Here is a 144,179-nt window from a genome sequence, read left to right as displayed (position 1 = left end):
TCTATTGTCAACCAAGGTTCCCTCACACGGCCATTTCTTTCCTGCCTGACAGGTACATACATATCAAGGACACGTCTGTTCCTTGAAAAAGTTCCACATTTCCACGACATCCTTCCCTGACAGCCTATGCTCCCAACTTATGCTCCTCAGATTCTGTCTTACAGCATCGTATTTACCCTTCCCCCAATTGTAAAACCTACCCTGTTGCACGCACCTATCTCTCTCCATAACCAAGGTGAAAGTCACAGAATTGTGGTCACCATCACCAAAATGTTCACCCACTAACAAGCCCATCACTTGTCCTTGTTCATTACCAAGTACCAAATCCAATATGGCCTCCCCTCTGGTCGGGCAATCTACATACTGAGTTAGAAAAGCTTCCTGGACACACTGCGCAAACACCGCCCCATCCAATCTACTTGATCTAAAGAGCTTCCAATCAATGTTTGGGAAGTTGAAATCGCCCATGACTACTACCCTGTGGCTTCTGCACCTTTCCAAAATCTGTTTCCCAATCTGTTTCTCCACATCTCTGCTGCTGTTGGGGGGCCTATAGTAAACACCCAACAAGGTGACTGCACCTTTCCTATTTCTGACTTCAGCCCATACTACCTCCAAAGGCAGATCCCCCTCAAACTTCCTTTCTGCAGCCGTTATACCATTTCTAATTAGCAACGCCACCTCCCCTCCTTTTTTACCACCCTCCCTAATCTTACTGAAACACCTGTAACCAGGAACCTCCAACAACCATTCCTGTCCCTCTTCTATCCACGTTTCCGTGATGGCCACAACATCGTAGTCCCAGGTACCGATAAGTTCACCCACCTTATTTCTGATACTCCTTGCGTTGAAGTATACGCACTTGAACCCATCTCTGTGTCCGCAAGTACTCCCTGTCAGTGCTACCTTCTCCACAGCCTCCCTACATTCTTGGACATCCTGACAAACAGCTAGCCTACTTGCTGGACTACAAGTCCGGATCCCATCCCCCTGCCAAATTAGTTTAAACCCCCCCCCCCCCCACCCCCGAAGAGTGCTAGCAAACCTACCTCCCAGGATATTGGTGCCCTTCTGGTTCAGGTGCAACCCGTCCTGCTTGTACAGGTCCCACCTTCCCCAGAATGCAGTCCAATTGTCCAAATATCTGAAGCCCTCCCTCCTACACCATCCTTGCAGCCACGTGTTCAACTGCACTCTCTCCCTATTCCTTGCCTCACTGTCACGTGGCACCGGCAACAACCCAGAGATGATGACTCTGTCTGTCCTAGCTTTTAGCTTCCAGCCTAACTCCCTGAGCTCCTGAATGACCTCCCCACCCCTCTTCCTACCTATGTCGTTGGTGCCAACGTGCACCACGACTTCTGGCTGCACACCCTGCCCCTTAAGGATTCTGAAGACACGGTCCGAGACGTCTCGGACCCTGGCACCCGGGAGGCAACAAACCATCCTAGAGTCTCGCCCATGTCCACAGAAGCGCCTTTCTGTCCCTCTAACTAGACAGTCTCCTATAACTAGCGCTCTCCTCCTCTCCCCCTTTCCCTTCTGAGTCTCAGAGCCAGACCTCGCGCCACAGACCCGGTCACTGCAGCTTACCCCTGCTAGGCCGTCCCCTCCAACAGTATCCAAAGCGGTATACTTATTGTTGAGGGGAACGACCACAGGGGATCCCTGCACTGCCTGCTTCCTCCCCTTCCCACCTCTAACTGTTACCCAGCTACCTCGGTTCTCTGGCGTAACTATGTCCCTGTAGCTTCTATCTATCACCCTCTCAGCCTCTCGAATAATCCTCAGTTCATCCAACTCCAGTTCCAGTTCCCTAACTCGTTCTGTGAGGAGCAGGATCTGACTGCATTTCCTGCAGATGAAGTCGGCAGGAGTATCGGTGGTCACCCCTACCTCGAACATCCTGCAGGAGGAACATTCCACTGCCTGCGCTGCCATTACTCTACACCTCGTCTCCGAAAACAAGAACACTGAGTAGCTTACCTGTGGACTTTAAAATTAGGTTAGAGGAGGAGGATGGGAGGGAGGCCCTACTATGTAGGGCTTGGGGTGTAGAACACACCCACTCAAATATCAATCACTTACCTTCCCGACTAGCTTTACGCTCCAACTTCACTTCTGCCCAGCTCGCGCCGCTCTCTGCTGTGAGATGATACCTTTGTAATCATTAAAAACACAGAAATAGAAAACACACACCAGATCATCAACGCCCCACTCACAGGAATCCGATTCACGAGAGAGGAAGAAAAGGACAACCAACTCCCATTCCTAAACGTGATGGTACAGAGAACACCGAACGGAGAATTCACCACAAAGGTATCCAGGAAAGCCACACACACAGACCAAGTCCTGAACTACGAAAGCAACCACCCCAACACACACAAAAGAAGTTGCATCAAGACACTGTTCAAAAGGGCCACAACACTCTGCAGTACACCAGAACTGCAAAAAGAGGAAGAAGAACACCTCTACAATGTATTCTCCAAAAACGGATACCCCCGCAATTTCATCAACAGATGCCTAAGGGAAAGACAATGGAATGAGGGCATGCCACAACCCAAAGGACTAGCCACGCTACCAGACATCAAAAACATTTCTGAACTGACAGCCAGACTACTACGACCACTAGGACTCATAACAGCACACAAACCAACAGCCACTCTCAGACAACAACTCACCAGGACGAAGGACCCGATACCCAGCATGAGCAAAACTAATGTAGTGTACAAAATCCCATGCAAGGACTGCACAAAACACTATATAGGACAAACAGGAAGACAGCTAACGATCCGCATCCATGAATACCAACTAGCCACGGAAAGACACGACCAGCTATCCTTAGTAGCCACACACTCAGATGACAAGCAACATGAGTTCGACTGGGACAACACTGCTATTATAGGACAAGCCAAACAGAGAACAGCCAGGGAATTCCTAGAGGCATGGCACTCATCCACAGATTCAATCAATAAGCACATCGATCTGGACCCAATATATCGGCCACTGCAGCGGACAGCTGGAACTGACAACCGGAAGCGGCAGATTCAAACCACTACAAATGCCGGAGGAAAGATCACAGAAGCACTTCACAGGAGGCTCCCAAGCACTGAGGATGTCACCTAGACAGGGGACGAAACGTCTGCAACACAAATTCCCAGCTCGGCGAACAGAACCACAACAACATGAGTAAATCTCCAACCACAAGTTGCCCACTGATTTCATTTAAACCAAAAATCCTGATGTCATTTAGTCAGAACAGGAGGATTTCAAACCCTGAAACAGCTGCGGATTCTGGAAATCAGAACCAAAAATAGAAATTGCTGGAAAAGTTCAGCAGGTCTGGTAACATCTGTGGAGAGAAATCAGAATTAACGTTTTGGGTCCACTGACCCTTCTTCAGAACTGATGCTACCAGATCCTGCTGCGCTTTTCCAGAGATTTCTGCTTTTCTATGGGATTTCAAACTCTCCTCCCCCCACTCCCAATCCTCATCCCTCACTGCTTCCCTTGCTAGCCATTATGCGTTTAAATTTATATGTTACCTCACAGGCAATATCTGGACGTTGTTCACCGGTTCAGATAGTCTGGGGAAAAAAGTGTGTCAAAGTTAATGAAGGGCTTTTGCCCGAAACGTCGATTTCGCTGTTCATTGGATGCTGCCTGAATTGCTGTGCTCTTCCAGCACCACTGATCCAGAAAGTATTTTCCGTGGACCTTCACCGCCACCTGGTGGTTGTGATTGGGACTCCACATGTTATTTCCCCTTGTAGTACCGGTCCCAGACACCTGGTGGTGCTATTCCTTGCTTTTTCATTAACCCTCAAACAGTTTGTTGGGGAGAAAATGGTTGAGACTGACTCATTCTGAAGACTTATAATGGACTCAAAATAATCGTTCTGTTTCTGTCTCCACAGATGTTATCTGACCTGACAAGGATTTGCAGCCTTTTTATGATTTTATTTCCAATGTCTAGCATCTGCAGGAGTTATTCGCTTTGATGGTCCCTGAATTATATTTGGTCGCAGTATTATTTGCGCTGATATTTCGCCAAAAAGTTTTAAGATCAACTTGCAATTGAGATTCCAGGACGTGGAATTGGAGCTTCCACCATTACCACTCAGAGCTGCAGCCTGAAATGGAATTGTAAACCACATAATCACACATTTCTGAACAAGGGTCACTGGGTCAAAACGTTTATTATGATTTCTCTCCACAGATGCTGCCAGACCTGCTGAGATTCTCCAGCGATTTCTGTTTTTGTTTCAGATTTCCTGCATCCACAGTTCTTGAGGTTTTTAATCAGTCAGTTGGCTGGGCTAAAACTACACACAATGGGAAAGACCATTACTTAACTCTGCCCATGTTGATTTAATAAACCTCTATAAGGTTTATAAACCTTTATAAACCTCAACTTCCTATGTTCCAGTATAAAATGACCCAGCCTATTCAATCTATTTTATAACTCTATGTCTCCATTGCAGACAACGTCATGGTTAATCTTTTCAGAACCCGTTCTAATCCAATAATATCCTTCCTACAGCAGGGCGAACAGAACTGTACACAGTACTCCAGAAGAGGTCTTACCAATGTCATCTTCAAATTCAACCTGATGTCCCAACTCCGATACTCAAAAGTCTGAGAAATGAAGGCAAGTGGGTCCTGTACTGGTGACGTTTTGGGATCTGGCAATTTCAGCTGAACAGCTAAAAGTGATGCTTTTTAGAAGATCGAATTGGTGCATAAATTTATTTTGTTGTTGTTATTCATTCAGGAGATATTTGTATTACCAGCTTGAAAAGCATTTATGACCAAACCTTACCAAGCCAGGAGCTTCCTTCTTGAACCATTGTCGTCCATCTGGATTTATAGCTTTTTGACACAGTGACAGGGAAGGAACAGCCATATATTTGTAATTTCCCGATGGTATATAGGATGGAGAAGAACTTTCAGGTGGTGATGTTCCCATGTACCTGCTGCCCTTGCCCAACGAGGTGGTTGAAATTGTACATGTGGAAGGTGGTGTACAAGGAGCCTTCATGAAGTTCTGCAATGCATCTTTTAAATGGCCCATATATCTGTAACAGTCTGTCTCTGGTGGAGGGAGTTAATATTCGAGCTGATGGAAGGGGTGCCATTACAGCAACTTGGTTTCTCCTGAATTGTGTTGATCACCTTGAGTTTTATTGGTGTTGAACTCATTCAGGCAAGTGAAGAGTCTGCTATCACATTCCTGGTTTATGACTTGGAGATGAAGGACAGGCACTGGAGAGTCAGGAGGTGAGTTACTGGCAGGAAAATTTCCAGCCTCTGACTTACTCTTGAAGCTGCAGTATGTGTATGGCTGGTCACTTCAGTTTCTGGTCAATGATAACCTCCAGGATACTGAGAGTAGGGTTTGCACCAATGCTAATGAATGGAATTTCTATTGAATGTCGAGGGTGATGGCTGCATTCTCACTTGTTGGAGATGTTCATTGTGTGGCATGTGTGTGACATGAATGCTACTTGCCACTTGTCAGAACAAACCTGGATATTTGCCAGGTCTTGTTGCATTCATACAGGATATGTTTGTGTATTTCGGGAGACAAATAGTGCTTAATACTATATAACCATCACTGAATATTCAGTCACCTCCCCTCCTCAAAACTCCACCTTGGATCGAGGGAAGTTGATTCATTAAGCAGTTGTAGATAGTTGTGCCAAGGCGCTCCCTCACGAACTGCAGGGCTGCTCTTGTGGTGGTGTGGCAGTGTCCCTATCACTAGATCAAGAGACCAAGGTTCTACTTCCATCTGCCCCACAGGGATGGAATAACATTTCTGAACAGGTGGATTGGAAAAATATATGAATGAAACAAAGTAACCTGACTAACTGCATGTGAGAACGACAGAAATGTCCTCGAGCTGAAAGGATTGGCTTCCAATAATCATAACCATCACCCCTTGTGTGCAGTATGACTCAAACCAGTGAAGTGTTTTCCCAAATTCCCATTGACTGGCTTTTCTAGGTCTCTGTTATGCTGTACCATGTCAAATGCTATACTGATGTCAAGAACCATTAAATACAGATTTCCTTCCATAAGTGCTTAATTATCCTGCCTTTGATGTTTGCTTACATAAGAATTCAAATTACTTGGGTTTTACCAGGTTTAATGGCCTCCATCATTTCTCTCCAAACTGGAAATGGTAAAAGGATGTTCAATTTTTCAGTCAACAGGACACCATCCTTTAGTGACAGCAGCTTAAAAGTTTCATCACTAACCCTGTAAACATTAAAGAGATGATCATAAATTTCACCATGAGTAATTTCACCAATTTGCACTGAGTTTCAGACAACTTTTGTCCTACCTTCTCTTCCAAGGTGTTTCTTCCTGGAATAAACAGAACGTGGATATGATTCTAGGAGTCTGCCAATTCATATTGCAGCATAATAACATAAGAACTAAGAGCAGGAAAAGGCAATTCAGCCCCTTGACCCTGCTCTCAATTCAGTACAGTCATGGCTGATTTCATCTTGGCCTTGATTCCACTTTCCTCTCGCTCCCATAATCCTTCAACCTATTACCAATAAAAAAAATTGTTTATTTCCACTTTAAAAGGAATCATTGTGCTGGCATCACTGCATGGTATGGGTGTGGGGGTGGGGGGTGGGGGGGGGAGAGCTCCACAAATTCACCATCCTTTGAGAGAAGTGTTTTCTCCTCATCTGTTTTAAACCTGCTACTCCTCACCTTAAAATAATGGCCTTTCATTCTAAGCCAAAAGAGGAACCATCTCTTCATCAACTACTTTGTCAATCCCTTTTAGCCTCTTGTAGACCTCAATTACATCTAAAACTCTTGAGAGTATAGGCAGAAACTGCTCAATTTCTCTTCAGGAGAGAAACCCCTCAGCTCTGGAGTTAATCGAATGAATCTGCTCTGAACTATTGGCAACGCAACTATATCCCTTCTCAAGTGAAGGAACTAAAGCTGTATGCAATACTCCAGATACAGTCTCACTAATGCCTTGTGCAGTTATAGCAACACTTCCCTACTTTCTATTCCTTTTGCAATAAATGCCAGAATTCAATTTGCTTTCCTTGATAAACTGTTACTTCTGCATACCAGATTCTGCTGATCAGGAGTCACCATGCTGGGCGACACGGTGGCACAGTGGTTAGCACTGGGTTCAATTCCTACCCCAGGTGACTCTCTGTGTGGAATTTGTACATTCCCCCTGTGTCTGCGTGGGTTACCTCTGGGTGCTCTGGTTTCCTCCCACAATCCAAAAATGTGCAGGTTAGGTGAATTGGCCATGCTAAATTGTCCATAGTGTTAGATGTAGGAGAATGGGCCTGGGTGGGTTGCGAGTCGGTGTGGACTTGTTAGGCCGAAGGGCCTGTTTCCATACTGTAAGTAATCTAATCTAATTGAATGAAGATATCAGATTAAATATATTGCAGCAGAAGAACAATATTATCAAAATTACATGATTTTCAAAGGGTTTCATGAAACATTAAGTGACTTCACTCAAGAAAACAGAAGATCTGATGCAGGTGTTTGAAATTATGAATGGGCTCAATCCGATCGATTCGGTGAAGAGTTTCCCCTTCTGAGAAGGCTGAACATTTGGATCTGTGAACATTTGGTGACAAATAAATGAAATGGGGAGTTCAGGTGAAGGGGGTTTATTGAGGCAGTGATGAGAATGTCGATAAAGCAGTACTTTCTGTGTCCCTGCGATTCTACACAATTCACACACATCAATTTCTTGTCAGTTTCACAAAACACCTTCAGTTCTACCTGACCTTCCTCACAGTGATATTTCCTTTTATTTCCTTAAGGATTCTGATTTAATTTTCGAGCTTCCTTTGCTAGATTCGCTATGGACTGATTTAACCTCAAGTTTACATCCAAAAACCCCTGTTACATTCTGGGCAGGAGTTCATCTCCTGCTTTTCCCAACTCTGGGTGATACAGGAGCGGAAGAAATTGTGTCCATATTTCAGTATAACCAAATTGGTAAAGAAATCCAGTCAAATGGAAAATGATGAAGGGCTTTGGCCCGAAACGTCGATTTTCCTGCTCCTCGGATGCTGCCTGTCCTGCTGTACTTTTGCAGCACCACTCTAATCTTGACTCTAATCTCCAGCATCTGCAGTACCACTTTCGCCCGGTAATAACTATAATGAATTTAAAAAGTGGATGTGCCATGTGTCTAAAGAATTCTCTGCTCTTTCCTCATGTACCAGCAGAAATGAAATACATGCCCTGGAATCTCGATGACAATCTGATCTTGAAAGGTCCTCACAGTAAAGATTTCCTAAATCATGCCATCTTCTGGGGCATCACTGAGCTAACACCTCACTGCAGTAGCTCTTCCAGCTAAACTCGCTGGTATGTGTAGGACTCTGCGATATTGGTTTTTATATCTGTGACTCCGCTTCGCCATTAATTCACAAACATCTACCTCTATGATATCATGACGAGCGGGTAATCATAACTGTACTACTGCTTTCCATGGTAGTTCGGCTACCCATCATGCATCGGGCTGTGGAATCCCTTCTATCTCTTGATCCGTAAGATACAGTGCGCTTGCGCGGAGCAGCCTGGACGCCGCCTGGTCATCTTTACATTGGGAGGCTTCGGCATCTCTCCGTCTGTGTGTGTGTCTCTGTCTGTCTGTGTGTGTGTCTCTGTGTCTCTGTCTGTCTGTCTGTGTGTGTGTCTCTGTCTGTCTGTGTGTGTGTCTCTGTCTGTCTGTCTGTGTGTGTGTCTCTGTCTGTCTGTCTGTGTGTCTCTGTCTGTCTGTCTCTGTCTGTCTGTGTGTCTCTGTCTGTGTGTGTGTCTCTGTCTGTCTCTGTCTGTCTGTCTGTCTGTGTGTGTCTCTGTCTGTCTGTCTGTGTGTGTGTCTCTGTCTGTCTGTCTGTGTGTCTCTGTCTGTCTGTCTGTGTGTGTGTCTCTGTCTGTCTGTGTGTGTCTCTGTCTGTCTGTCTGTGTGTCTCTGTCTGTCTGTCTGTGTGTGTCTCTGTCTGTCTGTCTGTCTGTGTGTGTGTCTCTGTCTGTCTGTGTGTGTCTCTGTCTGTCTGTCTGTGTGTCTCTGTCTGTCTGTCTGTGTGTGTCTCTGTCTGTCTGTCTGTGTGTGTCTATCTCTCTCTCTCTGTCTCTCTGTCTCACTCTGCCCCACACTCTCAGCCCTTCTGTGTGCATGTGTCTATCTATCTGTCTGTGTCTGTGTTTGTGTGTCTGTGTCCAACTCTGTCTCTCTATCTCTATCTCTCTGTCTCTATCTTTCTATCTCTCTCTATCTGTCTCTCTCTCTCTGCCTCCCACACACGGCCGTTCTCCGTCTGTGTGTGTATGTGTATGTGTCTGTCTGTCTTTCTGCGTCTATGTGTGTGTGTGTCTGTCTGTGTGTGTGTGTGCATGTGTAAGCCACAGAGCCTGCAGAACAGGCAGCTTCCGGGGACAGAGAAAGGAGGATGGTTCACGTCCCGGGGCAGGGCTGTAATAAACAAGAACTTTCACTCGCGGGGAAAACAGTGAAGCCTCTGATCTCCGATGGGGAAGGAAACCCAGGGAGAGGGGGGCAGGGGAGATTATTCACAAAACCTGCGGCTCCTTGAATCAAAGGCATAGGGTCCAGCAGCGCAGAATCTGGACCTTCCGCCGAAACTGGACCATGCCGACCACAGAGTCACAGAGATGTACAGCACAGAAACAGACCTTGCGGTCCAACTCATCCGTGCTGACCAGATATCCGACCCTAATCAAGTCCCATTTGCCAGCACTTGGCCCATCTTCTGCAAAACCCACCCAGAAGCCTTGAGAACACTACAGAGCAGTACAGGCCACTCGGCTCTCTATGTTGTGCTGACCCATGAAACCAATCTGAAGCCCATCCAACCTGCACTATTCTGTTTTCATCCATATGCCTATCCAATGTCTATTTTAAATGTTGCAATTGTACCAGCCTCCACCACTTCCTCTGGCAGCTCATTCCATACTCGCACCACCCTCTGTGTGAAAAAGTTGCCCCTTAGGTCTCTTTTATATCTTTCCCCTCTCACCCTAAACCTACGCACTCTGCTTCTGGACTCCCCCACCCCAGGGAAAAGACTTTGTCTACTTATCCTATCCAAGCCCCTCATGATTTTATAACCTCTATAAGGTCACCCCTCAGCCTCCGACGCTCCAGGGAAAACAGCCCAGCCTGTTCAGCCTCTCCCTGTGGCTCAAATCCTCCAACCCTGGCAACATCCTTGTAAATCTTTTTTGAACCTTTTCAAGTTTCACAACATCTTTCCGATAGGAAGGAGACCAGAATTGCATGCAATATTCCAACAGTGGCCGAACCAATGTCCTGTACAGCCACAACATGGCCTCCCAACTCCTGTACTCAATACACTGACCAATAAAGGAAAGCATACCAAAAGCTTTCTTCACTATGCTATTTACCTGCGATTCTATTTTGAAGGAGCTATGACCCTGCACTCCAAGGTCCCTTTGTTTAGCAACATTCCCTAGGACCTTACCATTCAGTGTATAAGTCCTGCTATGATTTGCTTTTCCAAAATGCAGCACCTCGCATTTATCTAAATTAAACTCCATCTGCCACTCCTCAGCCTATTGGCCCATCTAATCAAGATCCAGTTGTAATCTGAGGTAACCATCTTTGCTGTCCACTACACCTCCAATTTTGTTGTCATCTGGAAACATACTAACTATACCTCCTATGTTCACTTTGAAATCATTTATATAAATGCCAAAAATAGTGGGCCCAGCACAGATCCTTGTGGCACTCCAGTCTGAAAAGCAACCCTCCACCACCACCCTCTGTCTTCTACCTTCAAGCCAGTTCTGTATCCAGATGGTTAGTTCTTCCTGTATTCCATGAGATCTAACCTTGCTAAATAGTCTCCTGTAGGGAACCTTGTCGAAAACCTTATTGAAGTCTGTATGGATCATGTCCACCACTCTGCCCTCATCAATCCTCTTTGTTACTTGAAAAAAACTCAATCAAGTTTGTGAAACATAATTAGCATGCACAAAGTCATGCTGACTATCCCTAATCAGTCCTTGCCTTTCCAAATACATGTACATCTTATCCCTCAGGATTCCCTCCAACAACTTGCCCACCACCGATGTCAGGCTCATTGGTGTATAGTTCCCTGGCTTTTTCTTACCACCTTTCTTAATAATGGCACCATGTTAAGCAATCTCCAGTCTTCCAGCACCTCCCCTGTGACTATCAATGATACAAATATCTCAGCAAGTGGCCCAGCAATCACTTCCCTAGCTTCCCACCAAGTTCTAGGGTATATCTGATCAGGTCCTGGGGATTTATACACTTTTATGCGTTTCAAGCCATCCAGCACCACATCCTTGTAATATGGACATTTTTCAAGATGTCACCGTTTATTTCCCCACACTCTGTATCTTCCAAGTCCTTCTCACAGTAAATACTGATGCAACATACTCACTTAATATCTCCCTCATCTCCCACAGCCTCACATATAGGCTGCCTTCCTGATCTTTGAGGGGCCCTATTCTCTCCCTAGTTACCCTTTTGTCCTTAATATATTTGTAGAAACCTTTTGGATTCTCCTTAACCCTATTTGCCAAAGCTATCTCCTGTCCTCTTCCTGCCCTCCTGATTTCCCTCTTAAGTATGTGCTGCTACTTTTATAATCTTCGAAGGATTCACTCAATCTCTCCTCACTACACCTGGCATATGCTTTCCACTTTCTCTCAACCAAAACCTCAACTTATCTTGTCATCCAGCATTCCCTACACCTAACGGATTTACATTTTGTTTTAACAGGAATATACTGTCTCTGGACCCTTGGTATCTCATTTTTGAAAGCACGCAAACCCCATTTCCCTGCACTTGGCCCATCTCCTTCTTATCCATGTATTGGGGACAAACTGAGGACTTCAGATGCTGGAGATCAGAGTCGAAACTATGAAACTGGAAAAGCACAGCAGGTCAGGCAGCATCAGGAAGGGCTTATGCCAAACCATCAATTCTCCTGGTCCTCGGATGCTGCCTGACATGCTGTCCTTATCCATGCATTTGTCCAAATGCCTTTTAAATGTTGTTAATGTACCAGCCTCAACCACTTCTGCTGGCAGCTCATTCCATATGTGTACCACCCTCTGTGTAAAAAAGCTGCCCCTCAGGTTCCCTTTCCCCTCTAACCTAACATTCATGCCCTCCAGTCCTTGATTCCCCAACTCTGGGAAAACACTGAGTGCATTCACCCTATCCAAGCCCCTCATGATCCCATACACATTTTACAAGATACCCTCCCCCAGTCTCCAACATTCTAAAGGAAAAAGTCCTAGCTTCTCCAACCTCTTCCTATAACTCAGTCCCTTGAGTCCTGGCAACATCCTTGTAAATTTCTTCTGCATTCTTCCTACGTTAATAGTTAAAAATCCCACAACACCAGGTTAGAGTCCAACAGGTTTAATTGGAAGCACTAGCTTTCGGAGCGACGTTCCTTCATCAGGTGATTGTGGAGGGCTCGATCGTAACACAGAATTTATAGCAAAAAATTTGCAGTGTGATGTAACTGAAATTTTACATTGGGGTATGATGCTCAACTCATCGACCGCCAGTTCTAATGTGCCACAGCAAGGAACCGTAAGGACCTCCTCAGGAGACAGACACGTGCTGTAACTGACAGGGTACCCTTCGTTGTTCAGTACTTCCCAGGGGCTGAAAAATTACGCCATGTTCTTCGTGACCTGCAACACATTATCAATGAGGATGAGCACCTCACCAAGACCTTCCCCACACCTCCACTACTTGCCTTTAAACAACCGCCAAACCTCAAACAGATCATTGTTCGTAGCAAACTGCCCGGCTCTCAGGACAACTCCATACAACCCTGTCACAGTAGGCGCTGCAAGATGTGTCAGAGTGTGGACATAGATACCACCATTACACATGGGGACCTTCCCACCTTGTACATGGCAGGTACTCATGTGACTCAGCCAACGTTGTCTATCTTATACATTGCAGGCAAGGATGCCCGGAGGCATGGTACATTGGGGAAACCGAGCAAAGGCTACGACAACGGATGAATGGGCACCGCACAACAATCAACAGACAGGAGGGTTCCCTCCCAGTTGGGGAACACTTCAGTGGTCCAGGACATTCAGCCTCGGACCTTCGGGTGACCATCCTCCAAGGTGGACTTCGGGACAGGCAGCAGAGGAAAGTGGTCGAGCAGAGGCTGATAGCTAAGTTCAGTACCCAGAGGGAGGGCCTCAACTGGGACCTTGGGTTCATGTCACATTACAGGTGACCACCATTGCACTACACACACACACAGATATTCCTACACACACACACTCTCACATACACACTGACACAGGTACACACAGACGCGCACACAGACACCCACACACACCCTTATAGACACACACACTCCCACACATGCACCCCCTCACAGACGTAAGACACTCTGCACTCACTACACACATACACAAACACATTTTCTCACACTCACAACTCCCACCCCAGACAGACACACACACAGACAGACAAAGACCCACATGCACACATATTTTTTGTGTGGTGAATTTGTACTTGCAGAGTTACATTGCACTTTGCTCAAAAACTGCATACATTCATGTAGAACTCTGAGCTCAAAAACTGCATGAATTTATGTAAAGCTCTGTTATCTCATTTTTTAGATTAGAATTAATCTAAATATCATGGCATAGACAGAGAACACAGGGGGCCAACACCTTCAACATATTGTCTAGCTATCACCATTGTTAACAGCTAACCCGAGAATGCAACTTTAAACAAAAGGTTTAGTGATTTACACATGAAAGAAGTGAAACTATCACTGTATTCTAACAGATGAAAGGCTTAACAGACAATCAATTTTTCAATGTATAATTTCAGTTACATCACACTGTAAATTTTTGCTATAAATTCTGTGTTACGATCGAGCCCTTCACTATCACCTGATGAAGGAGTGTCGCTCCGAAAGCTAGTGCTTCCAATTAAACCTGTTGGACTATAACCTGGTGTTGTGTGATTTTTAACTTTGTACACCCCAGTCCAACACCGGCATCTCTGAATCATCCTACGTTAATAACATCCTTCCTATAGCAGGGTGACCAAAACTGACCATAATAGTCCAAGTGCAGCCTCACCAACCTCCGGTATAAATGTAACATAACTTCCCAATATCTATACTCAATATCCTGACTGATGAAGGCCAGTGTACCAAAACCCTTCTTCACAGCCTGTCTACCTGTAACTCCACTTTCAGAGAGCTGTGCACCTGAACTCAAAGGTCCCTCTGTTCCACTAAATTCCATTCACTCCAAACTCCTACCTTGAGTTGACTTTCCAAATCACAACACCTCACACATCTCTATATTAAACTCCACATGCCATTTCTCAGCCCACTTCCCACCCAATCAAGATCCTGCTGCTATTTCTGATAACATAATAACATCAGAACATAAGAGCTAGGATCAGGAGTAGGCCATCTGGTCTTCAAGCATGCTCTGCCATTCCATAGATCATGGCCTCAGCTCCATTTAACCACCCACTCACCATAACGATAATTCCTTTACTGTTCAAAACATTGTCTATCTTTACTTTAAAAACATTTACTGAGGAAACCTCAACTACTTCCCTGAGCAGAAAATTCCACAGATTCACAACCCACCGGGTGAAGAAGTCCCTTCTCAATTCAGTCCTAAATCTGCTTCCCCTAATTTGAGGCTATTTGCCCTGTCCTAGTTTCACCCACCAGTGAAGACATCCTCTCTACTTCTGTCTTATCTATTCCTTTCAAAATTTTATAAGTTTTGATAAGATCCCCCCTCGTTCTTCTAAATTCCAATGAATATGATCCCAGTCTACTCAGTCTCTCCCTTAAGGCAAACCCCTCAACTCCAGAATCAACCTAGTGCACATCTTCTGCACCCTCTCCAGTGCCAGTACATCCTCTGTCAAGTAAGGAGACCGAAACTGCACACAGTACTCCAGGTGTGGCCTCACCAGTATCCTGTACAGCTGCAAAATCACCTCCCTGCTTTTAAACTCTATCCCTTTAGCACTGAAGAACAAAATTCCATTTGCCTTTCTATTTAGTTGCTGCAGCTGCAGACCAACCTTCTGTGATTCAAGCACAAGGACACCCAGGTCCCTCTGCACAGCAGTGTGCTGCAACTTTTTACCATTTCAGTAACAGTCCTTTTTACTGTTTTCCTCCCAAAATGGATGACTTCACATTTATTTACATTATACTCCATCTGCTAGGCCTTTGCCCACTCAGCTAAAGTATTTATGTTCCTCTGCAAAGTTTCACAGTCCTCTGCACACTTTGTTCTGCCACACATCTTCGTGCCATCCACAAAATTTTACACACTGCACGTGGTCTCCAACTCCAAATTATCTGTATAAATTGTGATTAATTGTGGTCCCAATCCTGATCTCTGAGGCACACCACTAGTCACTGATTGCCAACCAGAAAAGCTCTCATTTATCCTCACTGTTTGCTTCCTGTTAGTCAATGATCCTCTATCCATGCTCACACATTGCCTGTACCACTATCCCTCTTCATCTTATGCAGCAGCCTTGTGTGTGGCACCTTATCGAATGCCTTTTGGAAATCTAGATATACCACATCCACTGGGCCCCCATTGTCCGCCATGCTCATAAAGTCTTCATAGAATTCCAAAAGATTGGTTAAGCATGGCCTGCCCTTCATGAACACATGCTGCCTCAGCCCAATGGAACAATTTCTAACTAGATGCCTTGATATTTCTTCCTTGATTATAGACTCAACCATCCTCCCAACTACAGAAGTTAAACAAACTCATCTATAATTCCCCATCTTTTGTCTACCTCCTTTTTTAAATAGTGGCGTCACTTTTGCTGTTTTCCAATCTGCTGGAAGTGCCCCACAGTCCAATGAATTTTGGAAAATTGTCACAAGTGCTCTTGCTATTTCTCCCACCATCTCTTTTAGTACTCTGGGATGCATTCCATCAGGGCCAAGAGACTTGTCTAGCTCCATTAACTTGGCCAACACTACTTCTTGCATAATGATGATTGTTTTCAGGTTCTCACCTACCTTCATTTCTTGGTCAGTTATTGGCGTGTTATTTGTGTCCTGCACTGTGGAGACCGATATAAAATACCTGTCCAATGCCTCGGCTGTTCCCTCCTATCCCATTACTAAAAGCCCTTTCTCATCCTCTGAAGGACCAATGTTTACTTTAGCCTCTCTGTTTCATTTTATATATTTATAGAAACTTTTGCTGTCTTTATATTCTGTCTTCTGATTATCTTTAAAGCTTTTCTTGGCCACTTTGCGTTCTCTTTCAGTTTGATTGTCTCCTTTATTTCCTGAGACACTCACAGCAGATTACCCCTTGTCTTACAGACTCACAGCAGATTACCCCTTGTCTTACACACTCACAGCAGATTACCCCTTGTCTTACAGACTCACAGCAGATTACCCCTTGTCTTACACACTCACAGCAGATTACCCCTTGTCTTACACACTCACAGCAGATTACCCCTTGTCTTACAGACTCACAGCAGATTACCCCTTGTCTTACAGATTCACAGCAGATTACCCCTTGTCTTACAGACCTTCCTTTTCACTTTTGCTGAGTACTGTGAAAAATTGCTTTGCTCATCAACTGTCCTACCATGAAATCTTCCTTTCCAATCTACCTTAGCCAAGTCCTCCCCAATTCAACTGTCCTACCATGAAATCTTCCTTTCCAATCTACCTTAGCCAAGTCCTCCCCAATTCAATTGTCCTACCATGAAATCTTCCTTTCCAATCTACCTTAGCCAAGTCCTCCCCAATTCAACTGTCCTACCATGAAATCTTCCTTTCCAATCTACCTTAGCCAAGTCCTCCCCAATTCAACTGTACTCTCCCTTGTTCAAGCACAGGAATCTGGGATTGGATTTTATTTTCATACTCTCCACCTGTATTCTAAATTCACCCATACTGTGATCACTCCTTCCGAGAGGATCACTAACTATGAGGTCATTCATTATTCCTGTCTCATGACTCAGGGCCAGACCTGGGATAGCTTGCTTCCTCATTGGTTCCATTACATACTGTTCAAGAAAACTATCGTGGATACACTCAACAAGGCTACCCTGACTGAGTTGGTTCAACCAAGCGACGTGTTGATGAAAATCCCCCATGTAACATAATTACTGTAACATTTTTACAGGCATTATTTATTTCTTTGTATATTGCCTGCCCCAATGTGATGTGATTATTAGGTGGCCTCTAGACCATGTCTATCAGTGGTTATTTCCTTCTTCAAATATCTAACTTCCATCCAGGTGGATTTAACCTTATTCTGCACAGAACCTATATCATCTCTCAGCACCACCCTGACGTCGTCCTTGAATAACAGAGCTGCATCACCTCCCTTACCTTCCTGTCTGTTCTTCTGGATAGTCTGAAACACTTGGATATTTAATTCTTAGTTGTGACCATCCTGTAACCATGACTCCATAATCACTACTAAATCATATGCATTCATGATGATTTGTGCCATTAACCCATTAACCTTGTTACGAATGCTGAAAGCACTCAGCTAAAGTGCCCTTATGCCAGTTTTCTTACTGTCATGATTTACAACATCTCTAATAATATCTCCTGAGTTATCCTTCCTTTTTACTTCTTTCATAGCCTGCCTTGTATTTAAACCCTCCTGCACACATACTTCCCTTTTTAGTTACCATCATACTTCCTGTTGTTTTCCTCTTCTCTTTCCACACCCCCCCCCCACCCCACCCCATTCCCCCAGAATCACTAGTTTAAAGTCCTAACTTAACTCTATTGGAAGACTGAACTGAATACAGTCATGATTACTAATTAACTGTTCCAATATGGTAACATCCCCTAAGCACAGCCCTTGGCAAAAAGGTCAATTCAGAAAGCAGATTTGGTCCCACATACAATCCAGGAGCCGAGAAAGGGAACCCCCAGCTTTTGGCTGTAACTGAGAGAGGGAGAAGGAGTTTCCATTTCTTCAAGACCCCACCAGCAACTGCTGAAAGTTACACTTAAAATGCCCTGGATCTGTGGGAGCTGGACCACACCCGCTCAGGCTGCTCCTATTGTTCCAATGTTTTAAAAAAACCCAACATCTCACAAGTTGATCCAATCTCTCGCTAATAGAAACCACAGCATCACCACAGTACAGCCTTCCCACAGGGACAAATATCTTCATAACCAAACCCTTAAAACAGAGCACTTGTTTTTCATTAAATACCATAAAGGACTGAGAAATGACTCTCAGGAAATTTTATTTCATCGCTGATCAGACAGAGCAAAGCAAAGGGAGCAGACCGGGAGCGGGGACAGCAGCAGGTTTCGGGATGGGCCGAAGGGTCTCATTCCGTGTTGCAGCATCTAGAGGATCACTTTTCTGGAGTTTTGTGGAGCAGCTTCAGGGATTTTAGCAAAAGACTGACCCCCACAGCTGGGAGTTTGAGGTGGATGGGAGATTGTCAGGACCCTGGGAGGTGATTAAACATCCTCCTCCCCACACCCCCTCCCCCTGGGGCAGACAGCCTCACACCTCCTTGTCTGAGAGCAGCAAGGGGTGCAGGGAGACACCCCATTCCAGCCGAGGGGACAGTAATCTGCTGCACTATCCCCCTCCAATGGGATCATATGGCTACCCTGGCAGTTCTTGTTGTTGTAAGGGATCCAGACTCCGGCCTTGAGAGATGAGACCAGGTTATCGAAGTCCCCACTCCTCAAGCTAGCAATTGTCCCATTCTCTGGTAAACATCTTCTTACACTGAGATGGGGAACTGACTCCGTTGAGCAACTGAAGGGGAAATGATCTTCTGGTCAAACAGCCCCAGTTTCTCTTGATCACCCTTCCTGAATTCCTTGTGATTCCTCGTATAGTTCTTGCCAGTGTAGACCATCCAGGGGCTCCCAACACCTTCAGGGAGCAAGCTATGTTACTGAAGAAGTACTCCAAGGTCCAGGATGTCTCTGTAAAAAGCTTCACTGTGCCTGCCCCATGCAGCCCTGCCGATCATACAGAGTAATCTCATTCATCGCTGCGGTGATCCAGTGGAGAGTCTGGGAGGGAGGGTAACAGTCTCTGTGTCTGAGAGGAGCACCCTTTATATCTGTGTCTGATCCCTGACAGCTCAGCAACTGTGACCAGGAGGTGGGATCTCAGTGTCCTCCTCCTCCTCCTGGAACAGTTCCCATCGCGGCTTCTCAGAAACCAGCATCACTGAGGGACAGGAAGGCACTGTGTTATCACACTGTGGTTTTTGGGGAAGTTCAATCAGAGCAGCTCTGTGATGTGGGACTCTATGCTGTCACACACAAAACAAAACTGTCCTTTCCACTCTCTCATTCTCCATTTCCAATTGGGTCCTGGGGTCAGTGTTTATTGAGCTGTTCAGAGTCAGCCTTTTTTGTAGTCACTCACGGGATGAGGGTGTCACAGGCTCAGCTAGCATTTATTGCCCATCCCTAATTGCCCAGAGGGAGACTAAGAGTCTAACCACATTGCTGTGGGTCTGGCGTCCCACGTCGGCCAGACCAGGTAAAGAGCACTGAACTGGGATTAAGAGCACAAATGAGCCACGTGAAGGTCAGAGGAAGTGGGTGTAGAGAACCTCAGTTGGAGCAACAGCCTCATTATTCCTTCACAAACCTTGCAAAAAGGCTTATGTGACCAGTGGTAAACATATGTAAATACCCGCACAGCAGCACAAGGATTCATCTGTACATTTCTCTGTTTCAATATAACTTTTTCCACACTCCCCCCTTTTGCCCTGAAAGGACAACCTTAAATGTCAATCTGAGACAGTTTTTGGAATTCTCTGTCCTCATCTTCCAGGATTATCACCGTTGGACCATCGCGCTGACTGTAGCTTGCATTACACCGTAACTGCATTACACCCTACTAGAACCAAAACAATTACAATCAGGAGCAGTATCCCAAGACCCCACTGAGCAATTGAGCTTCCCCAATTTCCAAAAATACTGCTCAACCAACTAACAAATCCCCAGCAATCATTGAGTTCATGTAACTTGCTCATTTCCTTTCGGATACGCACAGCCAGGTTAGTGATTTCTTTGGAGTTATCAGGGATGTAGGTGCAACATTCCTGACCTCAGACAAGGTCCAGTCCAGAGCGATGTGACTCTGCAAAGAGGTGACATCATATTTGGACTCAAAATTCCCCAGTTCTTATTTCCAAGGTACCTGTATGTCATTTTTATTGTTTTATTTTCAATTCAGCTCACTATCACTGTTTTAAAGTCAGAAGAGTGCGGTTTAATCGAAAAGATACTGACATGTAATCCATTGAGAAACTAAGTAATACAACCAACTTTCCCAAAGTCACTAACAGTTTCCATGCACTCAAAGCTCTGAATGTTTTCACAGTCGTTCTTCAATGCAGAGATGTATCATTAACAAATGGCTTGATGGGTTGAGGATGCCTCATCTATCGCTGTTGTGATACTGAAAGCCTGCAGACATGTTCTGAAGTTCATACTCTTATCTGAAAGACAGAAAGTACGCGCCCATTCCACTCCAGGTAGAATGGATTAATTAGTAGTGGTTTAAGGGCTGGTGTGAAAATTCCTGGACATAATTACTTCGGTTGTCTATCCTCCTCTTGTACAGAAATATAATTAACAAAGGAAAATATTATATCCTTTGTTTGATTGTAGACTCCTTTATAAAATCACTTGATATGAATTTTCTCAGATCTTAGAATTCTATCAGCAGAATTTTCAAAATTCCAATTTTCTTGCTACTCGGATTCTCTCAGAGTTTAGAACATGTAGCACGAGCAAATCTTATCATCTGGAAATAAAGATTCACTCATTTGGTAGTTCACTCTGGCCGGAAAATGAAATTCCAAACATGATAATTTCCAATTCAAAGAGTTATTTTTTTTACCAAGTTTTAATTTCCAATTTATTTTGTTGTTATTTTTTAATTAAATTGACACCTCATTGCAGCTTTCTACTTTGTGCAAACACTGATAGTTCCCTAAAATGACATTACCTCAACCAAACATGTTCCACACTGATATAGGTACACAGCACATTTTCAAATCACCACAGAGTCCCAAACGCACTAAAACTAAAACATTCCCGGATCTGTAGCTCCAGGAGACCAAAACACAAATAAAGTCTATTTGCAAATGCACAAAGGGGCCCCATGTTTGGGTCTACAAAGCAGGCTCAACACTGGGAGTTTTCCCTGCATTAAATGTTTGACATACTATACATCTAGCACTTATTTTCAGCTATAGTGATGAAGCCTGGCACATACAGGATTGCTGTATAATACCATCCATCCCTGCTGTGCCCATGTATATAAAGTTGTGACACATGAGGGCAAGGCAGGGTAACAAGGCAGAGGGTTCTACCTCGGATCCATCGTGGGAGACCCATAAACCGTCTGGTCATCAAAGCCATCCTGCACCTTACGAGGCAGATGGTTCTGCAGTGCTGGGTTCAGATTGAAGGGAAGGGGGTGGGACTATCAGGGGCAGCGAGGGCAACACATGGGTGTACCACAGTCCCAGACCATCCTGTCGCTGCTGTCTTGGCCACAGGATCAGTGCAAGAGTTTTCTAAGGATGCATCATCAGAGGGATTAATGTGAGCCGTCCTGGATCTGGGATTGTCACCCCCTTGCCTGCAAACGCGGATTGGAGACACTTAGGGGCTCTACATTCTCCTGCAACTTGTTTGGACACACTCAGGACCAATGGCCATGTTGGCCACAATTATAACAAGGTCCCAGTTTGCCCCTCCCTCCTACCCTGACCATGTCCACTCCCCACATTACTCAATGGGGGTCTATGGGGTGGTCTAGCTCCATCCGCAACAAGGATCCGATCAGGCCTTTCCTTATTGTTCTGCTGCTGGAGCGGGAATTGGCTCTGGCAATTCTGCAGGGTATTTGAGATTTCATTCAAGGTTTTAGTTTTCCATCCTCCATAGATGGCACAGATCATTTGTTTCATATGGAGTTGTAACTTGTGTACAATAACACTAACGAAAGCAGGTGACCCATCATTGACCTCAATATCTGAAGATCATTCAAAGACCATGGGGGGGTCACTCAATATAATCCCCACATCCTGATCACTTTACTGTGTAGTTACCTTTTTAGTTAACTCTCACCTCGTACGTTTCTTAAACCTTCTCAAAGTTGTATTAAATGTGCCTCATTCCAAGGGCTCTCTGGCCAGTTGTTTTTGACCTTAATCTGTCTCTATTTATTGGTGCCCAATACACAACCATCATCAGCTCAGTGTCCTCACGATTTGGGATGTGGCATTTATGTGAGATCTCTAACTTTTGTAGGATCTTCTCAATATTTGTTTGTGGCCTGGGCATTATTGTGACTATATCCCATAACTTGGAGGGTGTCCAGGTCCAGTAGACATGGATGGTCTGGCTGTCTGGACTGGGAAATGCGCACATAGGGAGCTGATGGACCGGTCCATTACTGCCCGCACCTTGGGAGCAGATGTGTTTTGCAACAGTTAGACTAAGGCACTTGAGTCTGGGGGAGGAGGGGTGGAGGGTCATTGATCCTGACCCTGGCCCTGCCTTACAGTGTACCATTGATGCCAGTGCTCCCAGTCTCGGGTCTGGGTCTCTTCGACATCATCATATTTGAGCCTGGATTTATTAGAGACCATGATCTTATTACAGTCCAATTTTAACTCTGCTCTATTTTCCTTTTCAATTTTCTCCCTATTCTCCTGGACCTCTCTACGTTTCCGCGCTGACTCCCCTTTTCCCGTTAGTAGATTCGGTCAGCGAGAGATGATAATCTGACCACATCATTTCTTTCTTTTTCTCCTCCTCTATCTGTCTCAGAAAATCTGGGAATTGTTTTAAGCGATTACAATTAGACGTGCTGTTCCAGGGAGATGGCTTGTCAGTCTCATGTGGCCAGTTCACCCATTTGTTGACAAGGTGTATGGAATCAGGCCCGTAATGCACATACATGTATGTTAAAGGTGGTCCCTTCTGAGAGTGAGCCCTTTCCCCATTCTGTTGGCAACTGACACATACACTCACACACACACGCACACTCACACACATACACTCACACGCACACTCACACATACACACACACACTCACATACACACATACGCACGCACACTCACACACATACACTCACACGCACACTCACGCATACACACACACACTCACATACACACACACACACATACACTCACACTCACACATACACACACGCATACTCACACGCACACTCACACATACACACACACACTCACATACACACACACACACATACACTCACACTCACACATACACACACGCATACTCACACGCACACTCACACATACACACACACACTCACATACACACACACTCATGCACACACATACACTCACAAACACACATACACTCACAAACACACATACACTCACACGCACACTCACATACACACACTCACACACACACATACACTCACACACACACATGCATCACACACACCCTCACACGCACACTCACACTCACATACTCACACATAAACACACATCACACACACCCTCACATGCACACTCACACACACTCACACACACGCATATCACACACACCCTCACACGCACCCTCACACACACTCACACTCACACACACACACACACACACACACACGACTTGTGCAATCATTCCCTCCCTCACTGACCCTCTCCTCATGTACCCCCCTCACTGACTCTCTCCTCGTGTTCCCCCCTCACTGACCTCCTCCCCTTGTTTTCACTCCTCCCTGACCCCTCCCCTCGTGTTCACCTCCCTCCCTGACCCCTCGCCCCAAAATTCCCCTCCCTCCCTGACCGCTCCCCCCATGTTCACCTCCCTCCCTGACCCCTCCCCATGTCCCACCCCCTCCCTGACCCCTCCCCCCATGTTCCCCTCCCTCACTGACCCATCACCCCATGTTCCCCTCCCTCCTTGACCCCTCTCCCATGTTCCCCTCTCTCACTGACCCATCACCCCATGTTCCCCACCCTCCCTGACCCCTCCACCCATGTTCACCTCCATCTCTGACCCCCTCCCCCATGTTCCCCTCCCTCCCTGACCCCTCTCCATGTTACCCCTCCCTCATTGTCTCCCTCGCCCATGTTGCCCTCCCTCCCTGACCCTTCCCCTCCCCTCCATGTTCCCCTCCCTCACTGACCCCCTCCACTCCATGTTCCCCTCCCTCTCTGACCCCTCCCCCCATGTTCACCTCCCTCCCTGACCCCTCCCCATGTTACCCCTCCCTCACTGACCCTCCCCCATGTTGCCTCCCTAACTGACCCCTTCCCCTCCATGTTGCCCAGTCTCCCTGACCCCTCCCCCATGTTCCTCCCCTCACTGACCTCCTCCCCCATATTACCCCCTCCCTCCCCATGTTCCCCTACTGCCTTGACCCCTCCCCTCCATGTCCCCTCCCTCACTGACCCCCTCCCCCATGTTCCCCTCCTTCACTGACCCCCTCCCCCAGGTCCCCTCCCTCACTGACTCCCTCCCCTATATTACCCCCTCCCTCCCCATGTTCCCCCACCTCCCTGACCCCTCCCCTCCCCCATTTCCCCCTCCCTCACTGACCCCCTCCCCCCATGGCCCCTCCTTCACTGACCCCCTCCCCCATGTTCCCCCTTCCTCACTGACACCTCCCCTCCATGTTCCCCTCCCTCACTGACCCCTCACCCTATGTTCCCCTCTCTCCCTGAACCCCCCATGTTCCCCCTCACTGACCCCTTCCTCCCATGTTCCCCCTCTCTCACTGTCCCCTCCCCCATGTAACTCCTCCTCATTGACCCTTCCCCTCCCTCCCTGACCCCCTCCCCCCATGTTCCCCCTCCCTCACTGTCTCCCTCCTCCATGTTACCCCTCCCTCACTGACCCCCTCCCCTCCATGTTCCCTCCCTCACTGACCCCTTCCCCCATGTTCCCCCTCCCTCCCTGACCCCGCCCCTCCATGTTTCCCTCCCTCACTGACCCCCTCCCCCCATGCCCCCTCCCTCACTGACCCCACCCCTCCATGTTTCCCTCCCTCACTGACCCCCTCCCCCCATGCCCCCTCCCCCATACCCCCTCCCTCCCTGACCCCCTCCCCCCATGTTACCTTTCCCTCATTGTCTCCCTCTCCTCATGTTCGCCTCCCTCCCTGACCCCTCCCCCATGTTCCCCACCCTCACTGCCCCCTCCCCTCCATGTCCCCCTCCCTCACTGACCCCCTCCCACCATGTCCCCTCCCTCACTGATCCCCTCCCCCATGTTTCCCTTCCTGCCTGACCCCCTCCCCCCATGACCCCCTCCTTCCCTGACCCCTCCCCCATGTTCCCCTTCCTCACTGACCCCCTCCCCCTATGTTCCCCTCCCTGACCCCCTCCCCCATGTCCCCCTCCCTCACTGACCCCCTCCCCAATGTCCTCCTCCCTAACTGACCCCCTCCCCACATGTCCCCCTCCCTCCCTGACCCCCTCCCCCCATGTCCCCCTCCCTCACTGACCCCCTCCCCCCATGTTCCCCTCCCTCCCTGACCCCCTCCCCAATGTCCCCTTCCCTAACTGACCCCCTCCCCCCCATGTCCCCCTCCCTCCCTGACCCCCTCCCCAATGTCCCCCTCCCTAACTGACCCCCTCCCCACATGTCCCCCTCCCTCCCTGACCCCCTCCCCCCATGTCCCCCTCCCTCACTGACCCCCTCCCCCCATGTTCCCCTCCCTCCCTGACCCCCTCCCCAATGTCCCCTTCCCTAACTGACCCCCTCCCCACATGTTCCCCTCCCTCCCTGACCCCCTCCCACGATGTCCCCTCCCTCACTGACCCCCTCCCCCTATGTTACCCCTCTCTTATTGTCTCCCTCCCACCATGTCCCCTCCCTCACTGACACCCTCCTCCCATGTCCCATCCGTCACCGACGCCCCCCCCCGCCCGACATTCCCAGGGTGTGAGGGATGACACAGGAACTTTCCAAGCGATTAAGAAGTTTTATTGATGAATTGTGAGGGAATTACAGAGTGGGGGGGAGGAGGGAGGGTTTTCCCACACAAATTAACACAGAGCCAGTCTCCCACCCACCAACCCCATCCCCGCCATCAGTCAGCCCCCGAGAGAGAGACAGACAGACAGACAGACAGACAGAGACAGAGAGAGGGTCTCCAGAACATGAACCCTGCGTTTTATCCCAATCCGACAGGATATGACCCACATCATCCTCCCACTTCCCCACTCCCTCCATCAACTCACAAGGAGACCCCTGTGTTTTCCCCCCTCCCCCCCACCCTGTGAAGTCAGGAGCAGGCTCCTTCCCTGTGAGTATGTGACAGGATTAGAGGAGGGTGCTGAGATCCAGTGACTGGTCTGGCTGTTGTTCAGGCTGCACAGAGCTGTCCTGAAGACCTGAGGATGTTCAGACACTGAGTGTATGTGGGGGAAGGATCCCTTAATGTCAGGACCCTCACGAGAAACACTGTCTCAGGCAGCGTGACAGACTGAATGCAGGAAAAGGGAGGTGGGGGTTAGGATCACTTGGCTTCCTGTGGGTGTGTTGTGAGATTGTGTGTTAGTCAGGAGGACGGGGAGGATTAAGAAGAAAGCAGAGTTTAGAGGGAGGCCCCGGAATCTTCATTCCCATTCCAGCGTCATTCCGGCCTCAATATCCCAGCTCCGTCTGCGCAATCACGGGATGGGGCAGTCGGGAAATCCAATGCTCTCAAACCAGATTTCGAAACTGCAATTGAAATGGAGAAAGGGTTAGCCCGAGAGACTCTGCAGGACAGTCTGTGCCAATCCATGCACAAACCAGATTGCGGCTCCACTCACCCACCCTCCTTCCCTATGGGAAGGCCAAAGGCAATGGAATTAATGGGCCACAGCATCAGTGAGAGCAGGACACGGGGCTGTGCAGTGTCTAACAAATCCTTTCCCAGCTGTTTCCTGCCACCAAACATCTCTCCAGAGTCCATCTCGACAATATCTCACCCTCCATCACCCTGACTGCAGATAGCTCAGCATTATAACACTTACACCATCACACTTACACATTCAAACACTCAGACTCACACACTCTCTCTTTCACAGACACACAAACATCTCACAATTACACACACACACACAAATACACTGTCATGCTGACATACACACACTTGTGTTTACACACACACACACTCACATTTACATACTCATACTTACACACACACTTATGCACACACTGGCACATGAATGAACTCACACACATTCTCATACTGACACATTCATACTCAAACACACTCAAGCCCACACACAGACACACACACACATATAAGCATGCTTACACAGATTCACACAAGCATAAAGACACATGCATATGCACACTTACACACACAAACTCGCTCTCTCTCACAAACATTCACACTTACACACTCACAAACACACACACCCTCTCACACATTCTCTCTCACACACAAACTCCAACACTTTCTACAGACACACTCATACACACACTTACACTCAGGCTCACTCAAACACTCACACACACAAACATATTCTCTCTCCCCATCAAACCATCGCCAAATACAAAACCCCATCAAACCATCACCAAATACCAGCTCCACCAAATAAAACTATCACCAAATTCCAACCCCCCCATTAAACGGTCACCAAATACCAACCCCCATCAAACTGTCACCAAATACCAACACCCCCAACAAACCATCACCAAATACCAACCCCCATTAAACCATCACCAAAAACAAATTCCCCATCAAATATCACCAAATAACAACACCCCATCAGACCGTCATCAAATACCAACCACCCCATCAAACCATCGCCAAATATCAATCCCCACCAAACCATCACCAAATACTAAACCCCCATCAAACCATCACCAAATAACATGCCCCCACCAAACCATCACCAAATACTAAACCCCCATCAAACCATCACCAAATAACATGCCCCCATCAAACCATTGCCAAATACCAACCTGTCCATCAAACTGTCACTAAATACCAATGCCCCATTAAACCATCATCAAATACCAACCCTGCCATCACACATACGCACCCACAAACACACAAACCCTCTCACACATTCTCTCTCACATACAAACCCCAACACTCTTTCATACAGACACACTCATACACACACTTACACTCAGGCTCACACTTACACTCAGACTCACACAAACACTCACACACACACAAACACACTCTCTCTCTTCATCAAACCGTCACCAAATACCAATCCCCCATCAAACTGTCACCAAATAACAATTTCCCGTGAAACCATCACCAAATACAAAACCCCCATCAAACCATCACCAAGTTCCAACCAACCCAAACATTCCTCTACTCCTTGCTGTGGGACAGTCCATTCTCTCACCTCCTCCTGCTCTTTTGCCACCCAGCATTCCTCTTTGGATGTTTTCCCACTCGGAAATTGTTCGGTCGCTCGGTCACCTCATCACCAAAAACTGACTCCAAATCACTTATAGGGGTTGGGAGAATCTGATTCTTGCATGGGGGTGGAAATGGCATCCGAGAGCGCTGTTTATTTGGATTTCTGTTTTTGTTTCCACATCCGTTTCCATTTCTGTTTCCGTTTCCTTTCCTGTTCCTGAGAAAGAGAAGGGGAGAGAGATATTGTCATTCTCCTTCTCACAGAGAGGGACTGACAGAGAGAGACCCTCAGAGAGAGTGAGGGACTGACAGAGAGAGACCCTCAGAGATAGTGAGGGACTGACAGAGAGACCCTCAGAGATAGTGAGGGACTGACAGAGAGACCCTCTGAGATAGTGAGGGACTGACAGAGAGAGACCCTCAGAGAGAGTGAGGGACGGACAGAGGGACCCTCAGAGATATTGAGGGACTGACAGAGAGAGACCCTCAGAGATAGTGAGGGACTGACAGAGAGACCCTCAGAGATAGTGAGGGACTGACAGAGAGAGACCCTCAGAGAGAGTGAGGGACGGACAGAGGGACCCTCAGAGATATTGAGGGACTGACAGAGAGAGACCCTCAGAGATAGTGAGGGACTGACAGAGAGAACCTCAGAGATAGTGAGGGACTGACAGAGAGACCCTCAGAGATAGTGAGGGAATGACAGAGAGAGACCCTCAGAGATAGTGAGGGACTGACAGAGGGACCCTCAGAGATAGTGAGGGACTGAGAGAGAGACACTCAGAGATAGTGAGGGACTGACAGAGAGACCCTCACAGATAGTGAGGGACTGACAGAGAGACCTTCAGAGATAGTGAGGGAACGACAGAGAGAGACCCTCAGAGATAGTGAGGGACTGACAGAGAGAGACCCTCAGAGATAGTGAGGGACTGACAGAGGGACCCTCAGAGATAGTGAGGGACTGACAGAGGGACCTCAGAGATAGTGAGGGAGAGACAGAGGGGCCCTCAGAGATACTGAGGGACTGACAGAGGGATCCTCAGAGATAGTGAGGGACTGACAGCGAGATCCTCAGAGATAGTGAGGGACTGATAGAGAGACACTCAGAGATAGTGAGGGAGAGACAGAGTGACGCATGGAGATAGTGAGGGACTGACAGAGGGACCCTCAGAGATAGTGAGGGACTGACAGAGGAACCCTCAGAGATAGTGAGGGACTGACAGAGAGAGACTCTCAGAGAGAGTGAGGGACTGACAGAGGGACCCTCAGATGTAGTGAGGGACTGACAGAGCGAGACCCTCAGAGATAGTGAGGAACTGACAGAGGGACCCTCAGAGATAGTGAGGGACTGACAGAGCGAGACCGTCAGAGATAGTGAGGGACTGACAGAGGGACCCTCAGAGATAGTGAGGGACTGACAGAGGGACCCTCAGAGATAGTGAGGGAGACACAGAGTGACGCATGGAGATAGTGAGGGACTGACAGAGGGACCCTCAGAGATAGTGAGGGAGAGACAGAGAGAGAGCCTCAGAGATAGTGAGGGACATACAGAGAGACCCTCAGCGATACTGAGGGACTGACAGAGAGACCCTCAGTGATAGTGAGGGACTGACAGAGGGACCATCAGAAATACTGAGGGACGGACAGAGAGACCCTCAGAGATAGTGAGGGAATGACAGAGAGATCCTCAGAGATAGTGAGGGACTGACAGAGAGACCCTCAGAGATAGTGAGGGACTGACAGAGGGTCCTCAGAGATAGTGAGGGACTTACAGAGAGACCCTCAGAGATAGTGAGGGACTGACAGAGAGACCCTCAGAGATAGTGAGGGACTGACAGAGCGACGCATGGAGATAGTGAGGGACTGACAAAGGGACCCTAAGAGATAGTGAGGGACTGACAGAGAGACCCTCAGAGATAGTGAGGGACTGATAGAGGGACCCTCAGAGATAGTGAGGGACTGACAGAGGGACCCACAGAGATAGTGAGGGAGAGACAGAGTGACGCATGGAGATAGTGAGGGACTGACAGAGGGACCCTAAGAGATAGTGAGGGACTGACAGAGAGATCCTCAGAGATAGTGAGGGAGAGACAGTGGGACCTTCAGAGATAGTGAGGGACTGACAGAGAGACCCTCAGAGATAGTGAGGGACTGACAGAGAGAGGCCCTCAGAGATAGTGAGGGACTGACAGAGAGAGACCCTCAGAGATAGTGAGGGAGAGACAGAGGGACCTCAGAGATAGTGAGGGAGAGACAGAGGGACCCTCAGAGATCGTGAGGTACTGACAGAGGGACCCTCAGAGCTAGTGAGGGACTGACAGAGGGACCCTCAGAGATAGTGAGGGACTGACAGAGCGAGACCCTCAGAGATAGTGAGGAAATAACAGAGGGACCCTCAGAGATAGTGAGGGAGAGACAGAGTGACGCATGGAGATAGGGAGGGACTGAAAGAGGGACCCTCAGAGATAGTGATGGACTGACAGAGAGACCTGCAGAGATAGTGAGGGACTGACAGAGAGACCCTCAGAGATAGTGAGGGAGAGACAGAGTGACGCATGGCGATAGTGAGGAACAGACAGAGGGACCCTCAGAGATATTGAGGGACTGACACAGAGAGAGCCTCAGAGATAGTGAGGGACTGACTCAGAGAGACCCTCAGAGATAGTGAGGGACTGACAGAGAGAGAGCCTCAGAGATAGTGAGGGACTGACAGAGAGAGACCCACAGAGATAGTGAGGGACTGACAGAGAGATCCTCAGAGATAGTGAGGGACTGACAGAGAGACCCTCAGTGATAGTGAGGGACTGACAGAGGGACCCTCTGAGATAGTGAGGGACTGACAGAGGGACCCTCAGAGATAGTGAGGGACTGACAGAGAGACGCTCAGAGATAGTGAGGGAGAGACAGAGGGACCCTCAGAGATAGTGAGGGACTGATAGAGAGACCCTCAGAGATAGTGTGGGACTGACAGAGGGATCCTCAGAGATAGTGAGGGACTGACAGAGAGACCCTCAGAGAGAGTGAGGGAGAGACAGAGGGACCCACAGAGATAGTGAGGGTCTGACAGAGAGACCCTCAGAGATAGTGTGGGACTGACAGAGAGACCCTCAGTGATAGTGAGGGACTGACAGAGGGACCCTCAGAGATAGTGTGGGACTGACAGAGAGACCCTCAGAGATAGTGAGGGACTGACAGAGAGAGACTGTCAGAGATAGTGAGGGACTGACAGAGGGACCCTCAGAGATAGTGAGGGACTGACAGAGAGACCCTCAGAGATAGTGAGGGACTGACAGAGAGACCCTCAGAGATAGTGAGGGAACGACAGAGAGAGACCCTCAGAGATAGTGAGGGACTGACAGAGAGACCCTCAGAGATAGTGAGGGACTGACAGAGGGATCTTCAGAGATAGTGAGGGACTGACAGAGAGACCCTCAGAGATAGTGAGGGACTGACAGAGAGAGACCCTCAGAGATAGTGAGTGACTGACAGAGAGAGATCCTCAGAGATAGTGAGGAACTGACAGAGAGAGACCCTCAGAGATAGTGAGGGACTGACAGAGAGACCCTCAGAGATAGTGAGGGTCTGACAGAGAGACCCTCAGAGATAGTGTGGGACTGACAGAGAGACCCTCAGTGATAGTGAGGGACTGACAGAGGGACCCTCAGAGATGGTGTGGGACTGACAGAGAGACCCTCAGAGATAGTGAGGGACTGACAGAGAGAGACTGTCAGAGATAGTGAGGGACTGACAGAGGGACCCTCAGAGATAGTGAGGGACTGACAGAGAGACCCTCAGAGATAGTGAGGGACTGACAGAGAGACCCTCAGAGATAGTGTGGGACTGACAGAGGGATCTTCAGAGATAGTGAGGGACTGACAGAGAGACCCTCAGAGATAGTGAGGGACTGACAGAGAGAGACCCTCAGAGATAGTGAGTGACTGACAGAGAGAGATCCTCAGAGATAGTGAGGGACTGACAGAGAGAGACCCTCAGAGATAGTGAGGGACTGACAGAGAGAGACCCTCAGAGATAGTGAGGGACTGACAGGGAGACCCTCAGAGATAGTGAGGGACTGACAGAGGGACCCTCATAGATAGTGAGGAACTGACAGAGAGACCCTCAGAGATAGTGAGGTACTGACAGAGAGACCCTCAGAGATAGTGAGGGACTGACAGAGAGACCCTCAGAGCTAGTGAGGGACTGACAGAGTGAGACCCTCAGAGATAGTGAGGGAACGGCAGAGAGAGACCCTCAGAGATAGTGAGGGAGAGACAGAGGGACCCTCAGAGATAGTGAGGTACTGACAGAGGGACCCTCAGAGCTAGTGAGGGAGAGACAGAGTGACGCATGGAGATAGGGAGGGACTGACAGAGGGACCCTCAGAGATAGTTTTGGAGAGACAGAGTGACGCATGGCGATAGTGAGGGACAGACAGAGGGACCCTCAGAGATAGTGAGGGACTGAGAGAGAGACCTTCAGAGATAGTGTGGGACTGACAGAGGGACACTCAGAGATAGTGAGGGACTGACAGAGAGAGAGCCTCAGAGATAGTGAGGGACTGACAGAGAGACCCTAAGAGATAGTGAGGGACTGACAGAGAGATCCTCAGAGATAGTGAGGGACGGACAGAGAGACCCTCAGTGATAGTGAGGGACTGACAGAGGGACCCTCAGAGATAGTGAGGGACTGACAGAGGGACCCTCAGAGATAGTGAGGGAACGACAGAGAGAGACCCTCAGAGAGAGTAAGGGACTGACAGAGGGACCCTCAGAGATAGTGAGGGACTGACAGAGACCCTCAGAGATAGTGAGGGACTGACAGAGAGACCCACAGCGATAGTGAGGGAGAGACAGAGGGACCCTCAGAGATAGTGAGGGACTGACAGAGAGACCCTCAGTGATAGTGAGGGACAGACAGAGGGACCCTCAGAGATAGTGAGGGACTGACAGAGAGACCCTCAGAGATAGTGAGGGACTGACAGAGGGACCTTCAGAGATAGAGAGGGACTGACAGAGAGGCCCTCAGAGATAGTGAGGGATCGACAGAGAGAGACCCTCAGAGATAGTGAGGGACTGACAGAGAGAGACCCTCAGAGATAGTGAGGGACTGAGAGAGAGACCCTCAGAGATAGTGAGGGAATGACAGAGAGACCCTCAGAGATAGTGAGGGACTGACAGAGAGACCATCAGAGATAGTGAGGGACTGACAGAGAGACCCTCAGAGATAGTGAGGGATCGACAGAGAGAGACCCTCAGAGATAGTGAGGGACTGACAGAGAGACCCTCAGAGATAGTGAGGGACTGACAGAGGGACCTTCAGAGATAGAGAGGGACTGACAGAGAGACCATCAGAGATGGTGAGGGACTGACAGAGAGACCCTCAGAGATAGTGAGGGATCGACAGAGAGAGACCCTCAGTGATAGTGAGGGATCGACAGAGAGAGACCCTCAGAGATAGTGAGGGACTGACAGAGGGACCTTCAGAGATAGTGAGGGACTGACAGAGAGACCATCAGAGATAGTGAGGGACTGACAGAGAGACCCTCAGAGATAGTGAGGGATCGACAGAGAGAGACCCTCAGAGATAGTGAGGGACTGACAGAGAGAGACCCTCAGAGATAGTGAGGGACTGAGAGAGAGACCCTCAGAGATAGTGAGGGACTGACAGAGGGATCCTCAGAGATATGAGGGACTGAGAGAGATACCCTCAGAGATAGTGAGGGACTGATAGAGAGACCCTCAGAGATAGTGAGGGAGAGACAGAGAGAGACCCTCAGAGAAAGTGAGGGACTGACAGAGGGACCCTCAGAGATAGTGAGGGACTGACAGAGAGAGACCCTCAGAGATATTGAGGGACTGACAGACAGAGACCCTCAGAGATAGTGAGGGACTGACAGAGAGACCCTCAGAGATAGTGATGGACTGACAGAGGGATCCTCAGAGATAGTGAGGGACTGACAGAGAGAGACCCTCAGAGATAGTGAGGGACTGACAGAGAGACCCTCAGAAATAGTGAGGGTAGGACAGAGAGAACCTCAGAGATAGTGAGGGACTGACAGAGAGAACCTCAGAGATAGTGAGGAACTGACAGAGGGACCCTCATAGATAGTGAGGAACTGACAGAGAGACCCTCAGAGATAATGAGGGACTGACAAAGAGACCCTCAGAGATAGTGTGGGACTGACAGAGAGAGACCCTTAGAGATAGTGAGGGACTGACAGAGAGAGACCCTCAGAGATAGTGAGGGACTGACAGAGGGACCCGCAGAGATAGTGAGGGAGAGACAGAGGGACCCTCAGAGATAGTGAGGGAGAGACAGAGGAACCCTCAGAGATAGTGAGGGACTGACAGAGGGACCCTCAGAGATAGTGAGGGAGAGACAGAGTGACGCATGGCGATAGTGAGGGACTGACAGAGAGACCCTCAGAGATAGTGAGGGACTGACAGAGAGAGACCATCAGAGATAGTGAGTGACTGACAGAGAGAGATCCTCAGAGATAGTGAGGGACTGACAGAGAGAGACCCTCAGAGATAGTGAGGGACTGACAGAGAGAGACCCTCAGAGATAGCGAGGGACTGACAGGGAGACCCTCAGAGATAGTGAGGGACAGAAAGAGGGACCCTCATAGGTAGTGAGGAACTGACAGAGAGACCCTCAGAGATAGAGAGGTACCGACAGAGAGACCCTCAGAGATAGTGAGGGACTGACAGAGAGACCCTCAGAGATAGTGAGGGACTGACAGAGAGACCGTAAGAGATAGTGAGGGACTGACAGAGAGACCCTCAGAGCTAGTGAGGGACTGACAGAGTGAGACCCTCAGAGATAGTGAGGGAACGGCAGAGAGAGACCCTCAGAGATAGTGAGGTACTGACAGAGGGACCCTCAGAGCTACTGAGGGAGAGACAGAGTGACGCATGGAGATAGGGAGGGACTGACAGAGGGACCCTCAGAGATAGTTTTGGAGAGACAGAGTGACGCATGGCGATAGTGAGGGACAGACAGAGGGACCCTCAGAGATAGTGAGGGACTGACAGAGAGACCTTCAGAGATAGTGTGGGACTGACAGAGGGACACTCAGAGATAGTGAGGGACTGACAGAGAGAGAGCCTCAGAGATAGTGAGGGACTGACAGAGAGACCCTAAGGGATAATGAGGGACTGACAGAGAGATCCTCAGAGCTAGTGAGGGACGGACAGAGAGACCCTCAGTGATAGTGAGGGACTGACAGAGGGACCCTCAGAGATAGTGAGGGACTGACAGAGCGACCCTCAGAGATAGTGAGGGACTGACAGAGAGACCCTCAGAGATAGTGAGGGATTGACAGAGGGACCCTCAGAGATAGTGAGGGACAGACAGAGGGACCCTCAGAGATAGTGAGGGACTGACAGAGAGACCTTCAGAGATAGTGTGGGACTGACAGAGAGACACTCAGAGATAGTGAGGGACTGACAGAGAGAGAGCCTCAGAGATAGTGAGGGACTGAAAGAGAGACCCTAAGAGATAATGAGGGACTGACAGAGAGATCCTCAGAGATAGTGAGGGACGGACAGAGAGACCCTCAGTGATAGTGAGGGACTGACAGAGGGACCCTCAGAGATAGTGAGGGACTGACAGAGGGACCCTCAGAGATAGTGAGGGAACGACAGAGAGAGACCCTCAGAGACAGTAAGGGACTGACAGAGGGACCCTCAGAGATAGTGAGGGACTGACAGAGAGACCCTCAGAGATAGTGAGGGAGAGACAGAGGGACCCTCAGAGATAGTGAGGGACTGACAGAGAGACCCTCAGAGATAGTGTGGGACTGACAGAGAGACCCTCAGAGATAGTGTGGGACTGACAGAGAGACCCTCAGTGATAGTGAGGGACTGACAGAGGGACCCTCAGAGATAGTGAGGGACTGACAGAGAGACCCTCAGAGATAGTGAGGGACTGACAGAGGGACCTTCAGAGATAGAGAGGGACTGACAGAGGGACCTTCAGAGATAGTGAGGGACTGACAGAGAGACCATCAGAGATAGTGAGGGACTGACAGAGAGACCCTCAGAGATAGTGAGGGATCGACAGAGAGAGACCCTCAGAGATAGTGAGGGACTGACAGAGAGAGACCCTCAGAGATAGTGAGGGATCGACAGAGAGAGACCCTCAGAGATAGTGAGGGACTGACTGAGAGACCCTCAGAGATAGTGAGGGACTGACAGAGGGACCTTCAGAGATAGAGAGGGACTGACAGAGAGACCATCAGAGATGGTGAGGGACTGACAGAGAGACCCTCAGAGATAGTGAGGGATCGACAGAGAGAGACCCTCAGTGATAGTGAGGGATCGACAGAGAGAGACCCTCAGAGATAGTGAGGGACTGACAGAGGGACCTTCAGAGATAGTGAGGGACTGACAGAGAGACTATCAGAGATAGTGAGGGACTGACAGAGAGACCCTCAGAGATAGTGAGGGATCGACAGAGAGAGACCCTCAGAGATAGTGAGGGACTGACAGAGAGAGACCCTCAGAGATAGTGAGGGACTGAGAGAGAGACCCTCAGAGATAGTGAGGGACTGACAGAGGGATCCTCAGAGATATGAGGGACTGAGAGAGATACCCTCAGAGATAGTGAGGGACTGATAGAGAGACCCTCAGAGATAGTGAGGGAGAGACAGAGAGAGACCCTCAGAGATAGTGAGGGACTGACAGAGGGACCCTCAGAGATAGTGAGGGACTGACAGAGAGAGACCCTCAGAGATATTGAGGGACTGACAGACAGAGACCCTCAGAGATAGTGAGGGACTGACAGAGGGATCCTCAGAGATAGTGAGGGACTGACAGAGAGAGACCCTCAGAGATAGTGAGGGACTGACATAGAGACCCTCAGAGATAGTGAGGGACTGAGAGAGAGACCCTCAGTGATAGTGAGGGACTGACAGAGAGACCCTCAGAGATAGTGAGGGACTGACAGAGGGACCCTCAGAGATGGTGAGGGACTGAGAGAGATACCCTCAGAGATAGTGAGGGACTGACAGAGGGATCCTCAGAGATAGTGAGGGACTGACAGAGAGAGACCCTCAGAGATAGTGAGGGTATGACACAGAGAGACCCACAGAGATAGTGAGGGACTGAGAGAGAGACCCTCAGAGATAGTGAGGGACTGACAGAGAGACCCTTAGAGATAGTGAGGGCCTGACAGAGAGACCCTCAGAGATAGTGAGGGACTGAGAGAGATACCCTCAGAGATAGTGATGGACTGACAGAGAGACCCTCAGAGATAGTGATGGACTGACAGAGGGATCCTCAGAGATAGTGAGGGACTGACAGAGAGAGACCCTCAGAGATAGTGAGGGACTGACAGAGAGACCCTCAGAAATAGTGAGGGTAGGACAGAGAGAACCTCAGAGATAGTGAGGGACTGACAGAGAGAACCTCAGAGATAGTGAGGAACTGACAGAGGGACCCTCATAGATAGTGAGGAACTGACAGAGAGACCCTCAGAGATAATGAGGGACTGACAAAGAGACCCTCAGAGATAGTGTGGGACTGACAGAGAGAGACCCTTAGAGATAGTGAGGGACTGACAGAGAGAGACCCTCAGAGATAGTGAGGGACTGACAGAGGGACCCGCAGAGATAGTGAGGGAGAGACAGAGGGACCCTCAGAGATAGTGAGGGAGAGACAGAGGAACCCTCAGAGATAGTGAGGGACTGACAGAGGGACCCTCAGAGATAGTGAGGGAGAGACAGAGTGACGCATGGCGATAGTGAGGGACTGACAGAGAGACCCTCAGAGATAGTGAGGGACTGACAGAGAGAGACCATCAGAGATAGTGAGTGACTGACAGAGAGAGATCCTCAGAGAGAGTGAGGGACTGACAGAGAGAGACCCTCAGAGATAGTGAGGGACTGACAGAGAGAGACCCTCAGAGATAGCGAGGGACTGACAGGGAGACCCTCAGAGATAGTGAGGGACAGAAAGAGGGACCCTCATACGTAGTGAGGAACTGACAGAGAGACCCTCAGAGATAGAGAGGTACCGACAGAGAGACCCTCAGAGATAGTGAGGGACTGACAGAGAGACCCTCAGAGATAGTGAGGGACTGACAGAGAGACCGTAAGAGATAGTGAGGGACTGACAGAGAGACCCTCAGAGCTAGTGAGGGACTGACAGAGTGAGACCCTCAGAGATAGTGAGGGAACGGCAGAGAGAGACCCTCAGAGATAGTGAGGTACTGACAGAGGGACCCTCAGAGCTACTGAGGGAGAGACAGAGTGACGCATGGAGATAGGGAGGGACTGACAGAGGGACCCTCAGAGATAGTTTTGGAGAGACAGAGTGACGCATGGCGATAGTGAGGGACAGACAGAGGGACCCTCAGAGATAGTGAGGGACTGACAGAGAGACCTTCAGAGATAGTTTGGGACTGACAGAGGGACACTCAGAGATAGTGAGGGACTGACAGAGAGAGAGCCTCAGAGATAGTGAGGGACTGACAGAGAGACCCTAAGGGATAATGAGGGACTGACAGAGAGATCCTCAGAGCTAGTGAGGGACGGACAGAGAGACCCTCAGTGATAGTGAGGGACTGACAGAGGGACCCTCAGAGATAGTGAGGGACTGACAGAGCGACCCTCAGAGATAGTGAGGGACTGACAGAGAGACCCTCAGAGATAGTGAGGGATTGACAGAGGGACCCTCAGAGATAGTGAGGGACAGACAGAGGGACCCTCAGAGATAGTGAGGGACTGACAGAGAGACCTTCAGAGATAGTGTGGGACTGACAGAGGGACACTCAGAGATAGTGAGGGACTTGACAGAGAGAGAGCCTCAGAGATAGTGAGGGACTGAAAGAGAGACCCTAAGAGATAATGAGGGACTGACAGAGAGATCCTCAGAGATAGTGAGGGACGGACAGAGAGACCCTCAGTGATAGTGAGGGACTGACAGAGGGACCCTCAGAGATAGTGAGGGACTGACAGAGGGACCCTCAGAGATAGTGAGGGAACGACAGAGAGAGACCCTCAGAGACAGTAAGGGACTGACAGAGGGACCCTCAGAGATAGTGAGGGACTGACAGAGAGACCCTCAGAGATAGTGAGGGAGAGACAGAGGGACCCTCAGAGATAGTGAGGGACTGACAGAGAGACCCTCAGAGATAGTGTGGGACTGACAGAGAGACCCTCAGAGATAGTGTGGGACTGACAGAGAGACCCTCAGTGATAGTGAGGGACTGACAGAGGGACCCTCAGAGATAGTGAGGGACTGACAGAGAGACCCTCAGAGATAGTGAGGGACTGACAGAGGGACCTTCAGAGATAGAGAGGGACTGACAGAGGGACCTTCAGAGATAGTGAGGGACTGACAGAGAGACCATCAGAGATAGTGAGGGACTGACAGAGAGACCCTCAGAGATAGTGAGGGATCGACAGAGAGAGACCCTCAGAGATAGTGAGGGACTGACAGAGAGAGACCCTCAGAGATAGTGAGGGACTGAGAGAGAGACCCTCAGAGATAGTAAGGGACTGACAGAGGGATCCTCAGAGATAGTGAGGGACTGAGAGAGATACCCTCAGAGATAGTGAGGGACTGACAGAGGGACCCTCAGAGATAGTGAGGGACTGACAGAGAGAGACCCTCAGAGATAGTGAGGGACTGACAGAGGGATCCTCAGAGATAGTGAGGGACTGACAGAGAGAGACCCTCAGAGATAGTGAGGGACTGACAGAGAGACCCTCAGAGATAGTGAGGGACTGAGAGAGAGACCCTCAGAGATAGTGAGGGACTGACAGAGAGACCCTCAGAGATAGTGAGGGACTGACAGAGGGACCCTCAGAGATAGTGAGGGACTGAGAGAGATACCCTCAGAGATAGTGAGGGACTGACAGAGGGACCCTCAGAGATCGTGAGGGACTGACAGAGACAGACCCTCAGAGATAGTGAGGGACTGACAGAGAGAGACCCTCAGAGATAGTGAGGGACTGACAGAGGGATCCTCAGAGATAGTGAGGGACTGACAGAGAGAGACCCTCAGAGATAGTGAGGGACTGACAGAGAGAACCTCAGAGATAGTGAGGGACTGACAGTTAGACCCTCAGAGATAGTGAGGGACTGACAGAGGGACCCTCAGAGATAGTGAGGAACTGACAGAGAGACCCTCAGCGATAATGAGGGACTGACAGAGAGACCCTCAGAGATAGTGAGGGACTGACAGAGGGACCCTCAGAGATAGTGAGGGACTGACAGAGAGAGACTCTTAGAGATAGTGAGGGACTGACAGAGAGACCCTCAGAGATAGTGAGGGACTGACAGAGAGACCCTCAGAGATAGTGAGGGACTGACAGAGGGACCCGCAGAGATAGTGAGGCAGAGACAGAGGGATCCTCAGAGATAGTGAGGGACTGACAGAGAGAGACCCTCAGAGATAGTGAGGGAACGACAGAGAGAGACCCTCAGAGATAGTGAGGGACTGACAGAGGGATCCTCAGAGATAGTGAGGGACTGACAGAGGGACCCTCAGTGATAGTGTGGGACTGACAGAGAGAGACCCTCAGAGATAGTGTGGGACTGACAGAGAGACTCTCAGAAATAGTGAGGGACGGACAGAGAGACCCTCAGAGATAGTGAGGGTCTGACAGAGAGACCCTCAGAGATAGTGAGGGACTGACAGAGGGACCCTCATAGATAGTGAGGAACTGACAGAGAGACCCTCAGAAATAGTGAGGGACTGACAGAGAGACCCTCAGAGATAGTGTGGGACTGACAGAGAGACCCTCAGAGATAGTGACGGAACGACAGAGAGACCCTCAGAGATAGTGAGGGACTGACAGAGGGACCCTCGAAGATACATTAGATTAGATTAGATTAGATTAGATTAGATTAGATTAGATTAGATTACTTACAGTGTGGGAACAGGCCCTTCGGCCCAACAAGTCCACATCGCCCCGCCGAAGCGAAACCCACCCATATCCCTACATTTACCCCTTACCTAACACTACGGGCAATTTAGCATGGCCAATTCACCTGACCTGCACATTTTTCATCTGTGGGAGGAAACCGGAGAACCCGGAGGAAACCCACGCAGACACGGGGAGAACATGCAAACTCCACACAGTCAGTCGCCTGAGGCGGGAATTGAACCCGGGTCTCTGGCGCTGTGAGGCAGCAGTGCTAACCACTGTGCCACCGTGCCACCCACTAAGTGAGGGAGAGACAGAGGGACCCTCAGAGATAGTGAGGGAGAGACAGCGGGACCCTCAGAGATAGTGAGGGACTGACAGAGGGACCCTCAGAGATAGTGAGGGAGAGACAGCGGGATCCTCAGAGATAGTGAGGGACAGACAGAGGGAACCTCAGAGATAGTGAGGGACTGACAGAGAGACCTTCAGAGATAGTGTGGGACTGACAGAGGGACCCTCAGAGATAGTGAGGGACTGACAGAGGGACCCTCAGAGATAGTGAGGGACTGACAGAGAGACCTTCAGAGATAGTGTGGGACTGACAGAGGGACCCTCAGAGATAGTGAGGGAGAGACAGAGTGACGCATGGCGATAGTGAGGGACTGACAGAGGGACCCTCAGAGATAGTGAGGGACTGACAGAGAGACCTTCAGAGATAGTGTGGGACTGACAGAGGGACCCTCAGAGATAGTGAGGGACTGACAGAGAGAGAGCCTCAGAGATAGTGAGGGACTGACAGAGAGAACCTCAGAGATAGTGAGGGACCGACAGAGACATCCTCAGAGATAGTGAGGGACTGACAGAGAGACCCTCAGTGATAGTGAGGAACTGACAGAGGGACCCTCAGAGATAGTGAGGGACTGACAGAGGGACCCTCAGAGATAGTGAGGGACTGACAGAGAGACCCTTAGAGATAGTGAGGGACTGACAGAGAGAGACCCTCAGAGATAGTGAGGGACTGAGAGAGAGACCCTCAGAGATAGTGAGGGACTGACAGAGAGACCCTCAGAGATAGTGAGGGACTGACAGAGGGACCCTCAGAGATAGTGAGGGACTGACAGAGACACCCTCAGAGATAGTGAGGAACTGACAGAGGGACCCTCAGAGATAGTGAGGGACTGACAGAGGGACCCTCAGAGATCGTGAGGGACTGAGAGAGAGACCCTCAGAGATAGTGAGGGACTGCGAGAGATACCCTCAGTGATAGTGAGGGACTGACAGAGGGACCCTCAGAGATAGTGAGGGACTGACAGAGGGACCCTCAGAGATAGTGAGGGACTGACAGAGGGACCCTCAGAGATAGTGAGGAACTGACAGAGACACCCTCAGTGATAGTGAGGGACTGACAGAGAGAGACCCTCAGAGATAGTGAGGGAATGACAGAGAGAGACCCTCAGAGATAGAGAGGAACTGACAGAGAGACCCTCAGTGATAGTGAGGGACTGACAGAGAGACCCTCAGAGATAGTGTGGGACTGACAGAGAGAGACCCTCAGAGATAGTGAGGGACTGACAGAGAGACCCTCAGAGATAGTGAGGGACTGACAGAGGGATCCTCAGAGATAGTGAGGGACTGACAGAGGTATCCTCAGAGATAGTGAGGGAATGACAGAGAGAGACCCTCAGAGATAGTGAGGAACTGACAGAGAGACCCTCAGTGATAGTGAGGGACTGACAGAGAGACCCTCAGAGATAGTGAGGGACTGACAGAGCGACCCTCAGAGATAGTGAGGGACTGACAGAGAGACCCTCAGAGATAGTGAGGGACTGACAGAGAGACCCTCAGAGATAGTGAGGGACTGACAGAGCGACCCTCAGAGATAGTGAGGGACTGACAGAGAGACCCTCAGAGATAGTGAGGGACTGACAGAGCGACCCTCAGAGATAGTGAGGGACTGACAGAGGGATCCTCAGAGATAGTGAGGGAATGACAGAGAGAGACCCTCAGAGATCATGAGTGACTGACAGAGAGAGACCCTCAGAGATAGTGAGGGACTGACAGATAGAGAACCTCAGAGATAGTGAGGGACTGACAGAGTGACCCTCAGAGATAGTGAGGGACTGACAGAGGGACCTTCAGAGATAGTGAGGGAACGACAGAGAGACCCTCAGAGATAGTGAGGGACTGACAGAGAGAGACCCTCAGAGATAGTGAGGAACTGACAGAGAGACCCTCAGTGATAGTGAGGGACTGACAGAGAGACCCTCAGAGATAGTGAGGGACTGACAGAGCGACCCTCAGAGATAGTGAGGGACTGACAGAGAGACGCTCAGAGATAGTGAGGGACTGACAGAGAGACCCTCAGAGATAGTGAGGGACTGACAGAGCGACCCTCAGAGATAGTGAGGGACTGACAGAGAGACCCTCAGAGATAGTGAGGGACTGACAGAGCGACCCTCAGAGATAGTGAGGGACTGACAGAGGGACCCTCAGAGATAGTGAGGGACTGACAGAGAGACCCTCAGAGATAGTGAGGGACTGACAGAGAGGCCCTCAGAGATAGTGAGGGACTGACAGAGGGATCCTCAGAGATAGTGAGGGAATGACAGAGAGAGACCCTCAGAGATCATGAGTGACTGACAGAGAGAGACCCTCAGAGATAGTGAGGGACTGACAGATAGAAAACCTCAGAGATAGTGAGGGACTGACAGAGAGACCCTCAGAGATAGTGAGGGACTGACAGAGGGACCCTCAGAGATAGTGAGGGACTGACAGAGAGACCCTCAGAGATAGTGAGGGACTGACAGAGGGATCCTCAGAGATAGTGAGGGAATGACAGAGAGAGACCCTCAGAGATCATGAGGGACTGACAGAAAGAGACCCTCAGAGATCGTGAGGGACTGAGAGAGAGACCCTCAGAGATAGTGAGGGACTGAGAGAGAGACCCTCAGAGATAGTGAGGGACTGACAGAGAGATCCTCAGAGATAGTGAGGGACTGACAGAGGGACCCTCAGTGATAGTGAGGGACTGACAGAGGGACCCTCAGAGATAGTGAGGGACTGACAGAGGGACCCTCAGAGATAGTGAGGGACTGACAGAGAGACCCTCAGAGATAGTGAGGGACTGACAGAGAGAGACCCTCAGAGATAGTGAGGGATTGAGAGAGAGACCCTCAGAGATAGTGAGGGACTGACAGAGAGACCCTCAGAGATAGTGAGGGACTGACAGAGGGACCCTCAGAGATAGTGAGGGACTGACAGAGAGACCCTCAGAGATAGTGAGGGACTGACAGAGGGATCCTCAGAGATAGTGAGGGAATGACAGAGAGAGACCCTCAGAGATCATGAGGGACTGACAGAGAGAGACCCTCAGAGATAGTGAGGGACTGAGAGAGATACCCTCAGTGATAGTGAGGGACTGACAGAGGGACCCTCAGAGATAGTGAGGGACTGACAGAGGGACCCTCAGAGATAGTGAGGGACTGACAGAGGGACCCTCAGAGATAGTGAGGAACTGACAGAGAGACCCTTAGTGATAGTGAGGGACTGACAGAGAGAGACCCTCAGAGATAGTGAGGGAATGACAGAGAGAGACCCTCAGAGATAGTGAGGAACTGACAGAGAGACCCTCAGTGATAGTGAGGGACTGACAGAGAGACCCTCAGAGATAGTGAGGGACTGAGAGAGCGACACTCAGAGATAGTGAGGGACTGACAGAGGGACCCTCAGAGATAGTGAGGGACTGACAGATAGAGACCCTCAGAGATAGTGAGGGACTGACAGAGAGACCCTCAGAGATAGTGAGGGACTGACAGAGGGACCTTCAGAGATAGCGAGGGAACGACAGAGAGACCCTAACAGATAGTGAGGGACTGACAGAGAGACCCTCAGAGATAGTGAGGGACTGACAGAGAGATCCTCAGAGATAGTGAGGGACTGACAGAGGGACCCTCAGAGGTAGTGAGGGACTGAGAGAGATACCCTCAGAGATAGTGAGGGACTAACAGAGAGAGACCCTCAGAGATAGTGAGGGACTGACAGAGAGAGATCCTCAGAGATAGTGAGGGACTGACAGAGAGAGACCCTCAGAGATAGTGAGGGACTGACAGAGGGATCCTCAGAGATAGTGAGGGACTGACAGATAGAGACCCTCAGAGATAGTGAGGGACTGACAGAGAGATCCTCAGAGATTGTGAGGGAACGACAGGGAGAGACCCTCAGCGATAGTGAGGGACTGACAGAGAGACCCTCAGAGATAGTGAGGGACTCACAGAGAGACCTCAGAGATAGTGAGGGACTGACAGAGGGACCCTCGAAGATAGTGAGGGAGAGACAGAGGGACCCTCAGAGATAGTGAGGGAGAGACAGAGGGACCCTCAGAGATAGTGAGGGACTGACAGAGGGACCCTCAGAGATAGTGAGGGAGAGACAGAGTGACGCATGGCGATAGTGAGGGACAGACAGAGGGACCCTCAGAGATAGTGAGGGACTGACAGAGAGAGAGCCTCAGAGATAATGAGGGACTGACAGAGAGACCCTCAGAGATAGTGAGGGACTGACAGAGAGATCCTCAGAGATAGTGAGGGACTGACAGAGAGAGACCCTCAGTGATAGTGAGGGACTGACAGAGGGACCCTCAGAGATAGTGAGGGACTGACAGAGAGACCCTCAGAGATAGTGAGGGACTGACAGAGAGAGACCCTCAGAGATAGTGAGGGACTGACAGAGAGACCCTCAGAGATAGTGAGGGACTGACAGAGAGACCCTCAGAGATAGTGAGGGACTGACAGAGGGACCCTCAGAGATAGTGAGGGACTGACAGAGGGACCCTCAGTGATAGTGAGGGACTGACAGAGGGACCCTCAGAGATTGTGAGGGACTGACAGAGGGACCCTCAGAGATAGTGAGGGACTGACAGAGGGACCCTCAGAGATAGTGTGGGACTGACAGAGGGACCCTCAGAGATAGAGAGGGACTGACAGAGCGACCCTCAGAGATAGTGAGGGACTGACAGAGAGACCCTCAGAGATAGTGAGGGATTGACAGAGGGACCCTCAGAGATAGTGAGGGACTGACAGAGAGACCCTCAGAGATAGTGAGGGACTGACAGAGAGACCCTCAGAGATAGTGTGGGACTGACAGAGAGACCCTCAGTGATAGTGAGGGACTGACAGAGAGACCCTCAGAGATAGTGAGGGATTGACAGAGGGACCCTCAGAGATAGTGAGGGACTGACAGAGAGACCCTCAGAGACAGTGAGGGACTGACAGAGAGACCCTCAGAGATAGTGTGGGACTGACAGAGAGACCCTCAGTGATAGTGAGGGACTGACAGAGGGACCCTCAGAGATAGTGAGGGACTGACAGTGGGACCTTCAGAGATGGTGAGGGACTGACAGAGGGACCCTCAGAGATAGTGAGGGACTGACAGAGGGACCTCAGAGATAGTGAGGGACTGAGAGAGATACCCTCAGAGATAGTGAGGGACTGACAGAGGGATCCTCAGAGATAGTGAGGGACTGACAGAGAGACCCTCAGAGATAGTGAGGGAATGACAGAGTGAGACCCTCAGAGATCATGAGGGACTGACAGAGAGAGACCCTCAGAGATCGTGAGGGACTGAGAGAGAGACCCTCAGAGATAGTGAGGGACTGAGAGAGATACCCTCAGAGATAGTGAGGGACTGACAGAGGGACCCTCAGAGGTAGTGAGGGACTAACAGAGAGAGACCCTCAGAGATAGTGAGGGACTGACAGAGGGATCCTCACAGATAGTGTGGGACTGACAGATAGAGACCCTCAGAGATTGTGAGGGAACGACAGGGAGAGACCCTCAGAGATAGTGAGGGACTGAGAGAGAGAGACCCTCAGAGATAGTGAGGGACTGACAGAGAGACCCTCAGAGATAGTGAGGGACTGACAGATAGAGACCCTCAGAGATAGTGAGGGAATGACAGAGAGACCTCAGAGATAGTGAGGGACTGACAGAGGGACCCTCGAAGATAGTGAGGGAGAGTCAGAGGGACCCTCAGAGATAGTGAGGGAGAGACAGAGTGACGCATGAAGATAGTGAGGGACTGACAGAGGGAGCCTCAGAGATAGTGAGGGACTGACAGAGAGAGACCCTCAGAGATAGTGAGGGACTGACAGAGAGACCCTCAGAGATAGTGAGGGACTGACAGAGAGAGACCCTCAGAGATACTGAGGGACTGACAGAGAGACCCTCAGAGATAGTGAGGTACTGACAGAGAGAGACCCTCAGAGATAGTGAGGGACTGACAGAGAGACCCTCAGAGATAGTGAGGGACTGACAGAGAGACCCTCAGAGATAGTGAGGGACTGACAGAGGGACCCTCAGAGGTAGTGAGGGACTGAGAGAGATACCCTCAGAGATAGTGAGGGACTAACAGAGAGAGACCCTCAGAGATAGTGAGGGACTGACAGAGAGAGATCCTCAGAGATAGTGAGGGACTGACAGAGAGAGACCCTCAGAGATAGTGAGGGACTGACAGAGGGATCCTCAGAGATAGTGAGGGACTGACAGATAGAGACCCTCAGAGATAGTGAGGGACTGACAGAGAGATCCTCAGAGATTGTGAGGGAACGACAGGGAGAGACCCTCAGCGATAGTGAGGGACTGACAGAGAGACCCTCAGAGATAGTGAGGGACTCACAGAGAGACCTCAGAGATAGTGAGGGACTGACAGAGGGACCCTCGAAGATAGTGAGGGAGAGACAGAGGGACCCTCAGAGATAGTGAGGGAGAGACAGAGGGACCCTCAGAGATAGTGAGGGACTGACAGAGGGACCCTCAGAGATAGTGAGGGAGAGACAGAGTGACGCATGGCGATAGTGAGGGACAGACAGAGGGACCCTCAGAGATAGTGAGGGACTGACAGAGAGAGAGCCTCAGAGATAGTGAGGGACTGACAGAGAGACCCTCAGAGATAGTGAGGGACTGACAGAGAGATCCTCAGAGATAGTGAGGGACTGACAGAGAGAGACCCTCAGTGATAGTGAGGGACTGACAGAGGGACCCTCAGAGATAGTGAGGGACTGACAGAGAGACCCTCAGAGATAGTGAGGGACTGACAGAGAGAGACCCTCAGAGATAGTGAGGGACTGACAGAGAGACCCTCAGAGATAGTGAGGGACTGACAGAGAGACCCTCAGAGATAGTGAGGGACTGACAGAGGGACCCTCAGAGATAGTGAGGGACTGACAGAGGGACCCTCAGTGATAGTGAGGGACTGACAGAGGGACCCTCAGAGATAGTGAGGAACTGACAGAGGGACCCTCAGAGATAGTGAGGGACTGACAGAGGGACCCTCAGAGATAGTGTGGGACTGACAGAGGGACCCTCAGAGATAGAGAGGGACTGACAGAGCGACCCTCAGAGATAGTGAGGGACTGACAGAGAGACCCTCAGAGATAGTGAGGGATTGACAGAGGGACCCTCAGAGATAGTGAGGGACTGACAGAGAGACCCTCAGAGATAGTGAGGGACTGACAGAGAGACCCTCAGAGATAGTGTGGGACTGACAGAGAGACCCTCAGTGATAGTGAGGGACTGACAGAGAGACCCTCAGAGATAGTGAGGGATTGACAGAGGGACCCTCAGAGATAGTGAGGGACTGACAGAGAGACCCTCAGAGACAGTGAGGGACTGACAGAGAGACCCTCAGAGATAGTGTGGGACTGACAGAGAGACCCTCAGTGATAGTGAGGGACTGACAGAGGGACCCTCAGAGATAGTGAGGGACTGACAGTGGGACCTTCAGAGATGGTGAGGGACTGACAGAGGGACCCTCAGAGATAGTGAGGGACTGACAGAGGGACCTCAGAGATAGTGAGGGACTGAGAGAGATACCCTCAGAGATAGTGAGGGACTGACAGAGGGATCCTCAGAGATAGTGAGGGACTGACAGAGAGACCCTCAGAGATAGTGAGGGAATGACAGAGTGAGACCCTCAGAGATCATGAGGGACTGACAGAGAGAGACCCTCAGAGATCGTGAGGGACTGAGAGAGAGACCCTCAGAGATAGTGAGGGACTGAGAGAGATACCCTCAGAGATAGTGAGGGACTGACAGAGGGACCCTCAGAGGTAGTGAGGGACTAACAGAGAGAGACCCTCAGAGATAGTGAGGGACTGACAGAGAGAGACCCTCAGAGATAGTGAGGGACTGACAGAGGGATCCTCACAGATAGTGTGGGACTGACAGATAGAGACCCTCAGAGATTGTGAGGGAACGACAGGGAGAGACCCTCAGAGATAGTGAGGGACTGAGAGAGAGAGACCCTCAGAGATAGTGAGGGACTGACAGAGAGACCCTCAGAGATAGTGAGGGACTGACAGATAGAGACCCTCAGAGATAGTGAGGGAATGACAGAGAGACCTCAGAGATAGTGAGGGACTGACAGAGGGACCCTCGAAGATAGTGAGGGAGAGTCAGAGGGACCCTCAGAGATAGTGAGGGAGAGACAGAGTGACGCATGAAGATAGTGAGGGACTGACAGAGGGAGCCTCAGAGATAGTGAGGGACTGACAGAGAGAGACCCTCAGAGATAGTGAGGGACTGACAGAGAGACCCTCAGAGATAGTGAGGGACTGACAGAGAGAGACCCTCAGAGATACTGAGGGACTGACAGAGAGACCCTCAGAGATAGTGAGGTACTGACAGAGAGAGACCCTCAGAGATAGTGAGGGACTGACAGAGAGACCCTCAGAGATAGTGAGGGACTGACAGAGAGACCCTCAGAGATAGTGAGGGACTGACAGAGGGACCCTCAGAGATAGTGGGGGAACGACAGAGAGAGACCCTCAGAGATAGTGAGGGACTGACAGAGAGACCTCAGAGATAGTGAGGGACTGACAGAGGGACCCTCGAAGATAGTGAGGGAGAGTCAGAGGGACCCTCAGAGATAGTGAGGGAGAGACAGAGCGATCCTCAGAGATAGTGAGGGACTGACAGAGGGATCCTCAGAGATAGTGAGGGACTGACAGAGAGACCTCAGAGATAGTGAGGGACTGACAGAGGGACCCTCGAAGATAGTGAGGGAGAGTCAGAGGGACCCTCAGAGATAGTGAGGGAGAGACAGAGTGACGCATGAAGATAGTGAGGGACTGAGAGAGGGACCCTCAGAGATAGTGAGGGACTGACAGAGAGAGACCCTCAGAGATAGTGAGGTACTGACAGAGGGGCCCTCAGAGATAGTGAGGTACTGACAGAGAGAGACCCTCAGAGATAGTGACGGACGGACAGAGGGACCTCAGAGATAGTGAGGGAGAGACAGAGGGACCCTCAGAGATAGTGATGGACTGACGGACGGACCCTCAGAGATAGTGAGGGACTGACAGAGAGAGACCCTCAGAGATAGTGAGGGACGGACAGAGGGACCTCAGAGATAGTGAGGGAGAGACAGAGGGACCCTCAGAGATAGTGATGGACTGACGGAGTGACCCTCAGAGAGAGTGAGGTACTGACAGAGAGTGACCCTCAGAGATAGTGAGGGACTGACAGAGAGACCCTCAGAGATAGTGAGGGACTGACAGAGAGAGACCCTCAGAGATAGTGAGGGACTGACAGAGAGAGACCCTCAGAGATAGTGAGGGACTGACAGAGAGTCCCTCAGAGATAGTGAGGGACTGAGAGAGATACCCTCAGAGATAGTGAGGGACTGACAGAGGGACCCTCAGAGATAGTGAGGGACTGACAGAGAGACCCTCAGAGATAGTGAAGGACTGACAGAGGGATCCTCAGAGATAGTGAGGGACTGACAGAGAGACCCTCAGAGATAGTGAGGGAATGACAGAGTGAGACCCTCAGAGATAGTGAGGGACTGAGAGAGATACCCTCAGAGATAGTGAGGGACTGACAGAGGGACCCTCAGAGGTATTGAGGGACTAACAGAGAGAGACCCTCAGAGATAGTGAGGGACTGACAGAGAGAGAACCTCAGAGATTGTGAGGGAACGACAGGGAGAGACCCTCAGCGATAGTGAGGGACTGAGAGAGAGACCCTCAGAGATAGTGAGGGACTGACAGAGAGACCCTCAGAGATAGAGAGGGACTGACAGAGGGACATTCAGAGATAGTGAGAGACTGACAGAGAGAGACCCTCAGAGATAGTGAGGGACTGACAGAGGGATCCTCAGAGATAGTGAGGGACTGACAGAGGGATCCTCAGAGATAGTGAGGGACTGACAGAGAGACCCTCAGAGATTGTGAGGGACTGACAGAGGGATCCTCAGAGATAGTGATGGACTGACAGAGGGACCTCAGAGATCGTGAGGGACTGACAGAGGGACCCTCAGTGATAGTGAGGGACTGACAGGGGGACCCTCAGAGATAGTGATGGAGAGACAGAGTGACGCATGGAGATAGTGAGGGACTGACAGAGGGACCCTCAGAGATAGTGAGGGACTGACAGAGAGACCTGCAGAGATAGTGAGGGACTGACAGAGAGACCCTCAGAGATAGTGAGGGACTGACAGAGAGACCTGCAGAGATAGTGAGGGACTGACAGAGAAACCCTCAGAGATAGTGAGGGAGAGACAGAGTGACGCATGGAGATAGTGAGGGACTGACAGAGGGACCCTCAGAGATAGTGAGGGACTGACAGAGGGACCCTCAGAGATAGTGAGGGACTGACAGAGGGACCCTCAGAGATAGTGAGGGACTGACAGAGGGACCCTCAGTGATAGTGAGGGACTGACAGAGGGACCCTCAGAGATAGTGAGGGACTGACAGAGGGACCCTCAGAGATAGTGTGGGACTGACAGAGGGACCCTCAGAGATAGTGAGGGACTAACAGAGCGATCCTCAGAGACTGTGAGGGACTGACAGAGGGACCCTCAGTGATAGTGAGGGACTGACAGAGGGACCCTCAGAGATAGTGAGGGACTGACAGAGGAACCCTCAGAGATAGTGTGGGACTGACAGAGGGACCCTCAGAGATAGTGAGGGACTGACAGAGCGACCCTCAGAGATAGTGAGGGACTGACAGAGAAACCCTCAGAGATAGTGAGGGACTGACAGAGAGACCCTCAGAGATAGTGAGGGCCTGACAGAGGGACCCTCAGAGATAGTGAGGGACTGACAGAGGGACCCTCAGAGATAGTGAGGGAACGACAGAGAGAGACCCTCAGAGATAGTGAGGGACTGACAGAGAGACCCTCAGAGATCATGAGGGACTGACAGAGAGAGACCCTCAGAGATCGTGAGGGACTGAGAGAGAGACCCTCAGAGATAGTGAGGGACTGAGAGAGATACTCTCAGAGATAGTGAGGGACTGACAGAGGGACCCTCAGAGGTAGTGAGGGACTAACAGAGAGAGACCCTCAGAGATAGTGAGGGACTGACAGAGAGAGACCCTCAGAAATAGTGAGGGACTGACAGAGGGATCCTCAGAGATAGTGAGGGACTGACAGAGAGAGACCCTCAGAGATAGTGAGGGACTGACAGAGAGACCCTCAGAGATAGTGAGGGACTGACAGAGAGACCCTCAGAGATAGTGAGGGACTGACAGAGGGACCCTCTGAGATAGTGTGGGACTGACAGAGAGACCCTCAGAGATAGTGAGGGAACGACAGAGAGAGACCCTCAGAGATAGTGAGGGACTGACAGAGAGACCTCAGAGATAGTGAGGGACTGACAGAGGGACCTTCAGAGATAGTGAGGGAGAGACGGAGTGACGCATGAAGATTGTGAGGGACTGACAGAGGGACCCTCAGAGATCGTGATGGACAGACGGAGGGACCCTCAGAGATAGTGAGGGAGGGACAGAGGGGCCCTCAGAGATAGTGAGGGACTGAGAGAGGGACCCTCAGAGATAGTGAGGGACTGACAGAGAGACCTCAGAGATAGTGAAGGAGAGACAGAGGGACCCTCAGAGATAGTGAGGGACTGACAGAGAGAGACCCTCAGAGATAGTGAGGGACGGACAGAGGGACCTCAGAGATAGTGAGGGACTGACAGAGAGAGACCCTCAGAGATAGTGAGGGAGAGACAGAGGGACCCTCAGAGATAGTGAGGTACTGACAGAGGGACCCTCAGAGATAGTGAGGGACGGACAGAGGGACCTCAGAGATAGTGAGGGAGAGACAGAGGGACCCTCAGAGATAGTGAGGGAATGACAGAGGGACCCTCAGAGATAGAGAGGGACTGACAGAGGGACATTCAGAGATAGTGAGAGACTGACAGAGAGAGACCCTCAGAGATAGTGAGGGACTGACAGAGGGATCCTCAGAGATAGTGAGGGACTGACAGAGGGATCCTCAGAGATAGTGAGGGACTGACAGAGAGACCCTAAGAGATAGTGAGGAACTGACAGAGGGATCCTCAGAGATAGTGATGGACTGACAGAGGGACCTCAGAGATCGTGAGGGACTGACAGAGGGACCCTCAGTGATAGTGAGGGACTGACAGAGGGACCCTCAGAGATAGTGATGGAGAGACAGAGTGACGCATGGAGATAGTGAGGGACTGACAGAGGGACCCTCAGAGATAGTGAGGGACTGACAGAGAGACCTGCAGAGATAGTGAGGGACTGACAGAGGGACCCTCGAAGATAGTGAGGGACTGACAGAGGGACCCTCAGAGATAGTGAGGGACTGACAGAGAGACCCTCAGAGATAGTGAGGGACTGACAGAGAGACCTGCAGAGATAGTGAGGGACTGACAGAGAAACCCTCAGAGATAGTGAGGGAGAGACAGAGTGACGCATGGAGATAGTGAGGGACTGACAGACGGACCCTCAGAGATAGTGAGGGACTGACAGAGGGACCCTCAGAGATAGTGAGGGACTGACAGAGGGACCCTCAGAGATAGTGAGGGACTGACAGAGGGACCCTCAGTGATAGTGAGGGACTGACAGAGGGACCCTCAGAGATAGTGAGGGACTGACAGAGGGACCCTCAGAGATAGTGTGGGACTGACAGAGGGACCCTCAGAGATAGTGAGGGACTAACAGAGCGATCCTCAGAGATTGTGAGGGACTGACAGAGGGACCCTCAGTGATAGTGAGGGACTGACAGAGGGACCCTCAGAGATAGTGAGGGACTGACAGAGGGACCCTCAGAGATAGTGTGGGACTGACAGAGGGACCCTCAGAGATAGTGAGGGACTGACAGAGCGACCCTCAGAGATAGTGAGGGACTGACAGAGAAACCCTCAGAGATAGTGAGGGACTGACAGAGAGACCCTCAGAGATAGTGAGGGCCTGACAGAGGGACCCTCAGAGATAGTGAGGGACTGACAGAGGGACCCTCAGAGATAGTGAGGGAACGACAGAGAGAGACCCTCAGAGATAGTGAGGGACTGACAGAGAGAGACCCTCAGAGATAGTGAGGGACGGACAGAGGGGCCTCAGAGATAGTGAGGGACTGACAGAGAGAGACCCTCAGAGATAGTGAGGGAGAGACAGAGGGACCCTCAGAGATAGTGAGGTACTGACAGAGGGACCCTCAGAGATAGTGAGGGACGGACAGAGGGACCTCAGAGATAGTGAGGGAGAGACAGAGGGACCCTCAGAGATAGTGAGGGAATGACAGAGGGACCCTCAGAGATAGAGAGGGACTGACAGAGGGACATTCAGAGATAGTGAGAGACTGACAGAGAGAGACCCTCAGAGATAGTGAGGGACTGACAGAGGGATCCTCAGAGATAGTGAGGGACTGACAGAGGGATCCTCAGAGATAGTGAGGGACTGACAGAGAGACCCTCAGAGATAGTGAGGGACTGACAGAGGGATCCTCAGAGATAGTGATGGACTGACAGAGGGACCTCAGAGATCGTGAGGGACTGACAGAGGGACCCTCAGTGATAGTGAGGGACTGACAGAGGGACCCTCAGAGATAGTGATGGAGAGACAGAGTGACGCATGGAGATAGTGAGGGACTGACAGAGGGACCCTCAGAGATAGTGAGGGACTGACAGAGAGACCTGCAGAGATAGTGAGGGACTGACAGAGGGACCCTCGAAGATAGTGAGGGACTGACAGAGGGACCCTCAGAGATAGTGAGGGACTGACAGAGAGACCCTCAGAGATAGTGAGGGACTGACAGAGAGACCTGCAGAGATAGTGAGGGACTGACAGAGAAACCCTCAGAGATAGTGAGGGAGAGACAGAGTGACGCATGGAGATAGTGAGGGACTGACAGAGGGACCCTCAGAGATAGTGAGGGACTGACAGAGGGACCCTCAGAGATAGTGAGGGACTGACAGAGGGACCCTCAGAGATAGTGAGGGACTGACAGAGGGACCCTCAGTGATAGTGAGGGACTGACAGAGGGACCCTCAGAGATAGTGAGGGACTGACAGAGGGACCCTCAGAGATAGTGTGGGACTGACAGAGGGACCCTCAGAGATAGTGAGGGACTAACAGAGCGATCCTCAGAGATTGTGAGGGACTGACAGAGGGACCCTCAGTGATAGTGAGGGACTGACAGAGGGACCCTCAGAGATAGTGAGGGACTGACAGAGGGACCCTCAGAGATAGTGTGGGACTGACAGAGGGACCCTCAGAGATAGTGAGGGACTGACAGAGCGACCCTCAGAGATAGTGAGGGACTGACAGAGAAACCCTCAGAGATAGTGAGGGACTGACAGAGAGACCCTCAGAGATAGTGAGGGCCTGACAGAGGGACCCTCAGAGATAGTGAGGGACTGACAGAGGGACCCTCAGAGATAGTGAGGGAACGACAGAGAGAGACCCTCAGAGATAGTGAGGGACTGACAGAGAGACCCTCAGAGATCATGAGGGACTGACAGAGAGAGACCCTCAGAGATCGTGAGGGACTGAGAGAGAGACCCTCAGAGATAGTGAGGGACTGAGAGAGATACTCTCAGAGATAGTGAGGGACTGACAGAGGGACCCTCAGAGGTAGTGAGGGACTAACAGAGAGAGACCCTCAGAGATAGTGAGGGACTGACAGAGAGAGACCCTCAGAAATAGTGAGGGACTGACAGAGGGATCCTCAGAGATAGTGAGGGACTGACAGAGAGAGACCCTCAGAGATAGTGAGGGACTGACAGAGAGACCCTCAGAGATAGTGAGGGACTGACAGAGAGACCCTCAGAGATAGTGAGGGACTGACAGAGGGACCCTCTGAGATAGTGTGGGACTGACAGAGAGACCCTCAGAGATAGTGAGGGAACGACAGAGAGAGACCCTCAGAGATAGTGAGGGACTGACAGAGAGACCTCAGAGATAGTGAGGGACTGACAGAGGGACCTTCAGAGATAGTGAGGGAGAGACGGAGTGACGCATGAAGATTGTGAGGGACTGACAGAGGGACCCTCAGAGATCGTGATGGACAGACGGAGGGACCCTCAGAGATAGTGAGGGAGGGACAGAGGGGCCCTCAGAGATAGTGAGGGACTGAGAGAGGGACCCTAAGAGATAGTGAGGGACTGACAGAGGGACCCTCAGAGATAGTGAGGGACTGACAGAGAGACCTCAGAGATAGTGAAGGAGAGACAGAGGGACCCTCAGAGATAGTGAGGGACTGACAGAGAGAGACCCTCAGAGATAGTGAGGGACGGACAGAGGGACCTCAGAGATAGTGAGGGACTGACAGAGAGAGACCCTCAGAGATAGTGAGGGAGAGACAGAGGGACCCTCAGAGATAGTGAGGGACTGACAGAGAGACCCTCAGAGATCATGAGGGACTGACAGAGAGAGACCCTCAGAGATCGTGAGAGACTGAGAGAGAGACCCTCAGAGATAGTGAGGGACTGAGAGAGATACTCTCAGAGATAGTGAGGGACTGACAGAGGGACCCTCAGAGGTAGTGAGGGACTAACAGAGAGAGACCCTCAGAGATAGTGAGGGACTGACAGAGGGACCCTCAGAGATAGTGAGGGACGGACAGAGGGACCTCAGAGATAGTGAGGGAGAGACAGAGGGACCCTCAGAGATAGTGAGGGAATGACAGAGGGACCCTCAGAGAAAGTGAGGGACTGACAGAGGGACCCTCAGAGATAGTGAGGGACTGACAGAGAGAGACCCTCAGAGATAGTGAGGGACTGACAGAGGGACCCTCAGAGATAGTGAGGGACGGACAGAGGGACCTCAGAGATAGTGAGGGAGAGACAGAGGGACCCTCAGAGAAAGTGAGGGACTGATAGAGAGACCCTCAGAGATAGTGAGGGAACGACAGAGAGAGACCCTCAGAGATAGTGATGGAGAGACAGAGTGACCCTCAGAGATAGTGAGGGACTGACAGAGAGACCTGCAGAGATAGTGAGGGACTGACAAAGTGACCCTCAGAGATAGTGAGGGAGAGACCGAGTGACGCATGGAGATAGTGAGGGACTGACAGAGGGACCCTCAGAGATAGTGAGGGAGAGACAGAGTGACGCATGGAGATAGTGAGGGACTGTCAGAGCGACCATCAGAGATAGTGAGGGACTGACAGAGTGACCTTCAGAGATAGTGAGGGACTGACAGAGAGAGACCCTCAGAGATAGTGAGGGACTGACAGGGAGAGACCCTCAGAGATAGTGAGGGACTGACAGAGAGAGACCCTCAGAGATAGTGAGGGACTGACAGAGAGAGACCCTCAGAGATAGTGAGGGACTGACAGAGGGACCTCAGAGATAGTGTGTGACTGACAGAGAGACCCTCAGTGATAGTGAGGGACTGACAGAGGGACACTCAGAGATAGTGAGAGACTGACAGAGAGACCCTCAGAGATAGTGAGGGACTGACAGAGAGACCCTCAGAGATAGTCAGGGAGAGACAGAGGGACCCTCAGAGATTGTGAGGGACTGACAGAGGGACCCTCAGAGAGAGTGAGGGACTGACAGAGGGACCCTCAGAGATAGTGAGGGACTGATAGAGAGACCCTCAGAGATAGTGAGGGAACGACAGAGGGACCCTCAGAGATAGTGAGGGAGAGACAGAGGGATCCTCAGAGATATTGAGGGACTGACAGAGAGACCCTCAGAGATAGTGAGGAACTGACAGAGCGAGACCCTCAGAGATAGTGAGGGACTGACAGAGGGACCCTCAGAGATAGTGAGGGACGGACAGAGAGACCCTCAGAGATAGTGAGGGACTGACAGAGAGACCCTCAGAGATAGTGAGGGAGAGACAGAGGGACCCTCAGAAATAGTGAGATAGTGAGGGAGAGAAAGAGTGACGCACGGAGATAGTGAGGGAGAAACAAAGGCCCCCTCAGTGATAGTGAGGGACTGACAGAGAGACCCTCAGAGATAGTGAGGGACTGACAGAGAGACCCTCAGAGATAGTGAGGGACTGACAGAGAGACTCTCAGAGATAGTGAGGGACTGACAGAGAGACCCTCAGAGATAGTGAGGGACTGACAGAGGGACACTCAGAGATAGTGAGGGACAGACAGAGAGACCCTCAGAGATAGTGAGGGACTGACAGAGAGACCCTCAGAGATAGTGAGGGACTGACAGAGGGACCCTCAGAGATAGTGAGGGACTGACAGAGAGACCTCAGAGATAGTGAAGGAGAGACAGAGGGACCCTCAGACATAGTGAGGGACTGACAGAGAGAGACCCTCAGAGATAGTGAGGGACGGACAGAGGGACCTCAGAGATAGTGAGGGACTGACAGAGAGAGACCCTCAGAGATAGTGAGGGAGAGACAGAGGGACCCTCAGAGATAGTGAGGTACTGACAGAGGGACCCTCAGAGATAGTGAGGGACGGACAGAGGGACCTCAGAGATAGTGAGGGAGAGACAGAGGGACCCTCAGAGATAGTGAGGGAATGACAGAGGGACCCTCAGAGAAAGTGAGGGACTGACAGAGGGACCCTCAGAGATAGTGAGGGACTGACAGAGAGAGACCCTCAGAGATAGTGAGGGACTGACAGAGGGACCCTCAGAGATAGTGAGGGACGGACAGAGGGACCTCAGAGATAGTGAGGGAGAGACAGAGGGACCCTCAGAGAAAGTGAGGGACTGATAGAGAGACCCTCAGAGATAGTGAGGGAACGACAGAGAGAGACCCTCAGAGATAGTGATGGAGAGACAGAGTGACCCTCAGAGATAGTGAGGGACTGACAGAGAGACCTGCAGAGATAGTGAGGGACTGACAAAGTGACCCTCAGAGATAGTGAGGGAGAGACCGAGTGACGCATGGAGATAGTGAGGGACTGACAGAGGGACCCTCAGAGATAGTGAGGGAGAGACAGAGTGACGCATGGAGATAGTGAGGGACTGTCAGAGCGACCATCAGAGATAGTGAGGGACTGACAGAGTGACCTTCAGAGATAGTGAGGGACTGACAGAGAGAGACCCTCAGAGATAGTGAGGGACTGACAGGGAGAGACCCTCAGAGATAGTGAGGGACTGTCAGAGAGAGACCCTCAGAGATAGTGAGGGACTGACAGAGAGAGACCCTCAGAGATAGTGAGGGACTGACAGAGGGACCTCAGAGATAGTGTGTGACTGACAGAGAGACCCTCAGTGATAGTGAGGGACTGACAGAGGGACACTCAGAGATAGTGAGGGACTGACAGAGAGACCCTCAGAGATAGTGAGGGACTGACAGAGAGACCCTCAGAGATAGTCAGGGAGAGACAGAGGGACCCTCAGAGATTGTGAGGGACTGACAGAGGGACCCTCAGAGAGAGTGAGGGACTGACAGAGGGACCCTCAGAGATAGTGAGGGACTGATAGAGAGACCCTCAGAGATAGTGAGGGAACGACAGAGGGACCCTCAGAGATAGTGAGGGAGAGACAGAGGGATCCTCAGAGATATTGAGGGACTGACAGAGAGACCCTCAGAGATAGTGAGGAACTGACAGAGCGAGACCCTCAGAGATAGTGAGGGACTGACAGAGGGACCCTCAGAGATAGTGAGGGACGGACAGAGAGACCCTCAGAGATAGTGAGGGACTGACAGAGAGACCCTCAGAGATAGTGAGGGAGAGACAGAGGGACCCTCAGAAATAGTGAGATAGTGAGGGAGAGAAAGAGTGACGCACGGAGATAGTGAGGGAGAAACAAAGGCCCCCTCAGTGATAGTGAGGGACTGACAGAGAGACCCTCAGAGATAGTGAGGGACTGACAGAGAGACCCTCAGAGATAGTGAGGGACTGACAGAGAGACTCTCAGAGATAGTGAGGGACTGACAGAGAGACCCTCAGAGATAGTGAGGGACTGACAGAGGGACACTCAGAGATAGTGAGGGACAGACAGAGAGACCCTCAGAGATAGTGAGGGACTGACAGAGAGACCCTCAGAGATAGTGAGGGACTGACAGATAAACCCTCAGAGATAGTGAGCGAACGACAGAGAGAGACCCTCAGAGATAGTGAGGGACTGACAGAGAGACCCTCAGAGATAGTGAGGGACTGACAGAGAGACCCTCAGAGATAATGAGGTACTGAGAGAGAGACCCTCAGAGATAGTGAGGGACTGACAGAGGGACCCTCAGAGATAGTGAGGGACTGACAGAGAGACCCTCAGAGATAGTGAGAGACTGACAGAGAGACCCTCAGAGATAGTGAGGGACGGACAGAGAGACCCTCAGAGATAGTGAGGGACTGACAGAGAGAGACCCTCAGAGATAGTGAGGGACTGACAGAGAGAGAGCCTCAGAGATAGTGAGGGACTGACAGAGAGCGACCCTCAGAGATAGTGAGGGACTGACAGAGGGACCCTCAGAGATAGTGAGGGACTGACAGAGAGACCCTCAGAGATAGTGAGAGACTGACAGAGCGACCCTCAGAGATAGTGAGGGACGGACAGAGAGACCCTCAGAGATAGTGAGGGACTGACAGAGAGTCCTGCAGAGATAGTGAGGGACTGACAGAGAGACCCTCAGAGATAGTGAGGGACTGACAGAGGGACCCTCAGAGATAGTGAGGGACTGACAGAGAGACCCTCAGAGATAGTGAGGGACTGACAGAGGGACCCTCAGAGATAGTGAGGGACTGACAGAGGGACCCTCAGAGATAGTGAGGGACTGACAGAGGGACCTTCAGAGATAGTGAGGGACTGACAGAGAGAGACCCTCAGAGATAGTGAGGCACTGACACACAGACCCTCAGAGATAATGAGGGACTGACAGAGAGAGACACTCAGAGATAGTGAGGGACTGAAAGAGAGAAACCCTCAGAGATAGTGAGGGACTGACAGAGAGAGACCCTCAGAGATAGTGAGGGACTGACAGAGGGTCCCTCAGAGATAGTGAGGGACTGACAGAGGGACCTTCAGAGATAGTGAGGGAATGACAGAGCGACCCTCAGAGATAGTGAGGGACTGACAGAGGGACCCTCAGAGATAGTGAGGGACTGATAGAAAGACCCTCAGAGATAGTGAGGGAGAGACAGAGAGACCCTCAGAGATAGTGAGGGACTGACGGAGGGACCCTCAGAGATAGTGGGAATGACAGAGGGACCCTCAGAGATAGTGAGGGAGAGACAGAGGGGCCCTCAGAGATAGTGGGGGACTGACAGAGGGACCCTCAGAGATAGTGAGTGTCTGACAGAGAGAGACCCTCAGAGATAGTGAGGGACTGACAGAGAGACCCTCAGAGATGGTGAGGGACTGACAGAGGGACCCTCAGAGATAGTGAGGGACTGACAGAGAGACCCTCAGAGATAGTGAGGGACTGACAGATAGAGACCCTCAGAGATAGTGAGGGAATGACAGAGGGACCCTCAGAGATAGTGAGGGAGAGACAGAGGGACCCTCAGAGATAGTGAGGGACTGACAGAGAGACCCTCAGAGATGGTGGGGGACTGACAGAAGGACCCTCAGAGATAGTGAGGGTCTGACAGAGAGAGACCCTCAGAGATAGTGAGGGACTGACAGAGAGACCCTCAGAGGTGGTGAGGGACTGACAGAGGGACCCTCAGAGATAGTGAGGGACTGACAGAGAGACCCTCAGAGATAGTGAGGGACTGACAGATAGAGACCCTCAGAGATAGTGAGGGACTGACAGAGGGACCCTCAGAGATAGTGAGGGAATGACAGAGAGACCCACAGAGATAGTGAGGGACTGACAGAGGGACCCTCAGTGATAGTGAGGGACTGACAGATAGAGACCCACAGAGATAGTGAGGGACTGACAGAGGGACCCTCAGAGATAGTGAGGGACTGACAGAGGGACCCTCAGAAATAGTGAGATAGTGAGGGAGAGAAAGAGTGACGCATGGAGATAGTGAGAGAGAGAGACAAAGGCCCCCTCAGAGATAGTGTGGGACTGACAGAGAGACCCTCAGAGATAGTGTGGGACTGACAGAGAGACCCTCAGAGATAGGGAGGGACTGACAGAGGGTCCCTCAGAGATAGTGAGGGACTGACAGAGCGACCCTCAGAGATAGTGAGGGAATGACAGAGTGACCCTCAGAGATAGTGAGGGACTGACAGAGGGACCCTCAGAGATAGTGAGGGAATGACAGAGCGACCCTCAGAGATAGTGAGGGACTGACAGAGGGACCCTCAGAGATAGTGAGGGACTGACAGAGAGACCGTCAGAGATAGTGAGGGACTGACAGAGTGACGCATGGAGACAGTGAGGGTCTGACAGAGGGACCCTCAGAGATAGTGAGGGAATGACAGAGCGACCCTCAGAGATAGTGAGGGACTGACAGAGAGACCCTCAGAGATAGTGAGGGACTGACAGAGAGACCCTCAGAGATAGTGAGGGACTGACAGAGGGACCTCAGAGATAGTGAGGGACTGACAGAGGGACCCTCAGAGATAGTGAGGGACTGACAGAGAGACCGTCAGAGATAGTGAGGGACTGACAGAGTGACGCATGGAGACAGTGAGGGACTGACAGAGGGACCCTCAGAGATAGTGAGGGAATGACAGAGAGACCCTCAGAGATAGTGAGGGACTGACAGAGAGACCCTCAGAGATAGTGAGGGAATGACAGAGCGACCCTCAGAGATAGTGAGGGACTGACAGAGGGACCCTCAGAGATAGTGAGGGACTGACAGAGAGACCGTCAGAGATAGTGAGGGACTGACAGAGTGACGCATGGAGACAGTGAGGGACTGACAGAGGGACCCTCAGAGATAGTGAGGGAATGACAGAGCGACCCTCAGAGATAGTGAGGGACTGACAGAGAGACCCTCAGAGATAGTGAGGGACTGACAGAGAGACCCTCAGAGATAGTGAGGGACTGACAGAGGGACCTCAGAGATAGTGAGGGACTGACAGAGAGACCCTTAGACATGCTGAGGGACTGACAGAGGGACCCTCAGAGATAGTGAGATAGTGAGGGAGAGACAGAGTGACGCACGGAGATAGTGAGGGACTGACTGAGAGACCGGCAGAGATAGTGAGATAGTGAGGGAGAGACAGAGTGACGTTCTGAGATAGTGAGGGAGAGACAGAGGGACCCTCAGAGATAGTGAGCAATGAGGGTTTCCTCTCTTTTTCCTTCTTCTCCTCCCTCCCTCCCTCTCTATCTCTCTCCTTCCTTCATTCCCTCCCTCTCCCTCCCTTCCTCCCTCTCTCTCTCCCTCCCTCCTTCTCTCCCTCCCTTCCTCCCTCCATCTCTCCTCTCCCTCCCACTCTCTCTCTCTCCCTTCCTTTCTCCCTCTCTCCCTCACTCTCTCACTTGCCCTCTCTCTCTCCATTCCCCCACCCTCACTCCTTCCCTTCTTTCCTCTCTCCCTCCCTTCCTCCCTCTCTCTCTCCCTCCCTCCTTCTCTCCCTCCCTTCCTCCCTCCATCTCTCCTCTCCCTCCCACTCTCTCTCTCTCCCTTCCTTTCTCCCTCTCTCCCTCACTCTCTCACTTGCCCTCTCTCTCTCCATTCCCCCACCCTCACTCCTTCCCTTCTTTCCTCTCTCACTCCCACTCTCCCTCTCTCTCTCCCTCCTTCCCTCTCTCTCCCTCCCTCCCTCCTTCTCTCCCTCTCTCCCTCTCTCTCTTCCTCCCTCTCTCCCTTCCTCCCTCTCTCCCTCCCTCCTTCTCTCTCTTCATCCCTCTCTCTCTCCCTCCCTCTCTCTCCCTGCCTCTCTCCCTCCCTCCTTCTCTCTATCTCCCTCCTTCCTCTCCCTCTCGCCCTCCCTCCTTCTCTCCCTCCTTCCTCTCCCTCTCTCCCTCCCTCCTTCTCTCTCTCCCTCCTTCCTCTCCCTCTCTCCCTCCCTGCTTCTCTCCCTCTCTCCGTGCCTCCCTCTATTCCCCCTTCCTCTCTCTCCCTCCCTTTCTCTCCCACCCTCTGTCTCCCTCCCTCCCTCTCCCTCCCCCCTCCTTGTCTCCCTCTCTCCCTCCCTCCTTCCCTCCTTCCTCCATCCCTTCCTCCCTCTCTCTCTCTCCCTCCTTCCCTCTTTCCCCCCTTCCCTCCTTCTCTCCCTGCCCCCTCCCTCTCTCCCTCCTGGATGGTGTTGAGCTTCTTGAGTGTTGTTGGCGCTGCCCCCTTCCAGGGCAAGTGGGGAGTATTCCCTCACCCTCCTGCCTTGTGTCTTTTAGATGGTGGATAGCCTGTGAGGTGTCAGGTGAGTCACTCGCTGCAGGATTCCCAGCCTCTGACCTGCTCTTGTAGCCATTGTGCTTGTGTGCATGTCTGTGAGTGAGCGAGAGTGTGTGTGTGTCTGTGTAAGTGTGTGTGAGAATGTTTGAGAGTGAGAAAGAGAGTGTGTCTATGTGCGTGGGTGGGTGTATATGAGAGACAGAGTGTGCATGTGAGCGTGCATATGTGTGAGAGAGAGTGTGTGTGTGTGTGAATGTGTTTGTGTGTGAGTTGTATGAGTTTGCGTGTGAGTGTCTGTGTGTGTTTATGTGAGTGTGTGTGGGTAGTTGTGTATGAGAGTGCGTGAGTGTGTTTGTGTGTGAGTGTATGTGCATCTCTGTGTGTGAGAGAGAGAGAAAGTGTGAATGAGTGTGTGTGGGTGAGTGCATGTGTGAGAGTATATGTATATACGTGAATGTATGTGAGTGAGTTTGTGCATGAGCGTCTTTGCTTGTGTGTGCGAGTGCATGTGGATGGGTCTGTATGAGAGAGTGTGTGGGCATGTGAGTGTTCGTGTTGATCTGTGTGTTAGTATGTGAGAGATAGTGTGCGTGAGAGAGTGAGTGAGTGCGTGGGAGTGTGAGTGTGTATGTGTGAGATTGAGTGTACATGTGTGTGTGTGCATGTGTGTATGTGTGAGAAAGAGTGAGTGTGTGAGCGGGTGTATGTGAGTGTCTGTGGGAGTGTGTGTGTGTGTGTGAAAGTGTGTGGGGATGTGTGTCTGTGTGAGTCTGAGTGTGGGAGTGTATGTGTGTGAAAGTGGCTGGGAGTGTACGCATGTGGGAGTGTGCATGTGTGTATTTGAATATGTGTGTGTGGGAGTGTGTGTTTAAGCGAGTATGAGTGTTGTGTGTGTTTGTGTGTGCGAGTGTGCATGTGAGTGTCTGAGTCTGCATCTGAGGGTCTGTGTGTGTGCGTGCATATGAGTGTGTATGTCTGTGAGTGTGTGTGGATGGGTGTGTATGAGACAGAAAGTGTGTGTGAGAGAGAGTATGAGTGTGAGAGTGTGTGTGAAGGTGTATGCATGTGAGTGTGTGTGAATGAGAGAGAATACATGTGTGAGAGAGTATGTGTGTCTGTGAGTGTGGGAGTGTGCGTGTGTGTTTGAGGGTGTGTGTGTTGGTGTGTGCATGTGTGTTTGAGTGTGTGTGTGTAAGTGAGTGTATGAGAGAATGTGTGTGCGTGAGTGAGTGAGCGTGTTTGAGTGTCTGAGTCTGCACATGAGTGTCTGTGTGTGTATGTGCATGTGAGTGTGTCTGTAAGTGTGTGTGGATGTGTGTGTATGAGAGTGTATGAGAGAGAGAGTGTGTGTGTGTGAGAGAGAGAATGTGTGTATGTGAGAGAGAGAATGTGAGTGTATGTGAGTGAGAGAGTGTGCATGTGTGTATAAGTGTGTGTGTGTGTGTGCATGAGTGTGTGGGTGAGAGTGTGTGTGTGCGCGTGTGAGAGTGTGTGCATGTGAGTGTGAGAGAGAGTGTGTTGCGCATTTATGTGTGAGTGTATATGCGTGCATGTGAGTGTGCATACGTGTGAGTTTGAGAGAGTGTGTGTGTGTGCATGTGTGAGTGTGTGTGAGAGGATGTGTGTGTGTGAGAGGATGTGTGTGTATGTGTGTGTGAGAGAGAGAGTATGTGAGTGTTTGTGTGTTTGCTCTGATGCAGCACCCCACCGTCAGCCTGAATGACAATCAGAAAGTGGTGATTATCGTCATTGTTCACACCTTCTAGTAAACCTTCTGTGGCAGTGAATTGTCAGTCATCACTAGAGGGGTACATGCTCTGTGGCTTTTAATCCAGAGCCACTAAATTTAGATTCCACCCTCTGCCAGGATAGGAATCCAGCCCATGCCCCCACACGATTACCCTGGCCCCTGGCAGTCTGCACTGGCATTACCTCCAGTACCTACCCATCATTGGCTCTGTTTAACTACCTCCTGCCCAGAGCAGTCACCCTGGTTTTCTACTGTACCCTCCTTCCTGATTGCTTCCCCCCACCACCACCACAAGGACTACAGGACAGTCCCAGCTGAGCACTTGCTCTGTGCTAACCTCCAGCAGTGAGCCACAAAGTAAACTGAGTTCAGGTAGTTGACATTGTCTTGAGCCAGGGTCTGATTGAATTTCTCCACCTGTCTCTTCAGTCTCCTGGGTGGAGTTTTCACAGTCTTGCTGTAGATAAACCGCTCAGAGAAATTGGTCAGGAACACCTAGAGGGTATGGAGAGGGACAGTGAGCACTGTAAGGAAGATCCCACACTGTGGAAATGTGTTGCTGGAAAAGCGCAGCAGATCCCACACTGTCTCTACCTGGAGCCTGTCTGCCAGAGAGAGCTGAATATTTCAGCATCTTCCCCTCCCTTCATGTGTCCCTCTATCACAGCCCCATCAGGAGAAACCCTGGATTCACCATAAAATCCAGCAAATTCATAAAAACCCAGAGGATAGACTTCACAAGGCCACACAACACTGGGAACTGGGCCAGTCACAGGGAATTAGGTCAGTCACTGGCCACTGGGACAGACACTGGACACTGGGACAGACTCTGAGCACTGGGACAGTTACTGGGCACTGGGACAGTCACTGGGCACTGGAGGCACTGGGACAGACACTGGGCACTGGGACAGTCGGTGGGCACTAGGCTAGTCACTGGACTCTAGGACAGTCACTGGGCATTGAGCCAATTATAGGACACAGGGACAGTCACTGGACACTAGGTCAGTCACTGGGCACTGGTCAGTCACTGGGCTCTGGGACAGTCACTGGGCATTGGGCCAATTATAGGACACAGGGACAGTCACTGGGCACTGGGCCAGATGCAGAGCACTGGGCCAGTTACAGGGCATTGGGTCAGTCTCTGGGTACTGGGTCAGTCAGTGGGCAATGGGCCTGTCACTGGGCACTGGGTCACTCACTGGGCTCTGGGACAGTCACTGGGCACTGGGTCAGTCACTGGGATTTGGGCCAGTGCTGGCTCTTCCAGTAAAGGGTATGGTTGTGAGTATGAATGAGGCTGGGGAGTTGCAGGTGAAGGTTGGAATGACGATGTTGTGGGGAAGTCAGGTTTCTGGTGCCAGGTAGGGCCCAAGGCTGGCTATCTGGTCTTCCCGAGTGGAATTTGTTCAGGGAAGGGAGGAAAGGGAGGAAGGAGGTCGGGGAGCAGTGCTGGCTGAGGAGGAACACAATGTGTCGGAGTTACAGAATAAAACATGTCCAATGATATTGCTCAGTGCTGTCTATAGACCACCAGCTGGTGGGAAGGATGTAGTGAATGTGCAGCAACTCACAGAGAGAGGTGAGAGCTGAGAACTAATTATAACGGGCAAGGTTCTCACCCGGCGGGTACTGAGGGTGTGGAACGTACTGCCTGGAAATGGGGGTAGGCAGCTTCAACTGGGGCATTCCAGAGGGTCATCGGATGGGGGCATTCCAGAGGGACAGAGGTTGGGGCATTCCAGTGGGACAGAGGATGGAGCATCCCAGAGGGTCATCAGATGGGGCATTCCAGAGGGACAGAGGATGGGCCATTCCAGAGGGACAGAGGATGGGGCATCCCAGAGGGTGAGAGGATGGGCCATTCCAGAGGGACAGAGGATGGGGCATCCCAGAGGGTCATCGGATGGGGGCATTCCAGAGGGACAGAGGATGGGACATTCCAGAGGGACAGAGGATGGGACATTCCAGAGGGACAGAGGATGGGGGCATCCCAGAGGGACAGAGGATGGGGCATCCCAGAGGGACAGAGGATGGGACATTCCAGAGGGACAGAGGATGGGACATTCCAGAGGGACAGAGGATGGGACATTCCAGAGGGACAGAGGATGGGGGCATCCCAGAGGGACAGAGGATGGGGCATCCCAGAGGGACAGAGGATGGGACATTCCAGAGGGACAGAGGATGGGACATTCCAGAGGGACAGAGGATGGGACATTCCAGAGGGACAGAGGATGGGGCATCCCAGAGGGACAGAGGATGGGGGCATTCCAGAGGGACAGAGGATGGGGCATCCCAGAGGGTCAGAGGATGGTCCATTCCAGAGGGATAGAGGATGGGGCATTCCAGAGGGACAGAGGATGGGACATCCCAGAGGGACAGAGGATGGGGGCATCCCAGAGGGACAGAGAATGGGGCATTCCAGAGGGACAGAGGATGGGACATCCCAGAGGGTCAGAGGATGGGGGCATTCCAGAGGGACAGAGGATGGGGCATTCCAGAGGGACAGAGGATGGGGCATCCCAGAGGGATAGAGAATGGGGCATTCCAGAGGGACAGAGGATGGGACATCCCAGAGGGACAGAGGATGGGCCATTCCAGAGGGATAGAGGATGGGGCATTCCAGAGGGACAGAGGATGGGGGCATTCCAGAGGGACAGAGGATGGGACATTCCAGAGGGTCAGAGGATGGGACATCCCAGAGGGATAGAGGATGGGGGCATTCCAGAGGGACAGAGGATGGGGCATCCCAGAGGGTCAGAGGATGGGCCGTTCCAGAGGGACAGAGGATGGGGGCATTCCAGAGGGTCAGAGGATGGGACATTCCAGAGGGTCAGAGGATGGGACATTCCAGAGGGTCAGAGGATGGGCCATTCCAGAGGGACAGAGGATGGGATATTCCAGAGGGACAGAGGATGGGACATTCCAGAGGGACAGAGGATGGGCCATTCCAGAGGGACAGAGGATGGGGGCATTCCAGAGGGACAGAGGATGGGACATTCCAGAGGGTCAGAGGATGGGACATTCCAGAGGGTCAGAGGATGGGGCATCCCAGAGGGTCAGAGGATGGGCCATTCCAGAGGGACAGAGGATGGGGGCATTCCAGAGGGACAGAGGATGGGACATTCCAGAGGGTCAGAGGATGGGACATTCCAGAGGGTCAGAGGATGGGCCATTCCAGAGGGACAGAGGATGGGATATTCCAGAGGGACAGAGGATGGGACATTCCAGAGGGACAGAGGATGGGGCATTCCAGAGGGACAGAGGATGGGGCATCCCAGAGGGTCAGAGGATGGGCCATTCCAGAGGGACAGAGGATGGGGGCATTCCAGAGGGACAGAGGATGGGACATTCCAGAGGGTCAGAGGATGGGACATTCCAGAGGGTCAGAGGATGGGCCATTCCAGAGGGACAGAGGATGGGATATTCCAGAGGGACAGAGGATGGGACATTCCAGAGGGACAGAGGATGGGACATCCCAGAGGGTCAGAGGATAGGGCATTCCAGAGGGATAGAGGATGGGCCATTCCAGAGGGTCAGAGGATGGGGGCATTCCAGAGGGTCAGAGGATGGGCCATTCCAGAGGGACAGAGGATGGGACATTCCAGAGGGACAGAGGATGGGGCATTCCAGAGGGATAGAGGATGGGACATTCCAGAGGGATAGAGGATGGGGGCATCCCAGAGGGACAGAGGATGGGGCATTCCAGAGGGATAGAGGATGGGACATTCCAGAGCGACAGAGGATAGGACATTCCAGAGGGATAGAGGATGGAGCATTCCAGAGGGACAGAGGATGGGGCATGCCAGAGGGACAGAGGATGGGACATTCCAGAGGGATAGAGGATGGGGCATTCCAGAGGGACAGAGGATGGGGCATCCCAGAGGGACAGAGGATGGGGCATCCCAGTGGGATAGAGGATGGGGACATTCCAGAGGGACAGAGGATGGGACATTCCAGAGGGACAGAGGATGGGGGCATTCCAGAGGGACAGAGGATGGGACATTCCAGAGGGACAGAGGATGGGGACATTCCAGAGGGACAGAGGATGGGACATTCCAGAGGGACAGAGGATGGGGCATCCCAGAGGGACAGAGGATGGGACATTCCAGAGGGATAGAGGATGGGACATTCCAGAGGGTCAGAGGATGGGACATTCCAGAGGATTAGAGGATGGGGACATTCCAGAGGGACAGAGGATGGGACATTCCAGAGGGACAGAGGATGGGACATTCCAGAGGGATAGAGGATAGGCCATTCCAGAGGGTCAGAGGATGGGACATTCCAGAGGGATAGAGGATAGGCCATTCCAGAGGGATAGAGGATGGGGCATTCCAGAGGGACAGAGGATGGGGGCATCCCAGTGGGATAGAGGATGGGGACATTCCAGAGGGACAGAGGATGGGACATTCCAGAGGGACAGAGGATGGGGCATCCCAGAGGGACAGAGGATGGGGCATCCCAGTGGGATAGAGGATGGGACATTCCAGAGGGACAGAGGATGGGGGCATTCCAGAGGGACAGAGGATGGGACATTCCAGAGGGACAGAGGATGGGGGCATTCCAGAGGGATAGAGGATGGGGCATCCCAGAGGGACAGAGGATGGGACATCCCAGTGGGATAGAGGATGGGACATTCCAGAGGGATAGAGGATGGGGGCATTCCAGAGGGTCAGAGGATGGGGCATTCCAGAGGGACAGAGGATGGGGCATCCCAGAGGGACAGAGGATGGGGGCATTCCAGAGGGACAGAGGATGGGACATCCCAGAGGGACATTGGACAGCTATTTGGAGAGAAATGGTGTGATGTGGTTGAGACAGGGATAGGGGAGGGAAGGCAGCACTGAGTCACTCTCACGATGTGGAGAGGCAGCTTGCAGAGATGCAGGGCAGATTGGCCAGCTCCTCCTGGGCTAGTCCTTACCAGGCTGTCATTGGGAATGGGAGCATTCCCCTGGAGTCCTTCAGGAAGCAGCAAGTACAGGATAGATTCTCCATTGACATCAAATGAGGCGAGGAACTGAGCAGTCGAGTTGAAGACCAGGCCTGAGGGAAACAGAAATGGAGATGGGTCAACTCTCTGTATTCATGGGGTCAGCATCACTTCAGGTCAGCGCTGACAAGCTGGTAAAATACTGCAACCACAGAGAGACCAACAGCAACAACAACAACACGCTGTGGTCTCAGTGAATATGATATAATCCACCTGCAAATCACACACTGGGATAGTGCCCTCCCATATATCACACACACTGGGATAGTGCCCTCCTGTATATCACACACTGGGATAGTGCCCTCCTGTATATCACACACTAGGATGGTGCCTTCGGTATATCACACACTGGGATAGTGCCCTCCTGTGTATCACAGACTAGGATAGTGCCCTCCTGAAGATCACACACTGGGATAGTGTTCTCCTGTATATCACACACTGGGATATTACCCTCCTGTATATCACACACTGGGATAGTGCCCTCCTGTATATCACACACTGTGATATTACCCTCCTGTATATCACACACTGGGATATTACCCTCCTGTATATCACACACTGTGATATTACCCTCCTGTATATCACACACTGGGATATTACCCTCCTGTATATCACACACTGTGATAGTGCCCTTCTGTATATCACAAACAGGGATAGTGCCCTCCGGTATATCACACACTGGGATTATGCCCTCCTGTATATCACACACTGGCATAGTGCCCTCCTGTATATCACACACTGGGATAGTGCGCTCCTGTGTATCACACACTGGGATATTACACTCCTGTATATCACACACTGGGATAGTGCCCTCCTGTATATCACACACTGGGATAGTGCGCTCCTGTGTATCACACACTGTGATATTAGCCTCCTGTGTATCACACACTTGGATATTACCCTCCTGTATATCACACACTGAGATATTACCCTCCTGTATATCACACACTGGGATATTACCCTCCTGTATATCACACACTGTCATAGTGCCCTCCTGTATATCACACACTGGGATAGTGCCCTTCTGTGTATCACACACTGTGATATTACCCTCCTGTATATCACACACTGGGATAATGCCCTTCTGTGTGTCACACACTGGGATATTACCCTCCTGTATATCACACACTGGGATAGTGCCCTCCTATATATCACACACTGGGATATTACCCTCCTGTATATCACACACTGGGATAGTGCCCTCCTGTGTATCACACACTGTGATAGTGCCCTCCTGTATATCACACACTGTCATAGTGCCCTCCTGTATATCACACACTGGGATAGTGCCCTGCTGAATATCACACACTTGGATATTACCCTTCTGTATATCACACACTGGGATATTACCCTCCTGTATATCACACGCTGGGATAGTGCCCTTATGTGTATCACACACTGGGATAGTGCCCTCCTGTATATCACACACTGGGATAGTGCCCTCCTGTACATCACACACTGTGATAGTGCCCTCCTGTATATCACACACTGTGATAGTGCTCTCCTGTATATTACACACTGGGATAGTGCCCTCCTGTATATCACACACTTGGATAATACCCTCCTGTATGTCACACACTGGGATATTACCCTCCTGTATATCACACACTGGGATATTACCCTCCTGTATATTACACACTGAGATAGTGCCCTCCTATATATCACACACTGGGATATTACCCTCCTGTATATCACACACTGGGATATTACCCTCCTGTATATCACACACTGGGATAGTGCCCTCCTGTATATCACACACTGGGATATTACCCTCCTGTATATCACACACTGTAATAGTGCCCTCCTGTATATCACACACTGGGATATTACCCTCCTGTATATCACACACTGGGATATTATCCTCCTGTAAGTCACACACTGGGATACTACCCTCCTGTATATCACAGAGTGTGATAGTGCCCTCCTGTACATCAGACACTGTGATAGTGCCCTCCTGTATATCACACACTGGGATAGTGCCCTCCTGTGTATCACACACTGGGATATTACTCTCCTGTATATCACACACTGGGATATTACCCTCCTGTATATCACACACTGGGATATTACCCTCCTGTATATCACACACTGGGATAGTGCCCTCCTGTATATCACACTGTGATATTACCCTCCTGTATATCACACACTGGGATAGAGCCCTCCTGTATATCACACACTGGGATAGTGCCCTCCTGTATATCACACACTGTGATAGTGCCCTCCTGTATATCACACACTGTGATATTACCCTCCTGTATATCACACACTGGGATAGTGCCCTCCTGTATATCACACACTGGGATAGTGCCCTCTTGTATATCACACACTTGGATATTACCCTCCTGTATATCACACACTGGGATGTAACTCTCCTGTGTATCACACACTGACATAGTGCCCTACTGTGCATCACACACTGGGATAGTGCCCTCCTGTATATCACATACTGTGATAGTGCCCTGCTATATATCACACACTGGGGTATTACCCTCCTGTATGTCACACACTGTGATATAACGCTCCTGTATATCACACACTGTAATAGTGCCCTCCTGTATATCACACACTGTGATAGTGCCCTCCTGTATATCACACACTGGGGTATTACCCTCCTGTATATCACACACTGGGATAGTGCCCTCCTGTATATCACACACTGGCATAATGCCCTCCTGTATATCACACACTGTGATAGTGCCCTCCTGTGTATACACACTGGGATATTACCCTCCTGTTTCTCACACACTGTGATAGTGCCCTCCTGCGTATCACATACTGGGATAGTGCCCTCCTGTATATCACACACTGTGATAGTGCCCTCCTGTATATCACACACTGGGATAGTGCCCATCTGTATATCACACACTAGGATATTACCCTCCTGTATATCACACACTGGGATATTACCCTCCTGTATATCACACACTGCAATAGTGCCCTCCTGTATATCACACACTGGGATATAACCCTCCTGTATATCACACAGGAGTGCCCTCCTGTGTATCACACACTGTGACAGTGCCCTCCTGTATATCACACACTGGGATAGTACCCTCCTGTATATCACACACTGGGATAGTGCCCTCCTGTATATCACACGCTGGGATAGTGCCCTCCTGGATATCACACACTGGGATAGTGCCCTCCTGTATATCACACACTTAGAACATAGAACATAGAACATAGAAGAATACAGCGCAGTACAGGCCCTTTGGCCCTCGATGTTGCGCCGATCCAAGCCCACCTAACCTACACTAGCCCACTATCCTCCATATGCCTATCCAATGCCCGCTTAAATGCCCGTAATGAAGGAGAGTCCACCACTGCTACTGGCAGAGCATTCCATGAACTCACGACTCGCTGAGTAAAGAATCTACCCCTAACATCTGTCCTATACCTACCCCCCCTTAATTTAAAGCTATGCCCCCTTGTAATAGCTGACTCCATACGTGGAAAAAGATTCTCACTGTCGACCCTATCTAAACCCCTAATCATCTTGTACACCTCTATCAAGTCACCCCTAAACCTTCTTTTCTTCAATGAAAACAGCCCCAAGTGCCTCAGCCTTTCCTCATATGATCTTCCTACCATACCAGGCAACATCCTGGTAAACCTCCTCTGCACCCGTTCCAGTGCCTCCACATCCTTCCTATAGTATGGGGACCAAAACTGCACACAATACTCCAGATGCTGCCGCACCAGAGTCTTATACAACTGCAACATTACCTCAGTACTCCGGAACTCAATTCCTCTACCAATAAAAGCCAGTATGCCATATGCCTTCTTCACCGCACTATTTACCTGGGTGGCAACTTTCAAAGATTTGTGTACATGGACACCAAGATATTTCTGCTCATCCACACTACCAAGTATCCGACCATTAGCCCAGTACCCCATCTTTTTATTACTCTTACCAAAATGAATCACCTCACACTTAGCTACATTGAACTCCATTTGCCACCTTTCTGCCCAGTTCTGCAGCTTATCAATATCCCGCTGTAACCTGCCACATCCTTCCTCACTGTCTACAACTCCTCCGACTTTCGTATCATCCGCAAACTTGCTCACCCAACCTTCTAACCCCTCCTCCAGGTCATTTATAAAAATGACAAACAGCAATGGTCCCAAAACAGATCCTTGCGGAACACCGCTAGTGACAGCACTCCAAGATGAACCTTTGCCATCAACTACTACCCTCTGTCTTCTTCCAGCCAGCCAACTCCTAATCCAAACCTCCAACTCACCCTCAATGCCATACCTCCGTATTTTCTGCAGTAGCCTACCATGGGGAACCTTATCAAATGCCTTACTAAAATCCATATACACCACATCTACTGCTTTCCCCTCGTCCACCTCCTTAGTCACCTTCTCAAAGAATTCAATAAGGTTTGTGAGGCACGACCTGCCCTTCACAAAACCATGCTGACTATCCTTGATCACATTATTCCTATCCAGATGTTCATAAATCCTATCCCTTACAATTCTCTCTAAGATTTTACCCACAACAGAAGTGAGACTCACCGGCCTATAGTTACTAGGGTTATCCCTACTCCCCTTCTTGAACAAGGAAACCACATTTGCTAGCCTCCAGTCTACTGGCACTATTCCTGTAGACAACGAGGACATAAAAATCAAGGCCAATGGCTCTGCAATCTCCTCCCTTGCTTCCCAGAGAATCCTAGGATAAATGCCATCAGGCCCAGGGGACTTATCTATTTTCACCCTTTCCAGGATTTCCAACACCTCTTCTCTACATACCTCAAAGCCGTCCATTCTAATTAATTGTGACTCAGTATTCACATCGGCAACAATGTCCTATTCCTGAGTGAATACTGACGAAAAGTATTCATTCAGTGTCTCCCCAATCTCTTCAGCCTCCACACGCAACTTCCCACTACTATCCTTGACTGGACCTATTCCTACCCTAGTCATTCTTTTATTCCTGACATACCTATAGAAAGCCTTAGGGTTTTCCCTAATCCTACCAACTAAGGACCTTTCATGTCCCCTCCTTGCTGCTCTTAGCTCTCTCTTCAGGTCCTTCCTGGCTACCTTATAACTCTCAATCGCCCCAATTGAACCTTCACGCCTCATCTTTACATAGGCCGCCCTCTTCCATTTAACAAGGGATTCCAATTCCTTATTAAACCACGGCTCCCTCACACGACCCTTTCCTCCCTGCCTGACGGGTACATACTTATCAAGGACACTCAATAGTTGCTCCTTGAACAAGCTCCACATATCATTTACACTCTTGCCTTGAAGCTTACTTTTCCAGGCCACACATCCTAAGTCATGCCTCACCGCATCATAATTTCCCTGCCCCCAGCTATAACTCTTGCTCTGTAGTGCACTCTTATCCCTCTCCATCACTAGAGTAAAAGTCACCGAATTGTGGTCACTGTCCCCAAAGTGCTCACCTACCTCTAATTCTAACACCTGGCCTGGTTCATTACCCAGAACCAAATCCAGTATGGCCTCACCTCTTGTTGGCCTATCTACATATTGTGTCAGGAAACCCTCCTGCACACATTGGACAAACACTGACCCATCTAACGAACTTGAGCTATAGCTTTCCCAATCAATATCAGGAAAGTTAAAGTCCCCCATAACAACCACCCTATTACTTTCACTCTTCTCTTGAATCATCCTCGCAATCCTTTCTTCTACGTCTCTAGGACTATTAGGGGGCCTGTAAAAAACTCCTAACAGGGTGACCTCACCTTTCCTATTCCTAACCTCAGCCCAAACTACCTCTGATGGCAAGTCTTCATCCATCGTCCTTTCCACAGCTGTAATACTATCTTTGACAATCAATGCCACACCTCCCCCTCTTTTGCCCCCACCTCTGACCCTACTAAAACATTTAAACCCTGGAACTTGCAACAGCCAATCCTGTCCCTGTTCTACCCATGTCTCCGTAATAGCCACAACATCTAAGTCCCAGGTACCAACCCACGCTGCAAGTTCACCTACCTTATTTCGTATACTTCTTGCATTGAAGTATACACACTTCAAGCCACTTCCCTGTTTACAGGCACCCTCCTTTGAAAATGATGCCATGTTCCTAACCTCCCTACACTCCAGGTCCTGCACCCTAAAGCTACAGTCTGGGTTCCCATGCCCCTGCAGAGTTGGTTTAAACCCCCCCCCCAAGAGCACTAGCAAACCTCCCACCAAGGATACTGGTGCCCCTCTTCGATATTACCCTCCTGTATATCACACACTGGGATGTAACTCTCCTGTGTATCACACACTGACATAGTGCCCTACTGTGCATCACACACTGGGATAGTGCCCTCCTGTATCACATACTGTGATAGTGCCCTCCTATATATCACACACTGGGGTATTACCCTCCTGTATGTCACACACTGTGATATAACGCTCCTGTCTATCACACACTGTAATAGTGCCCTCCTGTATATCACACACTGTGATAGTGCCCTCCTATATATCACACACTGGGGTATTACCCTCCTGTATATCACACACTGGGATAGTGCCCTCCTGTATATCACACACTGGCATAGTGCCCTCCTGTATATCACACACTGTGATAGTGCCCTCCTGTGTATACACACTGGGATATTACCCTCCTGTATATCACACACTGTGATAGTGCCCTCCTGCGTATCACACACTGGGATAGTGCCCTCCTGTATATCACACACTGGGATAGTGCCCATCTGTATATCACACACTAGGATATTACCCTCCTGTATATCACACACTGGGATATTACCCTCCTGTATATCACACACTGCAATAGTGCCCTCCTGTATATCACACACTGGGATATAACCCTCCTGTATATCACACAGGAGTGCCCTCCTGTGTATCACACACTGTGACAGTGCCCTCCTGTATATCACACACTGGGATAGTACCCTCCTGTATATCACACACTGGGATAGTGCCCTCCTGTATATCACACGCTGGGATAGTGCCCTCCTGGATACCACACACTGGGATAGTACGCTCCTGTATATCACACACTGGGATATTACCCTCCTGTATCTCACACACTGGGATGTAACTCTCCTGTATATCACATACGGTGATATTACCCTCCTGTATATCACACACTGGGATAGTGCCCTCCTGTACATCACACACTGTGATAGTGCCCTCCTGTATATCGCACACTGTGATATTACCCTCCTGTATATTACACACTGGGATAGTGTCCTCCTGTATATCACACACTGTGATAGTGCCCTTCTGTATATCACACACTGGGATAGTGCCCTCCTGTACATCACACACTTGGATATTACCCTCCTGTATATCACACACTGTGATAGTGCCCTCCTGTATATCACACACTGGGATTGTGCCCTCCTGTATATCACACACTGGGATAGTGCCCCTCTGTGTATCACACACTGGGATATTACCCTCGTGTACATCACACACTGTGATAGTGCCCTCCTGTATATCACACGCTGGGATAGTGCCCTCCTGTACATCACAGACTGGGATATTACCCTCCTGTGTATCACACACTGTGATAGTGCCCTCCTGTCTATCACACACTGGGATATTACCCTCCTGTACATCACACACTTTGATAGTGCCCTCCGGTATATTGCACACTGGGATAGTACCCTCCTGTGTATCACACACTGTGATAGTGCCCTCCTGTATATCACACACTGTGATAGTGCCCTCCTGTATATCACACACTGGGATAGTGCCCTCCTGTATATCACACACTGGGATATTACCCTCCTGTATATCACACACTGGGATATTACCCTCCTGTATATCACACACTGTGATAGTGCCCTCCTGTATATCACACACTGGGATAGTGCCCTCCTGTATATCACACACTGGGATAGTGCGCTCCTATGTATCACACACACTGGGATATTACCCTCCTGTACATCACACTCTGTGATAGTGCCCTCCTGTATATCACACACTGTGATACTGCCCTCCTGTATATCACACACTGGGATAGTGCCCTCCTGTGTATCACACACTGGAATATTACCCTCCTGTATATCACACACTGTGATACTGCCCTCCTGTCTATCACACACTGTGATAGTGCCCTCCAGTATATCACACACTGTGATACTGCCCTCCTGTATATCACACACTGGCATAGTGCCCTCCTGTGTATACACACTGGGATATTACCCTCCTGTATATCACACACTGTGATAGTGCCCACCTGCGTATCACACACTGGGATAGTGCCCACCTGTATATCACACACTGTGATAGTGTCCTCCTGTATATCACACACTGGGATAGTACCTTCCTGTGTATCACACACTGGGATATTACCCTCCTGTATATCACACACAGGGATAGTGCCCTCCTGTATATCACACACTGGGATTGTGCCCTCCTGTATATCACACACTGGGATAGTGCCCTCCTGTATATCACACACTGGGATATTACCCTCCTATATATCACACACTGGGATATAACCTCCTGTGTATCACACACTGGGATATTAACCTCCTGTATATCACACACTGTTATATTACCCTTCTGTATATCACACACTGGGATATTACCCCCCTGTGTATCACACACTAGGATATTACCCTCCTGTATATCACACACTGGGATGTAACCCTCCTGTATATCACACACTGTTATATTACCCTTCTGTATATCACACACTGGGATATTACCCCCCTGTATATCACACACTGTGATATTACCCTCCTGTATATCACACACTGGGATGTAACCCTCCTGTATATCACACACTGTTATATTACCCTTCTGTATATCACACACTGGGATATTACCCCCCTGTATATCACACACTGTGATATTACCCTCCTGTATATCACACACTGTGATATTACCCTCCTGTATATCACACACTGTGATATTACCCTCCTGTATATCACACACTGTGATATTTCCCTCCTGTATATCACACACTGGGATGTTACTGTCCTGTATATCACACACTGGGATTGTGCCCTCCTGTATATCACACACTGTGATATTAACCTCCTGTATATCACACACTGGGATGTAACCCTCCTGTATATCACACACTGTTATATTAACCTCCTGTATATCACACACTGGGATATTACCCTCCTGTATATCGCACACTGTGATATTACCCTCCTGTATATCACACACTGGGATAATGCCCTCCTGTATATCACACACTGGGATATTACCCTCCTGTATATCACCCTCCTCTGATAGTGCCCTCCTGTATATCACACATTGGGATATTACCCTCCTGTATATCACACACTGGGATATAATCCTCCTGTATATCACACACTGGGATATAACCTTCCTGTATATCACACACTGGGATTGTGCCCTCCTGTATATCACACACTGGGATAGTGCACTTCTGTGTATCACACACTGGGATATTTCCCTCCTGTACATCACACACTGTGATAGTGCCCTCCTGTATATCCCACACTGGGATAGTGCCCTCCTGTATATCACACACTGGGATGTAAACCTCCTGTATATCACACGCTGGGATATAACCTTCCTGTATATCACACACTGGGATTGTGCCCTCCTGTATATCACACACTGGGATAGTGCACTTCTGTGTATCACACACTGGGATATTACCCTCCTGTACATCACACACTGTGATAGTGCCCTCCTGTATATCCCACACTGGGATAGTGCCCTCCTGTGTATCACACACTGTGACAGTGCCCTCCTGTATATCACACACTGGGATAGTACCCTCCTGTATATCACACACTGGGATAGTGCCCTCCTGTATATCACACGCTGGGATAGTGCCCTCCTGGATATCACACACTGGGATAGTACGCTCCTGTATATCACACACTGGGATATTACCCTCCTGTATCTCACACACTGGGATGTAACTCTCCTGTATATCACATACGGTGATATTACCCTCCTGTATATCACACACTGGGATAGTGCCCTCCTGTACATCACACACTGTGATAGTGCCCTCCTGTATATCGCACACTGTGATATTACCCTCCTGTATATTACACACTGGGATAGTGTCCTCCTGTATATCACACACTGTGATAGTGCCCTTCTGTATATCACACACTGGGATAGTGCCCTCCTGTACATCACACACTTGGATATTACCCTCCTGTATATCACACACTGTGATAGTGCCCTCCTGTATATCACACACTGGGATTGTGCCCTCCTGTATATCACACACTGGGATAGTGCCCCTCTGTGTATCACACACTGGGATATTACCCTCGTGTACATCACACACTGTGATAGTGCCCTCCTGTATATCACACGCTGGGATAGTGCCCTCCTGTACATCACAGACTGGGATATTACCCTCCTGTGTATCACACACTGTGATAGTGCCCTCCTGTCTATCACACACTGGGATATTACCCTCCTGTACATCACACACTTTGATAGTGCCCTCCGGTATATTGCACACTGGGATAGTACCCTCCTGTGTATCACACACTGTGATAGTGCCCTCCTGTATATCACACACTGGGATAGTGCCCTCCTGTATATCACACACTGGGATATTACCCTCCTGTATATCACACACTGGGATATTACCCTCCTGTATATCACACACTGTGATAGTGCGCTCCTATGTATCACACACTGGGATATTACCCTCCTGTACATCACACACTGTAATAGTGCCCTGCTGTATATCACACACTGTGATACTGCCCTCCTGTATATCACACACTGGGATAGTGCCCTCCTGTGTATCACACACTGGAATATTACCCTCCTGTATATCACACACTGTGATACTGCCCTCCTGTCTATCACACACTGTGATAGTGCCCTCCAGTATATCACACACTGTGATACTGCCCTCCTGTATATCACACACTGGCATAGTGCCCTCCTGTGTATACACACTGGGATATTACCCTCCTGTATATCACACACTGTGATAGTACCCTCCTGCGTATCACACACTGGGATAGTGCCCACCTGTATATCACACACTGTGATAGTGTCCTCCTGTATATCACACACTGGGATAGTACCCTCCTGTGTATCACACACTGGGATATTACCCTCCTGTATATCACACACAGGGATAGTGCCCTCCTGTATATCACACACTGGGATTGTGCCCTCCTGTATATCACACACTGGGATATTACCCTCCTATATATCACACACTGGGATATAACCTCCTGTGTATCACACACTGGGATATTAACCTCCTGTATATCACACACTGTTATATTACCCTTCTGTATATTACACACTGGGATATTACCCCCCTGTATATCACACACTGTGATATTACCCTCCTGTATATCACACACTGTTATATTACCCTTCTGTATATCACACACTGGGATATTACCCCCCTGTATATCACACACTGTGATATTACCCTCCTGTATATCACACACTGGGATGTAACCCTCCTGTATATCACACACTGTTATATTACCCTTCTGTATATCACACACTGGGATATTACCCCCCTGTATATCACACACTGTGATATTACCCTCCTGTATATCACACACTGTGATATTACCCTCCTGTATATCACACACTGTGATATTACCCTCCTGTATATCACACACTGTGATATTTCCCTCCTGTATATCACACACTGGGATGTTACTGTCCTGTATATCACACACTGGGATTGTGCCCTCCTGTATATCACACACTGAGATATTAACCTCCTGTATATCACACACTGGGATGTAACCCTCCTGTATATCACACACTGTTATATTAACCTCCTGTATATCACACACTGGGATATTCCCCTCCTGTATATCGCACACTGTGATATTACCCTCCTGTATATCACACACTGGGATAATGCCCTCCTGTATATCACACACTGGGATATTACCCTCCTGTATATCACCCTCCTCTGATAGTGCCCTCCTGTATATCACACATTGGGATATTACCCTCCTGTATATCACACACTGGGATAAAATCCTCCTGTATATCACACACTGGGATATAACCTTCCTGTATATCACACACTGGGATTGTGCCCTCCTGTATATCACACACTGGGATAGTGCACTTCTGTGTATCACACACTGGGATATTTCCCTCCTGTACATCACACACTGTGATATAACCCTCCTGTATATCACACACTGGGATAGCGCCCTCCTGTATATCACACACTGGGATGTAATCCTCCTGTATATCACACACTGGGATATAACCTTCCTGTATATCACACACTGGGATTGTGCCCTCCTGTATATCACACACTGGGATAGTGCACTTCTGTGTATCACACACTGGGATATTACCCTCCTGTATATCACACACTGTGATAGTGCCCTCCTGTATATCCCACACTGGGATAGTGCCCTCCTGTATATCACACACTGGGATAGTGCCCTCCTGTATATCACACACTGTGATAGTGCCCTCCTGGATATCACACACTGGGATAGTGCCCTTCTGTATATCACACACTGGGATAGGGCCCTCCTGTACATCACACACTGGGATAGTACCCTCCTGTGTATCACAAACTGGGATATTACCCTCCTGTATATCACACACTGTGATAGTGCCCTCCTGTATATCACACACTGGGATAGTGCCCTTCTGTGTATCACACACTCTGATAGTGCCCTCCTGTATATCGCACACTAGGATAGTGCCCTCCTGTATATCACACACTGGGGTAGTACCCTTCTGGGTATCACACACTGGGATATTACCCTCCTGTACATCACACACTGTGATAGTGCCCTCCTGTATATTACACACTGGGATAGTACCCTCCTGTATATCACACACTGTGATAGTGCCCTCCTGTATATCACACACTGGGATATTACCCTCCTGTATATCACACACTCTGATAGTGCCCTCCTGTATATCGCACACTGTGATAGTGCTCTCCTGTATATCACACACTGGGATATTACCCTCCTGTATATCACACACTGTGATAGTACCCTCCTGTATATCACACATTGGGATGTAACTCTCCTGTATATCACACACTGTGATATTACCCACCTGTATATCACATACTGGGACGGTGCCCTCCTGTATATCACACACTGGGATAGTGCCCTCCTGTATATCGCACACTGTGATAGTGCCCTCCTGTATATCACACACTGGGATAGTGCCCTCCTGTATATCACACACTGGGATATTACCCTCCTTTATATCACAGACTGTGATAGTGCCCTCCTGTGCATCACACACTGGGATAGTGCCCTCCTGTATATCACACACTGTGATAGTGCGCTCCTGTATATCACACACTGTGATAGTGCCCTCCTGTGCATCACACACTGGGATAGTACCCTCCTGTATATCACACACTGTGATAGTGCGCTCCTGTATATCACACACTGTGATAGTGCCCTCCTGTGCATCACACACTGGGATAGTGCCCTCCTGTATATCACACACTAAGATATTATGTTCCTGTATATCACACACCGGGATATTACCCTCCTGTATGTCACACACTGTGATATAACGCTCCTGTATATCACACACTGTGATAGTGCCCTCCTGTATATCACACACTGTGATAGTGCCCTCCTGTATATCACACACTGTGATAGTGCCCTCCTGTATATCACACACTGCGATATTACCCTCCTGTGTAACTGGTATATAACCCTTCTGTATATCACATATTTGATATTAACTCCTGAATATCACACACTGGGATATAACCCTCATGTACCTCCAGCACTGGGATAAAACCCTCCTGTATATTACACAATTGTATGTAACCCTCCTGTATGTCACACACTTGGATAATTCGCTCCTGTATAACACACATTGGGATATAACCCTCCTATAATATCACACACTGGGATATAACCTTCCTGTGTATCACACACTGTGATATAACCCTCCTGTATATCACACACTATGATATAACCCTCCAGTATATCTCACACTGTGAGGAGAAAGTGAGGTCTGCAGATGCTGGAGATCAGAGCTGAAAATGTGTTGCTGGAACAGCGCAGCAGGTCAGGCAGCATCCAAGGAGCAGGGGAATCGATGTTTCAGGAAGAAGGGCTTATGCCCGAAACATTGATTCTCCTGTTCCCTGGATGCTGCCTGACCTGCTGCGTTATCTCACACTGTGATATTACCCTCCTATACATCACACATTGGGATATAACTATCCTGTGTATCTTTCACTGGGATATAATCCTCTGTGTATCACACACTGGGATATAACCTTCCTGTGGATCATACATTTGGAAATAACTATCCTACATATCACATACATTGGGATATAACTATCCTGTGTATCTTTCACTGGGATATAATCCTCTGTATCTCACACTGGGATATAACCTTCCTGTGGATCATACATTGGGAAATAACTATCCTACATATCACATACATTGGGATATAACTATCCTGTGTATCTTTCACTGGGATATAATCCTCTGTATCTCACACTGGGATATAACCCTGAAGCACTGGGATATAACCCTCACTGGGGTATAACACTGCTGTGTTTCACACACTGTGATATAACCCTCCTGTATATCACACACTATGATATAACCCTCCAGTATATCTCACACTGTGAGGAGAAAGTGAGGTCTGCAGATGCTGGAGATCAGAGCTGAAAATGTGTTGCTGGAACAGCGCAGCAGGTCAGGCAGCATCCAAGGAGCAGGGGAATCGATGTTTCAGGAAGAAGGGCTTATGCCCGAAACATTGATTCTCCTGTTCCCTGGATGCTGCCTGACCTGCTGCGTTATCTCACACTGTGATATTACCCTCCTATACATCACACATTGGGATATAACTATCCTGTGTATCTTTCACTGGGATATAATCCTCTGTGTATCACACACTGGGATATAACCTTCCTGTGGATCATACATTTGGAAATAACTATCCTACATATCACATACATTGGGATATAACTATCCTGTGTATCTTTCACTGGGATATAATCCTCTGTATCTCACACTGGGATATAACCTTCCTGTGGATCATACATTGGGAAATAACTATCCTACATATCACATACATTGGGATATAACTATCCTGTGTATCTTTCACTGGGATATAATCCTCTGTATCTCACACTGGGATATAACCCTGAAGCACTGGGATATAACCCTCACTGGGGTATAACACTGCTGTGTTTCACACACTGTGATCTCACCCTCCTGTATATCACACACTGGGACATAACCCCCCAGTATATCACACACTTGCATATAACCCTCCTGTATATCACACACTGTGGTATTACCCTCCTGTACATCACATATTGGGATATAACTATCCTGTGTATCTCTCACTGGGACATAACCCTCCTGTGGATCACACACTGTGATATAACCCTCCTGTATATCACACATTGGGATATAATCCTCCTGTATATCACACACTGGGATATAACCCTCCTGTATATCAAACATTGGGATATAATCCTCCTGTATATCACACACTGGGATATAACCTTCCTGTATATCACACACTGGGATTGTGCCCTCCTGTATATCACACACTGGGATAGTGCCCTCCTGTATATCACACACTCGGATATAACCCTCCTGTATATCACACACTGGGATATAACCTTCCTGGAGGTGGGCACTCTCCTGGGTACCAGCCGACAAGTTTGTTACTCAGGTCAGACCTTGTGGGTCTCCTTTGCTGTTTTGAGTCCACATTCCAGAGAGAGGGGGGCTTCACACACTGAGATAGTGCCCTCCTGTATATCACACACTGTGATATTATCCTCCTGTATATCACACACTGGGATAGTGCCCTCCTGTATATCACGCACTCGGATATAACCCTCCTGTATATCATACATTGGGATATAATCCTCCTGTATATCACACATTGGGATATAATCCTCCTGTATATCACACACAGGGATATAACTCTCCTGTGTATAACACACAGGGATATAACCCTCCAGTATATCACCTATGTGGATATAACCCTCCTGTATATCACAAGGGTGTAATATAGCTCTCCCCCCTCAAAGGGTACTGCTGCTCCAGTCAGTTCTCACTAAGCTCCCTTCCCTGGAGGGTCATACACTAAGCAGCCTGCAGGAGGTGCTGGTTCTCTCTGGAGCAGATGCCCCAACCCACGCTGTGTCCCTACTTCACCTACCGTCAGCGTTCTGCCCTTGAGTATAGGCTGCGAGGCGTCGTTTGCTGTCTCTGAATCCACTGAGGGAGGTGCCTACCCAGAACGTCTGGTTATAGAAACGGGCCTGAGGGGGTGGGAGTAGTGAGAGAAATGTGAGGTGCAATCCCAATCAGTCTCCACAGAAAACACTTACAGACAGACAGAGACAGCTCAATAAAACACACTCAGGGAGAGCTAGTCATTGAGGAAGATGAGAATGTAGCTCAGAGTTACATAGTCCCATTACAGAGAGAGTGGGGGCAGTGGTGAGGGGGAGGTGGCTTGAACCTGAGGGTCATCATGAGGGTCACCTGAGGGGCTGGAGGTGGAGTAAAAGGGTCCATCATGGCGATCCCAGCTGGAACTGAATCCACCCAGCTGACAGCGTCAACCCTTCATCAACAAAGATCATCCAACCGACTGAGCTAACCAGCTCCCAGTAACCATGGAGTTCCCACCTTCTCAAACTAACCCCATCACCTGAGGCATATGGTGACACTGGAGTTAAATTCCCCAACATCTCCAACCCAGTTCTATCTTGGTCTCCCTCTCCCTCTCTCCCTCTCCCTCTCTCCCTCCCTGTTTTCCTCCCACATTCTCTACCACCCAATTTATCTCCCTCCCCACCTCTGTCCTTCCCCCTCTCCCTTCTCCTCTCCCTTCCTCTCCCTCTCTCACTCCCTCTGTGCCTCCCTTCTTCCCTCTCTATCTCCCTCCCACTCTCTTTCCCGTCCCACTGTCCTTCCCTTTCTCCCTCTCTCAGCCCACTCTTTTCCTCCTTATCTCCCTCCCTCTCTCTTTCTTCCCCTCCCACTCTCCCACTTTCCCTTTCCCTTTCGCTCCCTCTCTCCCTCTCCCTGTCTCCCCCCTCCCGCCTGCTCATTCTCTCTCTCTTTATACCCATCTACCTTTCTGCCTCCCACTCTTCCCTCCTCTCCACCTCTCTCTCACTACCCATCTCCACCTCTCCCTCTCTTACTGCCTCTCCACCTCTCCCTTTCTCCCCCTCTCACTCTCTTACCCACATTCCTCTTCTCCCTCTCTCTCTCCCTCTTCCTCTCTCCCCCTCTAGGCTCTCTCTCCCCCTCCCTCTCTTCCCCTCTCCCTCTCTCACAACACCTCTCCCTCTCTTACTGCCTCTCCACCTCTCCCTTTCTCCCCCACTCCCTCTCTTACCCACATTCCTCCTGTCCCTCTCTCTCTCCCTCTTCCTCTCTCCCCCTCTAGGCTCTCTCTCCCCCTCCCTCTCTTCCCCTCTCCCTCTCTCACAACACCTCTCCCTCGCTTACTCACTCTCCCCCTCTCCCTCTCTCCGCCTCTCTCCCTCTCTCCCCCTCTCCCTCTCTTGTCCCCCCCTTCCCCTCCCTCTCTCTCCCTAACAAGAGAGCAGCGTCAGGTTTCTCTGGGTCCAGGAGATACCTGTGCTGGCCACTCATCACCCTGTTGTACACCCACGCTCCAGTGAGTGAACAAGGAGCTGGGATCAGGGGCTCTGAGATCTGTGGACAGTAACAACACAGTGTGTATCTCAAAAAGGGCGTGCTAGGGAAACTGGAGGGGCTTACAACACAGCCCAAGGTGCACAGGGTCAGTGCTAAAGATTGGGACCAAGTTTGAGTGCTGGGAGGGCCAGTACAGAAAAGATGGGACCAACAGACCATCCCCACACCACACAATATGTCTAACAAGAGATGACAAAGTGAAGGGGAGAGACACACAGAAATGCTACAGGGTAAGGACAGGAAGGCAGAGGCCTGTCCTGGGCAGAAGAGTGGACAGTTCACACAGCCAGGAATTTCCAATCAAACAACTTCCAAAGTCAGCCAGACATAGGACTAACAAGCGAAGAGAACAGATCCCAATCCACAAGGACAGCACTGAGTTACCTCAAAGTCAGTGCTGTTGCAGACAACGTCAAAATCCAAGTAGACACGAGGTTCAATGAAAAAGATCCTCACAGGGCTGTGTAACAAATGAACACAACTTTAATCACTCAAGTCCCACTCTGAAATGAACTCCTCACTCCCATATACAATACTTCACTGTAACTGCCTCTGATACACTCAGTAATCACTGATACTCCACACTGTGATATACCCCTCACTCCCATATAAACACCTCACTGTAACTGCCTCTGATACACTCAGTAATCACTGATATCACACACTGTGATATACCCCTCACTCCCATATAAACACCTCACTGTCACAGTCTCTGATACACTCAGTAATCACTGATATCCCACACTGTGATATACCCCACACTCCCATATAAACACCTCACTGTCACTGTCTCTGACACACTCAGTAATCACTGATATCCCACACTGTGATATACCCCTCACTCCCATATAAACACCTCACTGTCACTGTCTCTGATACACTCAGTAATCACTGATATCACACACTGTGATATACCACTCACTCCCACATAAACACCTCACTGTAACAGTCTCTGATACACTCTGTAATCATTGATACCCCACACTGTGATATACCCCACACTCCCATATAAACACCTAACTGTAACTGTCTCTGATACACTCTGTAATCACTGATATCACACATAGATATACCCCTCACTCCCATATAAACACCTCACTGTCACTGTCTCTGATACACTCTGTAATCACTGATATTCCTCACTGTGGAATACCCTCACTCCCATATAAATACCTAACTGTAACTGTCTCTGATACACTCTGTAATCACTGATATCACACATTGATATACCCCTCACTCCCATATAAACACCTAACTGTCACTGTCTCTGATACACTCTGTAATCACTGATATCACACATAGATATACCCCTCACTCCCATATAAACACCTCACTGTAACTGTCTCTGATACACTCAGTAATCACTGATATCACACACTGTGATATACCCCTCACTCCCATATAAACACCTCACTGTCACTGTCTCTGATACACTCTGTAATCACTGATATTCCACACTGTGGTATACCCCTCACTCCCATATAAACACCTCACTCTAACTGTCTCTGATACACTCAGTAATCACTGATATCCCACACTGTGATATAACCCTCACTCCCATATAAACACCTCACTGTCACTGTCTCTGATACACTCTGTAATCACTGATATCACACACTGTGATATACCCCTCCCTCCCATATAAACACCTCACTGTCACTGTCTCTGATACACTCTGTAATCACTGATATCACACACTGTGATATACCCCTCACTCCCATATAAACACCTCACTGTAACTGTCTCTGATACACTCAGTAATCACTGATATCACACACTGTGATATACCCCTCACTCCCATATTAAACACCTCACTGTCACTGTCTCTGATACACTCTATAATCACTGATATCACACACTGTGATATACCCCTCACTCCCATATAAACACCTCACTGTAACTGTCTCTGATACACTCAGTAATCACTGATATCACACACTGTGATATATCCCTCCCTCCCATATAAACACCTCACTGTCACTGTCTCTGATACACTCTGTAATCACTGATATCCCACACTGTGATATACCCCTCACTCCCATATTAAACACCTCACTGTAACTGCCTCTGACACACTCAGAAATCACTGATATCCCACAATGTGATATACCCCTCACTTCCATATTAAACACCTCACTGTAACTGTCTCTGACACACTCAGTAATCACTGATACTCCACACTGTGGTATACCCCTCACTCTCATATAAACACCACACAGTAACTGTCTCTGATACACTCTGTAATCACTGATATCACACACTGTGATATACCCCTCACTCCCATATAAACACCTCACTGTCACAGTCTCTGATACACTCTGTAATCACTGATATTCCACACTGTGATATACCCCACACTCCCATATAAACACCTCACTGTCACTGTCTCTGACACACTCTGTAATCACTGATACTCCACAATGTGGTATACCCCTCACTCCCATATAAACACCTCACTGTAACTGTCTCTGACACACTCAGTAATCACTAATATCCCACACTGTGATATACCCCTCACTCCCATATAAACACCTCACTGTCACAGTCTCAGATACACTCAGTAATCACTGATATCACACACTGTGATATACCCCACACTCCCATATAAACACCTCACTGTAACTGTCTCTGATACACTCAGTAATCACTGATATCCCACACTGTGATATACCCCTCACTCCCATATAAACACCTCACTGTAACTGTCTCTGATACACTCAGTAATCACTGATATCCCACACTGTGATATACCCCTTACTCTCATATTAAACACCTCACAGTAACTGTCTCTGATACACTCAGTAATCACTGATATCCCACACTGTGGTATACCCCTCACTCCCATATAAACACCTCATTGTAACTGTCTCTGACACACTCTGTAATCACTGATATCCCACACTATGATATACCCCTCACTCCTATATAAACACCTCACTGTCACAGTCTCTGATACACTCAGTAATCACTGATATCCCACACTGTGATATACCCCTCACTCCCATATACACACCTCACTGTAACTGTCTCTGATACACTCAGTAATCACTGATATCCCACACTGTGATATACCCCTTACTCTCATATTAAACACCTCACAGTAACTGTCTCTGATACACTCAGTAATCACTGATATCCCACACTGTGGTATACCCCTCACTCCCATATAAACACCTCATTGTAACTGTCTCTGACACACTCTGTAATCACTGATATCCCACACTATGATATACCCCTCACTCCTATATAAACACCTCACTGTCACAGTCTCTGATACACTCAGTAATCACTGATACTCCACACTGTGGTATACCCCTCACTCCCATTTAAACACCTCACTGTCACAGTCTCTGATACACTCTGTAATCACTGATATCCCACACTGTGATATACCCCTCACTCCCATATAAACACCTAACTGTCACTGTCTCTGATACACTCAGTAATCACTGATATTCCACACTGTGGTATACCTTCACTCCCATATAAACACCTCACTGTCACAGTCTCTGATACACTCAGTAATCACTGATATCACACACTGTGATATACCCCTCACTCCCATATAAACACCTCACTGTAACTGTCTCTGATACACTCAGTAATCACTGATATCACACACTGTGATATACCCCTCACTCCCATATAAACACCTCACTGTCACTGTCTCTGATACACTCAGTAATCACTGATATCCCACACTGTGGTATACCCCTCACTCCCATATCAACACCTCACTGTCACTGTCTCTGATACACTCTGTAATCACTGATATCACACACTGTGATATACCCCTCACTCCCATATAAACACCTCACTGTCACAGTGTCTGATACACTCTGTAATCACTGATATCCCACACTGTGATATACCCCACACTCCCATATAAACACCTCACTGTCACTGTCTCTGACACACTCAGTAATCACTGATATCACACACTGTGATAAACCCCTCACTCCCATATAAAGACCTAACTGTCACTGTCTCTGATACACTCAGTAATCACTGATATCACACACTGTGATATACCACTCACTCCCACATAAACACCTCACTGTAACTGTCTCTGATACACTCTGTAATCATTGATACCCCACACTGTGATATACCCCACACTCCCATATAAACACCTAACTGTAACTGTCTCTGATACACTCTGTAATCACTGATATCACACATAGATATACCCCTCACTCCCATATAAACACCTCACTGTCACTGTCTCTGATACACTCTGTAATCACTGATATTCCTCACTGTGGTATACCCTCACTCCCATATAGACATCTCACTGTAACTGTCTCTGATACACTCTGTAATCACTGATATCACACATAGATATACCCCTCACTCCCATATAAACACCTCACTGTCACTGTCTCTGATACACTCTGTAATCACTGATATTCCACACTGTGGTATACCCTCACTCCCATATAAACACCTCACTGTAACAGTCTCTGATACACTCTGTAATCACTGATATCACACATTGATATACCCCTCACTCCCATATAAACACCTAACTGTCACTGTCTCTGATACACTCTGTAATCACTGATATCACACATAGATATACCCCTCACTCCCATATAAACACCTCACTGTAACTGTCTCTGATACACTCAGTAATCACTGATATCACACACTGTGATATACCCCTCACTCCCATATAAACACCTCACTGTCACTGTCTCTGATACACTCTGTAATCACTGATATTCCACACTGTGGTATACCCCTCCCTCCCATATAAACACCTCACTCTAACTGTCTCTGATACACTCAGTAATCACTGATATCCCACACTGTGATATAACCCTCCCTCCCATATAAACACCTCACTGTCACTGTCTCTGATACACTCTTAATCACTGATATCACACACTGTGATATACCCCTCACTCCCATATTAAACACCTCACTGTCACTGTCTCTGATACACTCTATAATCACTGATATCACACACTGTGATATACCCCTCACTCCCATATAAACACCTCACTGTAACTGTCTCTGATACACTCAGTAATCACTGATATCACACACTGTGATATATCCCTCCCTCCCATATAAACACCTCACTGTCACTGTCTCTGATACACTCTGTAATCACTGATATCACACACTGTGATATACCCCTCACTCCCATATTAAACACCTCACTGTAACTGTCTCTGACACACTCAGTAATCACTGATATCCCACACTGTGATATACCCCTCACTCCCATATTAAACACCTCACTGTAACTGTCTCTGACACACTCAGTAATCACTGATACTCCACACTGTGGTATACCCCTCACTCTCATATAAACACCTCACTGTAACTGTCTCTGATACACTCAGTAATCACTGATATCCCACACTGTGATATACCCCTCACTCCCATATAAACACCTAACTGTCACTGTCTCTGATACACTCAGTAATGACTGATATCCCACACTGTGATATACCCCTCCCTCCCATATAAACACCTAACTGTCACTGTCTCTGATACACTCAGTAATCACTGATATTCCACACTGTGATATACCCCACACTCCCATATAAACACCTCACTGTCACTGTCTCTGACACACTCAGTAATCACTGATATTCCACACTGTGGTATACCCCTCACTCCCATATAAACACCTAACTGTCACTGTCTCTGATACACTCAGTAATCACTGATATTTCACACTGTGGTATACCCCTCACTCCCATATAAACACCTCACTGTAACTGTCTCTGATACACTCAGTAATCACTGTTATCCCACACTGTGATATACCCCACACTCCCATATAAACACCTCACTGTCACTGTCTCTGATACACTCAGTAATCACTGATATCACACACTGTGATAAACCCCTCACTCCCATATAAACACCTCACTGTAACTGTCTCTGATACACTCTGTAATCACTGATATCACACATTGATATACCCCTCACTCCCATATAAACACCTCACTGTAACTGTGTCTGATACACTCTGTAATCACTGATATCACACATTGTGATATACCCCTCACTCCCATATAAACACCTCACTGTCACTGTCTCTGATACACTCTGTAATCACTGATATCACACACTGTGATATACCCCTCACTCCCATATAAACACCTCACTGTAACTGTCTCTGACACACTCTGTAATCACTGATACTCCACACTGTGATATACCCCTCACTCCCATATAAACACCTCACTGTAACTGTCTCTGATACACTCAGTAATCACTGATATTCCACACTGTGATATACCCCACACTCCCATATAAACACCTCACTGTCACTGTCTCTGACACACTCTGTAATCACTGATATCACACACTGTGATATACCCCTCACTCCCATATAAACACCTCACTGTCACTGTCTCTGATACACTCAGTAATCACTGATATTCCACACTGTGGTATACCCCACAATCCCATATTAAACACCTCACTGTCACTGTCTCTGATACACTCAGTAATCACTGATACTCCACACTGTGATATACCCCTCACTCCCATATAAACACCTCACTGTCACTGTCTCTGATACACTCAGTAATCACTGATATTCCAAACTGTGGTATACCCCACAATCCCATAGTAAACACCTCACTGTCACTGTCTCTGACACACTCTGTAATCACTGATATCCTACACTGTGATATACCCCTCACTCCCATATAAACACCTCACTCGAACTGTCTCTGATACACTCAGTAATCACTGATATCCCACACTGTGATATATCCCTCGCTCTCATATTAAACACATCACTGTAACTGTCTCTGATACACTCTGTAATCACTGATATCACACACTGTGATATATCCCTCACTCCCATATAAACACCTCACTGAAACTGTCCCTGATACACTCTGTAATCACTGATATCCCACACTGTGATGTACCCCTCACTCCCATATAAACACCTCACTGTCACTGTCTCTGATACTCTCAGTAATCACTGATATCCCACACTGTGATATATCCCTCGCTCTCATATTAAACACCTCACAGTAACTGTCTCTGATACACTCTGGAATCACTGACATCCTACACTGTGGTATACCCCTCACTCCCATATAAACACCTCACTGTCACAGTCTCTGATACACTCAGTAACCACTGATATTCCACACTGTGGTATACCCCACAATCCCATATTAAACACCTCACTGTCACTGTGTCTGACACACTCACTAATCACTGATACTCCACACTGTGGTATACCCCACAATCCCATATTAAACACCTCACTGTAACTGTCTCTGATACACTCAGTAATCATTGATATCCCACACTGTGGTATTCCCCTCACTCCCATATAAAGACCTCACTGTCACTCTGTCTGACGCACTCTGTAATCACTGATATCCCACACTGTGATATACCCCTCACTCTCATATTAAACATCCCACTGTAACTGTCTCTGATACACTCTGTAATCACTGATATCCTACACTGTGGTATAGGAGAAAGTGAGGACTGCAGATGCTTTCACACTGTGATATACCCTCACTCCCATACAAAAACTTCACAGTCACTGTCTCTGATACACTCAGTAATCACTGATATCCCACACTGTGATATATCCCTCGCTCTCATATTAAACACCACACTGTAACTGTCTCTGATACACTCTGTAATCACTGATATCCCACACTGTGGTATACCCCTCACTCCCATATAAACACCTCACTGTCACAGTCTCTGATACACTCAGTAATCACTGATATCACACACTGTGATATACCCCTCACTCCCATATAAACACCTCACTGTCACTGTCTCTGATACACTCAGTAATCACTGATATCACACACTGTGATATACCCCTCACTCCCATATAAACACCTCACTGTCACTGTCTCTGATACACTCAGTAATCACTGATATCCCACACTGTGGTATACCCATCACTCCCATATTAAACACCTCACTGTCACTGTCTCTGATACACTCTGTAATCACTGATATCACACACTGTGAAATACCCCTCAGTCCCATATAAACACCTCACTGTCACAGTCTCTGATACACTCAGTAATCACTGATATCCCACACTGTGATATACCCCACACTCCCATATAAACACCTAACTGTCACTGTCTCTGATAGACTCAGTAATCACTGATATCACACACTGTGATATACCCCTCACTCCCACATAAACACCTCACTGTAACTGTCTCTGATACACTCTGTAATCATTGATACCCCACACTGTGATATACCCCACACTCCCATATAAACACCTAACTGTAACTGTCTCTGATACACTCTGTAATCACTGATATCACACATAGATATACCCCTCACTCCCATATAAACACCTCACTGTCACTGTCTCTGATACACTCTGTAATCACTGATATTCCTCACTGTGGTATACCCTCACTCCCATATAGACATCTCACTGTAACTGTCTCTGATACACTCTGTAATCACTGATATCACACATAGATATACCCCTCACTCCCATATAAACACCTCACTGTCACTGTCTCTGATACACTCTGTAATCACTGATATTCCACACTGTGGAATACCCTCACTCCCATATAAACACCTCACTGTAACTGTCTCTGATACACTCTGTAATCACTGATATCACACATTGATATACCCCTCACTCCCATATAAACACCTCACTGTCACTGTCTCTGATAAACTCTGTAATCACTGATATCACACACTGTGATATACCCCTCACTCCCATATAAACACCTCACTGTAACTGTCTCTGATACACTCAGTAATCACTGATATCACACACTGTGATATACCCCTCACTCCCATATTAAACACCTCACTGTCACTGTCTCTGATACACTCAGTAATCACTGATATTCCAAACTGTGGTATACCCCACAATCCCATAGTAAACACCTCACTGTCACTGTCTCTGACACACTCTGTAATCACTGATATCCTACACTGTGATATACCCCTCACTCCCATATAAACACCTCACTCTAACTGTCTCTGATACACTCAGTAATCACTGATATCCCACACTGTGATATATCCCTCGCTCTCATATTAAACACATCACTGTAACTGTCTCTGATACACTCTGTAATCACTGATATCACACACTGTGATATATCCCTCACTCCCATATAAACACCTCACTGAAACTGTCCCTGATACACTCTGTAATCACTGATATCCCACACTATGATGTACCCCTCACTCCCATATAAACACCTCACTGTCACTGTCTCTGATACACTCAGTAATCACTGATATCCCACACTGTGATATATCCCTCGCTCTCATATTAAACACCTCACAGTAACTTTCTGTGATACACTCTGTAATCACTGACATCCTACACTGTGGTATACCCCTCACTCCCATATAAACACCTCACTGTCACAGTCTCTGATACACTCAGTAACCACTGATATTCCACACTGTGGTATACCCCACAATCCCATATTAAACACCTCACTGTCACTGTGTCTGACACACTCACTAATCACTGATATTCCACACTGTGATATACCCCACACTCCCATATTAAACACCTCACTGTCACTGTGTCTGACACACTCACTAATCACTGATACTCCACACTGTGGTATACCCCACAATCCCATATTAAACACCTCACTGTAACTGTCTCTGATACACTCAGTAATCATTGATATCCCACACTGTGGTATTCCCCTCACTCCCATATAAAGACCTCACTGTCACTCTGTCTGACGCACTCTGTAATCACTGATATCCCACACTGTGATATACCCCTCACTCTCATATTAAACATCCCACTGTACCTGTCTCTGATACACTCTGTAATCACTGATATCCTACACTGTGGTATAGGAGAAAGTGAGGACTGCAGACGCTTTCACACTGTGATATACCCTCACTCCCATACAAAAACTTCACAGTCACTGTCTCTGATACACTCAGTAATCACTGATATCCCACACTGTGATATATCCCTCGCTCTCATATTAAACACCACACTGTAACTGTCTCTGATACACTCTGTAATCACTGATATCCCACACTGTGGTATACCCCTCACTCCCATATAAACACCTCACTGTCACAGTCTCTGATACACTTAGTAATCACTGATATCACACACTGTGATATACCCCTCACTCCCATATAAACACCTCACTGTAACTGTCTCTGATACACTCAGTAATCACTGATATCACACACTGTGATATACCCCTCACTCCCATATAAACACCTCACTGTCACTGTCTCTGATACACTCTGTAATCACTGATATCCCACACTGTGGTATACCCCTCACTCCCATATTAAACACCTCACTGTCACTGTCTCTGATACACTCTGTAATCACTGATATCACACACTGTGATATACCCCTCACTCCCATATAAACACCTCACTGTCACAGTCTCTGATACACTCAGTAATCACTGATACCCCACACTGTGATATACCCCACACTCCCATATAAACACCTCACTGTCACTGTCTCTGACACACTCAGTAATCACTGATATCACACACTGTGATAAACCCCTCACTCCCATATAAAGACCTAACTGTCACTGTCTCTGATACACTCAGTAATCACTGATATCACACACTGTGATATACCCCACACTCCCATATAAACACCTAACTGTAACTGTCTCTGATACACTCTGTAATCACTGATATCACACATAGATATACCCCTCACTCCCATATAAACACCTCACTGTCACTGTCTCTGATACACTCTGTAATCACTGATATTCCTCACTGTGGTATACCCTCACTCCCATATAGACATCTCACTGTAACTGTCTCTGATACACTCTGTAATCACTGATATCACACATAGATATACCCCTCACTCCCATATAAACACCTCACTGTCACTGTCTCTGATACCCTCTGTAATCACTGATATTCCACACTGTGGTATACCCTCACTCCCATATAAACACCTCACTGTAACTGTCTCTGATACACTCTGTAATCACTGATATCACACATTGATATACCCCTCACTCCCATATAAACACCTAACTGTCACTGTCTCTGATACACTCTGTAATCACTGATATCAAACATAGATATACCCCTCACTCCCATATAAACACCTCACTGTAACTGTCTCTGATACACTCAGTAATCACTGATATCACACACTGTGATATACCCCTCACTCCCATATAAACACCTCACTGTCACTGTCTCTGATACACTCTGTAATCACTGATATTCCACACTGTGGTATACCCCTCACTCCCATATAAACACCTCACTCTAACTGTCTCTGATACACTCAGTAATCACTGATATCCCACACTGTGATATACCCTCACTCCCATATAAACACCTCACTGAAACTGTCTCTGACACACTCAGTAATCACTGATATCACACACTGTGATATACCCCTCCCTCCCATATAAACACCTCACTGTCACTGTCTCTGATACACTCTGTAATCACTGATATCACACACTGTGATATACCCCTCACTCCCATATAAACACCTCACTGTAACTGTCTCTGATACACTCTGTAATCACTGATATCACACACTGTGATATACCCCTCCCTCCCATATAAACACCTCACTGTCACTGTCTCTGATACACTCTATAATCACTGATATCACACACTGTGATATACCCCTCACTCCCATATAAACACCTCACTGTAACTGTCTCTGATACACTCAGTAATCACTGATATCACACACTGTGATATATCCCTCCCTCCCATATAAACACCTCACTGTCACTGTCTCTGATACACTCTGTAATCACTGATATCACACACTGCGATATACCCCTCACTCCCATATTAAACACCTCACTGTAACTGTCTCTGACACACTCAGTAATCACTGATATCCCACACTGTGATATACCCCTCACTCCCATATTAAACACCTCACTGTAACTGTCTCTGACACACTCAGTAATCACTGATACTCCACACTGTGGTATACCCCTCACTCTCATATAAACACCTCACTGTAACTGTCTCTGATACACTCAGTAATCACTGATATCCCACACTGTGATATACCCCTCACTCCCATATAAACACCTAACTGTCACTGTCTCTGATACACTCAGTAATCACTGATATCCCACACTGTGATATACCCCTCCCTCCCATATAAACACCTAACTGTCACTGTCTCTGATACACTCAGTAATCACTGATATTCCACACTGTGATATACCCCACACTCCCATATAAACACCTCACTGTCACTGTCTCTGACACACTCAGTAATCACTGATATTCCTCTCTGTGGTATACCCCTCACTCCCATATAAACACCTAACTGTCACTGTCTCTGATACACTCAGTAATCACTGATATTCCACACTGTGGTATACCCCTCACTCCCATATAAACACCTCACTGTAACTGTCTCTGATACACTCAGTAATCACTGTTATCCCACACTGTGATATACCCCACACTCCCATATAAACACCTCACTGTCACTGTCTCTGATACACTCAGTAATCACTGGTATCACACACTGTGGTAAACCCCTCACTCCCATATAAACACCTCACTGTAACTGTCTCTGATACACTCTGTAATCACTGATATCACACATTGATATACCCCTCACTCCCATATAAACACCTCACTGTAACTGTCTCTGATACACTCTGTAATCACTGATATCACACATTGTGATATACCCCTCACTCCCATATAAACACCTCACTGTCACTGTCTCTGATACACTCAGTAATCACTGATATCACACACTGTGATATACCCCTCACTCCCATATAAACACCTCACTGTAACTGTCTCTGACACACTCTGTAATCACTGATACTCCACACTGTGATATACCCCTCACTCCCATATAAACACCTCACTGTAACTGTCTCTGATACACTCAGTAATCACTGATATTCCACACTGTGATATACCCCACACTCCCATATAAACACCTCACTGTCACTGTCTCTGACACACTCTGTAATCACTGATATCACACACTGTGATATACCCCTCACTCCCATATATACACCTCACTGTCACTGTCTCTGATACACTCAGTAATCACTGATATTCCACACTGTGGTATACCCCACAATCCCACATTAAACACCTCACTGTCACTGTCTCTGATACACTCAGTAATCACTGATACTCCACACTGTGATATATCCCTCCCTCCCATATAAACACCTCACTGTCACTGTCTCTGATACACTCAGTAATCACTGATATTCCAAACTGTGGTTTACCCCACAATCCCATAGTAAACACCTCACTGTCACTGTCTCTGACACACTCTGTAATCACTGATATCCTACACTGTGATATACCCCTCACTCCCATATAAACACCTCACTCTAACTGTCTCTGATACACTCAGTAATCACTGATATCCCACACTGTGATATATCCCTCGCTCTCATATTAAACCCCTCACTGTAACTGTCTCTGATACACTCTGTAATCACTGATATCACACACTGTGATATATCCCTCACTCCCATATAAACACCTCACTGAAACTGTCCCTGATACACTCTGTAATCACTGATATCCCACACTGTGATGTACCCCTCACTCCCATATAAACACCTCACTGTCACTGTCTCTGATACACTCAGTAATCACTGATATCCCACACTGTGATATATCCCTCGCTCTCATATTAAACACCTCACAGTAACTGTCTCTGATACACTCTGTAATCACTGATATCCTACACTGTGGTATACCCCTCACTCCCATATAAACACCTCACTGTCACAGTCTCTGATACACTCAGTAACCACTGATATTCCACACTGTGGTATACCCCACAATCCCATATTAAACACCTCACTGTCACTGTGTCTGACACACTCACTAATCACTGATACTCCACACTGTGGTATACCCCACAATCTCATATTAAACACCTCACTGGAACTGTCTCTGATACACTCAGTAATCATTGATATCCCACACTGTGGTATTCCCCTCACTCCCATATAAAGACCTCACTGTCACTCTGTCTGACGCACTCTGTAATCACTGATATCCCACACTGTGATATACCCCTCACTCTCATATTAAACATCCCACTGTAACTGTCTCTGATACACTCTGTAATCACTGATATCCTACACTGTGGTATAGGAGAAAGTGAGGACTGCAGATGCTTTCACACTGTGATATACCCTCACTCCCATACAAAAACTTCACAGTCACTGTCTCTGATACACTCAGTAATCACTGATATCCCACACTGTGATATATCCCTCGCTCTCATATTAAACACCTCACTGTAACTGTCTCTGATACACTCTGTAATCACTGATATCCCACACTGTGGTATACCCCTCACTCCCATATAAACACCTCACTGTCACTGTCTCTGATACCCTCTGTAATCACTGATATCACACACTGTGATTTACCCCTCACTCCCATATAAACACCTCACTGTCACTGTCTATGATACACTCAGTAATCACTGATATCCCACACTGTGATATACCCCTCACTCCCATATAAACACCTCACTGTCACTGTCTCTGATACACTCTGTAATCACTGATATCACACATGGATATACCCCTCACTCCCATATTAAACACCTCACTGTCACTGTCTCTGATACACTCTGTAATCACTGATATCACACACTGTGATATACCCCACACTCCCATATAAACACCTCACTGTCACTGTCTCTGATACACTCTGTAATCACTGATATCACACACTGTGATATACCCCTCACTCCCATATAAACACCTCACTGTCACTGTCTCTGATACACTCAGTAATCACTGATATCACACACTGTGATATACCCCTCACTCTCATATTAAACTCCTCACTGTCACTGTCTCTGACACACTCAGTAATCACTGATACTCCACACTGTGATATACCCCTCACTCCCATATAAACACCTCACTGTCACTGTCTCTGATACACTCAGTAATCACTGATATCACACACTGTGATATACCCCTCACTCCCATATAAACACCTCACTGTCACTGTCTCTGATACACTCTGTAATCACTGATATCCCACACAGTGAAATATCCCTCGCTCTCATATTAAACACCTCACTGTAACTATCTCTGATACACTCTGTAATCACTGATATCCCACACTGTGATATACCCCTCACTCCCATATAAACACCTCACTGAAACTGTCCCTGATACACTCAGTAATCACTGATATCCCACACTGTGATATACCCCTCACTCTCATATTAAATACCTCACAGTAACTGTCTCTGACACACTCTGTAATCACTGATATCCCACACTGTGATATACCCCTCACTCTTATATTAAACACCTCACTGTAACTGTCTCTGACACACTCTGTAATCACTGATATCCCACACTGTGAAATACCCCTCACTCCCGTATAAACACCTCACTGTGACTGTCTCTGATACACTCAGTAATCACTGATATCCTACACTGTGGTATACCCCTCACTCCCATATAACACCTCATTGTCACTGTCTCTGACACACTCTGTAATCATTGATATCCCACACTGTGATATACCCCTCACTCCCGTATAAACACCTCACTGTGACTGTCTCTGATACACTCAGTAATCACTGATATCCTACACTGTGGTATACCCCTCACTCCCATATAACACCTCACTGTCACTGTCTCTGACACACTCTGTAATCACTGATATCCCACACTGTGATATACCCCACACTCCCATATAAACACCTCATTGTCACTGTCTCTGACACACTCTGTAATCACTGATATCCCACACTGTAATATACCCCTCACTCCCATATAAACACCTCACTGTGACTGTCTCTGATACACTCAGTAATCACTGATATCCCACACTGTGGTATTCCCCTCACTCCCATATTAAAGACATCACTGTCATTGTCTCTGACACACTCAGTAATCACTGATATCCCACTCTGTGGTATACCCCTCATTCCCATACAAACACCTCACTGTCACTGTCTCTGATACACTCTGTAATCACTGATAACCCACACTGTGATATACCCCTCACTCCCATATAAACACCTCACTGTAACTGTCTCTGATACACTCAGTAATCACTGATATCCCACACTGTGATATACCCCACACTCCCATATAAACACCTCACTGTCACTGTCTCTGACACACTCTGTAATCACTGATATCACACACTGTGATATACCCCTCACTCCCATATAAACACCTCACTGTCACTGTCTCTGATACACTCAGTAATCACTGATATCCCACACTGTGGTATACCCCTCACTCCCATATAAACACCTCACTAACTGTCTCTGACACACTCTGTAATCACTGGTATTCCACACTGTGATATACCCCACACTCCCATATAAACACCTCACTGTAACTGTCTCTGACACACTCTGTAATCACTGATATTCCACACTGTGATATACCCCTCACTCTCATATTAAACACCTCACTGTAACTGTCTCTGATACACTCTGTAATCACTGATATCCCACACTATGATATACCCCTCACTCCCATATAAACACCTCACTGTCACTGTCTCTGATACACTCAGTAATCACTGATATCCCACACTGTGATATACCCCACACTCACATATAAACACCTCACTGTAACTGTCTCTGATACACTCTGTAATCACTGATACTCCACACTGTGATATACCCCTCACTCCCATATAAACACCTCACTGTCACAGTCTCTGATACACTCAGTAATCACTGATATCACACACTGTGATATACCCCTCACTCCCATATAAACACCTCACTGTAACTGTCTCTGATACACTCAGTAATCACTGATATCCCACACTGTGATATACCCCTCACTCCCATATAAACACCTCACTGTAACTGTCCCTGATACACTCAGTAATCACTGATATCCCACACTGTGATATACCCCACACTCCCATATAAACACCTCACTGTAACTGTCTCTGACACACTCAGTAATCACTGATATCCCACACTGTGATATACCCCACACTCCCATATAAACACCTCACTGTCACTGTCTCTGATACACTCAGTAATCACTGATATCACACACTGTGATATCCCCCTCACTCCCATATAAACACCTCACTGTCACTGTCTCTGATACACTCAGTAATCACTGATATCCCACACTGTGATATACCCCACACTCCCATATTAAACACCTCACTGTCACTGTCTCTGATACACTCAGTAATCACTGATATCACACACTGTGATATACCCCTCACTCCCATATAAACACCTCACAGTAACTGTCTCTGACACACTCTGTAATCACTGATATCCCACACTGTGATATACCCCACACTCCCATCTCAACACCTCACTGTAACTGTCTCTGATACACTCAGTAATCACTGATATCAGACACTGTGATATACCCCTCACTCCCATATAAACACCTCACTGTCACTGTCTCTGATACACTCAGTAATCACTGATATCACACACTGTGGTATACCCCTCACTCCCATATAAACACCTCACTGTCACTGTCTCTGATACACTCAGTAATCACTGATATCACACACTGTGATATACACCACACTCCCATATAAACACCTCACTGTAACTGTCTCTGATACACTCAGTAATCACTGATATCCCACACTGTGATATACCCCTCACTCCCATATAAACACCTCACTGTCACTGTCTCTGACACACTCAGTAATCACTGATATCCCACACTGTGATATACCCCACACTCCCATATAAACACCTCACTGTCACTGTCTCTGATACACTCAGTAATCACTGATATCCCACACTGTGATATACCCCTCACTCCCATATAAACACCTCACTGTAACTGTCTCTGATACACTCAGTAATCTCTGATATCCCACACTGTGATATACCCCTCACTCCCATATAAACACCTCACTGTCACTGTCTCTGACACACTCAGTAATCACTGATATCCCACACTGTGATATACCCCACACTCCCATATAAACACCTCACTGTCACTGTCTATGATACACTCAGTAATCACTGATATCCCACACTGTGATATACCCCTCACTCCCATATAAACACCTCACTGTAACTGTCTCTGATACACTCAGTAATCACTGATATCACACACTGTGGTATACCCCTCACTCCCATATAAACACCTCACTGTAACTGTCTCTGATACACTGTAAATATCGCACAGTGCCCACTCCAACAAGAATTGTGGAAGACAGATGTTTATCTGTCCTGCACTGCCAGGGGATTTACATTGACATCTTCGGTCATCTCCCTGTGGTAAGACCATTCCTGGAATGATGTATGTCTGTGTTTTGGGTCTCCCTACCTAGAGGAGCATAGACTCACCTCAGACAGAGTGTTGTGGGAGACTCACCCGGCTGCTCCAGGGGATGGTAGGAGTGTCCTGTGGGGGGAGAGGGTTTCACTCAGGGGCGTGGATTCTCTCAAGTTTCAAATGTTGGGAGGTGGGGTCAGACTGAAATATTCTAACAGGGCCAGTCAGAGCCGACGTACTGAGGGTGTTCCCCTTGGGGTGGGCAGTTGCCCTAGGATGGGGGGAGGGGGTTTCCCCTGTAGATGGGGGTGATTTCCCTCGGGATGGGGTGTTTCCCTTGGGGATGTGGGGTGTCCGTGGGAATGTGGCTGATTTCCCCTGGGGATGCGGGGGGTTACCCTGGGGATGGGGTGTTCCCTGGGGATGGGGGGTTTTCGTGGGAATGGGGGTGATTCCCCCTGGGGATTGGGGTTACCCTGGGGATGGGGGGGTTCCCTGGGGATGGGGGTTTCTTGGGGATGGGGGTGTTCCCCTGGGTATGGGGGGGATTCCCTGGGGATGGGGGTGTTTCCCTGGGGATGAGGGGGAGTTCCCTGGGGATGGGGGATTCCCTGGGGGTGGGGTGGTTTCCCTGGGGATGGAGGGGCTTCCCCCTGAGGATGGGGGAGTTACCCTGGGGATGGGAGTTTGGGGTTCTTGTTGGGGATTGGTTTCTAGGTGAGGGACAGCCCCAGGGGTGATCAAGGGTAGACCATTTCTGATGGAGATGAGGAAAGATTTCTTCATTCAGAGGATTATGACCCCGAGGCATTCACTCCCGCAGGAGGCTGAGGAGTTTGGGAATGGCACTGAGTGTATTCGAGAGAGATTTAGTCAATTTGAAAGGGGGATAGAGAGTAAGGGAGAATATGGTGTTGAGATAGAGGGTCAGCCATGATCACACTGAATGGAGGAGCCGGCATGAGGGGCCGAATGGCCTATTCCTGTTCCTGATGTCTTTACTCTGTGCAGGTGACTGGACTGGTTACTGTGATAGGAATGATGGTCCTTTCCGGATCCTGAACACAGCTTGAAAGGATACGGATGTGTGTCCGGTCTCTGAGGGCGTGTTTCCTACCTGTGGGCCAAGTCTCCATCAACGAAGAGCCCAACAGCAACCAGTAACAGCCAGAGAGACATGGTGACTCTGTAACTAAGGAATATCTCCCATTAACACCCAGTAACAGCCAGAGAGGCATGGTGACTCTGTAACTAAGGAATATCTCCCATTAACACCCAGTAACAGCCAGAGAGGCATGGTGACTCTGTAACTAAGGAATATCTCCCATTAACACCCAGTAACAGCCAGAGAGACATGGTGACTCTGTAACTAAGGAATATCTCCCATTAACACCCAGTAACAGCCAGAGAGGCATGGTGACTCTGTAACTAAGGAATATCTCCCATTAACACCCAGTAACAGCCAGAGAGACATGGTGACTCTGTAACTAAGGAATATCTCCCATTAACACCCAGTAACAGCCAGAGAGACATGGTGACTCTGTAACTAAGGAATATCTCCCATTAACACCCAGTAACAGCCAGAGAGACATGGTGACTCTGTAACTAAGGAATATCTCCCATTAACACCCAGTAACAGCCAGAGAGACATGGTGACTCTGTAACTAAGGAATATCTCCCATTAACACCCAGTAACAGCCAGAGAGACATGGTGACTCTGTAACTAAGGAATATCTCCCATTAACACCCAGTAACAGCCAGAGAGACATGGTGACTCTGTAACTAAGGCATATCTCCCATTAACACCCAGTAACAGCCAGAGAGACATGGTGACTCTGTAACTAAGGAATATCTCCCATTAACACCCAGCAATCATTCAATTCACTTCATTCACTCAGCACTGGCTCACACACTGGGCACTGGGAAGTCAGGGGCTCATTCACTGGGCACCAGGTCAGTCACTGCGCATTGGCTCAGAAACTGGGCTCTGGGTCAGTCACTGGGCACTGGGATAGCCACTGGGCTCTGGGTTAGTCACTGGGCACTGGATTAGTGATTGTGAATTGGACACTGGGTCAGCCAGTGGGCACTGGGTCAGTTACTGGGCTTTGGGTCAGTCTGTGAACACTGGGACGTCAGTGAGTCACTCACTAGGCAATGGGAGGTCAGTGGGTCAGTTACGGGCACTAAGTCATTCACTGGGCACTGAAAGGTCAGTGGGTCACTGACTGTGCACTGGGAGGTCAGTGGTCAGTTACGGGCACTAGGTCACTCACTGGGCACTGAGAGGTCAGTGGGTCACTGACTGTGCACTGGGAGGTCAGTGGGTCAGTTACGGGCACTAGGTCACTCACTGGGCATTGAGAGGTCAGTGGGTCACAGACTGTGCACAGGGAGGTCAGTGGATCAGTTACAGGCACTAGGTCACTCACTGGGCACTGGGAGGTCAGTGGGTCAGTTGGGGCACTAGGTCACTCACTGGGCACTGAGAGGTCAGTGGGTCAGCTACAGTCACTAGGTCACTCACTGGACACTGGGAGGTCAGTGGGTCAGCTACAGGTACTAGATCACTCACTGGACACTGGGAGGTCAGTGGGTCAGTTAGGGGCACTAGGTCACGCACTGCGCACTGGGAGGTCAGTGGATCAGTTATGGGCACTGGGAGGTCAGTGGATCAGTTATGGGCACTGGGAGGTCAGTGGGTCAGTTACGGTTACTAGGTCACTCACTGCGCACTGGGAGGTCAGTGGATCAGTTATGGGCACTCGGTCACTCACTGGGCACTGGGAGGTCAGTGGATCAGTTACAGGCACTAGGTCACTCACTGGGCACTGAGAGGTCAGTGGATCAGTTACGGGCACTAGGTCACACACTGGGCACAGGGAGGTCAGTGGATCAGTTATGGGCACTAGGTCACTCACTGGGCACTGGGAGGTCAGTGGATCAGTTATGGGCACTAGGTCACTCACTGGGCACTGGGAGGTCAGTGGATCAGTTATGGGCACTGGGAGGTCAGTGGGTCAGTTACAGGCACTAGGTCACTCACTGGGCACTGGGAGGTCAATGGGTCACTCACTTGGCACTGGGAGGTCAGTGGATCAGTGACAGGCACTAGGTCACTCACTGGGCACAGGGAGGTCAGTGGGTCACGCACTGGACACTGGGAGGTCAGTGGGTCACGCACTGGACACTGGGAGGTCAGTGGGTCACGCACTGGACACTGGGAGGTCTCTGGTAAAACCCCACAGCATAAGGCTATCGCTGGCTGGACCACGTTTTATTACCCAATACTAATTACCGAGGGGACAGTCCAGAGTGAGCCATGTTGCTGAGAGCCTGGAGTCACGTGTAGACCAGAGCAGGTAAGGAGGGGGCAGCTCTCCGCGCCCTCCTCCTCCAATTCCCTGAAGGACATTATGACCCAATGGATTTTGACAACAATCAATTGTGATTACCTGGTAGTGTCTGTACCTCTGGCTCAGGAGGTCCTCACTGCTTGAATTCTCCACACCTGAGAAGAGAGGAATTAGACCTTACGGTTACCGGGAGGTTTTGGGGGGGTTCGGCAACTCTCCTTTTCCTGAAATTTACCCCCTACGCAACTCCCCACCGAGGCGCTGACCCTATGTCCAGTTGGGGTGATCAGACTGGCACTGGGCACGGAGTGGGTGGGTGGTGGGGGGGAGGGGGGGGGGGAGTCTGCCTCCTTGGACAGAGAATACGCCGAGCCCAACATATCTTGCTCACTACCCACCCCCGACGTCAAACATTAACCACACTCCCCACTTTCACACTGAGAGCCCTGCAGGAGGGAGGGAGAGGGAGATAGAGAGAGGGATAGAGAGAGAAGGAGAGAGACAGAGGGAGGGAAACAGAATGGGGGGAGGGACACAGCAAAGAGGGAGTGAGAGAAAGAGAGCGAGGGACGGAGTTTGAGGGGGAGAGGAATAGAGAGTGGGAGAGGGAGTGAAGAAGACAGACATGGGGAGAGAGGGCAGGACAGGAGGAGGGAGAGGGAGGGGAGAGAGAGGAAAGGGGCAAGAGAGAGGAAGAGTGAGTGACAGGGAGAGAGAGAGGGAGAGTCAGGCATTGGGGGTAGGGAAGGGATGGAGTGAGAGAGAGTAAAAGGAAGAGAGGGGAGAGAGGGAGAGGAGGTATAATAGAGGGAGAAAAAGGGAGGGAGAGAGAGTGGAGAGGAAGGGAGGAGTTAATGGTTGGGAGAGAGGAAGAGGGAGGGAGAGAGACATAGGAAAGGGGCAAGAGAGTGAGGGGCAGCAGAGGGAGGAAGGAAGATATATGGAGAGAGAGAGAGAGAGAGAAAGAGAGTAAGGTTGAAAGGAGAGAGAAAGTGGGGGGGGCTGATCATGAAGAGAATGTGAGAGAGCAGACGGAGAGAGAGAGAGCGTAAAAGATACACAGAGTGAAAAAGAAACTGAGACAGTGAGAAAGTCAGAGCAGAGAAATGAAAATACAGAGTGCATTAGAGATACGGACAGAGAGAGAGAGAGAGTGCGAGAGGTGGAGAGAAGGAGAGACAGAGGGTGAGAGGTGGAGAGAAGGAGAGAGGGAGAGACAGAGTGTGAGAGGAAGGGAAAGAGGGAGAGATCGAATGTGAGAGGTAGGGACAGGAGGGAGAGAGAGACAGACCGACAGAAAGAGAGAGAGTGAGAGAAACAGAATGTGAAAGATAGGGACAGAGAGAGAGACAGTGTGAGAGAGATAGGAACATAGAGAGGGAGAGAGAAAGAATGTAAGAGAGAGAGACAAGAGTGTGAGCTATATGGACAGAGAGAGTCAGACATAGTGTGAGAGATAGGAACAGAGAGAGAGAGACAGAGTGTGAAAGATATGAACAGAGAAAGAGGGAGACAGAGTGTGAGAGATAGGAACAGAGAAAGAGAGACAGAGTGTGAAAGATAGGGACAGAGAGAGAGAGAGACATAGTGTGAGAGATAGGAACAGACAGAAAGACAGAGTGTGAGAGATAGGAACAGAGAGTGAGAGAGAAAGACAGAGTGTGAAAGATAGGAACAGAGAGAGAGAGAGAGACAGAGTGTGAGAGATAGGGACAGATACAAACAGAGTGTGAGAGATCAAAACAGAGAGACAGTGAATGAGAGAGACATACTGTGAAAGATAGGAACAGGAGAGAGAGACAGAGTGTGAGAGATAGGAACAGAGAGCAAGAGAGAGACAGAGTGTGAGAGATAGAAACAGAGAGACAGTGAAAGAGAGAGACAGAGTGTGAAAGATAGGAACAGAGAGACAGAAACAGAGTGTGAGAGATAGGGACAGAGAGATAGAGCGTGAGAGATAGGAACAGAGAGAGAGAGAGAGAGACAGAGTGTGAGCGATAGGGACAGAGAGACAGAGTGTGAGAGATAGAAACAGAGAGAGAAACGAGTGTGAGAGATAGGGACAGAGAGATAGAGTGTGAGAGATAGGAACAGAGAGAGAGACAGAGTGTGAGCGATAGGGACAGAGAGATAGAGTGTGAGAGATAGAAACAGAGAGAGAGAAACAGAGTGTGAGAGATAGGGACAGAGAGTGAGAGACAGAGTGTGAGAGATAGGGACAGAGAGATAGAGTGTGAGAGATAGAAACAGAGAGAGAGAAACAGAGTGTGAGAGATAGGGACATATACAGACAGAGTGTGTGAGATAGGAACATCGAGAGAGAGAGAGTGAGAGACAGAGTGTGAGTGATGGGAACAGAAAGAGAGAGACAGAGTGTGAAAGATAGGGACAGAGAGAGAGAGAAAGAGAGATACAGAGTGTGAAAGATAGTGACAGAGAGGGAGAGAGAGACATACTGTGAGAGATAGGAATGGAGAGAGAGAGATAGAGTGTAAGAGATAGGAACAGACAGAGAGAGAGAGACAGAGTTGAGAGATAGGAAGAGAGAGAGAGAGAGAAAGGAACAGTGAGACAGAGTGTGAGAGATAGGGACAGATACAGATAGAGTGTGAGAGATAGGGACAGAGAGGGAGCGACAGAGTGTGAGAGATAGGAACAGAGAGAGAGACAGTGTGAGAGAGATAGGAACATAGAGAGAGAGAGAGAGAGAGAGAGACAGAGTGTGAGAGATAGGGACAGAGAGAGACAGACAGAATGTGAGAGATAGGAACAGAGAGACAGAGTGTGAGAGATAGGAAGAGAGAGAGAGTGACAGAGTGTGAGAGATAGAAACAGAGAGAGAGAGAAAGAGAGATACAGAGTGTGAAAGATAGTGACAGAGAGGGAGAAAGAGACATACTGTGAGAGATAGGAACGGAGAGAGAGATAGAGTGTAAGAGATAGAAACAGACAGAGAGAGAGACAGAGTTGAGAGATAGGAAGAGAGAGAGAGACAGAGAGTGAGAGAAGGGAACATTGAGACAGAGTGTGAGAGATAGGGACAGATACAGATAGAGTGTGAGAGATAGGGACAGAGAGGGAGAGACAGAGTGTGAGAGATAGGAACAGAGAGAGAGACAGTGTGAGAGAGATAGGAACATAGAGAGAGAGAAAGAGAGAGAGAGACAGAGTGTGAGAGATAGGGACAGAGAGAGAGAGACAGAGTGTGAGAGATAGGTACAGAGAGAGACAGACAGAATGTGAGAGATAGGAACAGAGAGACAGAGTGTAAGAGATAGGAAGAGAGACAGAGTGACAGAGTGTGAAAGATAGGAACCGAGAGACAGAGCGTGAGAGATAGGAACAGGGAGAGAGACAGCGTGTGAAAGATAGGAACAGAGAGAGAGAGAGAGAGAGAGAGACAGAGTGTGAAAGATAGGAACCGAGAGACAGAGCGTGAGAGATAGGAACAGGGAGAGAGACAGCGTGTGAAAGATAGGAACAGAGAGAGAGAGAGAGAGAGAGAGACAGAGTGTGAGAGATAGGAACAGAGAGAGAGAGAAACAGTGTGTTGGATAGGGACACAGAGAGAGAGAGAGAGACAGCATGTGAGATAGGAAGAGAGAAAGAAACAGAGTGTGAGAGATAGGAACATAGAGAGAGAGAGAGAGAGAGAGTGTGAGAGATAGGGACAGAGAGAGACAGAGTGTGAGAGATAGGTACAGAGAGAGACAGACAGAATGTGAGAGATAGGAACAGAGAGACAGAGTGTGAGAGATAGGAAGAGAGAGAGAGTGACAGAGTGTGAGAGATAGAAACAGAGAGAGAGAGAGAGAAAGAGAGATACAGAGTGTGAAAATAGTGACAGAGAGGGAGAGAGAGACATACTGTGAGAGATAGGAATGGAGAGAGAGAGATAGAGTATAAGAGATAGGAACAGACAGAGAGAGAGACAGAGTTGAGAGATAGGAAGAGAGAGAGAGAGACAGAGAGTGAGAGAAAGGAACAGTGAGACAGAGTGTGAGAGATAGGGACAGATACAGATAGAGTGTGAGAGATAGGGACAGAGAGGGAGAGACAGAGTGTGAGAGATAGGAACAGAGAGAGAGACAGTGTGAGAGAGATAGGAACATAGAGAGAGAGAGAGAGAGAGAGAGAGAGACAGAGTGTGAGAGATAGGGACAGAGAGAGAGAGAGACAGAGTGTGAGAGATAGGTACAGAGAGAGACAGACAGAATGTGAGAGATAGGAACAGAGAGACAGAGTGTGAGAGATAGGAAGAGAGACAGAGTGACAGAGTGTGAAAGATAGGAACCGAGAGACAGAGCGTGAGAGATAGGAACAGGGAGAGAGACAGCGTGTGAAAGTTAGGAACAGAGAGAGAGAGAGAGAGAGACAGAGTGTGAGAGATAGGAACACAGAGAGAGAAACAGTGTGTTGGATAGGGACACAGAGAGAGAGAGAGAGAGAGAGACAGCGTGTGATATAGGAAGAGAGAGACACACAATGTGAGAGAGATAGGAACAGAGAGGGAGAGACAGAGTGTGAGAGACAGGGACAGAGAGAGAGAGACAGAATGTGAGGAATAGTGACAGAAAGAGAGAGACAGAGTGTGAGAGATAGGAACAGGGAGAGAGAGACAGAGTGTGAGAGATAGGGACAGAGAGTGAGAGACAGAGTGAGAGATAGGGACAGAGAGAGAGAGAGACAGAGAGAGTGTGAGAGATAGGGACATAGAAAGAGAGACAGAGTGTGAGAGATAGGGACATAGAAAGAGAGACAGAGTGTGAGAGATAGGGACAGAGAGAGAGAGAGAGACAGAGTGTGAGAGATAGGGACAGAGAGTGAGAGAGAGAGACAGAGTGTGAGAGATAGGGACAGAGAGAGAGAGAGAGACAGAGTGTGAGAGATAGGGACAGAGAGTGAGAGAGAGAGACAGAGTGTGAGAGATAGGGACAGAGAGAGAGAGAGAGACAGAGTGTGAGAGATAGGGACAGAGAGTGAGAGAGAGAGACAGAGTGTGAGAGATAGGGACAGAGAGTGAGAGAGAGAGACAGAGTGTGAGAGATAGGGACTTCCCTTGTCACCCTCATCCCCCTCTGAATATGTTTCTTCTTCCTTGGGGTGAATTTCTGAAGTATCTCTCAAATTGCTGTTCCATTGCCTTCCCTGGGGGGGGGGGGGCTCCCCTTCTAATCAAATCTGGTAGCTCCTCCCACATGTCTTTGTAATTAACTTCACTCAATGATAATCCCGTTACACATGATTCCAGCTTCTCCCTCTCAGACTGACGGGGGAATTCGATCATTTACAGTCACTGTCCCACAGTTCACCTTAATCTCCCTAATCCAGTCTGCCTCATGACACATCACTGAATCCAGAACTGTCTGTTCCCTTTTAGGATCTGCCACAGGTTGCTCAACAAAATCTCCTCGACTTTCCACAAATTCCTTTTCTGAGGATCTGTGACTAAACCGAATCTCCCAATCTGCTTGCCTTTTGAAGACCTCCATGATTATTAGAATAATGCCTTTCTTACATGCCTTTTCTCTCTCCTGATTTACTTTCTGCCCTCCACACTGACTACTGCTCGGACCCCTTTGCATAGCACCCATCTGGGTTATTTTTCCTTTGTGATTCCTCAACTATCCTCACACAGATTCTACGTATTCCGAATCTGTATCACGTTTTGCTATCAATTTAGTTTCATTTCTTATTAATAAGGCAAAGCAACCCCCTGCACCCATCTCCCTGTCCTTTCAATCTGATGTGTATCCTTAGATATTTAGCTGTCAGACCTGATCACCTTGCAGCCACCTCTCTGTGATACCCACAACATCATACCTGCCAATTTCAATCTGTGCCACAAGCTCATTTACCCTGTTTTGTATCCTGTTTGTATTTAAGTACAACACCCTCAGCCCTGCATTGACTGCACCCCTTCTCACAGTTGTTCCTTTATGTGCTGTGCCTGAAGTTAGACTCCTGGCCCTTTCCAGACACTCTGACCTAATACTTCTTCTGTTAACTTTAATAACCTCTGCTCAGCGCTCCCCTCTGCTTTAACATTTTCCATGTGAGTGAACCCCCCGTCACTGAGTTTAAAGCCCTACCCACTACCTAGTTATGTGAGGACTCTGGTCCATGTATGATCCACATGGAGTCTATCCCATTGGAGCAGCTCCCTCCTTTCCCAGTACGGAACCCAATGTCCCGTGAATTCAAACCCATTTCTCCCACACTAATCTTTGAGCCATGCATTAACCTCTTTAACCTTATTGACCCTGTGCCAATTAACCTGTGGGTAGTAATCCAGAGATTATTCCCTTTTTGGTTCTGATTTTTAATTTAGCCCCTAGCTGTTCACATTCCCTCAGGAGAAACATTTTCCTCATTCTCCCGATATCATTGGAACTGACATGGACCACAACAAGTGAATCTTTCCCCTCTCATTCCGAATTCCCCTGTATCCCAGATTAGATCTCCTGAACGCTGGCACCAGGCAACACAACCTTCAGAATTCTCAATCCTGCCCACAGAGAGCAGTGTCCGTTCCCTTGACAATACTATCCCCGATTACATTTACATTTCTTTTTTCTCCCCTCCATCAGGACCATCATCCTGTCCCACAAGTTTATGGTCAGTTTGCTCACTCTCCCTCCAGCCCACACTCACATCCACAGAGGGAGCAAGAATCCCAAATCGGATCGACAAACTCCCTCAGCACTACCTCCTGGATCCCTGAACCTGCCTTGTTCATAGTCACACCCTCCTGTCCCTGACCACTGACCGAATACGAGGCAGTTAATCGAAGATGTGTGACTGCCTCCTGAAACACAGCATTCAGGTAACTCTCCCTGTCCCTGATGTGTCAGAGTTTGGAGCTCAGACTCCAGCTCATCAACTGTGAGCCAGAGTTCCTCAAACAACCAACACTTGCTCCAGATGTGGTCCCTTTGAAGCACAATGGGCTGTACCAGTTTCTCCACCATCCAGGTATAGCACATCCCCTGGCCCTGCAACTCCCTTTCATTTACTCAGCTCTTCATTTGGTTTTTAAAAGTTTCCTTCTTGTCTTTTACATTGTAACATGTCAATATTTCCCCAATTTACCTGAAATTTGCAATGGATAAAACAGTTAAAGTAGTAGCAGTTACCAGCCAATGAACGTACGGTTTTCCTGCGAGGTCACCTTTTCCGTTTGTGCTGAGTCTCGGATCCTGGTTACAAAAACGACCTTACAAAGTATGATCCTAAAACCAAAATGGAGAGAGACAGAGAGAGGAGCAGAGTAACCGTACAGTGTGGAAACAGGCCATTCAGCCCATACTGACTCCTGAAGCGCATCCCACCGAGACCCAACCCCCAACCATGTAATCCCACATTTCCCATGTCAAATCCATCTGTCCTGTCAGTCCCTGGAAACTATGGTCTATTTAGCAATGGCCAAACCACCCAAATGTGCACAGCTCTGGATTGTGGGAGGAAATCGGAGCACCCAGAGGAAATCCATGCAGACACAGGTGCAATTTGCAAACTCAACACAGACAATCACCCGAGGCTGGAATCAAACCCAGGTCCCTGGCACTGTGAGGCAGCAGGGCTAACCACTGAGCAACTGCCCCACCCTCTCCAGTGTGAGAGAGAGGGGGAGACAGAGAGAGAGAGAGAGTGCATGAAAGATACGACAGAGAGAGAGGGAGTGAGAGAAGGCACAGAGAGAGATAGAGTGTGACAGATGGGAACAGAGAGTATGAGAGGTATGGACAGAGAGAAAGAGAGTGTGTGTGAAAGATGGGGACAGAGAGAGTGTGAGGAAGGGACAGAGAAAGAGACAGAGTGTGAGAGATGGACAGAGACAGAGAGAGACTCTGAGATATAGTGACAAAGAGAGACAGTGAGAGATAGGGAGAGAGAGTGTGTGAGAGATCCAGACAGAGAGAGAGAGAGTGTGTGAAAGATAGGGACAGAGAGAATGTGAGGAAGAACAGAGAGAGAGAGTCTGAGAGATGGGCACAGAGAGAGAAGGGGAGAGAGAGAGAGACTGTGAGATAGTGATAGAGAGAGTGAGTGTGAGAGATAGGGACAGAGAGAGTGTCTGAGAGATAGGGAGAGAGAGAGAGAGAGCGAGTGAGAAATAGAGAGAGAATGTGTGGGTGAGAGATAGGGAGAGAGAGCATGTGCGTGAGAAATAGGGAGAGAGAGATTGTGTGAGAGATAGGGACAGAGAGAGAGAGTGAGAGATAGGGAGAGAGAGAAAGAGTGTGAGAGATAGGGACAGAGAGAGAGTGAGAGATAGAGAATATGTGTGAGAGATAGGAAGAGAGTGTGTGTGAGAGAGATAGGGTTAGAGAGAGTGTGTGTGTGAGAGAGATAAGGAAGAGAGAGAGAGTGCGAGAGATAGGGACAGAGAGTGTGTGTGACAGAGATAGGGACAGAGAGAGAATGTGAGAGAGATGGAGAGAATGTGAGAGATAGGGAGAGAGAGTGTGTGTATATGTGTGAGATAGAGAGAGTGTGTGAGAGATAGGGAGAGAGAGCATGTGTGTGAGAGTTGGGGCAGAGAGAGAGAGAGTATGAGAGATAGGGAGAGAGAGAGAGAGAGAGAGAGACTGTGTGTGAAAGATGGGGACAGTGTGAGAGAGAGCGAGAGAGAGGGTGGGGGTGGGGGATTGGGAGAGACAGGGATGGAGAGAATCCATGAGAGTTTACAGAGTGTCAGGCCGTTCCTGTCCAAATGCACCAGTGAAACATGAGGAGAGTTTGGATAAAAGAGTATTCAGTCAGTGCTGTCTGTGACTGTGTACTCAGTTACACACCCAACCTTCCAGACTATACCATCTAGCTCAGTCTGTGCAGGAGGGAAGATTGTGAGATGTGGATGATGAGAGACAGAGACTTACCTCGATGTTAAAACACTCTGCTTTGTTCCCTGTGCCTGGGGAATATTTAAGTGGAAAGGCAGAACAGGGAGGAGTCCATCAGCTCACACCCAGCATCATGGGCATCACATTCAAGTATTTCTGATGACCTTAACCACTGATATTGTGTCACAGTCTCGGGACAGAAACATTTTAATTGAGAGATAATTCCGATCCAACACATCACTTCGTGTTGAGAACAGAGCTCCCCTTGGCACTAAGGTACCACCCACTTATTTGATCACAGACCCGAGCTGGTATAGTTACTGTGGTAAACATTGCCAGGGTTACCATGATGTGGTATTGAACACCGAGTAGAGTGTGGAATATCAGGGCACCAGGTGTAGACAGCCAGACGTCCTGTTCTCCCTGAAACACTCCTGGCTTTTTCATCAAAGGATGCATCTTATCAATTTTCCTGAAAAATATCACCAATTTCCCACAGCATTCACCGAATCCTGTGGAATCACAGATTGTAGTACTTCCTCCCTCTCTCTCTCTCTCTCTCTCACTCTCTCTCTCTCTTTCACTCTCTCTCTCTCTTGCTCTCTGTCTCTCTCTCGCTCTCTCTCTCTCTCTCGCTCTCTCTGTCTCTCTCTCTCTCTCTCTCTCACATGCTCTCTGTCTCTCTCTCTCGCTCTCTCGCTCTCTCTCCCTCTCTCTGTCTTTGTCAGTCTCCCTCTGTCCATTTCTGTCTGTCTGAACATGTCTCTCTCCCTGACTATCGGAGTTGGGAGGTCATGTGCAGCTGGACAGGACACTGATGATTCCTGAAGAAGGGCTTATGCCCGAAACGTCGATTCTCCTGTTCCCTGGATGCTGCCTGACCTGCTGCGCTTTTCCAGCAACACATTTCCAGCTCTGATCTCCAGCATCTGCAGACCTCAATTTCTCCTCACTGATGAGGCCACTTTTGGAATATTGTGTGCGGTTCTGGTCTCCCTGAAAGGATGTTGTGAAACTTGAAAGGGTTCAGAAAAGATGTAGAAGGATGTTGCCAGGATTGGAGGGTTTGAGCTACAGGGAGAGGCTGAACAGACTGGGGCTGTTTTCCCTGGAGCGTTGGTGGCTGCGGAGTGATCATATCGAAATTTATAAAATCATGAGGACCATGAATAGAATCAATTAACAAGGTCTTTTCCCTCGAGTGGGACAGTCCAAATCTAGAGGGTGAAGGTTTAAGGTGAGACGGGTAACATTTGAAAGAGACCTGAGAGGTAACTTTTTCACACAGAGGATGCTGCGTGTATGGAATGAGCTGCCAGAGAAAGTAGTGGAGTCTGGTACAACATTTAAAAGGCATCTGAATGGATACATGAATAGGAAGGGGTTTGGAAGGATATGGGCCAAGTGCTAGCAAATGGGTCGAGATTTATTTCGGATATCTAGTCAGCATGAACCAGTTGGACTGAAGGCTCTCTTTCCATGCTGTACATCTCTCGGGCTGTATGACTCCCTGTCTGTCTATTTCTCTGTGCCACTCGCCCTCTTTGTATATCTCTCTGCCTGAGTCTCTCTCTCTCTCTCTCTCTCTCTCTGCCTATCTTTCTCTGTCTATTTCTCTCTCTCGGTCTGTTTCAGTCTCTCTCTGTGTATTTCTCCACACCTCTCTCTCTCTCTGTCTGTCCCACTCTGTCTGTCCCTCTCTCTCGATGTCTGAGTCTCTGCCTTTCTCTGTGTGACTATCTCTCTCTCTCTCTCTTCCTCTCTCCCTCTCTTTGTTCATGTCTGTCCATTTCCCTCTGTATCTCCCTCTCTCTGTCTGTTTATCTGTCACTCTCACTGTTTCAGTCTCTCCCTTTCTGAGTCTGACTGTCTGTCTGAGTCTCTGTCCATCTTTCTCTTTCTATGTCTATCTCTCTCACTGTTTATATCTGGGTCTCTCTCTTTCTCTGTCAGTCTATCTCTCTCTCTGTTATATCGCCATATCCCTGCTCCCCCGCATTTCTCTCCAAATACCCATCCAATGTCCCTCTGGAATGCCTCAGTTGAATCTGCCTCCCCCCCCCCCCATTTCCAGGCAGTACATTCCACACCCTCACCATCTGCTGGGTGAGAAAGTCTCTCCCACACTTCACCCTCCCTTCGTTTGTACATCACTTTTAATCTATGACCCACTTGATCTTTTTCTGATCAGGAACAGCTTCTCCCTCTCGCCTCTGTCCCAGCCCCCACTTGGGATTTTGAAAACCTCCATCAGATCTCTCTCTGTCAGCATTCATCTCTCCCAGAGAGAACATTCCCAACCTCTTCAATCTCTCCTCGTCGCTGACCTTTCCCCATCCCTGGAACTGTTCTTGTAAATCGCTCCTGCCCTCTCTCTGATGTGCTCCCATCTTTCCGATAATGTGGGGCCCACACCTGGACACAGTACTCCAGCTGGGGTCTATCAAAGTTCTTGTACAAGTTCAGCATCAGCCCCTTGCTCTTGTACTCTGTGCCCCTGTTAATAAACCCGAGGACACTGTGTTCTTTATTCACTGTCTCTACCTGTCCCACCACCTTCAATAATCTGTGCACGTTTACCCCCCGCTTCCCCTGCTTCTGCCACATCCTCTTTAGAATTGCCCCCCCCATTTTATATTGTCTCTCAATGTCCTTCCCACTAAAGTGCATCCCCTCCCACTTCTCTGCAGTGAATGCCATCTGTCCCCCCCTCTATCCCCCAAATCCCCCGTAACTTGTCAATGTCCTTTTGGAGTCCCTTACTGTCGTCTTCATTGATTACACTTCTTCCTGGTTTAGTGACATCTGCAAACTTAGAAACTGTCTCCTGCACAGCAAGATCCCGATCATTACCATATATCAGGAAAAGCAATGATCCCAGCACTGACTCCTGGGAATCCGGGGGAGGAACCTCTCTGCAGTTTGGAGTCACACTAGGCACCCGCTGAACCTAATTAAATCCCACTGCTGTATGATACCATCTGGAAGGACAGGAGCACACACCCTTGGCATTAAAGTGGATTCTGGGGGGGTGAGATTACGAGTAAGATGTTTGTGGTTTGTTATTAAGTACACACCAAGTCATCAGGAGATACTTAACATGAGCTTCCTGCTATTGAGCAACCAGACTGAACAACCTCAGACCCTGAAACCATGCTGCCCGGCTGGTTCAACTGGTACCACCTTTATCTATTTATAAACTAACTTGGTGAGCTAATTAAAAGCTCCTTCACAATTCCCTTTAACAAGGGGCACATCAGGAAAGGCTGTGGGACATCCTGATGGTGACCAGTGAGACGGGTATAGTGGGTGGCACGGTGGCACAGTGGTTAGCACTGCTGCCTCACAGCGCCTGAGACCCGGGTTCAATTCCCGCCTCAGGCGACTGACTGTGTGGAGTTTGCACGTTCTCCCCGTGTCTGCGTGGGTTTCCTCTGGGTGCTCCGGTTTCCTCCCACAGTCCAAAGATGTGCAGGGTCAGGTGAATTGGCCATGCTAAATTGCCCGTAGTGTTAGGTAAGGGGTAAATGTAGGGGTATGGGTGGGTTTCGCTTCGGCGGGTCGGTGTGGACTTGTTGGGCCGAAGGGCCTGTTTCTACACTGTAATGTAATCTAATCTAATCTATTTCTTGTAGATGGTGGGAAGGCTTTGGGGAGTCAGGAGGTGAGTTACTCACTGCAGTATTCCAGCCTTTGACCTGCTCTTGTAGTCACTGTGTTCATTTCATGAGTCCAGTTGGGTTTCCGCTCAATGGTAACCCCCAGGAAGACGTCTCCTGGTTTCTGATCTCTCTACCAAGGAGGAAACTTTCTCCTGTTGACCTTGTCAATGCCCAAAACATTCAAGAAAACGAAACCATCCAGGGTCAAAGGAACCCGCTTGATTTACACCATATTCACCAACATCCCCTCCCTGCACCACCGACGCTCAGTAACAGCAGTGTGTACCATCTACAAGGTACCCTACAGAAACTCCGCAAACATCCCCTCCCTCCACCCCCCGACGCTCAGTAACAGCAGTGTGTACCATCTACAAGGTACCCTGCAGAAACTCACCAAACATCCCCTCCCTCCACCCCCCGATGCTCAGTAACAGCAGTGTGTACCATCTACAAGATACCCTGCAGAAACTCCCCAAACATCCCCTCCCTCCACCCCCCGATGCTGAGTAACAGCAGTGTGTACCATCTACAAGGTACCCTGCAGAAACTCACCAAACATCCCCTCCCTCCACCCCCCGATGCTCAGTAACAGCAGTGTGTACCATCTACAAGATACCCTGCAGAAACTCCCCAAACATCCCCTCCCTCCACCCCCCGATGCTGAGTAACAGCAGTGTGTACCATCTACAAGGTACCCCGCAGAAACTCACCAAACATCCCCTCCCTCCACCCCCCGACGCTCAGTAACAGCAGTGTGTACCATCTACCAGATACCCTGCAGAAACTCACCAAACATCCCCTCCCTCCACCCCCTGACGCTCAGTAACAGCAGTGTGTACCATCTACAAGATACCCTGCAGAAACTCACCAAACATCCCCTCGCTCCACCCCCCGACACTCAGTAACAGCAGTGTGTACCATCTACCAGATACCCTGCAGAAACTCACCAAACATCCCCTCCCTCCACCCCCTGACGCTCAGTAACAGCAGTGTGTACCATCTACAAGATACCCTGCAGAAACTCCCCAAACATCCCCTCCCTCCACCCCCCGACGCTCAGTAACAGCAGTGTGTACCATCTACAAGATACCCTGCAGAAACTCACCAAACATCCCCTCCCTCCACCCCCCGACGCTCAATAACAGCAGTGTGTACCATCTACAAGATACCCTGCAGAAACTCACCAAACATCCCCTCCCTCCACCCCCCGACGCTCAGTAACAGCAGTGTGTACCATCTACAAGATACCCTGCAGAAACTCCCCAAACATCCCCTCCCTCCACCCCCCGATGCTGAGTAACAGCAGTGTGTACCATCTACAAGGTACCCTGCAGAAACTCACCAAACATCCCCTCCCTCCACCCCCCGATGCTCAGTAACAGCAGTGTGTACCATCTACAAGATACCCTGCAGAAACTCCCCAAACATCCCCTCCCTCCACCCCCCGATGCTGAGTAACAGCAGTGTGTACCATCTACAAGGTACCCTGCAGAAACTCACCAAACATCCCCTCCCTCCACCCCCCGACACTCAGTAACAGCAGTGTGTACCATCTACCAGATACCCTGCAGAAACTCACCAAACATCCCCTCCCTCCACCCCCTGACGCTCAGTAACAGCAGTGTGTACCATCTACAAGATACCCTGCAGAAACTCACCAAACATCCCCTCGCTCCACCCCCCGACACTCAGTAACAGCAGTGTGTACCATCTACCAGATACCCTGCAGAAACTCACCAAACATCCCCTCCCTCCACCCCCTGACGCTCAGTAACAGCAGTGTGTACCATCTACAAGATACCCTGCAGAAACTCCCCAAACATCCCCTCCCTCCACCCCCCGACGCTCAGTAACAGCAGTGTGTACCATCTACAAGATACCCTGCAGAAACTCACCAAACATCCCCTCCCTCCACCCCCCGACGCTCAGTAACAGCAGTGTGTACCATCTACAAGATACCCTGCAGAAACTCACCAAACATCCCCTCCCTCCACCCCCCGACGCTCAGTAACAGCAGTGTGTACCATCTACAAGATACCCTGCAGAAACTCCCCAAACATCCCCTCCCTCCACCCCCCGATGCTCAGTAACAGCAGTGTGTACCATCTACAAGATACCCTGCAGAAACTCCCCAAACATCCCCTCCCTCCACCCCCCGATGCTCAGTAACAGCAGTGTGTACCATCTACAAGATACCCTGCAGAAACTCCCCAAACATCCCCTCCCTCCACCCCCCGACGCTCAGTAACAGCAGTGTGTACCATCTACAAGATACCCTGCAGAAACTCCCCAAACATCCCCTCCCTCCACCCCCCGATGCTCAGTAACAGCAGTGTGTACCATCTACAAGATACCCTGCAGAAACTCCCCAAACATCCCCTCCCTCCACCCCCCGACGCTCAGTGACAGCAGTGTGTACCATCTACAAGATACCCTGCAGAAACACACCAAACATCCCCTCCCTCCACCCCCTGACGCTCAGTAACAGCAATGTGTACAATCTACAGGATACCCTGCAGAAACTCCCCAAACATCCCCTCCCTCCACCCCCCGACGCTCAGTAACAGCAGTGTTTACCATCTACAAGGTACCCTGCAGAAACTCCCCAAACATCCCCTCCCTCCACCCCCCGACACTCAGTAACAGCAGTGTGTACCATCTACAAGGTACCCTGCAGAAACCCCCCAACCACCCCTCCCTCCACCCCCCGACACTCAGTAACAGCAGTGTGTACCATCTACAAGATACCCTGCAGAAACTCCCCAAACATCCCCTCTCTCCACCCCCGATGCTCAGTAACAGCAGTGTGTACCAGCTACAAGATACCCTGCAGAAACTCCCCAAACATCCCCTCCCTCCACCCCCTGACGCTCAGTAACAGCAGTGTGTACCATCTACAAGATACCCTGCAGAAACTCCCCAAACATCCCCTCCCTCCACCCCCCGACGCTCAGTAACAGCAGTGTGTACCATCTACAAGGTACCCTGCAGAAACTCACCAAACATCCCCTCCCTCCACCCCCCAACACTCAGTAACAGCAGTGTGTACCATCTACAAGATACCCTGCAGAAACTCCCCAAACATCCCCTCCCCCCACCCCCCGACACTCAGTAACAGCAGTGTGTACCATCTACAAGGTACCCTGCAGAAACTCACCAAACATCCCCTCCCACCACCCCCTGACACTCAGTAACAGCAGTGTGTACCATCTACAAGGTACCCTGCAGAAACTCCCCAAACATCCCCTCCCTCCACCTCCCGACGCTCAGTAACAGCAGTGTGTACCATCTACAAGATACCCTGCAGAAACTCCCCAAACATCCCCTCCCTCCACCCCCCGATGCTCAGTAACAGCAGTGTGTACCATCTACAAGATACCCTGCAGAAACTCCCCAAACATCCCCTCCCTCCACCCCCCGACGCTCAGTGACAGCAGTGTGTACCATCTACAAGATACCCTGCAGAAACACACCAAACATCCCCTCCCTCCACCCCCTGACGCTCAGTAACAGCAATGTGTACAATCTACAGGATACCCTGCAGAAACTCCCCAAACATCCCCTCCCTCCACCCCCCGACGCTCAGTAACAGCAGTGTGTACCATCTACAAGGTACCCTGCAGAAACTCCCCAAACATCCCCTCCCTCCACCCCCCGACACTCAGTAACAGCAGTGTGTACCGTCTACAAGGTACCCTGCAGAAACCCCCCAACCACCCCTCCCTCCACCCCCCGACACTCAGTAACAGCAGTGTGTACCATCTACAAGATACCCTGCAGAAACTCCCCAAACATCCCCTCTCTCCACCCCCGATGCTCAGTAACAGCAGTGTGTACCAGCTACAAGATACCCTGCAGAAACTCCCCAAACATCCCCTCCCTCCACCCCCTGACGCTCAGTAACAGCAGTGTGTACCATCTACAAGATACCCTGCAGAAACTCCCCAAACATCCCCTCCCTCCACCCCCTGACACTCAGTAACAGCAGTGTGTACCATCTACAAGGTACCCTGCAGAAACTCCCCAAACATCCCCTCCCTCCACTCCCCGATGCTCAGTAACAGCAGTGTGTACCATCTACAAGATACCCTGCAGAAACTCACCAAACATCCCCTCCCTCCACCCCCCGACGCTCAGTAACAGCAGTGTGTACCATCTACAAGATACCCTGCAGAAACTCCCCAAACATCCCCTCCCTCCACCCCCCGACACTCAGTAACAGCAGTGTGTACCATCTACAAGGTACCCTGCAGAAACTCCCCAAACATCCCCTCCCTCCACCCCCCGACACTCATAACAGCAGTGTGTACCATCTACAAGATACCCTGCAGAAACTCACCAAACATCCCCTCCCTCCACCCCCCGACGCTCAGTAACAGCAGTGTGTACCATCTACAAGATACCCTGCAGAAACTCCCCAAACATCCCCTCCCTCCACCCCCCGATGCTGAGTAACAGCAGTGTGTACCATCTACAAGGTACCCTGCAGAAACTCACCAAACATCCCCTCCCTCCACCCCCCGATGCTCAGTAACAGCAGTGTGTACCATCTACAAGATACCCTGCAGAAACTCCCCAAACATCCCCTCCCTCCACCCCCCGATGCTGAGTAACAGCAGTGTGTACCATCTACAAGGTACCCTGCAGAAACTCACCAAACATCCCCTCCCTCCACCCCCCGACACTCAGTAACAGCAGTGTGTACCATCTACCAGATACCCTGCAGAAACTCACCAAACATCCCCTCCCTCCACCCCCTGACGCTCAGTAACAGCAGTGTGTACCATCTACAAGATACCCTGCAGAAACTCACCAAACATCCCCTCGCTCCACCCCCCGACACTCAGTAACAGCAGTGTGTACCATCTACCAGATACCCTGCAGAAACTCACCAAACATCCCCTCCCTCCACCCCCTGACGCTCAGTAACAGCAGTGTGTACCATCTACAAGATACCCTGCAGAAACTCCCCAAACATCCCCTCCCTCCACCCCCCGACGCTCAGTAACAGCAGTGTGTACCATCTACAAGATACCCTGCAGAAACTCACCAAACATCCCCTCCCTCCACCCCCCGACGCTCAGTAACAGCAGTGTGTACCATCTACAAGATACCCTGCAGAAACTCACCAAACATCCCCTCCCTCCACCCCCCGACGCTCAGTAACAGCAGTGTGTACCATCTACAAGGTACCCTGCAGAAACTCCCCAAACATCCCCTCCCTCCACCCCCCGATGCTCAGTAACAGCAGTGTGTACCATCTACAAGATACCCTGCAGAAACTCCCCAAACATCCCCTCCCTCCACCCCCCGATGCTCAGTAACAGCAGTGTGTACCATCTACAAGATACCCTGCAGAAACTCCCCAAACATCCCCTCCCTCCACCCCCCGACGCTCAGTAACAGCAGTGTGTACCATCTACAAGATACCCTGCAGAAACTCCCCAAACATCCCCTCCCTCCACCCCCCGATGCTCAGTAACAGCAGTGTGTACCATCTACAAGATACCCTGCAGAAACTCCCCAAACATCCCCTCCCTCCACCCCCCGACGCTCAGTGACAGCAGTGTGTACCATCTACAAGATACCCTGCAGAAACACACCAAACATCCCCTCCCTCCACCCCCTGACGCTCAGTAACAGCAATGTGTACAATCTACAGGATACCCTGCAGAAACTCCCCAAACATCCCCTCCCTCCACCCCCCGACGCTCAGTAACAGCAGTGTGTACCATCTACAAGGTACCCTGCAGAAACTCCCCAAACATCCCCTCCCTCCACCCCCCGACACTCAGTAACAGCAGTGTGTACCATCTACAAGGTACCCTGCAGAAACCCCCCAACCACCCCTCCCTCCACCCCCCGACACTCAGTAACAGCAGTGTGTACCATCTACAAGATACCCTGCAGAAACTCCCCAAACATCCCCTCTCTCCACCCCCGATGCTCAGTAACAGCAGTGTGTACCATCTACAAGATACCCTGCAGAAACTCCCCAAACATCCCCTCCCACCACCCCCTGACACTCAGTAACAGCAGTGTGTACCATCTACAAGGTACCCTGCAGAAACTCCCCAAACATCCCCTCCCTCCACCCCCCGACGCTCAGTAACAGCAGTGTGTACCATCTACAAGATACCCTGCAGAAACTCCCCAAACATCCCCTCCCTCCACCCCCCGACACTCAGTAACAGCAGTGTGTACCGTCTACAAGGTACCCTGCAGAAACCCCCCAACCACCCCTCCCTCCACCCCCCGACACTCAGTAACAGCAGTGTGTACCATCTACAAGATACCCTGCAGAAACTCCCCAAACATCCCCTCTCTCCACCCCCGATGCTCAGTAACAGCAGTGTGTACCAGCTACAAGATACCCTGCAGAAACTCCCCAAACATCCCCTCCCTCCACCCCCTGACGCTCAGTAACAGCAGTGTGTACCATCTACAAGATACCCTGCAGAAACTCCCCAAACATCCCCTCCCTCCACCCCCTGACACTCAGTAACAGCAGTGTGTACCATCTACAAGGTACCCTGCAGAAACTCCCCAAACATCCCCTCCCTCCACTCCCCGATGCTCAGTAACAGCAGTGTGTACCATCTACAAGATACCCTGCAGAAACTCACCAAACATCCCCTCCCTCCACCCCCCGACGCTCAGTAACAGCAGTGTGTACCATCTACAAGGTACCCTGCAGAAACTCCCCAAACATCCCCTCCCTCCACCCCCCGACACTCATAACAGCAGTGTGTACCATCTACAAGATACCCTGCAGAAACTCACCAAACATCCCCTCCCTCCACCCCCGACGCTCAGTAACAGCAGTGTGTACCATCTACAAGATACCCTGCAGAAACTCCCCAAACATCCCCTCCCTCCACCCCCCGACGCTCAGTAACAGCAGTGTGTACCATCTACAAGGTACTCTGCAGAAACTCCGAGGGGAAACTGAGGTCTGCAGATGCTGGAGATCTGAGCCGAAAATGTGTTGCTGGAACAGCGCAGCAGGTCAGGCAGCATCCAAGGAGCAGGGGAATCAACGTTTCGGGCATAAGCCCTCACACACAAACTCACTCCCCATCACACTGATTCACACACAACCTCACTCACACACCCTCACTCCCCATCACACTGATTCACACACAACCTCACTCACACACCCTCACTCCCCAGCACACTGACTCACACACAACCTCACTCACTCACACCCTCACTCCCCATCACACTGATTCACACACAACCTCACTCACACACCCTCACTCCCCAGCACACTGACTCACACACAACCTCACTCACACACCCTCACTCCCCAGCACACTGACTCACACACAACCTCACTCACACACCCTCACTCCCCAGCACACTGACTCACACACAACCTCACTCACACACCCTCACTCCCCAGCACACTGACTCACACACAACCTCACTCACTCACACCCTCACTCTCCATCACATTCACTCACTCAAACCCTTACTCCCCAATCACACTCACTCACACTCACCATCACTCCCCCAATCACGCTCACTCACACCCTCACGCCCCAATCACACTTACTCACACACTCCCTCATTCCATGTCACACTCGCACACACACCTTCACTCCCCAATCACACTCACTCACACTCACCATCACTCCCCCAATCACGCTCACTCACACCCTCACTCCCCAATCCCACTTACTCACACACTCCCTCATTCCATGTCACACTCGCACACACACCTTCACTCCCCAATCACACTCACTCACACTCACCATCACTCCCCCAATCACGCTCACTCACACCCTCACTCCCCAATCCCACTTACTCACACACTCCCTCATTCCATGTCACACTCGCACATACACCTTCACTCCCCAATCACACTCACTCACACTCACCATCACTCCCCCAATCACGCTCACTCACACCCTCACGCCCCAATCACACTTACTCACACACTCCCTCATTCCATGTCACACTCGCACACACACCTTCACTCCCCAATAACAGTCACTCACACACACACCCTCGCTCACACACACCCTCACTCACACACACCCTCACTCTCCCAAACACACTCACCCTCTCCCTCCCTCCCTCCCCATCACACTCACTCACACATACCCTCACTCACACACACCCCCAAACACACTCACCCTCTCCCTCCCTCCCCATCACACTCACTCACACACACCCTCACTCCCCCATCTCACTCACTCCCTCACGCACACACACCCTCACTCTCCCAAACACACTCACCCTCTCCCTCCCTCCCCATCACACTCACTCACTCACACACACCCTCACTCACACACACCCTCACTCCCCCAAACACACTCACCCTCTCCCTCCCTCCCAATCAGACTCACTCACACACACCCTCACTCCCTCACTCACACACACCCTCACTTACACCCTCACTACTCATCACACTCACTCACACACACCCTCACTCACACACACCCTCACTCCCTCACTCACACACTCCCTCAATCACACACACCCTCACTCCCCCACTCAGGCACACCCTCACTCACACACACCCGCAATCACACTCACCCTCTCCCTCCCTCCCCTATCACCCTCACACACACCCTCGCTCCCTCACTCACACACACCCTCACTCACACACACCCTCACTCCCTCACTCACACATACACCCTCACTCACACACACTCCCTAACACACTCACCCTCACCCTCCCTCCCCATCACACTCACTCACACACACCCTCAATCCCTCACTCACACACACCCTCACTCACACACACCCTCACACTCACTCACAGACATCCTCACTCCCCCAAACGCACTCACCCTCTCCCTCCCCATCACACTCACTCACTCACACACACCCTCACTCACACACACCCTCACTCCCCCAAACACACTCACCATTACCCTTCCTCCCATCACACTCACTCACACAGTCCCTCACTCCCTCAATCACATACACCCTCACTTACACCCTCACTACTCATCACACTCACTCACACACACCCTCACACACACACTCTCACTCCCTCACTCACACACTCCCTCAATTACTCACACCCTCACTCCCCATTCACGCACACCCTCACTCACACACACCCGCAATCACACTCACCCTCTCCCTCCCTCCCCATCACACTTACTCACACACACACCCTCACTCCCCCAAACACACTCTCCCTCTCCCTCCCTCCCCATCACACTCACTCACACACACACCCTCACTCCCTCACTCACACACACCCTCACACACACACACCCCCAAACACACTCACCCTCACCCTCACTCCCCATCACACTCACTCACACACACCCTCACTCATACACTCCCCCAAACACACTCACCCTCACCCTCCCTCCCCATCACACTCACTCACACACACCCTCACTCATACACTACCCCAAACACACTCACCCTCACCCTCCCTCCCCATCACACTCACTCACACACACCCTCAATCCCTCACTCACACACACCCTCACTCACACACACCCTCACTCACACACACCCTCACTCCACCAAACACACTCACTCACACACACCCTCACTCCCCCATCACACTCACTCACATACACCCTCACTCGCTCATCACACTCACACTCACACGCTCACTCCCCCATCACACTCACTCACACACACCCTCACTCCCTCACTCACACACACCCTCACTTATACCCTCACTACTCATCACACTCACTCACACACACCCTCACACACATTCTCATTCCCTCACTCACACACTCCCTCAATCACACACACCCTCACTCCCCCACTCACACACACCCTCACTCACACACACCCGCTATCACACTCACCCTCTCCCACCCTCCCCATCACACTTACTTACACACACCCTGACTCCCCCAAACACATTCACCCTCTCCCTCCCTCCCCATCACACTCACTCACACACACACCCTCACTCCCTCACTCACACACACCCTCACTCACACACACCCCCAAACATACTCACCCTCACCCTCCCTCCCCATCGCACTCACTCACACACACCCTCACTCACACACACCCCCAAACATACTCACCCTCACCCTCCCTCCCCATCACACTCACTCACACACACCCTCACTCGCTCATCACACTCACTCACTCACACGCTCACTCCCCCATCACACTCACTTACACACATCCTCACTCCCCCAAACACACTCACCCTCTCCCTCCCTCCCCATCACACTCATTCACTCACACACACCCACACTCACACACACCCTCACTCACACACACCCTCACTCCCCCAGACACACTCACCCTCTCCCTCCCTCCCAATCACACTCACTCACACACACCCTCACTCCACATCACACTCACTCACACACACCCTCACTCCCTCACTCACACACACCTTCACTCACACCCTCCCTCCCCATCACACTCACTCACACACACCCTCACTCCCCCATCACACTCACTCACACACACCCTCACTCGCTCATCACACTCACTCACTCACACGCTCACTCCCCCATCACACTCACTTACACACATCCTCACTCCCCCAAACACACTCACCCTCACCCTCCCTCCCCATCACACTCACTCACTCACACACCACCCTCACTGTCACACTCCCTCACTCCACCAAACACACTCACCCTCTCCCACCCTCCCAATCACACTCACTCACACACACCCTCACTCCCCATCACACTCACTCACACACACCCTCACTCCCTCACTCACACACACCTTCACTCACACCCTCACTACTCATCACACTCACTCACACACTCCCTCAATCACACACACCCTCACTCCCCACTCACGCACACCCTCACTCACACACACCCTCACTCCCCACTCACGCACATCCTCACTCACACACACCCTCACTCCCTCACTCACACACTCCCTCAATCACACACACCCTCACTCCCCACTCACGCACACCCTCACTCACACACACCCTCACTCACCCATCACACTCACCCTCTCCCTCCCTCCCCTTTCACCCTCACTCACACACACCCTCGCTCCCTCACTCACACACACCCTCACTCACACACACCCTCACTCACCCATCACACTCAACCTCTCCCTCCCTCCCATCACACTCACTCACACACACCCTCACTCCCCCAACACACTCACCCTCTCCCTCCCTCCACATCACACTCACTCACACAAACCCTCACTCCCCAAATCACACTCACTCACACACACCCTCACTCACCATCACACTCACTCACACCCTCACTCCCCCATCACACTCACTCACACACACCCTCACTCCCCCATCACCCTCACTCACATACACCCTCACTCGCTCATCACACTCACTCACTAACACGCTCACTCCCCCATCACACTCACTCACACACACCCTCACTCCCTCACTCACACACACCCTCACTTGCACCCTCACTACTCATCACACTCACTCACACACACCCTCACACACATTCTCACTCCCTCACTCACACACTACCTCAATCACACACACCCTCGCTCCCTCACTCACACACACCCTCACTCACACACACCCTCACTTGCACCCTCACTACTCATCACACTCACTCACACACACCCTCACACACATTCTCACTCCCTCACTCACACACTACCTCAATCACACACACCCTCACTCTCCCACTCACACACACCCTCAATCACACACACCCGCAATCACACTCACCCTCTCCCTCCCTCCCCATCACACTTACTCACACACACCCTCACTCCCCCAAACACATTCTCCCTCTCCCTCCCTCCCCATCACACTCACTCACACACACACACCCTCACTCCCTCACTCACACACACCCTCACTCACACACACCCCCAAACACACTCACCCTCACCCTCCCTCCCCATCACACTCACTCACACACACCGTCACTCATACAGTCCCCCAAACACACTCACCCTCTCCCTCCCTCCCCATCACACCCACTCACACACACCCTCCCTCCCCATCACACTCACTCACACACACCCTCACTCCCCCATCACACTCACTCACACACACCCTCACTCGCTCATCACACTCACTCACTCACACGCTCACTCCCCCATCACACTCACTTACACACATCCTCACTCCCCCAAACACACTCACCCTCTCCCTCCCTCCCCATCACACTCATTCACTCACACACACCCTCACTCACACACACCCTCACTCCCCCAAACACACTCACCCTCTCCCTCCCTCCCAATCACACTCACTCACACACACCCTCACTCCACATTACACTCACTCACACACACCCTCACTCCCTCACTCACACACACCTTCACTCACACCCTCCCTCCCCATCACACTCACTCACACACACCCTCACTCCCCCATCACACTCACTCACACACACCCTCACTCGCTCATCACACTCACTCACTCACACGCTCACTCCCCCATCACACTCACTCACACGCTCACTCCCCCATCACACTCACTTACACACATCCTCACTCCCCCAAACACACTCACCCTCCCCCTCCCTCCCCATCACACTCACTCACTCACACATACCCTCACTGTCACACTCCCTCACTCCACCAAACACACTCACCCTCTCCCACCCTCCCCATCACACTCACTCACACACAGCCTCACTGTCACACTCCCTCACTCCACCAAACACACTCACCCTCTCCCACCCTCCCCATCACACTCACTCACACACAGCCTCACTCCCCATCACACTCACTCACACACATCCTCACTCCCTCACTCACACACACCTTCACTCACACCCTCCCTCCCCATCACACTCACTCACACACACCCTCACTCACCCATCACACTCACCCTCTCCCTCCCTCCCCATCACACTCACTCACACACACCCTCACTCACACACACCCTCACTCACACACACCCTCACTCACACACTCCCTCACACCCCCAATCACACTCACCCTCTCCCCCCTCCCCTATCACCCTCACTCACACACACCCTCGCTCCCTCACTCACACACACCCTCACTCACACACACCCTCACTCCCCCAACACACTCACCCTCTCCCTCCCTCCACATCACACTCACTCACACACACCCTCACTCCCCCAATCACACTCACTCACACACACCCTCACTCCCCATCACACTCACTCACACCCTCACTCTCCCATCACACTCACTCACACACACCCTCATTCCCCATTACACTCACTCACTCACGCCCTCACTCCCTCACTCACACACACCCACACTCACAAACACCCACACTCCCCCAAACACACTCACCCTCTCCTAGCCTCGCCATCACACTCACTCACTCACACCCTCACTCCCCCATTCACACTCACTCACTCACTCACAACCTCACTCCCCATCACACTCCCTCACACACACCCTCACTCCCCCATCACACTCACTCACACACACCCTCACTCCCCAATCATGCTAATTCACACCCTCACTCCCAATCACACTCACTCACACACACCCTCACTCCCCCATCACACTCACTCACACACACCCTCACTCCCCAATTATGCTTACTCACACCCTCACTCCCCCATCACACTCCCTCACACACGCCCTCACTCCCCCATCACACTCACTCACTCACACCCTCACTCACCATCTCACTCGCACACACCCTCACTCCCCTATCACACTCACTCACACTCATCCTCACTCCCCATCACACTCACTCACTCACATCCTCCCTCTCCTCATCACTCACATACATCCTCACTCTCCATCACACTCACTCACACACGCCCTGACTGCCCCATCACACTCACTCACTCACACCCTCACTCCCCCCTCACACTCACACACACCCTCACTCGCTCATCACACTCACTCACTCACACGCTCACTCCCCCATCACACTCACTTACACACATCCTTACTCCCCCGAACACACTCACCCTCTCCCTCCCTCCCCATTACACTCACTCACTCACACACACCCTCACTCACACACACCATCACTCACACACACCCTCACTCCCTCAAACACACTCACCCTCTCCCTCCCTCCCAATCACACTCACTCACACACACCCTCACTCCCCATCACACTCACTCACACACACCCTCACTCCCTCACTCACACACACCTTCACTCACACTCTCACTACTCATCACACTCACTCACACACACCCTCACTCCCCCACTCACGCACACCCTCACTCACACACACCCCAAATCACATCACCCTCTCCCTCCCTCCCCCATCACCCTTACTCACACACACCCTCGCTCCCTCACTCACACACGCCCTCACTCATACACTCCCCCAAACACACTCACCCTCACCCTCCCTCCCCATCACATTCACTCACACACACCCTCACACACACACACCCTCACTCCCCCAAACACACTCACCCTCTCCCTCCCTCCCCATCACACTCACTCACATACACCCTCACTCCCTCACTCACACACACCTTCACTCACACCGTCAGTACTCATCACACTCACTCACACCCTCACTCACACACACCCTCACTCTCTCACTCACACACTCCCTCAATCACACACACCCTCATTCCCCCACTCACGCACACCCTCACTCACACACACCCCAAATCACATCACCCTCTCCCTCCTTCCCCCATCACACTCACTCACACACACCGTCAATCCCTCACTCACACACACCCTCACACACCCACACCCCCAATCACACTCACCCTCTCCCTCCCTCCCCTTTCACCCTCACTCACAGACACCCTCCCTCCCTCACTCACACACACCCTCACTCACACACACCCTCGCTCCCTCACTCACACACACCCTCACTCACACACACCCTCACTCACCCATCACACTCACCCTCTCCCTCCCTCCACATCACACTCACTCACACACACCCTCACTCCCCCAATCACACTCACTCACACACACCCTCACTCCCTCTCTCACAAACACCCTCACTCACGCACATCCTCACTCCCCCATCACACTCACTCACACACATCCTCACTCCCCCATCACACTCACTCACACACACCCTCACTCCTCCAATCACACTCACTCACACACACCCTCACTCCCCCATCACACTCACTCACACACACCCTCACTCCCCATCACAGTCACTCACACCCTCACTCCCCCATCACACTCACTCACACACACCCTCATTCCCCATTACACTCACTCACTCACGCCCTCACTCCCTCACTCACACACACCCACACTCACAAACACCCACACTCCCCCAAACACACTCACCCTCTCCCAGCCTCGCGATCACACTCACTCACTCACTCACTCACTCACTCCCCCATTCACACTCACTCACTCACAACCTCACTCCCCATCACACTCCCTCACACACACCCTCAGTCCCCCAATCACACTCACACACACCTTCACTCCCCCCTCACACTCACTCACACCCTCACTCCCCCATCACTCTCACTCACAAACGCCCTCACTCCCCCATCACACTCACTCACACACACCCTCACTCCCCCATCACACCCACTCACACACTCCCTCACTCTCCATCACACTCACTCACACACATCCTGACTGCCCCATCACACTCACTCACACACACCCTAACTCCCCCAATCACACTCACTCACACACACCCTCACTCCCCCAACACACTCACTCACACACTACCTCACTCTCCATCACACTCACTCACACACACCCTGACACCCCCAATCACACTCACTCACACACACCCTCACTCCCCCATCACACTCACTCACACACACCCTCACTCCCCATCACACTCACTCACACACACCCTAACTCGCCCCATCACACTCACTCACACACCCTGACTCCCCCATCACACTCACTCACACACACCCTCACTCCCCCATCACACTCACTCACACACACCCTCACTCCCCCATCACACTCACTCACACACACCCTAACTCCCCCAATCACACTCACTCACACAGACCCTCACTCCCTAACACACCCTCACTCCCCAATCACTCTAACTCACACACACCCGCACGCCCCATCACACTCATACACACCCTCACTCCCCATCACACTCACTCACACACACCCTCACTCCTCCATCACACTCACTCACACACACCTTCACTCCTCCATCACACTCACTCACACATACCCTCACTCCCCCAATCACACTCACTCACATACACCCTCACTCCCTCACTCACACACACCTTCACTCACACCGTCAGTACTCATCACACTCACTCACACACACCCTCACTCACACACACCCTCACTCTCTCACTCACACACTCCCTCAATCACACACACCCTCATTCCCCCACTCACGCACACCCTCACTCACACACACCCCAAATCACATCACCCTCTCCCTCCTTCCCCCATCACACTCACTCACACACACCCTCACTCACACACACCCCCAAACACACTCACCCTCTCCCTCCCTCCCCATCACACTCACTCACGCACACCCTCACTCACACACACCCCAAATCACATCACCCTCTCCCTCCTTCCCCCATCACACTCACTCACACACACAGTCAATCCCTCAATCACACACACCCTCACACACACACACCCCCATTCACACTCACCCTCTCCCTCCCTCCCCTTTCACCCTCACTCACAGACACCCTCCCTCCCTCACTCACACACACCCTCACTCACACACACCCTCGCTCCCTCACTCACACACACCCTCACTCACACACACCCTCACTCACCCATCACACTCACCCTCTCCCTCCCTCCACATCACACTCACTCACACACACCCTCACTCCCCCAATCACACTCACTCACACACACCCTCACTCCCTCTCTCACAAACACCCTCACTCACGCACATCCTCACTCCCCCATCACACTCACTCACACACATCCTCACTCCCCCATCACACTCACTCACACACACCCTCACTCCCCATCACAGTCACTCACACCCTCACTCCCCCATCACACTCACTCACACACACCCTCACTCCCTCTCTCACAAACACCCTCACTCACGCACATCCTCACTCCCCCATCACACTCACTCACACACATCCTCACTCCCCCATCACACTCACTCACACACACCCTCACTCCCCCAATCACACTCACTCACACACACCCTCACTCCCTCTCTCACAAACACCCTCACTCACGCACATCCTCACTCCCCCATCACACTCACTCACACACATCCTCACTCCCCCATCACACTCACTCACACACACCCTCACTCCTCCAATCACACTCACTCACACACACCCTCACTCCCCCATCACACTCACTCACACACACCCTCACTCCCCATCACAGTCACTCACACCCTCACTCCCCCATCACACTCACTCACACACACCCTCATTCCCCATTACACTCACTCACTCACGCCCTCACTCCCTCACTCACACACACCCACACTCACAAACACCCACACTCCCCCAAACACACTCACCCTCTCCCAGCCTCGCGATCACACTCACTCACTCACTCACTCACTCACTCCCCCATTCACACTCACTCACTCACAACCTCACTCCCCATCACACTCCCTCACACACACCCTCAGTCCCCCAATCACACTCACACACACCCTCACTCCCCCTCACACTCACTCACACCCTCACTCCCCCATCACTCTCACTCACAAACGTCCTCACTCCCCCATCACACTCACTCACACACACCCTCACTCTCCATCACACTCACTCACACACATCCTGACTGCCCCATCACACTCACTCACACACACCCTAACTCCCCCAATCACACTCACTCACACACACCCTCACTCCCCCAACACACTCACTCACACACTACCTCACTCTCCATCACACTCACTCACACACTCCCTGACACCCCCAATCACACTCACTCACACACACCCTCACTCCCCCATCACACTCACTCACACACACCCTCACTCCCCATCACACTCACTCACACACACCCTAACTCGCCCCATCACACTCACTCACACACCCTGACTCCCCCATCACACTCACTCACACACACCCTCACTCCCCCATCACACTCACTCACACACACCCTCACTCCCCCATCACACTCACTCACACACACCCTAACTCCCCCAATCACACTCACTCACACAGACCCTCACTCCCTAACACACCCTCACTCCCCAATCACTCTAACTCACACACACCCGCACGCCCCATCACACTCACTCACACACACCCTCACTCCCCCATCACACTCACTCACACACACCCTAACTCCCCCAATCACACTCACTCACACAGACCCTCACTCCCTAACACACCCTCACTCCCCAATCACTCTAACTCACACACACCCGCACGCCCCATCACACTCATACACACCCTCACTCCCCATCACACTCACTCACACACACCCTCACTCCCCATCACAGTCACTCACACCCTCACTCCCCCATCACACTCACTCACACACACCCTCACTCCCTCTCTCACAAACACCCTCACTCACGCACATCCTCACTCCCCCATCACACTCACTCACACACATCCTCACTCCCCCATCACACTCACTCACACACACCCTCACTCCCCCAATCACACTCACTCACACACACCCTCACTCCCTCTCTCACAAACACCCTCACTCACGCACATCCTCACTCCCCCATCACACTCACTCACACACATCCTCACTCCCCCATCACACTCACTCACACACACCCTCACTCCTCCAATCACACTCACTCACACACACCCTCACTCCCCCATCACACTCACTCACACACACCCTCACTCCCCATCACAGTCACTCACACCCTCACTCCCCCATCACACTCACTCACACACACCCTCATTCCCCATTACACTCACTCACTCACGCCCTCACTCCCTCACTCACACACACCCACACTCACAAACACCCACACTCCCCCAAACACACTCACCCTCTCCCAGCCTCGCGATCACACTCACTCACTCACTCACTCACTCACTCCCCCATTCACACTCACTCACTCACAACCTCACTCCCCATCACACTCCCTCACACACACCCTCAGTCCCCCAATCACACTCACACACACCCTCACTCCCCCTCACACTCACTCACACCCTCACTCCCCCATCACTCTCACTCACAAACGCCCTCACTCCCCCATCACACTCACTCACACACACCCTCACTCTCCATCACACTCACTCACACACATCCTGACTGCCCCATCACACTCACTCACACACACCCTAACTCCCCCAATCACACTCACTCACACACACCCTCACTCCCCCAACACACTCACTCACACACTACCTCACTCTCCATCACACTCACTCACACACACCCTGACACCCCCAATCACACTCACTCACACACACCCTCACTCCCCCATCACACTCACTCACACACACCCTCACTCCCCATCACACTCACTCACACACACCCTAACTCGCCCCATCACACTCACTCACACACCCTGACTCCCCCATCACACTCACTCACACACACCCTCACTCCCCCATCACATTCACTCACACACACCCTCACTCCCCCATCACACTCACTCACACACACCCTAACTCCCCCAATCACACTCACTCACACAGACCCTCACTCCCTAACACACCCTCACTCCCCAATCACTCTAACTCACACACACCCGCACGCCCCATCACACTCATACACACCCTCACTCCCCATCACACTCACTCACACACACCCTCACTCCTCCATCACACTCACTCACACACACCTTCACTCCTCCATCACACTCACTCACACACACCCTCACTCCCCCAATCACACTCACTCACACACACCCTCACTCCCCCACACTCACTCACTCACACCCTCACTCACCCATGACACTCACGCACATCCTCACTCCCCATCACACTCACTCGCTCTCACCCTCACTCCCCATCACACTCACTCGCTCACACCCTCACTCCCCATCACACTCACTCACACACACCCTCACTCCCCCATCACACTCATTCACTCACACCCTCACTCCCCCATCACACTCACTCACACACACCCTCACTCACACACACCCTCACTCCCCCACTCACACTCACTCACTCACACCCTCAATCCCCATCACACTCACTCACACAATCCCTCACTCACCCATCACACACACACCCTTACTCCCTCAATCACACTCACACACACCCTCACTGACACCTACCCTCACTGACACTTACTCACATTCTCTCACACACATCCTTACTCCCTCTCTTCCCCAATCACACTCGCTCACACCCTCACTCCGTCACTCACACTCACTCACACACACTCTCACTTCCCCAACACACACTCACTCACACCCTCACTCCCCCATCACACTCACTCACACCCTCACTCCTCCATTACACTTACTTTCAACTTCACTCCCCAATCACACTCACTCGCTCACACCCTCACTCCCCCATCACACTCACTCACACACTCACTCCCCCATCACACTCACTCACACACACCCTGACACCCCCAATCACACTCACTCACACACACCCTCACTCCCCCACCACACTCACTCACACACACCCTCACTCCTCCATCACACTCACTCACTCACACCCTCACTCCCCCACACACACCCTCACTCCCCCATCACACTCACTCACACACACCCTCCCTCTCCATCACACTCATTCACACACACCCTCACTCCCCCAATCATACTCACTCACAGGCACCCTCACTCCCCATCACACTCACTCACACACATCCTCACTCCCAATCACACTCACTCACACACATCCTCACTCCCCATCACACTCACTCACACACATCCTCACTCCCCCATCACACTCACACACACACACCCTAACTCCCCCAATCACACTCACTCACACACACCCTCACTCCCCAATCACTGTAACTCACATACACCCTCACTCCCCCATCACACTCATTCACATACACCCTCACTCCCCTAATGACACTGACACACACCCTCACTCCCCCAATCACACTCACTCACACACACGCTCACACCCATCACACTCACTCACTCACACCCTCACTCCCCCATCACACTCAGTCGCACACACCCTCACTACCCCAATCACACTCACTCACACACACCCTCACTCCCCCAATCACACTCACTCACACACACACTCACTCCCCCATCACACTCACTCACACACACCCTCACTCTCCCAATCACACTCACTCACTCACACCCTCACTCCCCTAAT

The 144,179-nt window shown here is 49.9% G+C and overlaps 1 protein-coding gene and 1 pseudogene across 2 annotated transcripts; both read right to left on the bottom strand.

Moving 5' to 3' along the window:
* Window positions 1–18,579: 18,579 nt before the first annotated feature.
* Window positions 18,580–19,079, bottom strand: LOC148139986 (epidermal differentiation-specific protein-like; annotated as a pseudogene).
* Window positions 19,080–26,016: 6,937 nt separating this feature from the next.
* LOC122548191 (uncharacterized) lies at window positions 26,017–117,879 on the bottom strand. 2 transcript variants are annotated; one of them, XM_087978806.1, is made up of 9 exons: window positions 117,800–117,879; window positions 110,747–110,802; window positions 108,409–108,483; window positions 89,452–89,527; window positions 87,548–87,650; window positions 71,384–71,505; window positions 66,800–66,957; window positions 28,407–28,640; window positions 26,017–26,772 (listed from the first exon to the last, which is right to left on the bottom strand). In XM_087978806.1, the coding sequence occupies exons 3-9, from the start codon at window positions 108,468–108,470 to the stop codon at window positions 26,721–26,723; spliced, it is 807 nt and encodes a 268-aa protein (XP_087834932.1). In that variant the 5' UTR covers window positions 108,471–108,483; window positions 110,747–110,802; window positions 117,800–117,879; the 3' UTR covers window positions 26,017–26,720. The 2 variants fall into 2 exon arrangements, with proteins under 2 accessions (XP_087834932.1, XP_087834933.1); XM_087978807.1 differs by having other exon boundaries at window positions 117,784–117,860.
* Window positions 117,880–144,179: the final 26,300 nt, after the last annotated feature.

The sequence above is a fragment of the Chiloscyllium plagiosum genome, unplaced genomic scaffold, assembly GCF_037043375.1.
Source record: "Chiloscyllium plagiosum isolate Xiang-an unplaced genomic scaffold, Cpla_swu_hap1 HiC_scaffold_35, whole genome shotgun sequence".
Taxonomy (NCBI): Eukaryota; Metazoa; Chordata; class Chondrichthyes; order Orectolobiformes; family Hemiscylliidae; genus Chiloscyllium; species Chiloscyllium plagiosum.
This window is presented reverse-complemented; position numbering and strand designations above follow the sequence as displayed.

Bases quoted from the DNA above. Each gene is read 5' to 3' on its own strand.
- LOC122548191 (XM_087978806.1), bottom strand. From the start codon at position 108,470: ATGTCTCTCTGGCTGTTACTGGTTGCTGTTGGGCTCTTCGTTGATGGA. The intron at 71,506-87,547 runs GTAGGTGAAGTA...TGTTTCCCTCAG, and splicing joins TCAAGGGCAGAACGCTGACG to GCCTGGTCTTCAACTCGACT. The intron at 28,641-66,799 runs GTTAGCACAGAG...TCTCTTTCTCAG, and splicing joins TTTGTGGCTCACTGCTGGAG to GAACAGGAAAGGAAACGGAA.